This window comes from Rhipicephalus microplus, chromosome X (assembly GCF_043290135.1).
Source record: "Rhipicephalus microplus isolate Deutch F79 chromosome X, USDA_Rmic, whole genome shotgun sequence".
Lineage (NCBI taxonomy): Eukaryota > Metazoa > Arthropoda > Arachnida > Ixodida > Ixodidae > Rhipicephalus > Rhipicephalus microplus.
The window spans coordinates 511748770-511874577 of record NC_134710.1 but is presented as its reverse complement, the minus strand read 5'-3'; the positions used below and the strand labels follow the sequence as shown (position 1 = coordinate 511874577).

At 45.9% G+C, this 125808-nt stretch overlaps 2 protein-coding genes across 2 annotated transcripts; one reads left to right on the top strand and one right to left on the bottom strand.

Moving 5' to 3' along the window:
• Positions 1-11435: 11435 nt before the first annotated feature.
• Positions 11436-76134, bottom strand: LOC142775571 (structural maintenance of chromosomes protein 3-like). Its single transcript, XM_075877028.1, has 5 exons — positions 76069-76134; positions 73172-73219; positions 29814-29991; positions 28241-28347; positions 11436-12298 (listed from the first exon to the last, which is right to left on the bottom strand). The coding sequence occupies exons 1-5, from the start codon at positions 76132-76134 to the stop codon at positions 12227-12229; spliced, it is 471 nt and encodes a 156-aa protein (XP_075733143.1). The 3' UTR covers positions 11436-12226.
• Positions 76135-102621: 26487 nt separating this feature from the next.
• Positions 102622-103587, top strand: LOC142775570 (uncharacterized). Its single transcript, XM_075877027.1, has one exon. The coding sequence runs from the start codon at positions 102622-102624 to the stop codon at positions 103585-103587; it is 966 nt and encodes a 321-aa protein (XP_075733142.1).
• Positions 103588-125808: the final 22221 nt, after the last annotated feature.

The following is a 125808-nucleotide window of genomic DNA, read 5'->3' as shown; positions in this document are numbered from 1 at the left end:
ACGTGCTTCTCAACGATCGTCGTTTTGCGGCTAAGAACAGAAGAGTTGTTATTATTTTAGACAACGCTTCGGCGCACGTCGCCCTGGCCAACCTGACGGCTGTAAAGTTGGCGTTTCTGCCACCAAACACAACAGCGATTGCCCAGCCCTTGGACCAAGGCATCATTCGAGCTGTAAAACAGCTCTACAAGAAGAATCTGCTGCGCAGATTTCTTCTCGTCATTGAATGTGGCAAATTATTCTCCATCAACCTGACTGGCACGATTCACCTGCTCAAATACTCGTGGCGGCAGGTTGAAGCAATGACAGTTCAAAATTGCTTCAAGCGTGCTGGCTTCAGTATGTGTGCGGGTGACGCAGATGACGCCAGTGACAACATCGACCAGACTTCAAACATCGTAGACGAAGCTTGCAAAACTCTGCTAGCTGAAGTGCTGGAGCGGCAGGGCGCTACGGAAGGCATTTCCTTCCCCGACTTCAGAAACGCAGACAGCCATGCGTAGACATCTCCGGACATGTCCGACGAAGCCATTGTTGCCTCGGTTGTCGAAGTGTCACCAAACGATAGTGATGAGGACGACATTGAAAGCGACAACACGGGTGATCCAGGTCCGACAGTGGCCGAAGCTGCGCATTGCGTCAGCATCATGCGGGTATTTGCCGAGTAGAGGGGGCTGGTGGAAAAGCTGGCTCACAGCATAAGTGAGTTTGAGGCCGCTGTCGTTGCTGCTAGGCCGCCGCGTCGTCAAATGAAGATTACAGGCTTTGTCACGCGAAGTTAATAAATTACTGCACGTTTTTTGTTTTTTCACCGCACTCCTTCAAGGTTTCCTTTTTCGACAGGTAAGTGAGCGACCTGACGCTATTTCGGCTAAGCAGTACTACCGTTTAGTACGTACTTTTTTCCGAGCTCCGGTCAACTACGGTTGAACGAGGTTTCACTGTACCGCGAATGCCGACAAGGGATCCACAAAACACGTCCCACTGACCACCCCACCACCCCCGCCGTAGGAGACGTCAACCGCGATTGCCACCCTAACACCAAAACTCGGTAACATTTTCTGAGCAGCCACCTAACCTCGCTGCTGGGTGGCACTGCCAATGCTTCTGCGCTAAAGTCACTTGAAATATTTCAGAATATTGCATCGTTTATTGTGCGCCGCAGCCTATGTGATTGGCTTAGTCGCATCACGTGACCTTGCGCTGCCATATCCCTTCCAAGCACGTTTGGAGCGCGTGCGCTGAACGCGCAAATGTGGCTGGCCTTTTAGCATTAGCACAGCACTTAAGGGTATTTGGTCACTTTTCCAACGTGCCATGCACATATGAAGAAGTATACCTTAGCAGCAAACTTACCATGAGCTGGGAATCTCGTTTATTTTCTCATTTCGTGCGGGAAAAACGCCGAGAAAAGGCGTTCTACATGACTGCATAGAGCTGTTTGCAAAGAATCCGCCCCCTCTAAGAACACTCATTTCTATCATGCGACAGGATATTCCACCTTATCCCACAGCCAATATGCAGCTCGGCGGAGTGACGGCGGCAAAAGCGCATGATCTGCAGTTCACAAGTTCACCGCTTCCGCATTGTGCGAGGCCAATTGTGCGCGTTGCTTTCACTTTCACTTTCACTTTATTGCCTTAAAGACCCCGCAGGGGGGTGTTACATAAGGGGTGGGTTGTACAACAATGATACAAAAGCCACAGGTTAACATTGCAGATGCATTGACACACTTTGAATAAAACGTGATGGACAGGTGATTGAAACAACATCGTGGGGAAGGTCATTCCATTCTTAGGCGGCGCGGCAGAGAAATGATGCAGAAAATGTTGAGGTGCCAGATCGGGGTCGGAAGACTTGAAGTGGATGGCCAGTGCGGGGAGAAATGCGTGCGGCGGGAGCGATGTAAGGTGGTTGGTGGAGTGAGCTGTGATACAACTTGTGGTACAGTGACAACGTAGCAATTCTGCGGCGAAGTGAAAGACTTAATAGACCGGATTCATTTTTAAGAGATGAAACACCGACATCGTAAGAATAAGAAGAATGAATGAAGCGAGCGGCACGATTTTGAACTGCTTCGATAGCGTTGATCAGATAAACTTGGTGAGGGCTCCAGATGGGTGATGCGTATTCAAGCTTGGACCGGATTAGCGACTGATAGGCCAGAAGACGAACGTGATATGGTGAGTGACGTAGGTGACGTTTTAGGAATCCTAATGATCGGTTGGCTGATGAAATCATGTTAGTGATATGCGTTCGCCAGGAAAGATCAGGGGTTAATGTTACACCGAGATACTTATAGGATACGGCTGTTTCGACTGGTATGTTAGAAATTTCATAGGAAAATTGGAGTGGGTTTTTGCGGCGGTGGAAGGAAACTAATTTGCATTTGTTAGGATTAAGGGTCATAAGCCAGTGGTCACACCAGTTTAATACTTCATTAAGGTCATTCTGTAGTGCTGCTTGATCAAAGGTGTTGGTTATTTTGCGGTAGATGACACAATCATCTGCAAACATACGAAGGTTGCAGGATAAATTGTTAGGTAAGTCGTTAATGTAGATTAGGAACAAAAGCGGGCCAAGGACAGATCCCTGTGGCACTCCAGACCTAACAGAAAGAGAGTTAGATTTGACGTTGTTAACGAAAACAAACTGAGAGCGGTTAGTCAGAAATTGAGCAATCCAATTAAGAAGTTCAGCTGGTAGATTTATTTGACAAAGTTTTTTAGTAGGCGTTGGTGTGGAACTTTGTCGAAAGCTTTAGTGAAGTCAAGAAAAATAGCATCAGTCTGGAGGTTACCATCGAGGTTAGCATGCAGGTCGTGAAGGAAAAGGACTAGTTGGGTTTCGCATGAGCGGCCTTTTCGAAATCTGTGTTGAGAGGAATGAAAAAAATTGTTAGAATCAAGAAAATGCATGATATGAGTGTATATGACATGTTCCATGAGTTTGCAACATACACTGGTTAATGATATGGGGCGATAATTTAACGGGCAGTCTCTTTTACCTGTCTTGTGAACCGGAATGACCTTCCCACACTTCCAGTCGAGAGGCAGAATACCTGAGGAAAGTGACTGGGAAAACAGCAAAAACAAAAACTCGGCTGATATGTGCTTTGTGTTCTTTAACAGCTTGGATGTAATTTCGTCGGTACCCGCCGAGGATGAGAGTTTCATTTTTTCTATTAAAGACAGGATACCATTGAAACCTATGTTAAAAGGTGGCATTTCAGGCAGATTAACAGAGACTAATTCTGTTTCAACGGGGTCAGATTCATTCGTAAACACAGACGAAAAGGCGGCATTGAATATATTGGCACATTCTGAACAACTTAATTCTTGACCAGTATCATTAGTAAGGGTGATGGGGGGCGTGTTAGGAGGGTTTATTATTTGCCAGAAACGCTTCGGTGAATCAGCAAGAATTTTCGGAAGTTCCGTATGAAAAAATGAGTACTTGGCGTTGCGCACTTCACTTAAATATGCTTTTTCGGCAACCTTGTATTTTTCCCATGCAGAATCAGTGTTTTTATTCTTCGCAGCCCGAAAGAGGCGTTTCTTCTTATTTTCAAGCCTTTTTAATGTTTTAGTAAACCAAGGTTTTTGGCGGGTGGGACGAAAGCTCATTTTAGGGATAAATTGGTCAGCTAGCTGGTTTAACTTGTTTTTGAAGATTAACCAGTTATCGTTGATGGGTCGCTCCCAGAAGCCATCACGGAACGTCGGAAGAAAAACTTCAAGTTCTCGGGTGATGGCCGCGTAGTTACCCTTGTCATATAACCTAATAGTTTTAGTGCAGGCTTGGCGCATTTGCGGAACGAAGGTAAAATTAGCGTGAATGACCTTATGGTCACTTATTTCATCAAGATATGTTATAGAAGAAAGGCTCTCAGGATCAGTTGTTAAGATTAGGTCAAGAATGTTAGCAGTATCTCGAGAAACACGTGTAGGTTGTGTTATCAACTGAGTGAGATTAAAGTTGAGGCAAACATCAAGGAAATCGTTGGCCTCCTTAGCATTGGGTGCTGATGAAGTTAGATTACACCAATCAATGTTAGGAAAATTGAAGTCCCCCAGGAGGAGGACGTGAGCATTTGGGTATTTGGTCGTAAGTTCGGCTAAAATACCATTAAGCTGGCGCGCGAAATCCGGGCTACTTTTGGGAGGCCTATAACAAAAACCTAATAGTACGGAATGTGGTACGGAACGAAAAAGCAACCACAATATTTCTAGGTCGGAATCAATGTTTATAAGGGAGCATGAAAGTTGTTCGTTAGTAGCAATCAGGACGCCGCCGCCCCGGGTGCCGGGACGATCTTTTCGAAAAAGATTAAAGTGAGGCAAGTCGGTCAAAATTTCGCTGTCAGTGACGTCAGAGGTCAACCACGTTTCAGTTAGTACAAGTAGGCTGCTGTTAGATGAAGATACAAGGTCGGACACGTGGTCTCGTTTGGAAAGATAGCTACGTATGTTGGTGAAAATGACCGAAAAAGAAAGATTGGCTTTGTGACCGAAGACGGGACAATTAGAAGATCTGGGGCGTGAAGGCAACTGCTACGAGCTTTCTTCTACATTTTCAGTTGCCTCGTTAAATACGTATCGTTTGGAGCCCATAAAAAGGGTCTTATACCGTAAAAGGAAGGGACCTGATTTTGCTTTAGCAAAAGCCAGTAGGTGCTTCCGTGCGTTCCGGACCCGATGCGAGAAATCCTCCCCGATGCTAAAATCTGTATGTTTAAGCTGGGGGCCCTTAGCAAGGACGGCTTCCTTGGTTTTAAAGGATGTAAACTGCACTATAATGGGCCGACACCGGCCTTGCGAGTAGCGGCCAAGACGGTGGGCACGCTCGACATCCTTGGATTCGACAGTTATTTTTAGGTGGTCCCCACAAAACCCAGTAATACGCTCCTCAGACTGCGCATACGTTTCGGATGGCTTGTCGTCCGCTAGGCCGTAAAACAACAAGTTGTTTCGTCTGGAACGATTCTCCGCGTCGTCCAGTCGAGCCTCCAGTACAGAGACCTGGGTAGCTGTCTGGGAGGTGGCAGTGGCCATGGCGTGGCCATTGCAAAATTCTTCGTTGTGTTAAATGAACAGGCTACTTGCCACACCCAAGCACGATCCCGAGTGAAGCATGCACGAAGAAAGCACAAACGTGCAAATCCACTGGACTGCAAGCAAACTAACGTGCGACCGCAAGAGCTGAGTAAGGGACATACTGCACGCAACCAGCCGAGGGTGATTGGTTCCATGTGGCAGTAGCAGGCTTAAGTGCAACCGTGTGAGGTCACTGCGAACGTCGTTGAATTCACTCGTCAACCAGCCGGCGTCGTTTAACACGAGAAAAGGCCTCACTTGTCAGTAGAAGGGTTGTTAGCACTTTTGAATAAAAATACACAGAAAAAAAGGTTTGGCCACTAAGTGGACGTTTTTATGGGCGGGTCCGCATACAACGAATTACTCATATCACGACTATTCATTGCCGCATTTTCGAGTTCGTTATAAACAGGTTTACTATAAATACAACCATCAACAGAGCATTCTAAGATATGCAATAAAAAACAGTGCAACACACAGGAAGCGAGAGATGGATGTAGAATACAACTGTAAAGGCGAAAATCACAAGGGCCATCTGACAAAGCGAGCTTCGTACCACTGATCGTAAGGTATGTACATTGCTCGCATACGTACTTTATCGCTTTGTGATCATGTGTAGCCGAAATTTAACGCAATTAGGTGTTTCGGAACACACGTTCGCGCATTTGCCTCGAACTGGATGTCATGCGATGCTCGCTTGTATTTAAATTGCGAATAGCAGCACGCCAAAATAACTGAAACATCTTTAGCATTCTACCCACAGTTCTCTTTAATGAGATTCCTACTTTCTGAAGTCAGGTTGCATTTCCACAAGAAGCTTTCCAGGTCCTTGATTTTTCAAGAAACCGTGCCCAACCACCAACAAGCACATTCACTTGCCGATGGCTCTCTTGCAGACGGCTCTCTCTTGCAGACGGCTCTCTCTGCAGCGTCGGTGGCGGCGTTTTTAGTACCGTTGCCTGGGCGGAGTCTGATATCTATGAAAATGACAAGGCGCATTACAAGTTGTGTATCATGTTTAAAAGAGCAAAGTATGCAGACATGTAGACATCACATGAAGTGATGTAACTGTGCAAGGTATGTATATTTAAGTTATCGGCTTTTATATCGCATAAATTTTCAGTGCGTTATGAGGAACGCTGTAGGGGAGAACTTCGCTATAATTTTCACGGGGATTTGTTAATCACAGCCTAACGCACGGCAAAATGTTTCTTTTTTCTATTCATCTTCAATAGAAAGTTTTCGTAGCAAGTGAAAGTCTTACCCGTCACTTTGCACACAGCAGCTCAAAACCACACTGTTTCAAGTGCTGTACCTCGTTTGACACCTCAGTGCACATGTTGTGATGGAATTTGAGAACGTTCAAATACATGCCATGCAAATATTCCTCAAAGCACCAGTCACTGAGAATATGCAAAACGTTCACTTTCGAAGATTTTTTTTTGTAGCTGTTATTTACGACGAGCCAATCGCCACTGCTAGCCTAGCAGAATTGAGCATTATAGGCAGTGAACTTTCTCTTTAAAAGCTGCGACATTAGAGAAAAGCAATTTGCAGAAATTTCTGTCGAACGAACGTCGCCACACGCTGCCACGCAGAAAGATGCTGCCGATGGAACTTCTTGCAAAACAGCAACTCCTCCGAGGGAGGCAATTGTGGATGGAGTGCTCGCAGTGAGGCTACACTGTTTAAAAGGATAAAAACTCGAGCTTGCTGAGTTGAATTCATCGTAAAAAAAAGCGTGGGTATATGAGAAAAAAAAGAGGAAAGGCGACAAGACAAAGCTAAACACATACACTCTTATTTAGTGTCATATTCGCCTTGGAAAAAAGGAAACAAGGCACATGAAGGAAAGGAGGCACTGGGCATTCGTCACAATAGTAGACGAAACTGCAAAGTTCAGTAACGTAAATAATTGATCCTTTTCTGGGTTAGCACGATGGATGGTTCGTTTATGCATGATGGCCCAATGGAATGAATCTTGAACGCTTCTTAGATCTCCCTGGCACGGAAATCGCGATATCTATGTGATATGCACGTCCGCTCAAAACTTGATTGATTGATTGATATTTGGGGATTAACGTCCCAAACCACCATATGATTATGAGAGACGCCGTAGTGGAGGGCTCCGGATATTTCAACCACCTGGGGTTCTTTAACATGCACCCAAATCTGTGCACACGAGCCTACAGCATTTTCGCCTCCATCGAAACTGCAGCCCCCGCAGCAGGGACTCGATCCCGCGACCTGCGGGTCACTGAGTACCTTAGCCACTAAACCGCCGTGGTGGTGCCCGTTCAAAACTTGGAGTGCATCCACAGTCGTCATAGTGAATTGCTAGATTGCTTCCAGTTTTGTCCTTGAGATTATTTTTGTGCTCCACCTACAGCTGTCACTGCACTTCGGCGCCAGTTCGGCAAGCGCCAACGAGAGGCGCTTCGTGGAGCGCTGGCCGCACGGTGTGGTGTTCGAGGTAGAAGTGGATGACTCTGCACAGAGATGAGTGTGCAGCAATATACATTTCTGAAAACATGTTCTCAGAGCCCATCATTGTGCGATGACGCCACAGAGGAGTAGAGAGGCCTTAGGTAGTCTATTGGTCAACTTCGCATTGCTTACTCTTGAAGCCTGGGATCGCTGACTGGTCGTGTCATTAGTGCAAGTAGCTTTTTAGCGTATATGCACCGCACTTGATTATACGTGTCACAGTGAGTTTCTTAGGCGTGTTTTTGCGTGTTCTTGCCTGCCTGCTTTGACGAAGTGACCTTCATGTGTGCTTGGTGTTCTGGTGCGGCGTTCGCACAGCGCACACATGCATGGTGTACTGTTGTCTGCCGTTTTGCAAGTCACAGGCTGAAAAGACTGCTGGCGTCTCATTTAACCAATTCATTGTAAATAAGGGACTATGTGCGAAGTGACAGAAAAACATTTCCCGGGAAAGTCGTGTGAATAACGAAAAGTATCCCTCCACTGTAATGTTCAGCAAGCATTTTCTTGTGGGTGATTATGTCAGCGGACACATAATTATAGCTCGAAATTCTTTTTCAAGCTAGCCGATCGAAAGAAAGGCAGAACCAGAAGATCCCGAGCATGCCATTTTGGAGTCGTTGGAAGGAGAAACCGAACAGAAATTGAGTAAAGGCACACCAACAAATAACGCACAAGTCTCAGGTCTTTTGACACATTTCAGTGATACCTTTTCTCAAAACAAGAATACGTTTTGTGTCATTTCTTCTGCTGGTCGGTGAAAGATCATGTGGCTGAGCCTTCTGAATGCTATGCATGAACATACATGTGCACTAGATGGAATAGTAATCATCATTTTACTCATTTCTTCAACTCATAGAAAACAAAGAAAAAAATGCTTTGCTATGACCATGTTGATGCTCTCCCAAGAACAGAGTTGATATATGCTCGCTACCATGTGCATACCTGCCAACCTCGCAACATCAAAATTCGGGAGACAGCAGCGGGGGGGGGGTTGCATAGCAGCAGTTACTGAGACTGGAGACTGACATCAGGGAGGGGTAGGGATGTTTATTTTGAGCTGCTGCTTGAACCAAACTTCTTTACTTGTGAAGGCACCTGGCAGTTGCGGACTTCGCAAGCCTCAAAAAGTTGTCAAAATACACCTGCTCAAAACAACGTCCAGTTTGGTTACTCTTCACCATGAGGAGGTCACCTAGAGTCTTGTTTGAAAGCGAAGACCGAAATTCAGTTCTCGTCTTCTTAACCATGCTAAATATCCTCTCACATTCAGCATTGCTGTGTGGAATGGCAAGCAGCTGCAGCATCACCTTTGACACTCTACCAAATTTCACTTCTCCATCAACGCTAGTGATTCTTCCCACTTCTGACCACTGAACATCAATCCTCTCTTCACTTAGAATGTCTTCAGAAATACGGTGTGCCTGCAGTTCTGCAAATTCCACTTCAAGAGCATCGAAGGCTTCTACTCTTGACTCATTCTTCCCCTGGGGCAGAATTTGCGGGAAGGACTCAACGAAGAAGCGAAGGCTTGTGAAAGATGCGTCGTTCAAAAACTTCAAATTAGCGACTTCCGCTTTATTCAAGGTTTCATTCTTCAGTGGAAATTCGTGGCGTATATAGTCACATGTGACAGTAAAGTACTTCTGAACAGTAGAAAAAAAAACTCCTGCTTCTCACTGGCACGCAGTCCTTCCACAACAGACAATGTGCAGCTCCCGAGGACAAGATCTTCGTTGGCTTTTTGGTTCTTTATATCTTGATAGCGAACCTCCAGTGGCGAAGAGCAGGCCTTAATGGCAGAGGGATTGACAAACCTGGCCAAAAGGTCCCTTAGGAACTGCATCAAGAGGGACTGGAGCAGATGAATTTGAGGTGCCTGTGACTGAAGTTGGGCATTGGCTTTGTCAAACACAAGGATGACACTCTTCAAGAAAAGTCCATAAGCGAAGTTTACATCAGAGGTCAGGAAGTACAAAAGCCGTTCCTCACGGGTCAAACTGGCACGTCCGGTACTTTCAAATGAAAGCTTCACTTTCTTTGCCAAGGTTGCATCCATCTTGCTTCTTGGCTCCTTCCGTTTTTGGGGATCTCGCTGGACTTCGTCGCACACATCTGCCGAAGCTGCAGCTGTCTTGGCGATCTGGTACGACCCCAGAAAGCTTGGGCGCTGCTGGCTTTTCGGCTTTGTCTCATTCAAAAAGAAGCTGACCAAGGGCTGCCACTGCTCCAGCAATCTGGTGAGACACCTTCCAAGCGATAGCCACCGCGTTGGCACGTGTTTCAAAATCTTCGGCACCTCCGTGTTGTGCATCCCTTGAAATTCAACAAGCATGTCTTTCCGCTTGGCGCTCTTCTTAAGGTAGTAGAAGATGTCCACGAGCATCTCGTCGAATTTTGCAGGTAAGCATGCGGCTCCTTGCTCGGCCGCAAGATTTATAAGGTGGCACGGGCAGCCAACGACTATCAAACTATCTTGGGCTTCTTTTAGCACAGCTGCCACGCCGTTTTTTTTGCCGATCATCACATTGGCATTGTCGGCAGAAAATGCAATGCAGTTCTCAATCTGTATAGCACGCGATTTGAGCGCGTCCAGAACGAGGTTTCCAATCTTTCGTCCGGTGGCCTCTCCATGGAGTTCCTGCAAACAAAGCAGCCGGCTTTCCAAGTTTCGCGATTCCTCGACGTAGTACGTTGCCACGATCGGGTACATTTGGGACCCGCTGTCGTTGCTTCCGTCCATTGCGATTGCAAAAGCACGGCATTTTAGAGCCTCCGTCATTGTGTTTCCGGTATGTGCAGCCATTTCTCCGACGATGGCAGTGGTTTTCGTACGTCCGCACCCGTACCGCTTCGCGTCCTCGCACTTCGGGAACATTACGTGACTTGAATGGACGAGAAAGGTAAATGACATGTCCAAACATGATAATCATATGATATGGGTTTCATAATTTACGTCCTCCTCTTAACATTGTGCTGATTTTAAAGTGACATATCAACCTTCCTCATTCGTGTTTTGCGTATCATCAATCCCCACTGTACGTGGGATCTGCCAATTTTGTTTTATCATTTTAACTTTAGGACTGAAGCCTGAACTTCGCAAAGCCTGTAGACAAAGCTTTATCTCTATTCAGGCAACATAGAAAAGGCTTGAATTCAGTAGTAAATTGGCTGAAAGTAACATCTTGCTGTTTTCAGATTGGAATATCAAGTTTTGTACATACTAGTCGGATCTGTTGAGGTTACGCCCTGCATACAAAGGCGCTTCTGCCATATGATTACTGGCTTTCTAAGATATCAAAACAGAGTATTGTATCACTATGTCTTGCATTTGGCCTCAGAAAGCAATGTGTCCATAACATGCACTCCAGTACTAATTCGTCACGCTGACGAATTAGTACTGGAGATGGGTTCCCTGGTTCGCTCGTGCACGGTGTCGTTGAAATATTCTAACAGAACATGAAAAAAAAGGGGGGCTTCCAGTACTCCTTTGGCCCCCAGGCTGAAGAAGGTCGCGAGCAGACAACGCGTTTTGCTCGTCTTTTCAGCTCCTTGGAGGGCTTCGCCCTCAAATACGAAAAGAGACAGCCAATGTAAGAGGATGTCGATCTCAGCATGGGCTATCTTACACAAGCTTTGCCGAAGGGTAGTGTAAGAGATTTCTCTCGCATGTGGCTCCTCCTACAAAGAACAAACTAGGAGATGTGTAAATGAGCGTATCAGGGAGCATTTTGAGCAAGAATAAGGGAGCCCGAATTCGCCTAAGCATATTAGAAGCTGCACTTGAAGCTCTTGTAGACCATGCTTTTGTGACGTCCGGGTCCTCATCAGAAGAAAGACAAACCACACAACTGATATAAGCCTTTTATATCAACAAAAAAGATGGCCTGTGCGTTAGTGACAGATCTATACTTACATATAGTGTTGTGCGACAAAAATTTAGCATGCATTATCCGTCCACCGCTGGATGCGAAAATGTTCTCTGTGCATGCGCTGACATGCATGCGTATTCCTGCAAATAAATCAGTCAGTGGCGCTCTCTCTCGTGTCTTCGTTTGTGCTTTTGCCACCTTAAAATCAGTGAGTAATGATTATGCTTGTGTGTAGAAGGACTTTTTCTCCACCCACTTGGTTGGGCTGCCGTGTGGAGATGCAAGTCTTACGTCGATGCTGCGTGCGAAGAAGCGCGCCAAGAACGATCATGAAAAAGACTGCCGGTAATTTACACGTAAGTAGCTGCAGAGGCGCACCCATACTGTATTTTGTCATGTACCACCCGCCCCCGCTGTCAAGCTACATACTGCGAAAAATGAAGGCTCCAGTAAAGCATACTTGTGAAGCAGAGCCGTCAAGCCAGCTTATGCATCAGAAATATGATAAAATCCTGAGAATTATGATAAAAAAATTATATGATATATTGAACTAATTTCTCTACGCTTGAGAGCCTGATATATGCGGGTTTGAAGCATGATGAATTGGTGCACTCTGCAAAAAAAGATATGATGGCTTACGTAAATCATGATTCGGAGGTGTTATCAAAACAAACAACTGTACAAGGAGCTCTCTGAATGCGCACCAGCTTCCCTTGACGAAATCAACAACCAAATAACTTAGTGCATGTATAAAGCCCGACAGTGCGTGGATTAGCCATGCGTTGTGTCGTCTTCGACAAAGTCTCGGGCCTCTTCTTTCGTCACAGCTTCAATGTGGCTCACCTGCAAAACAATACAATCCATTCACATATGCAGCCGACACACGGTTTAATCTTGGTGGACTAGTTTGTATTGAACTACACAGAACTCTGTTTTCCGTAGACTACAGTTTTATTTTAAGAACGGTCAAATCTTTTTGATTTTATAAGGAAAAAAAAATAGGGTGCACTCGTCACTTTCAGTGAAGGGCCTCAAGGCAGTCCTCCTTTCCCTGCAGGAGCACAAGCGCATTGTGGGTAGCACACAGTCATGTTGTAAAAAGCTCGTGCATGTTATGCAAACAACTTCTGTAAAAACAATAGAAAATAATACATGACCAGCCATATAAGGTCATTCATGTATGACCACCAAGTTCAGCGACGTTGTGCTCAGTAGAGTAAAGCTCTTCATTTCTAGGTTCCTTGGTATTCAGGACGTCGACACAGTCGCACACAAAACCCGGTTTGTTTAGCAGCGTCAGTATCTCACCAACTACGCCAAGCAAAAGTTACCCTCACAAAAGAGGGAGAGAAAGAGAAAGAACAGCAGTATTACAGTTGCTGTGGCCGCTTCACTCCGATACTTCTTGTTGGGGGACTGTGCGAGGCCGATTTGAGTAATCGCATTATTCAGGATGGGGTCTTGAAATAAGAACGCCGCTCACTTGGAACACACGGACACAGTAGACAGTAAAAAAAATTATGAGTACAATGATTAAACTATTATAACAAATTACGAAATCATCAGACGAATGAAGTATGTCACTAGTGACACATTAGAACAACCATGATATACGACATTCCCCATACGACACAGAAACAAAATAGCAAGTACAGTGAAACCTCGTTAAACCGTACCCGCGTAAACAGTAGTTTCGTTTTAAAAGTAGTGAAGTCAACTCCCCGACTCGACGGCCATTGATCATAGTGCATTTTGTATCCGCATAAGCCGTACCAGCTTATCGCGTATGTATCAGTTAATAAGTAGTTTTTCCAATTTTCGTTGCGCACTCGCCGCGGCATGTCGTCCCCCACTGGGCATCCCGACAGAACAGCAAGCCCCAGAGATCGAAACACGCCTCGCTTGTTTGTGTCGATGATGATGGCGGCTGTGTTGGTGAGCGCTATCTCTTGGATTTTTCTGCAACAAGAAGCACTCAGCCGGCTAGGCTTCTGGTGTTGTCCATGCGATGGCGCTTTGCACAAACACGCAAACACGGTGCGCGCTTGCTTTGCTTTCTTTGTTCCTTTGGCGCCGTGCATAGGTGTTCTCTGGTCGATCCGTGCCGTACAGCTCTCGCGTCGTTTTTCACGTGTTGTGTATGTGTGCTTGTGCTGCTTCGTACTTGCGTCATGCCGAAGCTGGAACAAAAGCATCGAGTGCTGAAACAGGAGGAATTGGACATAATTCGTGCTATTGAAAGTGGCACGAAAAAATCGGCGCTGGCACGCGAAAAGGACTTGCCGTTAACCACGGTGTGTGGAATTTGGAATTCCAGAGAGAAGTTGCTCGGCAGTGCTGCTGCAACTGCGAAAAGGTGCCGGCTGCGCGGTTCGGCGTTTTCGGATGTAGAGGAGGCGCTGGTGAAGTGGCTAAAAGCTGCAAGGTAATAAAATCTGCCTATCAGCGGACCCCTGCTTGTGGAGAAGACCCTGGTTTTTGCCTCGCAGCTCAACCATGACAACTTCGTGTGCAGCTATGGCTGGCTGGCCAGATTTAGGGCGAGGCACGGCCTTACCACGAGGACTGTTTCGGGAGAAGGTGCTGCTGCTGACGTGAATGGCGTAGAGCAGTGGCAAAATGGTCAGCTGAAGAACATCTTGGAAGACTACGCACCTGATGACATCTTTAATATGGATGAATCGGTGCTATTCTTTAAGCTGCTACCAGACAAAACGCTCGCGTTGAAAGGCGAGACGTGCACCGGCGGCAAGCATGCAAAAGACAGAATATAAGCGGCGTTTTGCGTAAACATGACTGGAACCGACGAAACTCCGCTCCTCGTGATTGGAAAGTCGACGAAGCCTGGATGTTTCAAAGGCACCCGGTTGCCATCAGGGGTCATCTATCGCAGCAACACCAAAGCATGGATGACGGCAAAACTCTTTGAGGAGTACGTGCTTCTCAACGATCGTCGTTTTGCGGCTAAGAACAGAAGAGTTGTTATTATTTTAGACAACGCTTCGGCGCACGTCGCCCTGGCCAACCTGACGGCTGTAAAGTTGGCGTTTCTGCCACCAAACACAACAGCGATTGCCCAGCCCTTGGACCAAGGCATCATTCGAGCTGTAAAACAGCTCTACAAGAAGAATCTGCTGCGCAGATTTCTTCTCGTCATTGAATGTGGCAAATTATTCTCCATCAACCTGACTGGCACGATTCACCTGCTCAAATACTCGTGGCGGCAGGTTGAAGCAATGACAGTTCAAAATTGCTTCAAGCGTGCTGGCTTCAGTATGTGTGCGGGTGACGCAGATGACGCCAGTGACAACATCGACCAGACTTCAAACATCGTAGACGAAGCTTGCAAAACTCTGCTAGCTGAAGTGCTGGAGCGGCAGGGCGCTACGGAAGGCATTTCCTTCCCCGACTTCAGAAACGCAGACAGCCATGCGTAGACATCTCCGGACATGTCCGACGAAGCCATTGTTGCCTCGGTTGTCGAAGTGTCACCAAACGATAGTGATGAGGACGACATTGAAAGCGACAACACGGGTGATCCAGGTCCGACAGTGGCCGAAGCTGCGCATTGCGTCAGCATCATGCGGGTATTTGCCGAGTAGAGGGGGCTGGTGGAAAAGCTGGCTCACAGCATAAGTGAGTTTGAGGCCGCTGTCGTTGCTGCTAGGCCGCCGCGTCGTCAAATGAAGATTACAGGCTTTGTCACGCGAAGTTAATAAATTACTGCACGTTTTTTGTTTTTTCACCGCACTCCTTCAAGGTTTCCTTTTTCGACAGGTAAGTGAGCGACCTGACGCTATTTCGGCTAAGCAGTACTACCGTTTAGTACGTACTTTTTTCCGAGCTCCGGTCAACTACGGTTGAACGAGGTTTCACTGTACCGCGAATGCCGACAAGGGATCCACAAAACACGTCCCACTGACCACCCCACCACCCCCGCCGTAGGAGACGTCAACCGCGATTGCCACCCTAACACCAAAACTCGGTAACATTTTCTGAGCAGCCACCTAACCTCGCTGCTGGGTGGCACTGCCAATGCTTCTGCGCTAAAGTCACTTGAAATATTTCAGAATATTGCATCGTTTATTGTGCGCCGCAGCCTATGTGATTGGCTTAGTCGCATCACGTGACCTTGCGCTGCCATATCCCTTCCAAGCACGTTTGGAGCGCGTGCGCTGAACGCGCAAATGTGGCTGGCCTTTTAGCATTAGCACAGCACTTAAGGGTATTTGGTCACTTTTCCAACGTGCCATGCACATATGAAGAAGTATACCTTAGCAGCAAACTTACCATGAGCTGGGAATCTCGTTTATTTTCTCATTTCGTGCGGGAAAAACGCCGAGAAAAGGCGTTCTACATGACTGCATAGAGCTGTTTGCAAAGAATCCGCCCCCTCTAAGAACACTCATTTCTATCATGCGACAGGATATTCCACCTTATCCCACAGCCAATATGCAGCTCGGCGGAGTGACGGCGGCAAAAGCGCATGATCTGCAGTTCACAAGTTCACCGCTTCCGCATTGTGCGAGGCCAATTGTGCGCGTTGCTTTCACTTTCACTTTCACTTTATTGCCTTAAAGACCCCGCAGGGGGGTGTTACATAAGGGGTGGGTTGTACAACAATGATACAAAAGCCACAGGTTAACATTGCAGATGCATTGACACACTTTGAATAAAACGTGATGGACAGGTGATTGAAACAACATCGTGGGGAAGGTCATTCCATTCTTAGGCGGCGCGGCAGAGAAATGATGCAGAAAATGTTGAGGTGCCAGATCGGGGTCGGAAGACTTGAAGTGGATGGCCAGTGCGGGGAGAAATGCGTGCGGCGGGAGCGATGTAAGGTGGTTGGTGGAGTGAGCTGTGATACAACTTGTGGTACAGTGACAACGTAGCAATTCTGCGGCGAAGTGAAAGACTTAATAGACCGGATTCATTTTTAAGAGATGAAACACCGACATCGTAAGAATAAGAAGAATGAATGAAGCGAGCGGCACGATTTTGAACTGCTTCGATAGCGTTGATCAGATAAACTTGGTGAGGGCTCCAGATGGGTGATGCGTATTCAAGCTTGGACCGGATTAGCGACTGATAGGCCAGAAGACGAACGTGATATGGTGAGTGACGTAGGTGACGTTTTAGGAATCCTAATGATCGGTTGGCTGATGAAATCATGTTAGTGATATGCGTTCGCCAGGAAAGATCAGGGGTTAATGTTACACCGAGATACTTATAGGATACGGCTGTTTCGACTGGTATGTTAGAAATTTCATAGGAAAATTGGAGTGGGTTTTTGCGGCGGTGGAAGGAAACTAATTTGCATTTGTTAGGATTAAGGGTCATAAGCCAGTGGTCACACCAGTTTAATACTTCATTAAGGTCATTCTGTAGTGCTGCTTGATCAAAGGTGTTGGTTATTTTGCGGTAGATGACACAATCATCTGCAAACATACGAAGGTTGCAGGATAAATTGTTAGGTAAGTCGTTAATGTAGATTAGGAACAAAAGCGGGCCAAGGACAGATCCCTGTGGCACTCCAGACCTAACAGAAAGAGAGTTAGATTTGACGTTGTTAACGAAAACAAACTGAGAGCGGTTAGTCAGAAATTGAGCAATCCAATTAAGAAGTTCAGCTGGTAGATTTATTTGAGAAAGTTTTTTAGTAGGCGTTGGTGTGGAACTTTGTCGAAAGCTTTAGTGAAGTCAAGAAAAATAGCATCAGTCTGGAGGTTACCATCGAGGTTAGCATGCAGGTCGTGAAGGAAAAGGACTAGTTGGGTTTCGCATGAGCGGCCTTTTCGAAATCTGTGTTGAGAGGAATGAAAAAAATTGTTAGAATCAAGAAAATGCATGATATGAGTGTATATGACATGTTCCATGAGTTTGCAACATACACTGGTTAATGATATGGGGCGATAATTTAACGGGCAGTCTCTTTTACCTGTCTTGTGAACCGGAATGACCTTCCCACACTTCCAGTCGAGAGGCAGAATACCTGAGGAAAGTGACTGGGAAAACAGCAAAAACAAAAACTCGGCTGATATGTGCTTTGTGTTCTTTAACAGCTTGGATGTAATTTCGTCGGTACCCGCCGAGGATGAGAGTTTCATTTTTTCTATTAAAGACAGGATACCATTGAAACCTATGTTAAAAGGTGGCATTTCAGGCAGATTAACAGAGACTAATTCTGTTTCAACGGGGTCAGATTCATTCGTAAACACAGACGAAAAGGCGGCATTGAATATATTGGCACATTCTGAACAACTTAATTCTTGACCAGTATCATTAGTAAGGGTGATGGGGGGCGTGTTAGGAGGGTTTATTATTTGCCAGAAACGCTTCGGTGAATCAGCAAGAATTTTCGGAAGTTCCGTATGAAAAAATGAGTACTTGGCGTTGCGCACTTCACTTAAATATGCTTTTTCGGCAACCTTGTATTTTTCCCATGCAGAATCAGTGTTTTTATTCTTCGCAGCCCGAAAGAGGCGTTTCTTCTTATTTTCAAGCCTTTTTAATGTTTTAGTAAACCAAGGTTTTTGGCGGGTGGGACGAAAGCTCATTTTAGGGATAAATTGGTCAGCTAGCTGGTTTAACTTGTTTTTGAAGATTAACCAGTTATCGTTGATGGGTCGCTCCCAGAAGCCATCACGGAACGTCGGAAGAAAAACTTCAAGTTCTCGGGTGATGGCCGCGTAGTTACCCTTGTCATATAACCTAATAGTTTTAGTGCAGGCTTGGCGCATTTGCGGAACGAAGGTAAAATTAGCGTGAATGACCTTATGGTCACTTATTTCATCAAGATATGTTATAGAAGAAAGGCTCTCAGGATCAGTTGTTAAGATTAGGTCAAGAATGTTAGCAGTATCTCGAGAAACACGTGTAGGTTGTGTTATCAACTGAGTGAGATTAAAGTTGAGGCAAACATCAAGGAAATCGTTGGCCTCCTTAGCATTGGGTGCTGATGAAGTTAGATTACACCAATCAATGTTAGGAAAATTGAAGTCCCCCAGGAGGAGGACGTGAGCATTTGGGTATTTGGTCGTAAGTTCGGCTAAAATACCATTAAGCTGGCGCGCGAAATCCGGGCTACTTTTGGGAGGCCTATAACAAAAACCTAATAGTACGGAATGTGGTACGGAACGAAAAAGCAACCACAATATTTCTAGGTCGGAATCAATGTTTATAAGGGAGCATGAAAGTTGTTCGTTAGTAGCAATCAGGACGCCGCCGCCCCGGGTGCCGGGACGATCTTTTCGAAAAAGATTAAAGTGAGGCAAGTCGGTCAAAATTTCGCTGTCAGTGACGTCAGAGGTCAACCACGTTTCAGTTAGTACAAGTAGGCTGCTGTTAGATGAAGATACAAGGTCGGACACGTGGTCTCGTTTGGAAAGATAGCTACGTATGTTGGTGAAAATGACCGAAAAAGAAAGATTGGCTTTGTGACCGAAGACGGGACAATTAGAAGATCTGGGGCGTGAAGGCAACTGCTACGAGCTTTCTTCTACATTTTCAGTTGCCTCGTTAAATACGTATCGTTTGGAGCCCATAAAAAGGGTCTTATACCGTAAAAGGAAGGGACCTGATTTTGCTTTAGCAAAAGCCAGTAGGTGCTTCCGTGCGTTCCGGACCCGATGCGAGAAATCCTCCCCGATGCTAAAATCTGTATGTTTAAGCTGGGGGCCCTTAGCAAGGACGGCTTCCTTGGTTTTAAAGGATGTAAACTGCACTATAATGGGCCGACACCGGCCTTGCGAGTAGCGGCCAAGACGGTGGGCACGCTCGACATCCTTGGATTCGACAGTTATTTTTAGGTGGTCCCCACAAAACCCAGTAATACGCTCCTCAGACTGCGCATACGTTTCGGATGGCTTGTCGTCCGCTAGGCCGTAAAACAACAAGTTGTTTCGTCTGGAACGATTCTCCGCGTCGTCCAGTCGAGCCTCCAGTACAGAGACCTGGGTAGCTGTCTGGGAGGTGGCAGTGGCCATGGCGTGGCCATTGCAAAATTCTTCGTTGTGTTAAATGAACAGGCTACTTGCCACACCCAAGCACGATCCCGAGTGAAGCATGCACGAAGAAAGCACAAACGTGCAAATCCACTGGACTGCAAGCAAACTAACGTGCGACCGCAAGAGCTGAGTAAGGGACATACTGCACGCAACCAGCCGAGGGTGATTGGTTCCATGTGGCAGTAGCAGGCTTAAGTGCAACCGTGTGAGGTCACTGCGAACGTCGTTGAATTCACTCGTCAACCAGCCGGCGTCGTTTAACACGAGAAAAGGCCTCACTTGTCAGTAGAAGGGTTGTTAGCACTTTTGAATAAAAATACACAGAAAAAAAGGTTTGGCCACTAAGTGGACGTTTTTATGGGCGGGTCCGCATACAACGAATTACTCATATCACGACTATTCATTGCCGCATTTTCGAGTTCGTTATAAACAGGTTTACTATAAATACAACCATCAACAGAGCATTCTAAGATATGCAATAAAAAACAGTGCAACACACAGGAAGCGAGAGATGGATGTAGAATACAACTGTAAAGGCGAAAATCACAAGGGCCATCTGACAAAGCGAGCTTCGTACCACTGATCGTAAGGTATGTACATTGCTCGCATACGTACTTTATCGCTTTGTGATCATGTGTAGCCGAAATTTAACGCAATTAGGTGTTTCGGAACACACGTTCGCGCATTTGCCTCGAACTGGATGTCATGCGATGCTCGCTTGTATTTAAATTGCGAATAGCAGCACGCCAAAATAACTGAAACATCTTTAGCATTCTACCCACAGTTCTCTTTAATGAGATTCCTACTTTCTGAAGTCAGGTTGCATTTCCACAAGAAGCTTTCCAGGTCCTTGATTTTTCAAGAAACCGTGCCCAACCACCAACAAGCACATTCACTTGCCGATGGCTCTCTTGCAGACGGCTCTCTCTTGCAGACGGCTCTCTCTGCAGCGTCGGTGGCGGCGTTTTTAGTACCGTTGCCTGGGCGGAGTCTGATATCTATGAAAATGACAAGGCGCATTACAAGTTGTGTATCATGTTTAAAAGAGCAAAGTATGCAGACATGTAGACATCACATGAAGTGATGTAACTGTGCAAGGTATGTATATTTAAGTTATCGGCTTTTATATCGCATAAATTTTCAGTGCGTTATGAGGAACGCTGTAGGGGAGAACTTCGCTATAATTTTCACGGGGATTTGTTAATCACAGCCTAACGCACGGCAAAATGTTTCTTTTTTCTATTCATCTTCAATAGAAAGTTTTCGTAGCAAGTGAAAGTCTTACCCGTCACTTTGCACACAGCAGCTCAAAACCACACTGTTTCAAGTGCTGTACCTCGTTTGACACCTCAGTGCACATGTTGTGATGGAATTTGAGAACGTTCAAATACATGCCATGCAAATATTCCTCAAAGCACCAGTCACTGAGAATATGCAAAACGTTCACTTTCGAAGATTTTTTTTTGTAGCTGTTATTTACGACGAGCCAATCGCCACTGCTAGCCTAGCAGAATTGAGCATTATAGGCAGTGAACTTTCTCTTTAAAAGCTGCGACATTAGAGAAAAGCAATTTGCAGAAATTTCTGTCGAACGAACGTCGCCACACGCTGCCACGCAGAAAGATGCTGCCGATGGAACTTCTTGCAAAACAGCAACTCCTCCGAGGGAGGCAATTGTGGATGGAGTGCTCGCAGTGAGGCTACACTGTTTAAAAGGATAAAAACTCGAGCTTGCTGAGTTGAATTCATCGTAAAAAAAAGCGTGGGTATATGAGAAAAAAAAGAGGAAAGGCGACAAGACAAAGCTAAACACATACACTCTTATTTAGTGTCATATTCGCCTTGGAAAAAAGGAAACAAGGCACATGAAGGAAAGGAGGCACTGGGCATTCGTCACAATAGTAGACGAAACTGCAAAGTTCAGTAACGTAAATAATTGATCCTTTTCTGGGTTAGCACGATGGATGGTTCGTTTATGCATGATGGCCCAATGGAATGAATCTTGAACGCTTCTTAGATCTCCCTGGCACGGAAATCGCGATATCTATGTGATATGCACGTCCGCTCAAAACTTGATTGATTGATTGATATTTGGGGATTAACGTCCCAAACCACCATATGATTATGAGAGACGCCGTAGTGGAGGGCTCCGGATATTTCAACCACCTGGGGTTCTTTAACATGCACCCAAATCTGTGCACACGAGCCTACAGCATTTTCGCCTCCATCGAAACTGCAGCCCCCGCAGCAGGGACTCGATCCCGCGACCTGCGGGTCACTGAGTACCTTAGCCACTAAACCGCCGTGGTGGTGCCCGTTCAAAACTTGGAGTGCATCCACAGTCGTCATAGTGAATTGCTAGATTGCTTCCAGTTTTGTCCTTGAGATTATTTTTGTGCTCCACCTACAGCTGTCACTGCACTTCGGCGCCAGTTCGGCAAGCGCCAACGAGAGGCGCTTCGTGGAGCGCTGGCCGCACGGTGTGGTGTTCGAGGTAGAAGTGGATGACTCTGCACAGAGATGAGTGTGCAGCAATATACATTTCTGAAAACATGTTCTCAGAGCCCATCATTGTGCGATGACGCCACAGAGGAGTAGAGAGGCCTTAGGTAGTCTATTGGTCAACTTCGCATTGCTTACTCTTGAAGCCTGGGATCGCTGACTGGTCGTGTCATTAGTGCAAGTAGCTTTTTAGCGTATATGCACCGCACTTGATTATACGTGTCACAGTGAGTTTCTTAGGCGTGTTTTTGCGTGTTCTTGCCTGCCTGCTTTGACGAAGTGACCTTCATGTGTGCTTGGTGTTCTGGTGCGGCGTTCGCACAGCGCACACATGCATGGTGTACTGTTGTCTGCCGTTTTGCAAGTCACAGGCTGAAAAGACTGCTGGCGTCTCATTTAACCAATTCATTGTAAATAAGGGACTATGTGCGAAGTGACAGAAAAACATTTCCCGGGAAAGTCGTGTGAATAACGAAAAGTATCCCTCCACTGTAATGTTCAGCAAGCATTTTCTTGTGGGTGATTATGTCAGCGGACACATAATTATAGCTCGAAATTCTTTTTCAAGCTAGCCGATCGAAAGAAAGGCAGAACCAGAAGATCCCGAGCATGCCATTTTGGAGTCGTTGGAAGGAGAAACCGAACAGAAATTGAGTAAAGGCACACCAACAAATAACGCACAAGTCTCAGGTCTTTTGACACATTTCAGTGATACCTTTTCTCAAAACAAGAATACGTTTTGTGTCATTTCTTCTGCTGGTCGGTGAAAGATCATGTGGCTGAGCCTTCTGAATGCTATGCATGAACATACATGTGCACTAGATGGAATAGTAATCATCATTTTACTCATTTCTTCAACTCATAGAAAACAAAGAAAAAAATGCTTTGCTATGACCATGTTGATGCTCTCCCAAGAACAGAGTTGATATATGCTCGCTACCATGTGCATACCTGCCAACCTCGCAACATCAAAATTCGGGAGACAGCAGCGGGGGGGGGGTTGCATAGCAGCAGTTACTGAGACTGGAGACTGACATCAGGGAGGGGTAGGGATGTTTATTTTGAGCTGCTGCTTGAACCAAACTTCTTTACTTGTGAAGGCACCTGGCAGTTGCGGACTTCGCAAGCCTCAAAAAGTTGTCAAAATACACCTGCTCAAAACAACGTCCAGTTTGGTTACTCTTCACCATGAGGAGGTCACCTAGAGTCTTGTTTGAAAGCGAAGACCGAAATTCAGTTCTCGTCTTCTTAACCATGCTAAATATCCTCTCACATTCAGCATTGCTGTGTGGAATGGCAAGCAGCTGCAGCATCACCTTTGACACTCTACCAAATTTCACTTCTCCATCAACGCTAGTGATTCTTCCCACTTCTGACCACTGAACATCAATCCTCTCTTCACTTAGAATGTCTTCAGAAATACGGTGTGCCTGCAGTTCTGCAAATTCCACTTCAAGAGCATCGAAGGCTTCTACTCTTGACTCATTCTTCCCCTGGGGCAGAATTTGCGGGAAGGACTCAACGAAGAAGCGAAGGCTTGTGAAAGATGCGTCGTTCAAAAACTTCAAATTAGCGACTTCCGCTTTATTCAAGGTTTCATTCTTCAGTGGAAATTCGTGGCGTATATAGTCACATGTGACAGTAAAGTACTTCTGAACAGTAGAAAAAAAAACTCCTGCTTCTCACTGGCACGCAGTCCTTCCACAACAGACAATGTGCAGCTCCCGAGGACAAGATCTTCGTTGGCTTTTTGGTTCTTTATATCTTGATAGCGAACCTCCAGTGGCGAAGAGCAGGCCTTAATGGCAGAGGGATTGACAAACCTGGCCAAAAGGTCCCTTAGGAACTGCATCAAGAGGGACTGGAGCAGATGAATTTGAGGTGCCTGTGACTGAAGTTGGGCATTGGCTTTGTCAAACACAAGGATGACACTCTTCAAGAAAAGTCCATAAGCGAAGTTTACATCAGAGGTCAGGAAGTACAAAAGCCGTTCCTCACGGGTCAAACTGGCACGTCCGGTACTTTCAAATGAAAGCTTCACTTTCTTTGCCAAGGTTGCATCCATCTTGCTTCTTGGCTCCTTCCGTTTTTGGGGATCTCGCTGGACTTCGTCGCACACATCTGCCGAAGCTGCAGCTGTCTTGGCGATCTGGTACGACCCCAGAAAGCTTGGGCGCTGCTGGCTTTTCGGCTTTGTCTCATTCAAAAAGAAGCTGACCAAGGGCTGCCACTGCTCCAGCAATCTGGTGAGACACCTTCCAAGCGATAGCCACCGCGTTGGCACGTGTTTCAAAATCTTCGGCACCTCCGTGTTGTGCATCCCTTGAAATTCAACAAGCATGTCTTTCCGCTTGGCGCTCTTCTTAAGGTAGTAGAAGATGTCCACGAGCATCTCGTCGAATTTTGCAGGTAAGCATGCGGCTCCTTGCTCGGCCGCAAGATTTATAAGGTGGCACGGGCAGCCAACGACTATCAAACTATCTTGGGCTTCTTTTAGCACAGCTGCCACGCCGTTTTTTTTGCCGATCATCACATTGGCATTGTCGGCAGAAAATGCAATGCAGTTCTCAATCTGTATAGCACGCGATTTGAGCGCGTCCAGAACGAGGTTTCCAATCTTTCGTCCGGTGGCCTCTCCATGGAGTTCCTGCAAACAAAGCAGCCGGCTTTCCAAGTTTCGCGATTCCTCGACGTAGTACGTTGCCACGATCGGGTACATTTGGGACCCGCTGTCGTTGCTTCCGTCCATTGCGATTGCAAAAGCACGGCATTTTAGAGCCTCCGTCATTGTGTTTCCGGTATGTGCAGCCATTTCTCCGACGATGGCAGTGGTTTTCGTACGTCCGCACCCGTACCGCTTCGCGTCCTCGCACTTCGGGAACATTTTCCGAAACAACGGCCTCGCGTGATCACTAACGCTTAGCGGCAAGTTGTGTTGCACAAGGAATCCCGTGAATAGGCATTCTGCGCAAATCGCACTGTCTTCGAAGCTCTTTTGAAAAAAGCTACCGATATTGCCTTGCCCTTCCGCAGTACGAACGTAGTTCTGATGCTTCTGTGAAGCGATATGCACCTTTATATCGGCCTTCCCGCCGTGCGACACGCTCACATCACAGGTGCACGTGGTACAGAATCCGTACTTGTCACCTTTCCGCGAAGTCACAAAGCACAGAAACTCAGCTGTGTATGAGTCCAGAAACACTTGCAAGTACTTCTTCTTTGATTTTGACGCCGCCATCGACCTTCTAACTGAACTCTGAAAACACGCAACCCCCACAACCACGGCAGACGGCGTAGGCGTAGCGTACAAAATGCGGGGGCCAAGATGGAGAAGAAGTTCTGGCTAGGCACAACGGAAGCAAGTGAACTGAACGGTGGTCGGAGCGACAAGAATGCGACACGCGACGCTGTCGGCGCTGTTTCTCCGAAGCACGCCGATATGGAGAGTGCAAAGCACATCGGTGTCCGCCTACCGCCGGGCTACCGGCCACCCCTCCTTTGGAAAATGGAATGTGCTCGACAGACTCGCCGTCTCGTTATCGGAGCGCTCGTGAACATACAGCGCCGCAATCTTTTTCCTTTGAGACTACCTTTTCCCTCGCCTTCTTTCGGTACGGTGGCGAGGGCTTCTCGCGGCCAGCCTTCGTCAAGATGCGCAGTGCCGAGAATGTACTCAGCGGTACTCTACAATATGGTTACAATGAAATAGAAGTGTGGTGGCGAGTGCTCTTCCGCAGCACCGCCACTGCCGCAGCAGAAAAGGCTGACGTACGCGCATGATCTTAAAAAGAGAACAAAAAAAAAGCCTCTGCTGTGGTGGCCACTTTTCGGGAGATTCGAGATGACATTCGTACAATCGGGAGATTAGGTGCAAATTCGGGAGTCTCCTGGAAAATTCGGGAGTCTCCTGGAAAATTCGGGAGAGTTGGCAGGTATGCATGTGTCCATCGCATTGGTACCACCAGGAAGTGCACCAGCAGGTAGAAACCCGAGCATTCCTTGCGCGCGCTAGCCTCTGCAACGGCCAGAGGCGAGTTACGACAAATTAGGGAGCCTTCGTACACACACGCCTCTCGCCCGGTTTTAGGGTGGTGTCAGCTTTTGAGAAGGTAAATGCCGATGCCTGCGAGTTTTTACAGTAGCCCTTGTTGCCAAACTTCTTCTGTCGCCATTTTGTTTCTCAACTCAACCGGTTCAACGTGATCAATGTCAGAGCAGTCAGTGTTTAGATGGTTGCGGGTTGCCTCGATGCATGCGGCGTTAGATGTATAGCACTGCAACCACCTTGGAAACAGTGGTTATAATTGCTCTGCCTGTGCATTTCCACGAGGTGTTATGCGAGTCGAAATTGACGCTGTGAATTCTACATTTTCTGTAGTGTGCGTCAAAGTTCGCTAGCACTGAGTCACCAGCTGCTTACAGCAAACAAAACATGACAGGCTGTTGCACCCCACGATGTTTAAACAACACTCGGAACAGAGTGAGAATGTTTCGCTTCCTGTTGAGCCCAATGCAAAAAAAAAAAGTTAGCTGGCCCAAATCCCCAAATTAAGCGAGACCGGTCGGTGGAAACACTGTCGTCATATGTATACGTGGTTAGTACTAAAGTACTGTGTTTTGTCATGCTGTCTGTACCGCAGTTGCATAGGGACGTGATTTGTACGCTTTACCGTTCATGTGCTACAAGCTGCCGCACATTCATCAAATTAAATTACGATTACACAGAAGAAAAAAAAAGGTGGGGGCTGCCGCAGGCGTGGCTGAACATGAATGTGGACTTTCGCGTGTGCAATCGTGACGTGAACTCGTACTGACTTGCCTAACCTGCAATCCTATTAAGAAAATTTTACTTCTGTTCTACTCTCGTTTTCAAGTTAGAATACACATAAAGCATGAAGATACCGTGAGGCAACCGTTGGACTGAATGAAGAGATGTGTGCCGTGAAACAGTCGTACCTAAAAAAAGATGCAGCAGAATACAAGAATGGCCGAAACATGGTAATGATAGCTACGGATATTCAAAGGGATTCCAACGTCAGTGGCAGTGTACGTACAGATAGGGCAGAAGTGGCGGAGGAGGCGGCTATAGCCCTATCACTAGCCTCACAAAATGCCGAAGTCGTGATCAGCGATTCCAAAACCGCTGTTAAAAATTAGGCTAAGGGAAGGATCTCACTGGAAGCGCTAAGAATTCTGGCTAACTTTTGCGACGAGCAGGTAGTTCATATTATATGCACACCTGCCCACTCCTCTTTCCCCAGGAACGAAATCGCACATGACCTGGCTCGAGAACTGGCCGGCCGAACAGGCGCAGCGCAAAGTACAAGGACGGAGAAAGACCGCATGATAATTTATGAAGAGATCACAAAATACTACAGGCTAAGAAGCGTCCGATTCCCTCGGAACATACCTCCTTCAACAAGCAGTAGGCGACGGCATGGCGCCTCTTACAAACCAACACTTTCCCGAACCTGGTAACCTTTCAATGCATCTACCCAGAGATATACTGATTTGTGTAAGTTCTGCAATCAAAGGGCAGATCTCAATCATATACTATGGACTTGCCCCTCAGTGACAGGGCAATTTAAAAATACAGCAATGGAGAGCAGTGGGAGACCGCATTGCTCAGTGCAGACTCGCTTATGACTCGCTGGGACTGGTGCTGTACCACGAGAATGCTCTTGCTTACACCCGTGGTCATCAACCTGAGTGAGTCCGGTGCGCCTAAGTCTTCGGACAGCGGCAAAGGTACCTTGGCTGAGTGACTGAATAGTTTCCATGTCCGACGGCTCATGAAGTGCCACGAGGAGCTGGGCATTGACGATGCCGGGGTATGGCTGCATAAGCCATGTGCGATCTGCTGTGTCCAAGGCTAGCCAGTACACTTGCATGGACTAGCTGTCTGATATCGACCGCGTCCTTATTCTACACTTTTTCTGAGGGGGACGGGGCAGTATGGGGGCGCTCATCGGCTGTGAGCGCTCGCCAAAGATGAGGATCGTGGTTGGCTAGTGGCACGCGGCAGCCTCTGGCAGCGGAATGTTGCGGCCGGGCTTCAGCGCAGTAAAGATGGATGCAGGTTTGTCTCTGCCTCTTTCCTGAGGGGTTCTTAGGCCAGCCGCAGCGCCGAATCCTCTACAATGTACAGCGACACTACACAGACTTGAACTTCTCCAAAGGTGAAGGAGCACGTCCAAGACGTTACAGCTGCACTTCGAAACATTTGGACGCAACATTATGGTGCAGTTATTAGTAAAATAGAAGCAATGCTCACCTTGTTACGAAACTTGACACCATAAAATTTGTCTGCCTTCTCCAGCAACTCCGGACGAAAAGTTGTTGTGATGAACTGTGCCCCGCTGCAGAGCTCATGAACCATGTCTGGAAAGAGCGAGATAAAAACGTTTGAATGCAACACATCTAAATGTATTGAACTGCACTGAACATTAAAATCCTGGCATTTTTAGACTGATTAGGTTCCAATACATTGGCACATTAGCACTTTCATGACCACGCCTATCCCCAACAATAGTATGTTGTCGATCTTTACAACTTCAATATTTGCCCCACTCCGAGCACTTGTGGACACCCTGCGCCATCTAACGTGTAAAAGAAGAAGTATTTATTCAATTTCACCATGGCCTCCGAGATGACGTGCTTTCAGAAGTGGGCGTGGGCAGTTCTTTTCTCCGCACCGCGACACTCCTTCGTAAAGTTGAAAAGGCTACGACGTAGTTGGCGAAGCGTGCATGTGGCAAGAAAAAAAAATGATTTTGCACTTTTACCTAACTTCGCGCTCATTTGGGAATGTCGGGGCAAGGTGTACAAGAGGCAAAGTCAGTGATTGAGTGTATATATTCTCAAATAGGCTTTTTTTGCTGCGGATTTGCGCTGTCTATATTAGAGCCCTTATAAATGCGATGCCTCTGAAAGAGATTCGGATGTTCTGGAAACTTACTGTACTTTGAAGTTCGCAGGCTGTATAGTATGAAGGGCAATGACGAAAAAAAAGACAGCTCGATCAATGAGCAAAGTCAGAAGAGTGCCGTGTTAAACCCTCAGGGGTTACACTAGATTAAAAGGGATGCTTCTTCTTTCCTTACATGGAACTAGTACTGCCTTTCATTGTAACATTGCTTCAAGAATCCTCCCGTCAAGCCGCAGAAGCAGGATACAGGGAGGAGTATGCAGGCGGTCCCCATGCATCTAGACTATGTCTAGACTGAACGTCGCCAGTTGTGCGACGATCGCGGGCTAATTGCAGGCACTTTTTAGTCATTTATGGTTCCCCACTCACATTGTGAATTTTACGGTGTTGAGTGAATACGTTGCGCAATGTAAGAACGAACATCAATATGTTTTGCTTGTTGAAGAAGTACCTACGCAACAAGCGTTCAGCGTTAGATGTACTTGGACTGAAACACTGCTGTGTTACATAGCAGTGATACTAACTTCACACGATCTCAAGAGACTGTCTGAAAGAGTTTTCTGACAAGCTTCCGGTAGGACATCTGTATTTTGAATTACTGACATATCAAGCTACTTTGTGGACCTATTCGAGTGGCATAGATCTGTGCTATGTGCTGCGGTATATATACAATTACTCATATACATATGAATGCATATGTTTTTTGTTTGTTCCAACACTCTGCTACAAGCCAGTTAACGATGAACCAACAAGCCCATATTGGGATTGTTTTCAATTAGAGATGTTTACAAGGTAAAGACTGCTTGAATTTTTTTACTTGTTCTGTAATAAAGTTTCCAGTTGACCATTCAGTCCCGATGAGAGTAGCTATTCTGCGCCAAATGGAGGTAGAGAATGCGAAAAAGAAAAGTAAACTTGCCTGCAACTGCTTTGCGATGCTGTGAATCAAGCGCCTGGTCAATCTCGTCAAACAGATAAAAGGGTGCTGGGTCACATTTCTGGATTGCAAAGATTAGTGCCAATGCAACCAGTGACTTCTGACCACCTGACAGCTGCTGCATTTCCTTCATTTCGCTTGACTTGCCCACAAAAGATACCTGCAAGGAAACAAGTCTTGTTAGCTAGTCGCTTTACAAATGTGGCCTAACAAGGTATTTTTACATTATGTCGTCCTCATCCTGAAAAGAAATGACTGTTCCATTACAGCTCTTCTTGGGGAAAAATAAAATGCTACCACAAATGTAGTTCGTCGTAAATAAAGTTTGCCTGAAGGATCTAAAAGAGGGCAGAATTGGCGTGTGATACATATGACATTTTAAAATATACAAGCAAAACGCACATGAGTGCAGGCCCAACTATTATGAGCTTGTATTGAACATACCACAACAAATTGACCATATGATGCCACAAACTTGGGCCCATATACATGATGTATGAGACATTAATAAATTCAGTGGCACTGTTGAAGCCAGCAGCTATAGCACCCAGACTTAGCTCTTAAAGATGTTATCTTGCACTACTGCTTTCGTGTAAAACCTGGGTAGATCAACCATGGCTCGTACGAACTTCAGAGTGATACAAATTTTTCTGTGGTTCCAGCCAAGGCCCATTAGCTTGCACTGTAATAGTTGATTGATGTGTACGATTTAATGTCCCAAAACCACCACATGATTATGAGAGATGCCGTTGTGGAGGGCTCCGGTAAATTCGACCACCTGGGGTTCTTTAACGTGCACCCAAATCCGGGTACACGAGCCTACAGCATTTTCGCCTCCATCGAAAATGCAGCCTCCATGCACTGTAATGAAGTAAAGTTGCTGTGAATTAATTTTGCCCCCACAACATCTGATACAAGCGTGTGCTACAATTAAACCTGCTTATAACGAACCTCCATATAAAAAGTTCCTCAATATAACAAAAATTTTCTATTCTCCACTGTTACATAAAAGCATATGTATTTGCGACCTCTATGAAACAAAGTAACAGCAGGAGACAACCTTGATATAACAAATTTTCCCCACAAACAATTTAGAAATTTTGCTCTGCATTTTGGCATTTTGCTACGAGCGTGCATCTTTTGCGGCTGGACAGCCGGCAATGAAGCGCGAAGCGGGAGCGGCGGCGCGAACAGCACACCAGGCGAGAGCGAACGCTCGTTATTGCACGCCGGTGAGCGCGAGGCGGGCAAGCGTGCCGCCAATCTCACCGCTGCGGGCGCATGCACGGCGTGCTGCCCTCCTCCTAACTGCAAACCAAAATAAAAATAAAAAAGTACTTTTGTGCGTTGGCAGTGCCCTGCGTTCCGTTAGCGTCCCATATGCGGGGCCGCGCTGCATATCGAGGGCGCTTTAGCGAATAGTTTTCCGTGACATCCGTGCATGTTGTTCGCTCTTTGTTTCGACGCCATGCCCGCGCATGGTGTGGCACCCTACAACGTACAGCTTTGCTTTTTATTATTGCAATAGCCATTATATGGACAGTCTCGACTGGTTTTTTTCCGTCGCCGCCACCGTCGTTCATCGTATCATATACCTATCTATGTATATGAAAGGTCAAGAAAAAAAAAGCCTCCCAGCTCGTCCCGGTGCGCCGACATACGCTTACGCCCCATGCGTACTTTGCGCAGCGAGTTGGGGGGGGGGGTATATACTTGTACGCGTGCGCTTATTATTCCGTGAGGAAAATCACGGGCCTTCAACTTCAACCAAAACGGTTGCGTTCAGTTGCCGGGTGCACAATGATCACTTCGCTTGCTGGACAGGTGCCATCTGATCTTGTTAGTTTGCACTCATACATGCACCTGTGATTACGTTTCATGCCTCGTTTTTATTTAAACAGCGCGTCAAGTGTTAAGCGGTAAACATTGTTAGTTCCCTGTTGTCCTGTGTATATTGTTTTCGTGCGACATTTGTGCATGAACAGTGCGCTGTATGTTTCAATCTGCTTTCCATCTTCAGCATTACATTTTAAGTTGTTGCTATCGCAGAAAAAGTCACAGTTTCCCCTTGCGGGGAAACTGTGACTTTTTCTAGTTTCGGACAACCGTGTTGTCAAAACCGAGGGGATGTCAGATTAGGCGCTGATGGAAACTCTCTGTGACCACGATCACGGCAGATCTTCGAAGGTCGACTCATCACGCGCGATCCGTCTTGCGCCGCGCCGTGAGTCGCAGGCTGGTGGCTTTTACGATTAGCCGAACAGTTTTGGCAACACGAAGGCACATTAAAGGCAATTCAATGAATGCGATAGCAAAAAATAGTATTGGTATAAGAAGTAAGGCTGGCAGTCAACTTTTTTAAATCTGATTACGCGGAACTCCTACAAAATGCTGGTGTGAGCAAATACGGCCACCCATGGAGAAGTGCTCTTTTCACTCAGTCCCTTCGCGTTGAAACTGCACTGATACTCGCCGAGATAGCAAGCGCACCAGCGATCGCGACCACCCTTAAAATCCAAGTTCGTTATTCCTACTCAAGCGATCTCCTCTCCCTCTCCACGTTGTTTCATGCTCGTACAAGACGGGTCGTTTACTTTCTGTTCGAGCATTTGACGGCAGTTCTAACACGTGGGAGATGTTAGCTTATGCACTTTCCAGGCAATAGGGAGGGGCCGGCTCATTTGATCTCTGCTTTAGCAATGCTCGCGTGCTTTTACCCGCACGTGAAAGTTACGATGCGTGGGGGCATGTTATCAATTTGGACTTATTACGGAACATGGCGGCGACGGCAAAAGCCCACTGAGAGTGTCCATATAATTTCTATCGCAATAATAACGCAGATTTTTACTGCCAAATGTGTTTAGGGTTAGCTCTGCCTTCAGTCTCCCTTTTGTTTATTATTTTGTGCATTTATTTTTCGAATTTTTGAGCCGAACCTGCATATAACGAAATCATTTTCATAACAAATTTTCCAGAAATTTACCAGTTTCATTATATCCAGATTTAACTGTACCATGCAAGTACAAATAGGCACTGCCCACGCTATCACACGCACAGGTGCAGACACAAGCCACATCCCCAGTTTGTTACAATAACTGATCAACATCACATTGTAGCCTCCAAGACTGTGCGCACCAATCCTCAGGTGTAAATCTGTGCGCACCAATCTTCAGGTGTCAGCTCACTTATCTGCCACGGGTAGAAAGTGACAGCGTCCCATGTGCTCCCTGTAACTGGGGTCCTTTGACTAATCTAAAGCCTGAACATCGTCTATCTGCCATTAGTCTGCGCTGAGCTTTACATTGCCTTTAATAAAGTGGGCCAAACAAACCCACACGTTCATTATGAGAATCCAGTTTTCTCCCGTGATCCCTGCAAAGCAGCTGTTTTTTTTATGTCTATCGGTTGAAAAACAGAACATTTTGACTAGCATATAAAACTTGTTCAGGCTTGCAGACTGCATCTTGGCTTGACAGAGCTGTGCATAAGTTCAAGCGCTTCATCGAAATAATTCTATCCACATAAAACATCACAACACGCGCAGCCGAGGCCAGTACCTCGATGATACAATAATGGCATCATGCTTTTCAGCATTCTGGAACAACTCATTGAGCAATTATTTTCGTAGCACATAAACAGAATACTGGTTCAATAAAGTTGTACGTTATGAAAGAACATTCTATGTGCACCTATGCGATTATCAGAAAAGATGGTAGACAAACTCTGTGGCCTTACCGCACTAGAGACTCACACAGTTTCAAACGAATTTCCCTAAGATGACTCCAACGAGAAACAGAAGTTCTTTTTTTCTTCATGCTCGATTATGTTGCTGGGCGTAACATGACATCCCTTAGCTAGTTTCATAGAGCTCACCTCCTCCGCATTCCCTTCCCTCTTTCTGAGGCTTTTCTGTGCTACATAATCTAACAAACTTCATTTTTCTTTCCCAGCGATATTTAATACGACCAGGGCACTCGGCCTGTACACCAAAAACCCCCTAGTGTCTGTCCTTTAGAAAAAAAAGTACGGGAAAAAAAAACGCACGGGTACTTTATGTACACACTAAAGACGACTCAAAGGCGAAATCCATTTTATTTTGACTTCGATAGCAATTATATGAACATTCTCTACTACTTTTTGCTGTTGCTGTCATGTTTTCTGTATTGTCCAAATCGATAACATACCCCCTTGCATCAAGTGTTTTACACGCGGGCAATAGCGCATGAGCGGTGGCAACTAACGCGGCTGAAGCTGAGATAAAGGCCGATCTATCTCTGCTTGCAAGGAGGGTGCACGCGATAACATCACAGATGTGCCAGGCCTGTAATCTATCGCTACTCAAGCAGAGAGGAGGAAGGCACTACCTGAGAACTTTGACTTTAAGGGTGCGATCGCTAGCATGTAGGCTACTTGGACAGGCATTACAGACAGCTCATATGTCCTGCTAAGTGCTGTACTCGCAACTCAAACAGATTGCGCAAAAATTGCTTCGGTTCCTCAAGCAGCCATTAAGGGGCTATGCATCGAGCCATCATCTCAAATCAGTCACACCATTGTCACGCCATTTCGGTGGTCCACTTGTACAAGCCATTCATGCGGTTTGTGCATCGACGTGCAAGAGGTGTTCTGGGCGGTCTTCAGTTATACTAGTCACAGTACGGATTTATAACACAGCACAAGCAGCGAGTGCGCAGGTCTTCGAAACGGCGATCCTGCCACTAATGTTCCTCGCACGTAACGTCCAGCCTTACTTGGTATAACAATACAATTTGTTGGTATCACGCTCAACGCTGAAAGCTTAAGTGAAACAAAGGAATAATCTTTTGGACACAATATCGCGTAAATCTACAAAACACTGGTTAAAGGGACTATGACCACTCCAGGTGCCAAAGCAGTTTTTGTGCAGTCTGTTGTTTACGAGCAGTCTCACAATGCCTCGAGATAGCGGGCACTAGCGACAGTGCTTTTTGAGTGACGCAGCCTCCTATCCCCCCCCCCCCAAAACTAAGCAATGAATAGAATACCATGATGGTTGTTTTTTAATCGCCGGCTATTGACCCTGGAAAGCGAGGGACAGACACGTAACAAGGCATAGCCCCTTCACAGTGGGCCTTCCAGCACCAGGGCCGTCAGCGACAGGCACTCTACTGAAAGCTGCGAGTATTAAAACCGAATCACAGATTCTCCGACCAGGAGGCAAGCTGTTATTGATAAAGTGACATAAAAAACATGCAAAAAAATGAATTTGGACCTTAACACTCATGAGCTCGAAAGGGTAGGGCTTCGTAGGGGAATTTACCACAGGAGCAATTACACACACGGATTCGTTAGAGGAAGGTATAACAAAAAACCTCATCTGGATGAAGATTCACAGATAAAGTATATTAGAGGAAAGGTGTCAACGCGCTCCCACTGTTCACGTGTTGTTCTGTGGATGCAAAGCACGAAAAATTAGATTGTGATGCCGAGAAATAGACACGACAGACATTCTGGTAGCATGCATGCTCTTACTATTAGTGAAAATTGCTTTTATTACGTGTAGATCTGCGAACGAGCTATCAGAAGGGCTCCTGGAACGAATTATGTCCACCAAAGAATTGCTGCCACAGTTACATACTACCGATTGGAATAAACATCACGAGTCCCTACCAGCCGAGAGGACATTTTGCCATTTAGCAGACTTGCACAATAGAAGTTGCATCGGCGCCAAGCATAGAATCGTGAATTACATGGGATGCACGCGCGACCGCTGCGTATTCCGCGGATGAATTCTAAGTACGTGATTACCACTTTCGTGGCTCTGAAAACAAGCTGCACATGTTTAGACGCGCGGGCGAGACCACTGCCGATAATAGACACTCCAAAATCCGACTTATCACAGTTAACGTAGGAGTGGAATCGCTGCATGAGTATGAGCTCAAGGAGACTAACTTATTGCTTTAACCTTTCTGTCGTTTTCCATGATGGAGTGATTTTGCTTTACCACTGTCGTTAGTGCCTTTTCCCCCCAATCGGTGCTACCAAGAAACTTGCATGCTCTAATTTGACAGCCTGTGATAATGTCTGGGCTGTGTGTGTTTTTCGGGGGTAGTTGCGGAATGTTTTTTTTTTCAATTTGCAATTTCATTGCCACACTGTGTATCTATTCTATTTCGTCAGTGCAGCATTTTCAGATCCCTCGGGGGAGCCCACACTCACGGCTTGATAGATGCTGCAAAGGGGTACTGACACCTTTTTTTGGAGGCGAGTTTACTCTGCCATATAAACCTTTTGTATACAGCGACGGCTCTAAGGAAGTAGGACTCTCTGCAAATGCCAATATTTTATTTTGATGTTAAAGTTAAATTTCTCACAGTGCACCTACCGACACTAACTTGACATCAGGCTATAGTACTAATCCTGGTGACTTCACACAGTAGTCTAGCAAGTTGTGATGATGTGAAGCACCAAAATGTGAAAATAGCACTTGCGTGTCGCCCTCTCGATCGTCTGCTCGCGCTGTGCGGTCATGCGGTCACTGCCATGCAGCGCACCTGCGAAGCGAGCTAGCGGAGTCTGGAATATAGTGTACATGCACACGAATACAATATATACGCTTATCAAAGCACAAAGGAATTATGTGATTTCAAATTTGTCACAATGAAAACAATATTTCGTCTGGTGAATTAGCTTGTGCCAGTGACACGGGGTCAATAGGTGCAAGTTCTACCGATTCCAGTCCAATACATCGCTGAGGCAAGCATGTGTCGACCTCGTGCACCACGGCTGAGGCGGACACCGGACGCCATCCAAGTGAAGTTTACTCTCAGCTCTGGATGCGTACACGCACAACATGCAGTTGCTGGCCGACTTCAGATTGTCGACAAAGAACCTGCGCCTAAAAAGCACTGCACACATGGTGCAATTCGACATCCGATTCGACGTGTGATGGTCCAATGGGGAGAACGAGCCATCAGAGCCAAGTCTTCGGCCACATACGGCATCTCAGCTGGCATTCTCGAAAGACAATGTATCCCCTTTATTAAGCACAAAATAAATAACCTCACACAGCCATGCTTCATTGTCTAATAACATTGCCAACAAAGCTACGCCTTCACGAGCGCCAAACATCACCACAGTGCACATTCATTCTCAACTTCGAGCTTAGGCCTACCGAGGCCGATGCTCTTGGTAGCTCCACTCGCTTTTGTCACAAACGAGCACTCAACAAAGCGTGCGATTCCAAATTCTAACTGCTACAAAATATAGAGGCGCCGGACAGATGCGACAAAATCCAGCGCAAAGAAATAAGCATAAAAATACACTCAGAACGCACCTCTTCTCGCCCTCCGAAAATGCCGTCGCCCCGCCGACCAACCTTCTCGCATCTATCGGTGAGCGAGCTCTAGAAATATCTCGAAAGAAAGGGGCGTGGTGCCGCAGAGTTGCGTCATATCAAGTAACCATGGATATTCACTGGATGTCCAATCTGAATACAAATGTTTGGCCGTATGGATATCCAACACGAATAGCCAATGGACGTACTGTGAAAATCTATGTCTCGTGTGTGTCACAGGTCCCGTTAATTCGGGAGGCAATCACCGGGCTAATTCCAAGGGCCGAAGTATCGGCCCCCGAACCGCACCACGAAAGCGTGGACAATTTAGAAGTGGTCCTTTTTGGCGCGCCAGTGGACGCCGGCTGTGGCCAAAAGAACAAGTCAGAGCCGAGAGTTGATAAAGAAAACAAAATTATATTCTCACTAATGGCAGATAAAAACGATACACAAATATGCACACTCGACAATAGTTGAATACAATATGTCACCATTCAAACAACGTACTACACAGTACAATCAGCCACACTCGAAACAACGGACACAGACAACAATACGCACTACAATGCAGTCGCATACATCGAACAACCAAGACACTTAAAGGCTAAAGAGTTGGAAAACTTATTCAGTCCAAAGTTCTTGGAACAAAAGTCTGGATGATACTCTTCCGAGGATCACTCACTTAAAGTCCAGCGTTGTTGTCGTTCCGCTGCCCCCGAAGTTTCTCTTCCAGGAAACCTCGCGTCTTCAATTGGCAGCTCTCCAGGCTCCAAACTTCTTCGCCGGAAACACGTCGGCTTCACACACGCAACTGTTGCCACGCGTCTTCGCTCGATAGCGGTAGACACACACTCGTGCTAGTAGCTCGAGTCTTCACCCCTCAGGTGGAAATCCTCTTCTTCTCCTCCTTTGTCTCGGAAGACAAAAGGCTTCGCCCACAAGGCGGAATACTCTACGCACTCTGGCGCATCCTTTCTTCTTCTCTTGCTTTGTCACTACGGACAAAACCTTCACAGACAGACGCGGCGGGATACCCCACGCACTCTTGCGCTAACTTCCTTCTCCCTGATCTCCCATCTCCGCTGCTCGGTTAAATACCTTCCGCGCGAGATTCCAGAAAGTTCTCTTCATTTCGTCGGCGCGATACGCAGCGAAGGCTGGGGAAAGGGGGAGACGGTACGAGGGCCGTCCGCGACGGATGACGCAACCCTGCATCACCATGCCCCTTTCCATCTAGAACGTTCCAGGGCTTACTCGGGCGCCGATGAGAGGAGGTTCGTCTGCGAACCCACGCTTCCGAGGGGAGAGGGACGCGTGCCCGGGGAGTCTTTGGATGCTTGTTTTCTTTTTTTATCGTTGACCTCGAGGCATCCTTCCGGCGTTTGGTTGCGAGAATTTGGTGGCGCGCCCTTTTTGAGCGCTCGTTTTGTGACAGTGTGACTGTTCTCTGGATGTCCAAACTGTATGTCCAACCGGACATTAAGTTTTGAACGTTGACCGGCTGTCCATATAAGGACATGCCAAAGGTATGTGCATTTGCTCATCAATTATTTTAAAATTAGAATGTAGTGAAAATATATAGAGATATGAAGAATCCCGGGTGACCATCTTGAATTTCATTAAAAGGCTTTAAAATTCATTCGAATTTCGGCACGCACATTTGATCCCAGGATGCCAAACTATTTTGCTTCTTGAGGCAAAACAATCTGGATGAGTTGATATGTGTATTGTATGCCATAAGAAAGAATGTATTTAGTGTTATTATTATCACATGTGAACTAACAAAAGTGCGGATCGAGCGCGTCATAGCAGTCATCATAAGGCAAACTTTCATGTGCCAGCCTCTACAATTGTCAACAAGTGGTGTACCGCAGTTGTTCAGATTCCTGAAAGGATACGTCATGCTAGTCGTGCGCTTATGAATGTGTTGGAAGAAAACACGTGCCAGTGTGCCTATTGTCCCAAAACCTGCTTGACCAGCGGCGTGCACTCAGGGAAGGAGCACGGGAAAGGAGGATGTTTGTGTCGTGTCCCACGTACGTACGCTGAGCCGGTCTCCAAGGGGCAGAAGGCAGATTTTTTTTTTTAGTGGGCCCGTGTGGCCCGTGTGGAGCAACATGTGAAGTTGCACAGAATGACTTTTCTACAAAAAACAGTGAAATGCGGCACGAGCCCGCCACCACTTTCGGCAGAGATTACCAAGGCAAGCAGCAATAGCCCCGCTTACTTGCACTGCATAGATAAGGCTACGCATTACATATCTCTTCTTTATGTCTCATATCAGACATTTATGTATTCTTAGCCTACATTCACTGTTGTCCATCATTTGTATAAGCCCTGCTAATACACAGCCTGTTTCCAGTTCTTCATTTGCTCACATATTCCTTGCTATTAAACTATTTAAGTCGAGCACGTGGTCAGTGCCTGTACACCTTCTTTAGAAGCATGCGCTACACCAATTAGTCTTTCTCCTGTGCTTGTCTGTAAGTACGTATTGCAGTTACTAGAATAACATTGCCATAAACATGCTTAAGTTGGGTTTGTTGCTAATACCTTTATTTAATGAGCCCGTAAATAAGCAATTACTGTCACCTCAAAGGTCATGCAACTTGAAGTCGGAAAGACACTGAACACTAAAATCTTGTAAGACTACGTACACACTTCCACAATCGCAGCTGCGGACTGTTAGTTATGTGCTTCTTAACTTTGATACATGTTGATAATAAAGGTTCGATTGTTCTTGAAAGCTCGCTTGGACTCCATTCTTTTTAGAATTCATATTCATTTGCAGCAGAAAAAGCTCCCGCGGAAAAAGACGGGCCTCTGAGTAGACTGTGTGGGTACGTTGTCCACATGAAAGGTTTTTTTTATATGCATAGCTATATACATACAAACATTATATATATATATGTGTGTGTGTGTGTGTGTGTGTGTGTGTGTGTGTGTGTGTGTGTGTGTGTGTGTGTGTGACGTATGAAGTGATGGTTGTAGAAGCAGAAAAGGAAGAAGATCAGCATAGAATAAACATGGGGTATGAGCCAGGCCACGTCGCCCATTCATCGTAGCGTCACACGAGTCGACAGGATGAAGACCTCGCAACCACTTCATCGCCCAGCCATCATCATCGAAGACCTCACCGAGACGCAGTGACTGAACGCGGACCTCAGAAGAACCTGGACCACCAAGACCACCAAGCATCATGACAGAATCATTGACTGACCTTTTTATCCCCAAGTACACCGGATCAGCGGACGACGGACCCGTACAGGACTGGTTCAACCTATTCGAGGTCCACGCCGCCGCTGCATCTTGGTCGGAACGGGAGATGGTTACGAACTTCAGCGACTACGTCACCAGTGAGGCATTCAAATTTTACCTAATTCACATATACGAGAACGAAGAGTCATGGCAAAAAATCAAAGAGGAGATGATTACCCGTTTTAATGACTATGACCAAGACTTACTCATTGCCAACCATCTAGAGACAACTGCACACTATCGTCCATTTCCCAAGCAGTCCTCAAGCATTCGAAAGTCCAGCGCGAATCGACAAGTGCCTCAAGACGAAGTGGCACATGCGTTTACTTACAGAAGGCCATGCGTAATGCCACGTTCCATTTCCCAAGTTTTTGTTATCGTCCCGAAACACCCAGATGTCACGGTGTCGTGACGTGGCCGAAGACAGGAGACTTCGTGTTGGGATTTAACTGTTTATTTGGGCGAACCTGTGCCCGGTAAACGGAAAGTCCAATTACAGCAGCAGTCTCGCACAGATAGCAGTCTCGGACTGATAGCGGCGAACGGAGCGTCGGCCTTCGATCAACAACTGACAAGTGGCGAAGCGCGTCGGCATTTATACTCTTGCCGTCGAATGTTCTAGCGTTATCGCTGGCGCCGGCGTAGGTTCCAGAACAATCTGTACCGTTCGCACAGTGGGCGTGATCTTATCGAAATGATCTACTACAGTCCGGAACCTTCTCGAAAACTGCAGGCGCGGTTCGCGCTGAGAATGGTGTGGTGTTTTGGGACGATAACAAAAACTTGGGAAATGGAACGTGGCATTGCCCCCCTCTGAAAAAAAGGCATCGTCCTGATGCTTTAAGTAAAGATGAAGGTACAATAATAATGCTAGAAAGTACAATGAATAAATTACGATACAACTATAATAAAAAAAACACTGTTTCAGTTTGTTAACGGGCATGAAACAGCTTGAGGCGCGCGACATGTACGACTTCAGGTCGCGATCGGCGTCGTTGAGAGTTCGTGATGCCGTCGGGGACAACCTCGTAATCAAGTGGGCCGAGACGTCGAACCACCCTGTACGGTCCGAAGTACCGTCGCAGAAGCTTTTCACTTAGTCCACGTCGGCGTATCGGCGTTCACACCCAAACACGTTCACCGGGCTGGTATTCCACGAAGCGTCGTCGAAGGTTGTAGCGGTGGCTGTCGGTCGTCTGTTGATTCTTGATACGGAGACGGCCTGTTAAAGCAGGCGTTTGGTGTGTAGCGACACCACGGACCCGAGCTAACGGGGGAGTTTCTACTCCCTCCCACGCCTAGCCGTGCGTCGCTTTGCCGTGTCCGGGGAAAAGGGGATCCTGGGGGTTGAGCTGACGCTGGGTGATTGGACCTTTAAGGCCCCCCGGCAGAGGCAACACACCCCTTTGGCCCCGGCTTCACGTAGACGGCACCCCTGGGCTGACCCACCCAGGGGAAATCGGCAGTCGCCTTTTCCTATCTCTCTCTCCCTACATCTTCGTCTTTATCTCTTACTGTTTATCGGTCCTGTCTTCTACTCTCTTCTGTTTACTTCCAAACTTCCTGGCGCCGAGGGTTATCCCTGTGCAAATAGCCTACCTTGGTCTAGGCGCATTGGGTGATAGTTGCGTTGTACGGCTGGCGTCTGCAGGTTTTAGCATCCACAAACTTGTAGCGTCCCCTTGTTGGGCTCCGTGATGGGTGGCCGCCAACGCTTCTGAAGAAAATTAAACTGGCATGCATAAAGCATTTCCCCTATTAAGTGATCGTACCGCCTTAAAGCGTGTACGCACCGAAGACTTAGGCTTTTTCAACCAATCAAGTGAAAACTTCCCCCATTTTCATGTTATTCATAGTGAGATAAGCAGCAAGCAAGCCAGAACCGTATCACCCTTTGTAGTAGCCAGATGTCTCACAGAAACTCTTGGAGCCGGGTACAAAGTTACCAAAATGGCCAGCGGAGACCTCCTCCTTGAAGTCCGAGGAAAAGAACAGTTCGAAAAGCTACAGAATCTTTCAACTTTTGGTGACACTCCCATCACTGTAACGCCACACAGATCCATGAACACAACCCGTGGAGTAGTATCTGATGCTGATTTGCTCAGCTTGACTGAAGAGGAACTTCTGGAGGGGTGGAAGAGTCAGAATGTGACCAATGTACAAAGGATCACCATTAGAAGAGACAACAAGGCAACACCAACAAAACACCTAATACTCACGTTCGCTTCCAGTAATCTCCCAGAAAGTATTCAAACAGGCTACACTAAGACGTCGATCAGACCATACATACCTAACCCACGTCGTTGTTTCAAATGCCAGAAGTATGGCCACGGCTCACAAAGCTGTCGTGGTCACCAAACTTGTGCACAATGTGGAGTGTCAGGCCACAACTCTGACAATTGCGAAGAACCATCACACTGTGTGAACTGTGGCGGAAATCATGCCGCATACTCACGGTCTTGCTCATTTTGGAAAAAAGAAAAAGAAATTATCACATTGAAAATTAAAGAAAATATTACATTTAAGGAAGCAAGACGAAGAGTGTCGCCATTTTATGGCGCTACATATGCTGATGCGGCGCGTCAGGGGGCAACGCCGCAGCAGCCCTCGTCACTCCTTCGGCCAGCGCAGAGCGAGCCGACGGCTGTGGCACCTGCCCCCAAGGCGGCAGTAGTTCAGTCTACTCCGCCGCCTAGCGAATTGAGGCCGGAGACTCCAGGGTCCTCTGGTCTCAAGGCCTCCCCACACCAGGCGAGGCCTAAAATCCGAACCACCAGCTCGCATGTGCGGGCAAACAGTGCCTCTGCGGAGGCAATGGATACAACGGTACCCTTGGTACCAAAAGAGCGGCGCGCCTCCTTGGAGCGCGTTAAGAAAAATAAAAAACCAATAACGGGGCCGGACGACCGTCCTGCCACCTGAATTATTGACCTCACTCCAACACAGGATACTCTTTGTACACACAGCAGCATCTCTCTGGTTTAAATATGCAGACAGAAATATTACAGTGGAACATCCGAGGCCTTCTTCGAAACCTCGATGACTTACAAGAACTCCTCCATGAACACAATCCAAGAGTGCTGTGTGTACAGGAGACACACTTAAAACGAACTAACACAAACTTTTTACGTAACTATATAATCTTCCGAAAGGATAGAGATGGTGCCATGCTACCATCCGGTGGTGTAGCGGTTATAGTAAGTCAAGGTATAGCATGCACACAATTACCCCTTCAAACTTCCCTCGAGGCGGTGGCTGTCCGAGCAGTTATTCTAAACAAACTTGTCACTGTCTGCTCTCTGTACATACCTCCGCACCACCGTCTCGAAAAACTTCAATTCCAGTCTTTAATTGACGAACTACCTGAACCTTATCTGGTCCTTGGGGACCTGAACGCACATAATGGTCTGTGGGGTGACTCTCGCTGTGATGCCCGAGGTCGTCTCATTGAAAAATTCCTCCTTTCATCGGGTGCTTGTCTGTTGAATAGGAAAGAGGCAACATACTATAACCTTGCCAACAAAACTTACTCTTCCATAGACCTCAGTATCGCATCTCCTTCACTCTTACCATTACTTCAGTGGAAAGTCATAAATAATCCATACGGAAGTGACCATTTCCCTTTAGTTTTGAGTACACCAATAACAAATGAATGTCCTCCACATGTTCCCAAATGGCTGGTAAACAAAGCCAACTGGGAACGATTTCAAAAGCTTACTCACCTAAATTGGACTGACATATGCGGGTTAGGCATAGATGAAGCTGTGCAGTACTTCACGGCTTTTCTTACTGACGCAGCAACCAAGTGCATTCCACAAACATCTGGACTGCCCGGCAAACGACACGTTCCGTGGTGGAACACTGAGTGCCAGAATGCGCGAAAGGAACAGAACAGGGCATGGAGGTTGCTGCGGAACTCGCCGACAGCAGAAAACCTTGAGAGCTTTAGAAAAATAAAATCTCGAGGCAGGAGAACGCGTCGGCAGGCCAGAAGAGAAAGCTGGCAGAAGTTTTTATCAGGGATAAATTCATATACACAAGAGGCTAAAGTCTGGAACATGGTTCGTAGGGTAGCAGGAAGACAAGTACACTCACTCCCACTCGTAAACACACAAGGTGATAGCCTGGAAGATCAAGCGAACTTCCTCGGTGCACACTACGAGCAGGTGTCTAGCTCGTCACACTACACTGAAGCTTTCCAAAGACACAAAGCAAAGATAGAAAAGCAGAAACTAGAATCCAAGTGCACAAATTACGAGGAATACAACCAACCTTTCAACTTAGCTGAGCTACAAACATCACTAAACTCTTGCAATAATTCCGCTCCAGGCTACGACCGTGTCACATATGAAATGCTGAAAAACTTGCCGCTCGAAACGCGAAAAACTTTACTCTCTCTATACAATGCTATCTGGCTTTCAGGTACCATCCCTGCTTCTTGGAAAGAGGCTATTGTTATCCCTATTTTGAAACAGGGCAAGGACCCTTCCTCAGTTTCAAGTTACAGGCCCATTGCACTAACCAGCTGCGTTTGTAAACTTTTTGAAAAAATGATAAACCGCCGACTTTTACATTTCCTTGAAACACACCATCTGCTCGACCAATTTCAGTGTGGGTTTCGGGAGGGTAGATCCACCACCGACCATCTGGTGCGTATCGAGGCACAGATCCGAGACGCTTTTGTCCACAAACAATACTTCCTCTCAGTGTTTCTCGATATCGAGAAGGCTTACGACACAACATGGCGTTTTGGGATATTAAGAGACTTGTCTCACCTGGGTGTGCGCGGTAGAATGCTTTCCATAATCGAGAGTTACTTGTCCAATCGGAAATTCCGCGTCCGTGTGGGCAGTACTCTCTCCCAAATATTTGTGCAAGAAACGGGAGTACCGCAAGGTGGTGTACTTAGTTGTACACTTTTTATTATAAAAATGAATTCCTTGCACCTGTCCATCCCCCGCAACATGTTCTATTCCACATATGTCGATGACGTCCAGCTTGGCTTTAAGTCATGCAACCTAGCAATGTGTGAGCGACAGGTTCAGTTAGGTTTAAACAAGGTCTCCAAATGGGCAGAGGAAAACGGATTCCGGCTGAACCCAGGAAAAAGCACGTGTGTCTTGTTCTCTCGAAAGAGAGGCATGCACTCAGAACCCGACATTGAACTGAACGGCCAACGTCTGTCTGTGAATGCGGAGCATAAATTCCTAGGCTTAATCTTGGACAACAAGTTGACCTTCGTACCACACATAAAGTATTTAAAAACAAAATGTTTAAAAGCCATGAATGTTATAAAAGTGTTGTCACGTACTACGTGGGGTAGTGATAGGCAATGCCTCATGAACCTCTATAGAAGCCTTATTCGTACCCGCTTAGATTATGGGGCCGTTGTCTATCAGTCTGCCACTCAAAGTGCCTTGAAAATGCTGGACCCCTAGCACCATTTGGGCATCCGCCTTTCTACGGGTGCTTTTCGCACCAGCCCCGTAGAAAGCCTTTACGTTGAGTCAAATGAGTGGTCGCTTCATCTGCAAAGAACCTACATGTCCTTTGTATATTTCCTTAAGGTGAAAGCAGACAAGAGGCACCCCTCATACTCTACTATCAATGACTTGGCGAGCTCCATTCTTTTTCAAAATAGGCCTTCAATGAGGCAGCCCTTCTCAGTTCGCCTGAAGGGTCTAGCTGAGGACACTGGAGTGTCACTCGAACACAGTTTAATGGCTCCTGTAGCATACCCGCCACCGTGGCAGTGGCAGACTATAGACTGCGATGTGTCTTTCCTAGAGGTTACAAAACATGCACCTATTGCCCATATTCGAACACACTTTCTGGAACTTCAACACAAATACACACGTCCTGAGTTCTTCACAGATGCCTCCAAGACTAACTCCTCTGTGTCCTACGCTGCTGTCGGCCCACCCTTTTCGGATGCTGGCCCTCTACATCCACGCACAAGTATCTTCACAGCGGAAGCTTACGCGATACTGGTGGCAGCTAAACACATCAAACAATTACAAATACAAAAAGCAGTAATTTATACAGACTCCCTCAGTGTGGTAACGGCTCTGCACAGTCTTAAAAAACAAAAAAACCCAGTCCTTGTCTCACTTTACTCCATTTTGTGCACACTCTACACACACAAACAACATGTTGTAGTGTGCTGGGTGCCAGGGCACCGTGAGATCCAAGGCAACGTGAGGGCGGATCAGCTCGCTGCATCCGTCCATGAGAGCACCGCCATTACATCTATATCAATCCCGGCCCTTGATCTTAAGCCGTCTCTCAAACGAAACCTCAGGGCCTACTGGCAGAGCAAGTGGGATACACACACACAAAACAAACTACACGTTATCAAGCCACACCTTGGCCATTGGCCACCAGTATCAAAATCACGTCTAACAGAGGTAACACTAACAAGACTCAGGATAGGACACACATACACGACACACACACATCTTTTATCCGGTGATGATCCACCATTGTGTGATAAATGTGGTGAGACATTAACAGTTCTTCACGTTTTAATTCAATGTAAACATTTAGACAGTCTAAGAAGAAACCACTTCCCACTATCCTACCGACAACATATACCTTTACACCCTGCAATGTTCGTCGGTAGGGAACCGCTTTTTAGTCACAAATCACTATTAGCGTTTTTAAAGGAAATTCATAATTTTCATATCATATACCCGGGCATACCGTAGCACGACCTCTCTTGAGAGGTTTTTGCTGCGGTGGCTACACAGGAAAGCACATGCCTCAGGGCCCTTGGACGCAAGGGTATGAACGAGTGAGGCACTTGTGCTAATGCCATACATATCCACCATCGTCTTATTATCACCAACTTTTGTCATCATTCACACCACACACATCTTTCTCGGCATGGTCATCATTTTATTACTTGTATGTTCTTACCCGCCTTATCGCGAGGAATTTTATGGCCCTTATACAGCCGCTTATCACAATCATTGTCCATATTTTTAGTAAGATGAAATGGCGCTCTTTGGCCAACAAATGGCCCTTGCGCCAAAAAACACCATATATCATCATCATACGGAGACGCGCAAGTTGTCGGGCTTCTTCAACGCGTTGAAGGTACTCGCTCACATCGAGGTTTTCTTCGTCGGTGACGTTGGGTAACATGGCACACTTACCGCCGTTGCCAGTACCGACAGATGGGACTGCGTGGCTTCGCCGTCGATGCACCACGTCCGCAGCCAGGGGAACGGCCACGTGACATCGCCGACTACCTGACAGGAACTCAATGGACACCCCGAAGTCCTTCCCGTTCGCCGTCGCCCAGCCGCCGCATGTCACCGCACCCCCGGCAGTACTCCGACCCAACGCGGGGCCGGTCTCCTAGCCCGTATCCGGGAAACTAAGGGCAGCAACCGGTGGAGGTGCGGTTGCCGTGCGACGAACTACCGAAGATCCTCCGACGACGATGCCGCCGCGACGGAGCTTTCCGAACACAATGCCAACCAGGCAAAGCCCTGACGGCGAAAGCTCACTTACCGGAGGTGGCCTGACGACGCAACATGGAAGCAGCGGATCAAGCCGACGCAGCCGTGACCCGACGCCACGCCCTAACTGTAATGCGAGACGGCGAACTAGCGACATTGACGTTCTTATTGACGGCCACAGTGTGACCGCTCTCGTCGATACTGGAGCCGACTATTCTGTCATCAGTGGGTAGTTCGCCGCGAAGTTAAAGAAAGTTAGGACAGCTTGGAAAGGCCCTGAAATCCGCACAGCCGGAGGTCATCTTGTAACGCCTGCAAGAATCTGCACAGCGAGAGTCACCATTAACGGCCGTATTTATCCTACAGACTTCATAGTCCTACAGCGTTGCTCGAGAGATGTCATCCTTGGCATGGACTTCTTATGCCTCCATGGTGCTGTCATCAACCTAAAAACAAAGTCGATAACGTTATCCACAGAAGAAGCACTACCACCGCGCACGCCGTCAGGACACCATGCCTTGAATGTGCTGGAAGAACAAGTCACCATTCCGCCTCGCTCAAGCGTCATTATTTCAGTCGGCGCTCCTAAATAACCTGACTTGGAAGGCGTCGTTGAAGGCAGTCAGCATCTGTTGGTCACCCGCAGGCGCGGTTCGCGCTGAGAATGGTGTGGTGTTTTGGGACGATAACAAAAACTTGGGAAATGGAACGTGGCATTATATTCGGAAAAACCTAACCGTCAAGCGCGCATCCCTTCTGCGCGAAAGTCAGCATTTCCGAAGTCATCGCTTCAACATACGACACGAGACGTCGCTCACCCTACTGATGCCTTTCATGCGTCGTCTCGCATACATGGTCCACCACCTGGTTTTCTACGACGCAGCTCTTCAAAGGCTCCTAACGGTCACTATTTGTGTCATAAGGACGCCTTGTTCATGGTAGACCAGCTGACCGATGAGTAAAATGCCGAACAACGCCATGACGACTCAAAGAGTGAAAATCAGTCTTCACACATTGGATTAGCTTATTTTCCACCTAGCACAAATGGGCTACCTCCTGGTTTTCCGCCACTTGGCTCTTTCGTCGCTCACAACGCCCACTTCACATCTAGCACGCTCACAATGGTCGGGATAGAGCTGCGGAGCTCGGAGAATACTCAGCCAAGCCCTGAACCTACCATCCAGATTCAGGAGCAAGAACCACTCGCAGCGAACAGCGAAGAAGCCCCTGATGATGTATCTGTCAACTCTGAAGCATTACCTTCATTACCCGAAATGCAGCACAACAGCCTAGAGACTACTACCTGCCCACTCGACACCACAGTCAATTGCCCAGAAAGTCAGTGTCATGGTGAAAAAGGGCTGCCACCTCAGGTCTTTTCGCAGCAACATCATCAATGCCAGCAAGTCCAAGAACAACAGAGATTCCAAGGGCTATACGAACAAGGACGACGACGAATGGAATCATCTTCGGAAGAACACACGCGGTTTATGGAAAGCCGTTTACAAACGTGTCAACCAAACCGACGACATATTCAAGATTTCTCGCTCGAAACAAAGAAAGCATCGAATCCAGGATATTTTCCCAAGGGACGTCGAGTAAGCTTTCTCCAGTCCAGATCAAGACTCTGGCAACATGACATACAACGTCTAGAAAGGCGCCAAACCATACCCTGTATTCCGCAAGGACGCAGAAATCACCGCACCAGCGTCGGTCAACAAGCACGCGAACGGGTGGCGACGCATGGGTTCCAATCAAGACAAATAGCACGACACCTGCGCAAATCATCCAGCCAATGCTTCAAGGCCATCACACCACGTTCATCGCAAGAATACCGGCAGTGTTTCCATCTGATTTCACGCTCAAATCATGCTTATGCTATCCTGGGCGCAACACCCAGCCTCGTCCACCAGAGCTACCCTAGATTTGACCGGACAGCTGCCCTCTGCTGTGAAGCTTTTGTGCGAGATAAGAAGCTCCCTTATGAAATCGAACTACCGTGCATTTTGAAATTCTTCACTTTATGCTTTTTGTTGTTTTGTTGATTGTAACGTGCTCATTCTTTCGGGGGGAGGGGGAATCGTGTGACGTATGAAGTGATGGTTGTAGAAGCAGAGAAGGAAGAAGATCAGAATAGAATAAACATGGGGTATGAGCCAGGCCACGTCGCCCATTCATCATAGCGTCATATATATATATATATATATATATATATATATATATATATATATATATATATATATATATATATATATATATATATATATATATATCCAAAACGCCTGTAAATGTCCATATTGGCAGTTCTAAACAGATGTAGAGGAAACATACCCCCGCAGGGGCGCCTGTTAAAGCAGGCGTTTGGTGTGTAGCGACACCACGGACCCGAGCTAACGGGGGAGTTTCTACTCCCTCCCACGCCTAGCCGTGCGTGGCTTTGCCGTGTCCGGGGAAAAGGGGATCCTGGGGGTTGAGCTGATGCTGGGTGATTGGACCTTTAAGGCCCCCCGGCAGAGGCAACACACCCCTTTGGCCCCGGCTTCACGTAGAAGGCACCCCTGGGCTGACCCACCCAGGGGAAATCGGCAGTCGCCTTTTCCTATCCCTCTCTCCCTACATCTTCGTCTTTATCTCTTACTATTTATCTGTCCTGTCTTCTACTATCTTCCGTTTACTTCCAAACTTCCTGGCGGCTAGGGTTAACCCTGTGCAAATAGCCTACCTTGGTCTAGGCGCATTGGGTTATAGTTGCGTTGTACGGCTGGCGTCTGCAGGTTTTAGCATCCGCAAACTTGTAGCGTCCCCTCGTTGGGCTCCGTGGTGGGTGGCCGCCAACGCTTTTGAAGAAAATTAAACTGGCATGCATAGAGCATTCCCCTTATTAAGTGATCGTACCGCCTTAAAGCGTGTACGCACCGAAGACTTAGGCTTTTTCAACCGATCAAGTGAAAACTTCCCCCATTTTCATGTTATTCATAGTGAGATAAGCAGCAAGCAAGCCAGAACTGTATCCCCCTTCGTAGTAGCCAGATGTCTCACAGAAACTCTTGGAGCCGGGTACAAAGTTACCAAAATGGCCAGCGGAGACCTCCTCCTTAAAGTTCGAGAAAAAGAACAGTTTGAAAAGCTACAGAATCTATCAACTTTTGGTGACACTCCCATCACTAACGCCACACAGATCGATGAACACAACCCGTGGAGTAGTATCTGATGCTGATTTGCTAGGCTTGACTGAAGAGGAACTTCTGGAGGGGTGGAAGAGTCAGAATGTGACCAATGTACAAAGGATCACCATTAGAAGAGACAACAAGGTAACACCAACGAAACACCTGATACTCACGTTCGCTTCCAGTAATCTGCCAGAAAGTATTCAAACGGGGTACACAAAGACGTCAATCAGACCATACATACCTAACCCGCGTCGTTGTTTTAAATGCCAGAAGTATGGCCACGGCTCACTAAGCTGTCGTGGTCACCAAACTTGTGCAAAATGTGGAGTGTCAGGCCACAATTCTGACAATTGCGAAGAACCATCATACTGTGTGAACTGTGGTGGAAATCATGCCGCGTACTCACGTTCATGTTCTTTCTGGAAAAAAGAAAAAGAGATCATCACTTTAAAAATAAAAGAAAACATTACATTCAAAGAAGCAAGAAAAAGAGTCTCGCCATTTTATGGCCCCACATATGCTGATGCGACGCGCCTGGGGGCAGTGTCGCACCAGCCCTCGCCACTCCTTCGGCCTGCGCAGAGCGAGCCATTGGCTGTGGCGCCTGCCCCCAAGGCGGCAGTAGTTGAGTCTACTCCGCCTACTATTGAACAGAGACCAGGGACTCCAGGGTCCTCGGGTCTCAAGGCCTCACCCCGCCAGGCGAGGCCCAACCTTCGAAAAACCAGCTCGCATGAGCGGGCATCCAGTGCCTCCGAGGAGGCAATGGATACGGCGGCACCCCTGGTGCCAAAAGAACGGCGCGGCTCTCTGGAGCGCGCCAAGAAAACTAAAAAGCCCATAACAGGGCCTGACAATGGCCCTGGTACTTGAGCTTGACCTTTCAGCTTAAACAAGTCAATCCCTTAACGTACACACAGCACTACTTTACTTCCAATATGGACACACAAATTATACATTGGAACGTCAGAGGACTGCTTAAGAACCTCGACGACGTACAAGAGCTTTTATACAAATACTCACCTCAAGTGCTGTGTGTACAAGAAACACACCTAAAATCCTCCAATACAAATTTTTTACGCGCTTACGTCATATACCGAAAGGACCGAGATGATGCTGTGGCGTCATCCGGTGGCGTAGCCATTATTATTAACCAAGGAGTAGCGTGTACACATTTACCACTCCAGACATCTCTTGAGGCGGTGGCTGTTCGAGCGGTACTTTTAAACAAACTCGTCACCATCTGCTCTTTGTATGTACCTCCCCACCACCGTCTTGAAATACGTGAATTTCAGTCTTTAATAGACGAACTACCTGAACCTTATTTGCTTCTTGGGGACCTAAATGCACATAGTGGACTGTGGGGCGATTCTCGCTGTGATGCACGAGGTCGTCTCATTGAACAATTTCTCTTCTCTTCCGGCGCCTGTTTGTTGAATAGGAAAGAGCCAACCTACTATAACGTTGCCAACAAAACTTACTCGTCTATAGACCTCAGCATCGTATCACCTTCACTTCTACCCCTATTGAAATGGAAAATCGTAAACAATCCATATGGAAGTGACCATTTTCCTGTAGTGTTGAGTTCACAAACAACATATGAATGTCCTCTACATGTTCCCAAATGGCTGATAAACAAAGCAGACTGGGAACAGTTCCACAACACTACACGTTTGAGTTGGACAGACATATGTAGGTTAAACATAGATGAAGCTGTGAAGTACTTCACAGCTTTTCTAACTGACGCAGCAGCCAGGTGCATACCGCAAACATCTGGAATGCCCGGCAAACGACACGTCCCATGGTGGAACACGGAGTGTCGTAATGCGCGAAAGGAACAGAACAGGGCATGGAGATTGCTGCGCAATTCGCCAACAGCGGAAAATCTTGACACGTTCAAGAAAATAAAGTCTCAAGGAAGGAGAACGCGTCGGCAGGCCAGAAGAGAAAGCTGGCAGAAGTTTTTGTCAGGAATCAATTCATACACACAGGAGGCAAAAGTCTGGAACATGGTCGCAGGGAAACAAGTACACACACTTCCACTCGTAAACACTCAAGGTGATACCTTAGAAGATCAGGCAAACTTCCTCGGGGCACACTTTGAACGGGTATCCAGCTCATCCCACTATACTGACACTTTCCAAAAATACAGAACAAGAATAGAAAAACAGAAACTCGAACACAAATGCACTAGATACGAGGGATATAACCAAGATTTCAGTCTAGCTGAACTCCGAACATCTCTAAACTCCTGCAGCACTTCTGCCCCAGGTTCTGACCGTGTGGTGTATGAAATGTTAAAAAACCTACCAGCCGAAACACGAAAAACCTTACTTTGTTTATACAATGCTATCTGGTTTTCTGGCACTATTCCTACCTCCTGGAAAGAGGCTATTATTATTCCCATTTTGAAAGAGGGCAAGGACCCTTCTTTAGCCTCAAGCTATAGACCTATTGCACTTACAAGCTGCTTGTGCAAAGTCTTCGAAAAAATGATAAACTGTCGACTTGTACATATCCTTGAAACAAACAATTTGCTCGACCCATTTCAGTGCGGGTTTCGAGAAAGTAGATCCACCACAGACCACCTCGTTCGTATCGAGGCACACATCAGAGACGCCTTTGTTCATAAACAATATTTTCTCTCAGTGTTCCTCGATATCGAAAAGGCGTATGATACAACATGGCGTTTCGGAATTCTAAGAGACCTGTCCCACCTTGGTGTGCGCGGAAGAATGTTTCATATAATCGAAAGTTACCTGTCAAACCGGACATTTCGTGTCCGTCTAGGCAGTGTGCTATCCCAAACATTTGTCCAGGAAACAGGCGTGCCACAAGGTGGTGTGCTTAGTTGCACACTTTTTATCATCAAAATGAATTCTTTGCACTTGTCCGTTCCCCGCATGATGTTCTATTGTACATATGTCGACGACGTTCGGCTTGGCTTCAAGTCATGCAACTTGGCCATATGTGAGCGGCAGGTTCAGATGGGTTTAAATAAGGTCTCCAAATGGGCAGATGAAAACGGATTTCGACTTAACCCACAAAAAAGCACGTGTGTCTTGTTCTCTCGAAAGAGAGGCATGCACTCGGAACCTGACATTCGGCTGAACGGGCAACGGCTGTCCGTCAAAGCCGAGCATAAATTCTTAGGCTTAATCTTGGAGAACAAGTTGACCTTCGTACCGCACACCAAGTATTTAAAAACAAAATGTTTAAAAGCCATGGATGTTATAAAAGTGTTGTCACGTACTACGTGGGGTAGTGATAGGCAATGCCTCATGAACCTCTATAGAAGCCTTATTCGTACCCGCTTAGATTATGGGGCCGTTGTCTATCAGTCTGCCACTCAAAGTGCCTTGAAGATGCTGGACCCCGTGCACCATTTGGGCATCCGCCTTTCTACGGGTGCTTTTCGCACCAGCCCCGTAGAAAGCCTTTATGTCGAGTCAAATGAGTGGTCGCTTCATCTGCAGAGAACTTATATGTGTTTTGTTTATTTCCTTAAGGTGAAAGCACCCCCGCAGGGGCGCCTGCGCAAGTAGGCGTTTGGTGTGTAGCGACACCACGGACCCGAGCTAACGGGGGAGTTTCGGCTCCCTCCCACGCCTAGCCGTGCGTGGCTTTGCCGTGTCCGGGGAAAAGGGGATCCTGGGGGTTGAGCCAAAGCTGGGTGATTGGACCTTTAAGGCCCCCCGGCAGAGGCAACACACCTCTTTGGCCCCGGCTTCACGTAGACGGCACCCCTGGGCTGACCCACCCAGGGGAAATTGGCAGTCGCCTTTTCCTATCTCTCTCTCCCTACATCTTCGTCTTTATCTCTTACTGTTTATCTGTCCTGTCTTCTACTTTCTTCTGTTTACTTCCAAACTTCCTGGCGGCAAGGGTTAACCCTGTGCAAATAGCCTACCTTGGCCTAGGCGCATTGGGTTATAGCAGAGTTGTACGGCTGACGTCTGCAAGATTTCAGCATCCGCAAACTTGCAGCGTCCCCTCGTTGGGCTCCGTGGTGGGTGGCCGCCAACGCTGCCGAACAACATACAACTAGCATGCACAAAGCATTTCCTTTACTTAATGATCGTGCCTCCTCAAAGCGGGTACGCACCGAAGACATCAATTTTTTGATTCGGCCAAAACAAATCTTTCCTCATTTTCATGTTATACACTGCGAAAAAACTAACAAACAAGCCAGAACTGTATCCCCCTTCATAGTGGCTAGGTGCCTAACCGAAACTCTCGGTGCCGGGTACAAGGTTACCAAAATGGCCAGCGGAGATCTACTCCTTGAAATACGTGACCAAAACCAATTCGATAAACTGAACACCCTCACAACGTTTGGAGACACACCCATCAGTGTTACGCCACACAGGTCCATGAACTCATCTCGCGGGGTCGTATCGGACGTAGATTTGCTTGAGCTGACGGAAGCTGAACTTCTGGAAGGATGGAAGAGCCAGAACGTGACAAACGTACAGCGTATTAAGATCAGAAGAGATCAAAAGGAAATCCCAACCAAACACTTAGTACTGACCTTTGCTTCGAGCGATTTGCCGGAAACTATTCAGACTGGGTACACAAAGACATCCGTGAGACCATATATTCCGAACCCCCGCCGTTGCTTCCAATGTCAGAGATATGGCCATGGCTCTAAGACCTGTTGTGGTCGCCAGACTTGTGCACAATGTGGAGTCCTAGGCCACGTGTCCGAGAACTGCAAAGAACCGGCACACTGTGTGAACTGCGAAGGAAACCATGCCGCATATTCACGCTCCTGCACATACTGGAAAAAAGAAAAAGAAATAATTACATTGAAGGTGAAGGAGAACATTACGTTTAAGGAAGCACGGCGAAGAGTCGCTCCATTCTATGGACCTACATACGCTGATGCGGCGCGTCAGGGGGCACCGCCGCACCAGCCCTCGCCACCCCTTCGGCCCGCGCAGAGCGAGCCGTCGGCTGTGGCACCTGCCCCCAAGGCGGCTGTAGCCCAGGCTGCACCGCCTACTCTCAAACAGAGACCGGAGACTCCAGAGTCTTCGGGTCTCAAGGCCTCCCCTCACCAGGCGAGGCCCAAAATCCAAACTAACAGCCCGCACGTGCGGGCATCCAGTGCCTCCGAGGAGGCAATGGATACGTCGGCACCCTTGGTGCCGAAAGAGCGGCGTGGCTCCTTGGAGCGCGCCAAGAAAACAAAAAAGCAAATAACAGGGCCTGGTGATGGCCCTGTTAAGTGAACTCAAACTCCCCGTCTAAACAGCCACTTGTTTTTCGTACACACAGCATTATTTTACATTCACCATGAACACTCAAATTATACAATGGAACGTCAGGGGCCTTCTCAGAAACCTTGACGACATCCAAGAACTCCTACACGAACACTCACCAAAAGTGCTGTGTGTACAAGAAACACACCTTAATTCAAAACACACAAATTTTCTTCGCAAATACGTTATTTTTCGAAAGGACCGTGATGATGCCGTTACATCATCCGGAGGTGTTGCCATCATAGTGAATCAAGAAATTGCATGCACACACTTACAACTCCAAACATCCCTTGAGGCAGTGGCTGTTCGAGCGGTTCTTTTTGATAAACTGATCACAATCTGCACGATTTACATTCCTCCTAGTTATCAGCTACAAAAACGTGATATACACTCTTTAATTGATGAACTTCCGGAACCTTATGTTCTCCTTGGAGACTTTAATGCGCATAGCAGGCTATGGGGAGACTCTCGGTATGACGCGCGAGGTCGACTGATCGAACAGTTCCTTCTCTCGTCGAGCGCGTGTCTCCTAAACCGAAAAGAACCAACCTATTATAATCTCGCCAATAACACCTACTCCTCCATAGACCTGAGCATAGTATCTCCATCTCTTGTGCCTCTACTCCAGTGGAAAGTCGTCAGTAATCCGTACGGAAGTGACCACTTCCCCGTAGTTGTGAGCACGACAGTAACTGAGTGTCCATCACGTGTTCCCAAGTGGCTCATAAACAGAGCCGACTGGGAACAGTTTTATACTATTGCTAGTCTAGGTTGGAATGACATCCGTACTTTGAACATTGATGTTGCGGTGAACTACTTCACAGCGTTTTTGATCGATGCTGCAACAAAATGCATCCCACAAACAAATGGACACCCTGGAAAACGACGTGTGCCATGGTGGAACTCTGAATGCCGAAACGCGCGCAAACAGCAAAACAGAGCTTGGAGGCTGCTTCGGAACTCGCCGACAGCCGAAAATCTTGAAACCTTCAAGAAAATAAAGTCTCAAGGCAGGAGAACGCGTCGGCAGGCCAGAAGAGAAAGCTGGCAGAAGTTTTTATCAGGGGTTAATTCATACACACAGGAGGCTAAAGTCTGGGACATGGTCCATAGGATAGCAGGAAAACAAGTACACACACTTCCACTCGTAAACACTCAGGGTGATACCTTGGAAGATCAGGCAAACTTCCTCGGTGCACACTTCGAACAGGTATCCAGCTCGTCCCACTATACTGACACTTTCCAAAAATACAGAACAAGAATAGAAAAGCAGAAACTTGAACACAAATCCACTAGATACGAGGGATATAACCAAGCTTTCAGTCTTGCTGAGCTCCGAACGTCTCTGAACTCCTGCAGTACTTCTGCCCCAGGTTCTGACCGTGTGATGTATGAAATCTTAAAGAACCTGCCAAACGAAACCCGAAAAACCTTACTTTGTTTGTACAATGCTATTTGGTCTTCTGGCACTATTCCTACCTCCTGGAAAGAGGCTATTGTTATTCCCATTTTGAAAGAGGGCAGGGACCCTTCTTTAGCTTCGAGTTATAGGCCTATTGCACTTACAAGCTGCTTGTGCAAAGTCTTCGAAAAAATGATAAACTGCCGACTTGTACACTTTCTTGAAACAAACAATTTGCTCGACCCATTTCAGTGCGGGTTTCGAGAAAGTAGATCCACCACAGACCACCTTGTTCGTATCGAGGCACAGATCAGAGACGCATTCGTCCATAAACAATATTTTCTCTCTGTGTTCCTCGATATCGAAAAGGCTTATGATACAACATGGCGTTTCGGAATTCTAAGAGACCTGTCCCACCTTGGTGTGCGCGGAAGAATGTTTCATATAATCGAAAGTTACCTGTCAAACCGGACATTCCGTGTCCGTCTGGGCAGTGTGCTCTCCCAAACATTTATCCAGGAAACAGGCGTGCCACAAGGTGGTGTGCTTAGTTGCACACTTTTTATTATTAAAATGAATTCTTTGCACTTGTCCATTCCATGCAATATGTTCTATTGTACATATGTCGACGACGTCCAGCTTGGCTTCAAGTCATGCAACTTGGCCATGTGTGAGCGGCAGGTGCAGCTGGGTTTAAATAAGGTCTCCAAATGGGCAGATGAAAACGGATTTCGACTTAACCCACAAAAAAGCACGTGTGTCTTGTTCTCTCGAAAGAGAGGCATGCACTCGGAGCCCGACATTCAACTGAACGGGCAACAACTGTCCGTCCAAGCTGAGCATAAATTCTTAGGCTTAATCTTGGACAACAAGTTGACCTTCGTACCCCACATAAAGTATTTAAAAACAAAATGTTTAAAAGCCATGAATGTTATAAAAGTGTTGTCACGTACTACGTGGGGTAGTGACAGGAAATGCCTCATGAACCTGTATAGAAGCCTTATTCGCACCCGCTTAGATTATGGGGCCATTATTTATCAGTCAGCGACTCAAAGTGCTTTGAAGATGCTGGATCCCGTGCACCATTCGGGCATCCGCCTTTCTACGGGTGCTTTTCGCACCAGCCCCGTAGAAAGCCTTTATGTTGAGTCAAATGAGTGGTCGCTTCATCTGCAAAGAACCTACATGTCCTTTGTATATTTCCTTAAGGTGAAAGCAGACAAGAGGCACCCCTCGTACTCTACTATTAATGACTTGTCGAGCTCCATTCTTTTTCAAAACAGGCCTTCAATGAGGCAGCCCTTCTCAGTTCGCCTGAAGGGTCTAGCTGAGGACACTGGAGTGTCACTCGCACACAGTTTAATGGCTCCTGTAGCATACCCGCCACCGTGGCAGTGGCAGACTATAGATTGCGATGTGTCTTTTTTAGAAGTTACTAAACATGCGCCTATTGCCCATATTCGAACATACTTCTTGGAACTTCAACACAAATACACACGTCCTGAGTTTTTTACAGATGCCTCTAAGTTTAACTCCTCTGTGTCCTACGCTGCTGTTGGCCCTTCCTTTTCGGATGCTGGCCCTCTACATCCAGGCACAAGTATCTTCACAGCGGAAGCTTACGCGATACTTGTGGCAGCTAAACACATCAAACAATCACAATTACAAAAAGCAGTAATTTATACAGACTCCCTCAGTGTGGTAACGGCTCTGCACAGTCTTAAAAAACAAAAAAACCCTGTCCTAGTATCACTTTACTCCATTTTATGCACCCTCCACACACTCAACAGACATGTTGTTGTGTGCTGGGTGCCAGGGCACCGTGAGATTCAAGGCAACGTGATGGCGGATCAGCTTGCTGCATCTGCCCACGAAAGCACCGCCATTACACCGACATCAATCCCGGCCCTTGATCTTAAGCCGTCTCTCAAACGAAAACTCAGGGTCTACTGGCAGAGCAAGTGGGATACACACACACAAAACAAACTACACGTTATCAAGCCACACCTTGGCCATTGGCCACCAGTATCAAAATCACGTCTAACAGAGGTAACACTAACAAGACTCAGGATAGGACACATATACACGACACACACGCATCTTTTGTCCGGTGGTGATCCACCATTGTGTGACAGATGTGGAGAGGCATTGACAGTCCTTCACATATTAATCCAGTGCAAACACTTAGAAACTCTAAGAAAACGACATTTTCCATTACCCTACCGACAGCATATACCTTTACACCCTGCAATGTTCGTCGGTAGGGAACCGCTTTTTAGTCATAAATCATTGTTAGCGTTTTTAAAAGAAATTAATAATTTTCATATCATACACCCGGGCATTCCGTAGCACGACCTCTTTAGAGAGGTTTTTGCTGCGGCGGTTACACAAGAAAGCACTTGCCTCACGGCCCTTGGACGCAAGGGCATGAACGAGTGAGGCACTTGTGCTAATGCCATTCATATCCACCATCGTTTTTTTATAATCACCAACTCTTGTCATCTATCCTCACCACACACACCTATCACGGCATGGTCATGATTTTATTATTTGTATGTTTTTACCCGCCTTACCGCGAGGAATTTTATGGCCTTTATACAGCCGCTTATCACAATCATTGTCCATATTCTTAGTAACATGCACTGGCGCTCTTTGGCCGTGAAACGGCCCTTGCGCCACAAAACTTCAAACATCAATCAATCATCAAGGTGAAAGCAGATAAAAAGCACCCCTCATACTCTACTATTATAGAGTTGTCGAGCTCAACTCTGTTTCAAAATAGGCCTTCGATGAGGCAGCCCTTCTCAGTTCGCCTGAAGTGTCTAGCTGAAGAAACTGAAGTGTCACTTGAACACAGTTTAATGGCTCCTGTAGCATACCCGCCACCGTGGCAGTGGCAGACTATAGACTGCGATGTGTCTTTCCTAGAGGTTACAAAACATGCACCTATTGCCAATATCCAAACATACTTTCTGGAACTTCAACACAAATACACATGTCCTGAGTTCTTCACAGATGCCTCCAAGACTAACTCCTCTGTGTCCTACGCTGCTGTCGGCCCATCCTTTTTGGATGCTGGCCCTCTACATCCACGCACAAGTATCTTCACAGCGGAAGCTTACGCGATACTGGTGGCAGCTAAACACATCAAACAATTACAAATACAAAAAGCAGTAATTTATACAGACTCCCTCAGTGTGGTAACTGCTCTGCACAGTCTTAAAAAACAAAAAAACCCAGTCCTTGTCTCACTTTACTCCATTTTGTGCACACTCTACACGCACAAACAACATGTTGTAGTGTGCTGGGTGCCAGGGCACCGTGAGATCCAAGGCAACGTGAGGGCGGATCAGCTCGCTGCATCCGTCCATGAGAGCACCGCCATTACATCCATATCAATCCCGGCCCTTGATCTTAAGCCGTCTCTCAAACTAAACCTCAGGGACTACTGGGAGAGCAAGTGGGATACACACACACAAAACAAACTACACGTTATCAAGCCACATCTTGGCCATTGGCCACCAGTATCAAAATCACGTCTAACAGAGGTAACACTAACAAGACTCAGGATAGGACACACATACACGACACACACACATCTTTTATCCGGTGGTGATCCACCATTGTGTGATAAATGTGGTGAGACATTAACAGTTCTTCACGTTTTAATTCAATGTAAACATTTAGACAGTCTAAGAAGACACCACTTCCCACTATCCTACCGACAACATATACCTTTACACCCTGCAATGTTCGTCGGTAGGGAACCGCTTTTTAGTCACAAATCACTATTAGCGTTTTTAAAGGAAATTCATAATTTTCATATCATATACCCGGGCATACCGTAGCACGACCTCTCTTGAGAGGTTTTTGCTGCGGTGGCTACACAGGAAAGCACATGCCTCACGGCCCTTGGACGCAAGGGTATGAACGAGTGAGGCACTTGTGCTAATGCCATACATATCCACCATCGTCTTATTATCACCAACTTTTGTCATCATTCACACCACACACATCTTTCACGGCATGGTCATCATTTTATTACTGGTATGTTCTTACCCGCCTTATCGCGAGGAATTTTATGGCCCTTGTACAGCCGCTTATCACAATCATTGTCCATATTTTTAGTAAGATGAAATGGCGCTCTTTGGCCAACAAATGGCCCTTGCGCCAAAAACACCATATATCAATCAAACTCTTGTCATCTATCCTCACCACATACACCTTTCACGGCATGGTCATGATTTTATTACTTGTATGTTTTTACCTGCCTTACCGCGAGGAATTTTATGGCCTTTATACAGCCGCTTATCACAATCATTGTCCATATTCTTAGTAACATGAACTGGCGCTCTTTGGCCATGAAATGGCCCTTGCGCCACAAAACTCCAAACATCATAGAGGAAACATACAAATTTGTTACCTTTGTACATGCGATAGACGTACAGTGTACATTCGTGGACATTTGATGGATGTCCAGATATCCGAAATGTACGTCCCTTCGTATGCCTACCGGATATTCATGGTTACTTGAGAAGTTACGTGAAAGGTCCTGCTCTTTCCACAGCCTTGGCTGTACGTTGCGTTGACGAAACGCCTAAATATTTCGGGAACCCAGCGGCTAGTGCATTTAAGCCAGCAGCAGAGAGAGTCACAGGAGGAGATTAGGAGATTTTTCCGCCACCAGGCGAAGACTTGTTCTACAGTCACCAAGCAGGGAGGAGTTGAAGAGGGTTTACTAATGCAGGTGAGGGCTTGTCCTATGAGCAGGAGAAGAACGTGTGTCTACCACCCGTGGGCGAAGACTTCTGCAGTCGCAGCGGGTGAGTGGTGGGTGTATTACCGGCGAAAAAGTTTTCTTATTGAAGTGCGGTCAGTTAACGAAGCGAGAATTTCCTAAAAAAAGAAACCTCAGATGCAGCGGAACGACAACCGGAGCTGGACCTTGAGTGAGTGTTTCCTTGAAAAGAAGCATTCAAGCTGTGTTCCAAGAACCTTGGACTGAATACGTTTCACGGAAATTTTACTCCATAAGTGTGCTTGGTAAGTTAATGCATTGAGATTGCATTGTAGCATGTATTGCTGTTTGTGCCCACTGTTTTGAGTGTATTCGAGTATTGTGTGATTGGTGTCGTATTGTACCTGATTACCAAGAACCTTGGACGGAATACGTTTCACGGAAATTTTACTCCATAAGTGTGCTTGGTAAGTTAATGCATTGAGATTGCATTGTAGCATGTATTGCTGTTTGTGCCCGCTGTTTTGAGTGTATTCGAGTATTGTGTGATTGGTGTCGTATTGTACTTGATTACTGCAGAGTGTACACGTTTGTGTGTTGATGATTCTGCCTTATCCGAGAATATATTTTTGTTTTGTTATCAACTCTCGGCTCTGCCTCGTTCTTTGAACCACAGCCGGCGTTGGCTGGAACACCAAAAGGACCAATTTTAAATTGTCCGTGCTTTCCTGCTGCGTTTTAGGGGGCCGATACGTCCGCCCCTGGAATCCACCTGGCGATTACCTCTAACTAACGGAACTAGTGACAATTATTCTGGCATCCAAGACAGGACCATTTTGGTGCACATTGTGTCCGAAGTAGGGGGAAAGAGACTTGAGTTGCTGGTTGCACTATTGGAACGATATTTCGTGCATTGCACAGCATTCTCACTGACGAGTGCACAGAGAGTGTTTCGATAGACTGAGTTAGGTAGAGATTTTGTGCATACGTCTAGATTTTTTTTTTTTGAGAGGCACCATAGATCTGGAGAAGTTAGTAGCTCTTTATGAGAAGACGGGTCTTTATGGCACCAAACTGCGTAAGTGGTAAGTGGGTGAGCAAGAAGGAGAAAAGGGCAGTGGAAGGAGAGATTGGTAGCTGAGAGGGTGAAAGAACGAGAGAGGGTCAAGGAGGAAAAAGCAGCGAAGCTTGAAAGATAAAGATTGGCAGCTGAAAGGGCGAAGGAAGAAAAAGAAGCTGAGAAGGTTGAGAGAAAATCAGCAGCAGCACGAGACAGAACTCAAACTGCTCCGTTTAAGTGAAACTCCCCTCCAGGCTTGAGTTGAAAGCAGCAAAAGGGAAGATACCGTAGTTACTCGAATATAACGCGCACCTTTTTTCCGGTTAAGCGAGTTCATAAATCGCATGCGCGTTAGAATAGAGTACGAACAAAAAAATTACGGTCAATTTATTGCCATCGGCAAATCCGAAATGGCCGCCCCCTACGTGCGTCGGCATGGCGCGTCGGCCATTTTTGCCCATGTGTTTCCCATGTGCGGCACTTCGTACGTGTGTTGAGGAGTTCGTCATCTAGTAGTGCATTAGCATCGACGGCGTGGAAGGGCCGACTCCAAAAACTCGAGTGAACCCCTATGCCACTTTTAAAAGAAAAGTCATCGCGTGTGCAGAAACGAACGGAAATCGGGCCGCATCGCGGTCGTTCGGAGTTCCCGAAACGAGCGTGCGGGACCGGCGGAAACAAAAGCAAAAGATTGTCGACAGCAAAGCTTCACGCAAAGGCTTCAGTGGACCACAGCAGGGTCGGTTTCCGCAAATTAAAGAGCTGCTCGTCGAGTATGTGCTTGAGCAGCGAGTGGCACAGCGGCACGTGACGACAGAACTGCTCCAAGTGCGGGCTATGCAATCAGTCTTAGAAAACTGTCTAATGCGGAGCCAGTTTAAAGCGAGCAGGTGCTGGCTAACTAACTTTATGAAAAGGAAAGGCTTTTCCCTCCGAAGGGAAACATGCATATGCGAAAAGCTTTGCGGAGGAGTACAATGAAAAGCTTCACAGTTTTCAGAGGTTCGTCCTAAACTTGCGGCGCAACAGCGGCTACCTGCTTGGGCAAATCGGGAATGCCGATCAGACGCCTCTTTACTTCGACATGCCTGGCACCACAACCGTCAAGAAGAAGGGGGCGAAGCAAGTTCGCGTGCTGACATCGGTCCACAGTAAAACTACAGTGACGGCAATGCCTTGTTACACGTCAGATGGGCACAAGCTTCGCCCGTACCTCATATTTAAATGGAAGACGCTCCCGAAAGGAGTCGTTTTTTCGAGTGGTGTGATCGTGCGGGCCAGCGAGAAAAATGGGTGCGCGTTGCAATCGATGTCTTACGTTTTTTTTTTTCGCGGTGGAAATCAGGTGCGCGTTACAATCGAGGGCGCGGTAGAATCAAGTAAATACGGTAATAGCTTCCGTTTGAATCCAAACAAGCTACTCGTAGCGTATGATGAAAGAAAGAACGACCTTGATGCGTACCTTCACATATTTGAGAAGGTCGCTAGGAGCCAGAATTGGCCGGAGCATCAATGAGCAAGTGCTATGAGTACTCGCTTGAGTGGAAAAGCGCTCAGTGTGTACAGAAGGCTGACACCAACTGATGCAGCCAACTATGCAAAAGTGAAAGCTGCTTTGCTGAAGCCATTCAGACTCACGGTAGAAGGCTTTTGAGACAGATTTCGGATGGGAAAGCCAGCTGATGGTGAAAAGGCTACGCAGTACGGTGCCCGACTTGGTCATCATTTTGACAGATGGATCGAGCTTTCAGGGACACCACAGGAGTGTGGTCAGCTTAGAGAGCTCCTTATTAGAGATCAATTTCTCATCAGTTGCCACCTAAGCCTGTCACCATACTTGAAAGATAGGAGAGCTAAGTTACTAGGAAACGTGGTTGAATTGGCCGACCAATTCTCGTAAGCACAAGGTGGCACGAATTTTTCAAAGTCAAGAAAGAGAGTCTCAGATTCAAGAAACTCGGCACCTGAATAAAAAGAAAAAAAAAGCATGTACCGGAGAGTGTTACATGATGCTTTCTGTGTAACAGAGTGGGTCATCGTGCTAACAGTTGTCAAACCAAGTTTATGCATCCCAGTGTAACGACTTGTTTTAAATGTGCTCAGACTGGGCACGAGGCAGACGCATGTCGTAACGAAGCAACTAAGACACACCAAGTAGCCTGTGTGTATGCGCCGCCACAGGATGATGATGACGTCAGCGACGGAAAAGCCGGAAGAAACTTTCTATTGCGGGTGCTGTCATAAAAACGTGCCAAACAGTTGTAATGGCAGAAATGCCAATGCTGCCTGGGAAAATCACGGGAAAGGACACCGGAAGCCCTACTGTTATCGTGCGGAGGAGTTTGGTACATGACAGCAAGCTAACAGGCAAAACAAGGCGGATTCGCCTAAACGATTCAAATGCTTCCCGAAGCTAAGATTGATGTAGAGACACCTTACTTAAGTGGGAAGAATACTGCACTGTGCATGACAACCCCCCTGTATGACCTCATCGTCGGAAACATCGACGGAGTGCAAGGGCCAAACGATCCAGAAGGTTGGGAGAAGACCCGAAGGTGGAGAATCGTCAATGCAGGAACCGCAAGATACAGTGGAGGGAAATACCGTGAAAGATTTCACCCGATCCCAAGGTGAAGCCGTGCTGCAAAAGAAGGATGCCATTGAGGTTATTGCGTCAGACGAAAAAACTTGTCGTGAAGGTGAAGCTGCAGCAAAGTGACCGCCAATAACTACAAGTGAAATGGCGACCAAGCTGCTCAATGAGGCTATATGCCGCGACGTGCACAAGCTGGCAAAGTACTCGCAAAAACAAATCGATTGCGATGAAACTTTGTCAGTGTCAAAATTTTCAATTACGGCAGGCAAATTCTGACACCGTCATTCGAGATTGCTCGAAAAAAGAGAAAAAAGAAAAACAAAGAGGGATCGAGCGAGCATTGCAAGAAGAGGTGCAAGCGCGACATGAAGCATACAGGATAGGTGACAAGTTTACACGGGAATGTGTTTGGCTGTGTTGAACCTCAATGTGTTGCGTTATTCTTATCCTGTGTCACTAGTGTATTTCGAGTGAGTTAAGGTGTCTGTTGCAATGACATAATCTCATTGATATGAATGTAATGTGTCATTAAAGGCAGACCCTTGTATGTTTGCATTGTTTGAAATGTGGGTTGGCGTGTTGTACTCGTATACCTCTCGTTCTGTTTTATGTGTAGTGAAATCGCATTGCAATATGAATTAATATAAGTGTTCTGTTGTGAATGTGACACGTCATCAACAATACACTGTGTTAGGGACTTTTGTTGTGCGGTGTTGTTCATGCTCATTTGTATTGTCTAAGATATTATGTGATAATATTCTTAATGTGGGGGGCAGTGTCACAAACAAGCACTAAACAAAAAGCACGAATCTGAATTCTAACCGCTATGTTAGCCAGCGCAAAGAAGTTACAAGCACCAAAAGACGAGCACGCAGACCAACATCTTCGCATCTATCGCTGAGCGATTTCTAGAAACATCTCGAAGAATAGGGGCGTTGTGCAGAATTTCATCACGTTACGCGAGAGGCGCCGCCCTTTCCACATCTTTGGCTGTGCGGCGTGTCGCTGAAACGCCTAGAAATTTCGAAATCCCAATGGCTAGTGCACATAGGCCAGCAGTGGAGGGAGTCGCAGGAAGAAATCAAGATAGTTTTCTGCCACGAAACGAAGGCTTGTTCTACAGTGAACAAGCAGGGAGAAGTTAAAGTGGGTTTTTCACCTGCGGGATAAAGGCTTCTCTTACAAGCAGGAGAAGAGTCAGAGTGTACTGCCCGTGGGCGAAGATGTGTCCCGCTGTCGCAGCACATGAGTGGCCGACAAGTTACCAGCGAAGAAGTTTTGTTATTGAAGTGCCGTCAGTTGACAATGGGAGAGTTTTCTGGAAAAGAAACCTGGGATACAGCGAGACTACAACCAGCGCTGGACTTTAAGTGAGTGTTTCTTTGAAGAGAAGCATTCAAGCTTCATTCCAAGAGCTTTGGACTGGATACATTTCACGGAAATTCTAGTTCGTAATGTGGCAGCTTGGGCTAGTTGGCATGGCGTGATGTTAGTTATAGCGCGAGAGCAAAACGACGACACAGAGACAAGAAGGACAAGCACTCGTGTCCTTCATGTCCTTCTTGTCTCTGTGTCGTCGTTTTGCTCTTGCACTATAACTAGTCCGTAGGTGTGTTTTCTTAGTTAAAGAGGCCCTGCAACACTTGAAAAATTGAATTGCTGCACAAACTTGAAGAAAACCAAGGGAGACAGGACAAGGCGCTCTTTCCTGTCTCCCTTGGTTTTCTTGAAGTTTGTGCAGCAATTCAATTTTTCAAGTATGAACCAACTAGTCTGCAAAAAAGTATTGCTGCAACACTTCTTGAGCATGGTCAGAGAACGCTGCCGATCGATAGTAGAGGCTCTTGACAACACCGCCTCGAATTCACAATAAATTATTCAAGTCAGCTGAAAATTGCTTACTCTTACCTCGACAAATGACAGAAGACTCTCGAAAATCACTCGAAGAAAGCCCAACTATCAGCCATCGGCTAATTTAAACATGACGCGCTTGGTCGTTGCAGAGATCCCTGCAAGAGACTGCGAATTGACCATGCGAATGCACGCGATCACACTGAAAAAGCCGCGCATTCGAAGAAAAAAGAAGAAAAAAGTGCTCAAGGTCACAAGGTGCGGGTGACCGTTTTTTTGCCCCTGCAATCTTTCCCTGCATAGCATCCAGCGCTTTCGTCCGGAGGAGAGAAGAGAGAAAGCAATTGCATCATGCAACAAATCTTTGCAACTCTACTCGCACTGGACAGATTCTTGAAATTTTTCCGGCATTGAATTTGTAAGGCAATAAGCTCTTCCAGTAAATTCATTCCATGGTTACATGAAAAAGTGTTTCAGGGCCCCTTTAACTCTTTCATTACCACGCCTATTCAAATCGATCACCGGTGATCGATGCTTTTGGATTGTCGATTTTGGCATGTTAAATTTATTTCTCGTGCACCCAGCACTTTCTAGTAGTTAGGTAGTTAGTTCAGGCACTCAACTATCAGAATCAATTTGAATTTGCCCGCTTCGGCAACATAATGATTTTTGACCGACCTTTGCGCGAACCAATGTGTGTGTATTGTTCGAAAAGTGCACTAGGCTGGCGAACTTGACAGAAGTGAGTGCGCCTCGTGATTATGGCACAGTAACATCGAAGTTCTGTTATGAAAAGAACCATTGCAAGCCAAATATCAAATTAAAGTGTCAGCTTCACAGTTTGAAAATGTTTAACAGTAATAATTGCCCTAATAATATGCCAGTTATTCAATAGAGAGCTATTACTAGGAGTCAAGGGTAATTTGTTCTACAAAAAATATTTGCCAATGTCCGCCGCATCTTTGAAGTGTTGAAATGGCCCTCTATGACCTTTCCCAGCAACTTTAGTTTAGCTTGCATTATTATATCACACACAGGGTTGCATCTAGTGTCACTAGGCGCTCCTATGATGCCGTCGTCACGCCCGCATAGGTGCGCACCAGCGCTGCAAAACTCATGCGCTCGTCAAAACTCTCTTGTTATCCCACCTGAATTGAGTGAGGACGAGCTTAGAGTTAGGAGATGATAGCACCTCAGTCTCAAGTTTTATGGCGAAAATCGGTCGCTTGGGATGAAGCCGAGCTAGTGGACTGCTCACTTGAGCTTGCCGTCAGGTAGATCTGCATGGAATTTCCAGCTGTAATTTCCCAAAATTCACTGCGCTTCGTGCTTTTTGTGTCGCTTTTGAGAGCAGGTTCACCCATAGAAGCGACGTCGAAGCTTTTTTTTTGCACAATGTGCATTTTGCATGGTGGGGGTCCAATAAGTCTGGTGCAATCCAAAGCTTATAATATTCGTTGCTAATCCAGGAGCTCTGGAACTTGCATTTCCCAAGCATTACTGCGAATTATGCCACCTGCATGCATGATCATGAGATCACAAAGCACACAGCAACCAACATGTGCAAAACAAAACACCACTAGAGCACGAGCAAGCACTGACAGCGACAAGCTACACAGCCTACAATGCGGCCAACAGATGATACTGAGGTGGCTGAGGCTAGTGTGTGTGCTACACTTTTTTTTTGCAAGTTGCTGAGGGATACCGCTAAGCGAAGCCAAAAAAAAACCTTTTAAGCACTAGTAAAGTTTACAGCAATAAGCGCATTCGTGGAACTTTTTTTCCGGGGCTCAAAATTCTGTAGCCTCATTGTGGCCATCAGATTACGGCTTCTCACTAGGCGAAGCCAGAGCAGGCCAGATAAAAGAAAATGGCACTGCGGGTGCACGCATGCCTCCATCTCATACGGGCGGTTTGACCGTGTCTGACTTCGCAATCGCAGTGTCGCCAGACGCGATAAGCAATGATATTTGCCCGGCGCCATGCTCAACTGCTGTGAATTGCGAGTCGTACAATTGTACCCTGTGAATATCCCCAATATTCAAGGGTTTTCAAGGACTCAAACAAAAATCCAGGACTTTCAAGGCTTGGAAAACGAATTTCTAAATTTCAAGGGTTTTAAAGGATTTCAAGTACCTGTGCGTACCCTGACAACGTTGCCCTGCTTTACTGCGCTGATAGCAGCAGACCAAAAGCAGCGGGAGCCACAGCAGCCACAACAGCCATTGATCAATTTCCGGCCATTGGCTTCGAGATTGCAAATGCTTTTGTTTTAACTGCGCCCCGCTGAATGGCACCATCTATCCTGTGTAACCACGTGAAAATCGAATTTTTGAACCATTTGCGCCATTACCCATAGTAACATCCAGCGGTTCTTTTTACATAAATCAAACAGAAACGAACACCAGCATTCTATTGTCTCTTAATGCATGGAAGGTTCTTTATTTAGTGCAGTTAGACCAATCACTAGCGAGTAATTGAAGGCGGTCCATCTGATGTCATCAGGATCATTTTGAAAATGCCCTACTGCGGCGCTTGTGCTCTTGTGCATTTACCTTAATTTCTAGGTAAGTAGGGCACTCTTGTTGATAGCATTGTCGTTTTAGATGTTGTCCTACATTGAGCTTTCACTCTGGCGTAAATTGTTAATTGGCTTTAGTGTCCCTTTAATGCATGAGATTGTATTGCAGCAAGTGTTGCTGTTTGTGCCCATTGTTTTGAGTGTATTAAAGTATTGTGTGATTGGTGTTGCATTGTATTTAATACTAACTGCCGAGTGTGCATGTTTGCATGTTGATTGTTCTACCTTACCTAAGAATATGTTTTTGTTTTGTTATAAACTCTCGGCTTTGCCTCGTTTTTTGGACCCCAGTCGGCACTCGCTGGCACACCAAAAGTAGCAATATTAAATTGTCCGTGCTTTCGTGGTGCATTTCGGGGGGCTGATACATTCGCTTTTGGAATCAGCCTAGCGATTGCCTCCCTAATTAACAGGACTAGTAACAGCTTTTCAACGCAAGCTCATTGTTGAGCGCCTTTTTGCCAACATGATAAAAACTTGTAGATTCATATGATGCTTTTACACGTGCAACTGGTTTTCTCGACGGCCTTGATGTAAAGAGCTAAGGTGAGAACGAAGCAGGCCGGTTTGCGGAGATGGTTGGTGCCCCTTTTTGTTTACCTGCGAAATGGCCTGCCATCACGGCTCGATATGTCATTGGTGGTTAGGAAATGAACATTGCCTTGCAGAAACAGCACACTTCAAGAATCATTCTATTCTAAGATGAGTTATTTCTCGTCATAAACAGTGTCCAATGTTTTTCATGCGACCGGCAACGGCGATATCCACAAATACTAGGGCAATCGGGACAGCCAGGAACAAACCTGCGACTGGCGCCCACTAGTGGTGCCCCTTGTTACGCTCCCGTGCAGATGTGGCTGTTGGCACGAACAGCCGTATGGCAAATCGCAGCCGTATGGCAAATTGCATTATTTTTTTTCATTTTATTGAGGTTGTTATGACTACATTTCAAGAAATGCACAACACTGATTAGACCCATAGCCATAGGCTTGTAGGGGGTCTAACGGGAGAAATTATACAAACAGAATACAATTTGTGTATCAAAAAAATCAGAACATCAAAAAACGTTGATTTTTCAAAAAACGAACAAAAATACAAGATATCATTGGGATTTAAGGTGACGTAAATGCTTGAGAGAACGTACAGAAATGTATATAGAACACATTGTTGCACTTTGTTCATACATAAAGAAATAATTACTTAAAGACAAAACATCAAACTATGTGTAAGGCTTAGTAAATGGTCATTACTATTGATCTACATGTAGCAAATATTTTTTGAGTGCGCTCGAGAAAGCCCTAGAATCTTTAATCTGAAGTGGTATGTTATTCCTCACTTTAGCTCCTACGAACTGTGGTAAGCGTTCACCATACACGTTTTAAGTAGGTGGAAGATTAAAATTCCGCAATGTCATGCATCTAGTGACGCGGGTCGAGGAAGAAAAGATAGATACATCGAAAGGTACACTGTGTGCAATAACATTATTGATGTTATCAATAAAATTATGTGTCGAGCACTACCGTGATGCCGTCCAAACGTTGAGCCTCCCTGCCGCGATGATTGCCACATGTGCGGCGCGCAGCAGACGGTGTCACAAGGATAAGTCTCGAAAACTTGCGCTTGGTGGCGCTGCTCATACCATGTCGTGACGTCAGGGTAAAGTATGAACAGAAACTAGCTTTTAAAAGCATGCTGTAATTAATTTTTCAGTGTGCACTCACTCTTATCGGTATATTTTCTATGCTCTTGGGTGCTTGGACTATCATTTAACGCAAAAAAAATGATAAGTGAAAAAAACATCGTCCCTCCCTCTCGATGCTGGTAGCATAATTTGGCTCTCGATTGTTTGGTCGTTTTAAAGGTTTCTAGCTCCATATCCTAGTGACACATTTCTTTCTATGCAATTGTCAGAAACTATATAGCACCAGCATCACAAGATGGTAACTATGGCGAGCAACAGAAAAAGTTTGTGCATAGGGTGCACGGCGGGCTTGTTGGCTATCCATAACATCGGATGCATAGCGCATCCAGTACAGGACAGAGCAGAAGACACACATCACATACACAGCGCCGTATTTGTACTTTGCGTCTCCTGCTCTATCTCATCCTGGATGTGTTATACATTAGTTGTGCATAGGAATTCATTGCCTTGCATTTCACCACCACCACTTTCAGTCTGACAGAGTGCACTTTCAAAAGATCGGTTCATTTACTTATTCAGCTAACGCCAACAAGTCATATCTAGTAGAAAAAAAAAGTAATTTACATGGTGTGTGCCACTGTCCTGTTTGCAATTGTTGAGGACTTGTTTGATAAATGTAGTATGACTAACAACCTATTGGCTATATATAAGACAATATTTTGTATTTACTAGCGATAAACATTGTAGTTCGAGTCAATACAATATTGGCATGTGTTCGATTTGAAGCATGTCAATATTAGGGCAACACAGCCAAATGCATAGGCAGCCTGTTTTGGGGTTATCGTTTTTCTGCCTTTTGGTCCAATTCAACCTGCAGTAAAATTAGATCCATTCGTTTCCTCATCTATTTTTGATATATTGGTGCAATCAGTATCACTCCCCCCCCCAGCACACAATATTGACAAAATCCCTCAAAAATATTGAGGCCAAAACTCACCCTGATTCCCACACCAGAGAAGTGGTCCACTGATGGAGTCTGGCCCTCCTAATACAACAGTGAAAAAAACAAGGTATATGTAAGTGCCAAATTTTGAGGCGCTGATGCAGAAAATATTTCTAGACGTAGCCCTGATGTGCATACTAAATACTTGCATACCTAAGACACACACAAGAAAAAAGAGGGAGAGAAAAGAAAAAGTAGCGGTGTGCAAGTATCGAGTTTTGAATTCAATTCAAATACTAATACCTAATATAATAGCTACACAAAACTTTTTAATAATTATCATTGGAAGTTTCATCTTTGCACAGGACAAATACTCGATTGCGACCAGACCAATGGTGCAACTTGGCCAGGTTGAAGTAGCTAAAACTAAAGCTAATGTCCCTAGAATTAGTCTTTCCTTAAAGATTTCACCAATATACTAGCTCAAAAATGAGAGGAAGTTCATTTTATCCCCACTCCAAAAAAAGAAAAAAAAGAAGAAAAAAAACGCCATGCCATTCCGAAAAGCGCAGCACAGTCACAGCCAAAGCTAGAAGAGCGGCCGTACAAAGCCGAACAACACTCATTGGGCAACTGCTGCAAGGACACTTGCTGGGTACCCACTAACGCATTAATAATAACTATTTCTGGGTAGTAGGTCGGCATTCGCTATGCTGTACATCATTATTCTCAGACGTGTGATATCCGCTAAACACTTGCAAGCGATTTTGTGCCAATTGTTCATGCAATGGCTGAGGACAATGAGGAATTATACCTGAAGTGTGGCAGTTATTAGGTGATCAAGAACAAGCTTTTGTAGTGGGTTGGAGCATTGAACGACTCGTAACACAATTCACATTGTGTGACGACTGGTTGTTTTTTTTTGCTGTTCTAAAATCCTTTATTACTCATTAACGCGATCCTTTTGCCGACATCAAGCCTGCCTAAACCAAGTTAGGAAGAAATTCCAAGCACCGGCGTGGTTCAGTGGTATAATACTGGGCTGGCATGTAGCGGACCCGGGCTCAAGCCCCACTGTGTTCTTAGCCCTAGGTTTGTTTTCTTATTATTGGGATAGTGGTTGCAGACACCAGTGATAGACAACTACGGCTCCGCACGTGACCCGAGTTTTGATCTCATTACAGCTTTCAATGTAAAAAGAGAAGCACACACAGACGTAAGTACACAAATATACACAATAGAACTGTGAAGCCCTTGAAACTTCATTCCACAAATGAAGGCATGCACTTCATGCGTAGTTCGGTCTCACATGCCATAAGTGCCGTATATTGTCTCAACTTCGGACCACGAAACCTTCAGTGATTGGCTTCACATACAAAAAATCGTTCATGCTGAAAAATCACCACTGCTCTACCTCACGCCTTGCCTAGAAACTCCAAACGTTCTGATGGGCAGCTAAAACACTGCTGTAATGTATCTTCAAGCCCAAGATCTTCAAGCCCGAAGCATGCATAACGCTCAGTATTATCACTGCTCTTATTCAATTTTCAATAATCGACCAATAAATCAATTTATGTTCTCTTGATAGGACGAATACTGGACTAAAAGCCCGAAAGCTTGATGAGGTCTCGACCCTGTTTACAAGCTGGCAGAGCAGCAGGGTGACAGACAATCATGCATAAAGATTATAAAATAATCTTTACACGTATAACATTGCATCAATACAAAAATTATGAAACAAAGTGCTGAAAATAGAAAGAAAATGGTTTAGATATACAGTCATGAATGCTGCGACATCTGCTGTATTTGATATTTGATTCAATATTCAGTATTTCTGGTCACTGCTCAGCACTGTTCATTTGAGATCTAGTTCCACTATTTACACACCCCTAAAGAAAAGAAACAACAGTCAGCCAACAGAGCCCCAGTGATCGTTTCCTCACTTACATAGGCTATTTGTCTTCTAGCCTCTCAAAACAAGTCCCCTAATAATCCTAGAATACTTCTAGCAAATATAAAGCGGGTGGAATTGCAAGAATATTGTGTTTCCCTTGATTTTATTTATTCAGTACTACATTCATGAAATGCAACTGTTCTTTACCAGGACCTTACATCTGTCAAAAGGAGAAGAGATGAGAACAAGTCAATTTTCAATGCTTTGCAGTTTTTAAAACATGTTACAGTCGCCGATGAATTTATTGGACTCCGAAAATTCAGACTTGTTGGATATCTCGGTACTGAAGTGCTCACTTGCACCGGTTGGTACATGATCAACGCAGAACAAAACAGCGCAAAACACATGACAGTGAAAGAGTACTTCGTCTGTCTCTTTCACTGTCCCGTATTTCGCAATAGTTTTCGCTTCGCTGGATATTTGAAACTCCATAAATGAACTGTCAAGGCTCTCACAGCACTAATGCATTTTTGGAACTGATTCTCCAAACAAACTTATACCCTTAACTTAAATTTTTTGGACTAAATAGCTCAATGTGAGCCATGCTTCTCAAGTTGGAAAGCTGCCATGTTGGATTTTCCACTGGCTAGGTCAAGTTTGGCTCCCAGTGGATATTTGTATGGCCTCTAAGATTGGAAGCACACACCACACTAACTTCCAGTTTCAGAGGCCATGCCCAATCATCTTTGGCTGGCAAAACTGTCTAGGGGATGCAACCTCTCTTCTTCATTCCGCCATATCGTCATCATTCATAAGTTGTGAAGTCTCGTAATGAGGCACGCCGCTCTCGGAACACGGATACAGTAAACGCAGTCAGACCGAATAAAACAACACACATTTACTTACTTACTTTTACAACGGCTATATCGTCAGCCAGATTAAAATACATCAGCTATGATCAACACGCTAAAACAACCTTACACAATATGCCACAATACTCAACAATACAAACACCAATAAGGTAGTGCAAAGGCAGCGTCACCAACGCTCGACTCACCCGGAGGACCCATGGCAGACAACCCGAGGTGCCGTACACCACGGACCCACCGCAAGAGACAACCATTCGCACCAAATGCCACGCGCCAAAGAGAACCACTTATCTCTCATGTGCTGCCAGGCGTCACAACGCGCTAAGGCCGTTATATTTTGAAAGTAGCAACACTCTCCTTCACGCACGTACTTTCTTCCTCTATTATTCTCCCATTTTTACCCCTTCCTGGCTAGCGCTGCGTGCACAGCATGCAGAACCCTCCACTAGCTTGCTGTAGCCGCATCAGTATCAATGAGTGTGCTTGTTTATTCGGCTCCTTGACGCGTTATACTAGGTTCTGTTACTTGAAAAACCATCTGGACGCAAGTAGGCTTCAGGTAATACACAGTGGCTGATATATATTTTTAATGCGCTTTGATCAATATAGGCCGAAACGCTTAAAAAAAAATGAGTACCGACTAGTGGCTGAGCTTCTATGCTTCGGCTGCCCAATCTACGCTTCGACTGTCCGTAACATGGAGACATGTTAAGCGCTATAATAATAAGCGCATAAGGTTTACAATAATTTTTTTTGTTTATTGTGAACCTGATGAACTGAAAGAAGGTAGTCTAAAAATAATGTGGCAGTTTACCTAACGAATTCACTGAAGTAACTGAAACCGATGCCCTTTTACACCAAGACTGCTGCAAAGAATTCATGTCAAACCAAAAAGCCAGAGTTGAATCAATGCACATGCCCGTATTCCGTCTCGATGTAACGGTGATATTGTGTTCCATTACCTCTGTGATTTACCTCAATCTTCTCAAAAAGAAAAAAAATCACAGCATATCCATGGAGTGAATGATGATGAGTGGGGCGAAGCGTCCGTCCGTCGGACGGAAAGATAGAGGCATGGGCGCATGGACAGACGGACGGAAACACAGACAGACAGACAGGCAGACAGAAGCACGGAGAGATGGACACATGGACGGACACTTCACCCCACTCATCATCATTCATTCCGTGGATGTGCTGTGAAAACCACTGATGCCATCTAATTATATTATTCCCAAGAACATATACACACAACGCCATCTATTGACCAACTCAAACTAGAAGTGGCTATATACTACTACTACTACTACTACTACTACTACTACTACTATAGAAGAGGGAAGGACTCACGGCCTAAGAAGCTTCGCCCCTAAAAAAAGCTGACTGCTCATACAAAAGCTGCTAATATTATATTATCTTATAATTACAGTTCAGACACACACACAAGCTGGCACATACATACCCACCAAAAATCCGCACTCACGTGCAAGCTAGCACGCAAATACGCACACAAGCACACGCAGGTACTTACGCACATACACAGCCTGAATACAGACATACACAAATGCTCGCACACAGGGCACATACATACAGACAAAAATACATGCACACATACACACTGAAGCTAACATGCAAATACATACATAAACAAACGCATGCAGTCATGCATATATGCAGACACGTGCGCACACACACGCAGGCATAAAGACATACACACGCACACTCACATAAATGCACACATAGCCCCCTCCACCACAAACTGGCACAAATACCTACACAATCGCAAACAAATGCAGGTGAGCACGTGCCCAAACAAACACATGCGTGTGCACATACACAAACGTACACACAGGCAGGCACACACTTAAATGCACACATGCACAGCCATACGCACACGCGCGTTCACAAATACTAGTTAGCAGTTGTACACACTAGCTGACAATTTGGATACTTTGAAAACTAACATTAATGCATATGCAAAAACACAACACTGCTTTGTCAAGACACAGAGGAAACACCATAGCATAGTGGCTCACTCAGAAAAAAGCTATATCCACATTTATGTGTGTCTTGTTATTGAACTCAACGTCCAGTTCGGTTATGCAAAGATCATTATAATCTCCATACAACTTCATCCAGATATTCAGGTATATAGAACAAAATTGCTAACAATTAGCTCGAAAGAAACGACGTGCTTGAAAGGGATGAATTCACCCCTGGGCTGACCCACCCAGGGGAAATCGGCAGTCGCCTTTTCCTATCTCTCTCTTCCTACATCTTAGTCTTTTCTCGTCTTTAAATCTATCCTGTCTTCTTCTCTCTTCCATTTACTTCCGATTTTTCCTGGCGGCAAGGGTTAACCTTGTGTAATTACTCAACCTTGAGTAGTTATATTTGGTTATAGTGGCAATGTACGGCTGGCGTCTGCAGCCTTATGCTAATAAGTGCTTCAGCGTCCCCTGGTTGGACTCCATGGTGGGTGGTCGCCATTGCTGCCGAAAAAAAAATTCACTACTATGGGAACACCTGCATTTCCCCGTCTACTAGATCGTCCTCCGCCTAAGAGGGGACGCACCGATGACATCTCAATTTTCAGCCAACCCAGACAATGTTTCCCCAAATTCCATGTTGTGCACAGCGAAAACCCAACAAAACAAGCCAGAGTCATATCTCCATTTCTTGTTGCTAAATCTCTGACTGAGGTCTTTGGCCCAGGATACAAGGTTACAAAAATGGCTAGCGGAGACCTTCTCCTTGAGCTGCCGGAAAAACAACACTATGAAAAAATTGGCAGTCTCGTAGCATTTGGTAACATCCCAGTATCTGTTTCACCTCATAGATCAATGAACACCTCACGCGGAGTTGTTTCAGAAGCAGACCTTCTTGAAATGTCTGAACAGGAACTGCTTGAAGGGTGGAAAGAGCAAAATGTCACAGATGTGAAACGAATCGTCATCAGACGAGAAAACAAAGAAATACCTACCAAACATTTAATACTCACCTTCGCATCTAGCACACTGCCTTCATCTGTAGACACAGGCTACATCAAACTATCTGTCCGTCCCTACATTCCCAATCCAAGACGGTGTTTCAAATGTCAACGATTTGGTCATGGTTCGCAGAACTGCCGGGGTCAGGAAACTTGTGCAAGATGTGGTGGCCGCGGCCACCCATCTGATAACTGTGTTACCACGCCCCACTGCGTGAATTGTGACGGGGAACACGCCGCGTATTCGCGTTCGTGTCCTAACTGGAAGAAAGAAAAAGAAATCATCACTCTTAAAGTCAAAGAAAACATCACATTCAAAGAAGCAAGACGAAGAGTGTCGCCATTTTATGGCGCAACATATGCTGATGCGGCGCGTCAGGGGGCAACGTCGCACCAGCCCTCGCCACCCCTTCGGCCTGCGCAGAGCGAGCCGTCGGCTGTGGCACCTGCCCCCAAGGCGGCTGTAGCCCAGGCTACACCGCCTACTCCCAAACAGAGACCGGAGACTCCAGAGTCTTCGGGTCTCAAGGCCTCCCCTCACCAGGCGAGGCCCAAAATCCAAACTAACAGCCCGCACGTGCGGGCATCCAGTGCCTCCGAGGAGGCAATGGATACGTCGGCACCCGTGGTGCCGAAAGAGCGGCGTGGCTCCTTGGAGCGCGCCAAGAAAACAAAAAAGCAAATAACAGGGCCTGGTGACGGCCCTGTTAAGTGAACTCAAACTCCCCGTCTAAACAGCCACTCGCTTTTCGTCCACACAGCATTATTTTACATTCACCATGAACACTCAAATCATACAATGGAACGTCAGGGGCCTTCTCAGAAACCTTGACGACATCCAAGAACTCTTACACGAACACTCACCAAAAGTGCTGTGTGTACAAGAAACACACCTTAATTCAAAACACACAAATTTTCTTCGTAAGTACGTTATTTTCCGAAAGGACCGTGTTGATGTCATGACATCATCCGGAGGTGTTGCCATCATAGTGAATCAAGGAATCGCATGCACACACTTACAACTCCAAACATCCCTTGAGGCAGTGGCTGTTCGAGCGGTTCTTTTTGATAAACTAATCACAATCTGCACTATTTACATCCCTCCTAGCTATCAGCTGCAAAAACGTGATTTACACTCTTTAATTGATGAACTTCCGGAGCCTTATGTTCTCCTTGGAGACTTCAATGCGCATAGCAGGCTATGGGGAGACTCTCGTTGCGACGCGCGAGGTCGACTGATTGAACAATTCCTTCTCTCGTCGAACGCATGTCTCCTAAATAGAAAAGAACCAACCTATTATAATATCGCACATAACACTTACTCCTCCATAGACCTAAGCATAGTCTCTCCATCTCTTGTGCCTCTGCTTCAGTGGAAAGTCGTCAGTAATCTGTACGGAAGCGACCACTTTCCCGTAGTTTTGAGCACAACTACAGCAACTGAGTGTACACCCCGTGTTCCCAAATGGCTCATAAACAGAGCCGACTGGGAACGGTTTCATACCATCGCTCGTATAGATTGGAGTGACATAAGTACTTTAAGCATTGATGTTGCTGTCGACTACTTCACAGCTTTTTTGATTGATGCTGCAACAAAATGCATCCCACAAACAAATGGGCACCCAGGAAAACGATGTGTGCCATGGTGGAACTCTGAATGCCGAAACGCGCGCAAACAGCAAAACAGAGCTTGGAGGCTGCTTCGGAACTCACCGACAGCCGAAAATCTTGAAACCTTCAAGAAAATAAAGTCTCAAGGCAGGAGAACGCGTCGGCAGGCCAGAAGAGAAAGCTGGCAGAAGTTTTTGTCAGGGATCAATTCTTACACACAAGAGGCCAAAGTCTGGAACATGGTCGGTAGGATAGCAGGGAAACAAGTACACGCACTTCCACTCGTAAACACTCAAGGTAATACCTTGGAAGATCAGGCAAACTTCCTCGGGGCACATTTTGAACGGGTATCCAGCTCGTCCCACTATACTGACACTTTCCAAAAATACAGAACAAGAATAAAAAAGCAGAAACTCGAACACAAATGCACTAGATACGAGGCATATAATCAAGCGTTCAGTCTAGCTGAGCTGCGAATGTCTCTAAACTCCTGCAGTACTTCTGCCCCAGGTTCTGACCGTGTCGTATATGAAATGTTAAAAAACCTACCGATCGAAACACGAAAAACCTTACTTTGTTTGTACAATGCTATCTGGTTTTCTGGCACTATCCCTAACTCCTGGAAAGAGGCTATTATAATTCCCATTTTGAAAGAGGGCAAGGACCCTTCTTTACCTTCGAGTTATAGGCCTATTGCACTCACAAGCTGCTTGTGCAAAATCTTCGAAAAAATGATGAACTGCAGACTTGTACATTTCCTCGAAACAAACAATTTGCTCGACCCATTTCAGTGCGGGTTTCGAGAAAGTAGATCCACCACAGACCACCTTGTTCGTATCGAGGCACAGATCAGAGACGCCTTCGTTCATAAACAATATTTTCTCTCTGTGTTCCTCGATATCGAAAAGGCTTATGATACAACATGGCGTTTCGGAATTCTAAGAGACCTGTCCCACCTTGGCGTGCGCGGAAGAATGTTTCAAATAATCGAAAGTTACCTGTCAAACCGGACATTCCGTGTCCGAGTGGGCACGGCTCTTTCCCAAACATTCGTCCAGGAAACAGGCGTGCCACAAGGTGGTGTACTTAGCTGCACACTTTTTCTCATCAAGATGAATTCCTTGCACTTGTCCATCCCTCGCAATATGTTTTATTGTACATATGTCGACGACGTCCAGCTTGGCTTTAGATCTTGCAACCTGGTAATGTGCGAGCGACAGGTTCAGTTAGGTTTAAACAAGGTCTCCAAATGGGCAGAGGAAAACGGATTCCGTCTGAACCCACAAAAGAGCACGTGTGTCTTGTTCTCCCGAAAGAGAGGCATGCACTCAGAACCTGACATTGAATTGAACGGTCAACGTCTGTCTGTCAATGCGGAGCATAAATTCTTAGGATTAATCTTGGACAACAAGTTGACCTTCGTACCGCACATCAAGTATCTAAAAACAAAATGTTTAAAAGCCATGAATGTTTTAAAAGTGTTGTCACGTACTACGTGGGGTAGTGACAGGCAATGTCTCATGACCCTGTATCGAAGCCTCATTCGCACCCGCTTAGATTATGGGGCCATTGTTTATCAGTCTGCGACTCAAAGTGCTTTGAAGATGCTGGACCCCGTGCACCATTCGGGCATCCGCCTTTCTACGGGTGCTTTTCGCACCAGCCCCGTAGAAAGCCTTTATGTTGAGTCAAATGAGTGGTCGCTTCATCTGCAGAGAACTTACATCTCCTTTGTTTATTTCCTTAAGGTGAAAGCAGATAAGAAGCACCCCTCATACTCCACTATTAATGATTTGTCGAGCTCCATTCTGTTTCAAAACAGGCCTTCGATGAGGCAGCCCTTCTCAGTTCGCCTGAAAAGTCTAGCTGAGGAAACTGGAGTCTCACTTGAACATAGTTTAATGGCTCCTGTAGCATATCTGCCACCGTGGCAATGGCAGACTATAGACTGTGATGTGTCCTTTCTTGAAGTTACAAAACATGCGCCTATTGCCCATATCCAAACATACTTCCTGGAACTTCAACACAAATACACACGTCCTGAGTTCTTTACAGATGCCTCCAAGTCCAACTCCTCTGTGTCCTACGCTGTTGTCGGCCCATCCTTCTCGGATGCTGGCCCTCTACATCCAGGCACAAGTATCTTCACAGCGGAAGCTTACGCGATACTTGTGGCAGCTAAACACATCAAACAATTACACATTCAAAAAGCAGTAATTTATACAGACTCCCTCAGTGTGGTAACGGCTCTGCACAGTCTTAAAAAACAAAAAAACCCGGTCCTCATCTCACTTTACTCCATTTTGTGCACACTCTACACACTCAAACAACATGTTGTAGTGTGCTGGGTGCCAGGGCACCGTGAGATTCAAGGCAACGTGAGGGCGGATCAGCTCGCTGCATCCGCCCACAAAAGCACTGCCCCTACACCTATATCAATCCCGGCCCTCGATCTTAAGCCGTCTCTCAAACGAAACCTCAGAGTATACTGGCAGAGCAAGTGGGATACACATACACAAAACAAACTACACGTTATTAAGCCACACCTTGGTCATTGGCTGCCCGTATCGAAATCGCGTCATACAGAGGTAATACTAACGAGACTCAGGATAGGACACACATACATGACACACACACACCTTTTGTCTGGTGGCGATCCACCATTGTGTGACAGATGTGGGGAACCATTGACAGTCCTTCACATTTTAATTGAGTGCAAACAATTGGACACTGTAAGAGAACAACACTTTCCATTACCCTACAGACAACATATACCTTTACACCCTGCAATGTTCGTCGGTAGGGAACCGCTTTTTAGTCACAAATCATTGTTAGCGTTTTTTAAAGAAATTCATAGTTTCCATATCATATACCCAGGCATCCCGTAGCATGACCTCTCCAGAGAGGTTTTTGCTGCGGTGGTTACACAAGAAAGCACTTGCCTCACGGCCCTTGGACGCAAGGGTATAAACGAGTGAGGCACTTGTGCTAATGCCAATCATATCCACCATCGTCTTTTATTATCACCAACTTTTGTCATCTATTCACACCACACACACCTTTCACGGCATGGTCATGATTTTATCACTTGTATGTTTTTACCCGCCTTACCGCGAGGAATTTTATGGCCCTTATACAGCCGCTTATCACAATCATTGTCCATTTTTTTTTAGCAAGATGAACTGGCGCTCTTTGGCCGTGAAACGGCCCTTGCGCCATAAAACATCAAACATCATCATTGAAAGGGATGAAGGTTTTTCTCGTAATTTTTTTAATCCAGTGCTTTCTGCGCATGGCATTTTTTTTTTGCCTCGGGGAACATAAAATAATTTTACTCCTTTCTCTAACCTGCTGCTGCACTGAAATGCGCAGCAGCCAGACATTTCCACAAAAAACGAAATTCAGAATTCAACTCTGAAGCACGTTTGAAGCGAGGAGCCTAGAGGGTTCATGGCATGCGTGGTGAATGAAAAGAGCGCAAAATCTGTGTGCACGTTTCACATGACATAAGGGTCACCTGACTAGCTGTCTCAGCCATTAAGCACCTCTATCGCGGCGCCGGATGCGCCGGCGCCGCGATAGAGGGGGTGAAAAAAGAGGAGGTCGACGGCGTGGCTCGAGTGATACGGCGTAGATCAAGGAGTGTCGCTACTTTACAAAAGATAAGAGCCTTATATTGCACTACAGTTAGTGTATATGCTACCTTTAGGTAACCGAGTTCCGCCACTGATAGAACTCGTCGCTCACGTCATTGGCCGAGTGCGTTCACATGCACAACAAAACGTCTATTTTTGGAAAAGGCAACTTTACAGCCACACCACCGCTGCCCAAGCAGTCTGGCGAGACGATCCCTCTGAGTGCGGATCCCTCTGAGTGATTCCTTGGTGTTGTGAAAGTGTCTTCTGTTGTCCGTTTTTAGTGAATGTCAGTGATAATGGTGTCTGTGCGGCGCAGCGTCGTGACTCAGTGCTGGGTAGTTGCCACGATGACAGGATGCCACAGCTATGTATAGATATGCCGATAATTCTCATTTGCTTACGTTATTTGCAAACCACTGCAGGATAATTCTAGCAATTGTTCTATCGAGCCACCTGCTTAATCGTATAAACAGGTGAAAAACTATGTGAAACAAGCGATTTGCAGAACTTAAGTTGTCGCGAATCGTGTATGGGGTTCTTGACAATTAATCGTGTACACCCCTCTCGACAAATTAAGTCAAGACGTTTTCATTTTCTATTTAAAACGAAAATGTCTTCCTTTGGTGACTGTCACTGAACAAGCTACAGCATCAGTAATAGCTAAGACAAGCATTTATTCAACATTTCCTTCTTTTTTCATCGAAGCGAAAGTCATAGCGCGAGCAAAGGATTCTGAACGAGTGAGAAAACGCACAGTTTCTGGGCTGCATCAGCTCCTACATTCGAAAGAGGTGGCTTTCTTTTTCTGTATGACATGGATGTCTCAGCGAACAAAATGACGGACCTATGCGCAACTCTGCTACCTAAAGGTAAACGTATACAGTAACTCTATACTGCGCTAACCATGATGATGATGATGGTGATAAACTCTCGTGAGCAGAATGCCACCTTGATGATGATGATGAGTAGTTTTTAGTGGCGCAAGGGCCATTTGATTGCCAAAGAGCGCCATTTCAATTGACTACAGATATGAACAATGATATGGTGCGTGGTTGTAAAGGGGCCTTAAAATTTCTCGCTCTAACGCGGGTTAAAACATGAAAGTAATAAAATCATGACAGTGGCATGACATATGTGTGGAGATAGCTGATGGCAAATTGTCATGATAATAAAACCATGATGAAGATGTAGTCACCGCAGCCACGACCACTCTATAGAGGTCGTGCTACGGATGACCTCGAAATATCGGGTGAAAGCTTTGCACATCTTTTAAAAACGTAAAAAGTGTTTGCAGTTTAAAAAGCGGATCCCTACCGATGAGCATCCCAGGTTGTAGAGGGAGCTGCTGTCGGTAGGGCAGTAAAAAGTGCTTTTTTCTTAGAGCATCTAGCTCATTGCACAGGACGAGAACCGTAAGGGGCTCTCCACATCTCTCACAATATGATGGATCACCGGTAGACAGAAGAAATGAATGTGTAGAATGTGTGTGTCCTGTTCTAAGCCTTGTTAGTATTACTTCTGTGTGTCGTGATTTTGATAGGGGCGGCCAATGACCTAGTTGCGGCTTAATAGCATGGAGTTTATTATCTGTGTGTTTATCCCACATGCTCTGCCAATACCCCCTGAGCTTTCGTTTTATAAAAGGTTTTAAGTCAAGTGCAGGGACTGGTGTTGATGCATTGGCAGTAGTGACATTGGCGCAAGCAGCCAGATTGTCGGCCAAAACGTTCCCTTGTATTTCACGGTGCCCTGGAACCCAGCAGACAACGACATGCTGTTTTGATGTGTAGAGTGTGCACAAAAGTGAGTAGAGTGACACCAGCACGAGGTTCTTGTGTTTTTTAGGAGTATTCAGGGCTTTGACCACACTTAGAGAATCTGTGTATATTACCGCCTTTTGTAATTTTATCTGTTTAATGTGTTTTACGACCGCCAGTATTGCGTAAGCTTCTCCTGTGAAAATGCTTGCATTAGGATGAAGAACGCCGGCCTCGGAAAAGGATTGGCCTACCGCTGCATATGACACAGAAGTGTTTAACTTTGACGCATCAGTAAAGAACTCAGGGCATGTGTATTTATGTTGTAGTTCTAAAAAGTATGTATGTATGTGTGCAAGTGGTGCGTGCTTTGTGACATCAACAAAAGAAACATCACAGTCTATAAGCTGCCACTGCCACGGTGGCAGATATATTGCAGGAGCCATCAAACTGGGTTCAAGAAGAGGCAAACCTGTTTCTTCGGCCAGGCTCCTTACACGCAGCGCGTAGGGCTGCCTAAACGAAGGACGGTTCTCGAACAAGCCAGAACAAGACAAATCATTATTTGTGAAATGGGAAGGATGTTTCTTGTCTGCCTTCACCTTCAAAAAGTACAAAAAGGACAAGGAACATCTTTGTAGGTGGAGCGACCATTCATTCGAATCCACGTACAGGCTCTCCACAGGGTTGGTGCGGAAAGCACCCGTAAAGAGACGAATGCCTAGATGGTGGACAGGGTCGAGAATTTTCAAGGCTGATGGTGTTGCCGACTGATAGATTATAGCACCGTAATCTAGGCGTGTGCGTACGAGGCTTTTATATAAGTTAATTAAACATTTCCTGTCACTACCCCATGTAGTGTGTGACAACACTTTCAAAATGTTCATTGTTTTTAAGCACCTGTCCCTTAAATACTTGATGTGTGGGATGAAGGTTAGCTTAGTGTCTAATATGAGACCAAGAAACTTGTGCTCGGTCTTCACTGACAGAGGTTCACCATGCAGGTCAATGTCGGGATCAGGATGGAGGCCTCTCTTTCGGCTGAACAAGACACAAGTGCTCTTTTGCGCGTTGAGTATAAAACCTGTAGTGCCACCATCACCATCATCATTTCTCAATCACCGCGCAGCGCCTCTCGCACAGCTGATGCTAGCTCGAGCTGCGCGAGGATTAGAACAAGCTAGCGCACTTGGTGTGTCGGACGTGGAAAGCCACGCGGCTCCGCTTCAGGCATGGAATAAAGTGGCGAGAGAACGACACGACCACGTTAGCCGCCGTTTCGTCTTCCTCTCTCGCTACAAACCATTCTCGTTTGCCCATTGAGATACCTTGTTCAACCCTAGTTGAACTTGACGTTCGCACATTGAGATGTTGCACGATTTGTAACCAATCTGCACATCATCGACATATATGCAGTAAAAAATATTTCGTGAGAGAGACAGGTGCAAGGAATTCATTTTAACTATGAAAAGTGTGCAGCTCAATACACCTCCTTGTGGCACTCCAGTTTCTTGGACAAATACTCGAGATAAGACAGTGCCAACTTGGACACGGAATGTACGGTTGGACAGGTAGCTTTCGATAACTGTCATCATTCTACCCCGCACACCTAAATGTGACAGGTCTCGCAATATGCCGAAGCGCCATGCATTGTCATATGCCTTTTCCATATCGAGGAACACAGAAAGAAAAAATTGCTTATGAACAAAAGCATCGCGAATTTGTGCTTCGATACGGACAAGGTGGTCAGTGGTGGACCGAGCCTCTCGAAACCCAGACTGGTATGGGTCAAATAGGCCACTAATTTCAAGGAAGTGCATCAGGCGCCTGTTAATCATTTTTTCAAAGACTTTGCAAATACAGCTGGTTAATGCTATTGGCCTGTAACTGGAAACTGAGGCCGGGTCCTTGCCTTGTTTTAGGATTGGGATAATGATAGCTTCCTTCCAGGCTGAGGGTAGCTCGCCAGAAGACCATATCGCATTATACAGAGAGAGGAGAGCTTTCTGGGTTTCCGTGGGCAGGTGTTTTAACATTTCATATGCCACACGGTCCGGGCCTGGGGCAGATTTATTGCAGCAGTTAAGTGAGGCTTGTAGTTCAGCTAAACAGAGAGGTTCGTTGTATGCCTCATGTGTTGTGGGCTTGCGCTCTAATCTCTGTTTTTCTATTGCGGTTTTGTATCGTCGGAACGCTTCACTATAGTGTGTTAAGCTGGAGACCTGTTCAAAGTGCGCTCCGAGAGTGTTTGCCTGGTCTTTCAAACTCTCCCCTTGTGTGTTCACTAGAGGAAGCGAATGTGCTCCTCGTCCTGCCATCTTACCAACCATGCTCCAGACTCTCGACTCATCTGTGTATGAGTTAATGCCGGATACAAATTTGTGCCCACTTTCTCTTCTCGCCTGTCGGCGTGTCCTTCTTGCTTGCGACTTGACGTTCTTAAAGTTTACAAGATTCTCGGCTGTGGGCGAGTCTCTAAGTAACCTCCATGCCTTATTTTGTTTTTTTCGAGCATCACGGCACTCATTATTCCACCATGGTACTCGTCGTTTGCTTGACGGTACACATGTTTGGGGAATACATTTTGTTGCTGCATCAACCAGGAAAGCTGTAAAGTAGCATACAGCATCCTCTATGCTCAATGCCGCCATGTCAGTCCAAGATAATAAAGTCATTTTTTGAAACTTTTCCTAATCAGCTTTGTCGGTGAGCCATTTCGGAACTTGTGCAGGACATGTATTTGTTATTGATGTGCTGATAAGGATAGGAATATGGTCACTACTATATGGATCATTAATGACTTCGCATTTAAGTAGAGGCAGGAGTGATGGGGATGCTGAGGTCTATTGCTGAGTACGTATTGTTAGCGATGTTGTAATATGTTGGCTCTTTCCGATTCAGCAGGCACGCACCGTAAGAAAAAAGGAGCTGTTCAATCAGGCGACCTCGAGCATCGCAGCGACAGTCACCCCATAGCTTGCTATGTGCATTGAAATCTCCAAGGAGGATGTAAGGTTCTGGAAGTTCCTCTATGAGGGACTCGAATTCATGCTTTTCAAGACGGTGTTGTGGAGGTATGTAGACAGAGCAGATGGTGACAAGCTTATTCAAAAGAACTGCTCGAACAGCCACCGCCTCAAGGGATGTTTGTAGTGGTAGGTGTGTGCATGCAATCCCTTGATTGACTATAATGGCAACACCACCAGATGGCACAATGGCATCATTCCGGTCTTTCCTAAAGATAACGTAATGACGTAAAAAGTTGGTGTGTTTACGTTTCAGGTGTGTCTCTTGTACGCACAGCACCTTAGGTGTATGTTTGTGTAAAAGTTCATGGATATCGTCGAGGTTTCTCAACAGTCCTCTGACGTTCCACTGTAGAAGTTGTGTCATTTTAATGTAGTGTGGTGCTGTGTGTACAGAGGTGTTGCGTTAGTTTACAGGGCCTTTTGAGGGCCCTGTGATTCGAGGTTTTTCTTTTTTGGCGCGCTCCAAGGAGTTGCGCCTATCCTTCGGCGTCTGAGGCGCCGGAGGAGTGGGACTTGTATCCATCACCTCTTGTGAGGTGGTGGATGGTGCCTGCTGGGCAGGCACATTCACTGAACTTTTGGACCTAACTGCGCCTGCAGTGGTCCCAGGTTCGGCAGACACCGGGGTCTGCCGGCCCTGTTTGTCGGGTGGCGGAGCAGTACAGGCTGCTCCAGCCAGGGGCGCTGGCGGCACGACCGCGGCCACACACTGTGTGACATTCGCGGGTGCCGAGGCATGTGGCGCGGCGCCTTGGCGCGTCACATCTGCAAAGGAGGGATAAGATGGGTTGTGTATTGCGAAACGTTGGCGTGCTTCTTGGAATGTGAGATTGAATTTAACCTTAAGTTCTACTATTTGTTTCTCTTTTTTCTATGCGGGGCATGATCGTGAGTAGGCAGCGTGATCTCCTTCACAGTTCGAACAATGGAATGTTTCTGAGGTGCAGTTGTCCGATATGTGTTGAATGGATGCGCACTTTGCGCAAGTGGCACGCCCTCTGCAACTCTGCGATCCATGACCGAAACGTTGGCACTTGAAACATCGACGAGGGTTGGGAATGTATGGTCTTACACGAAGCTTACAATAGCCGGTTTCGATTGATTCTGGTAGGTCACTTGTTCCGAAGGTAATTATTACGTGTTTTTTAGGGGTCCGTTTGTTGTTGCGACTTATTGTTTGTTGTTGCGACTTATTGTTATTCGTTGGACTTTGACCACGTTCTGGTCCTGCCAACCTTCGAGCAGCTCACTTTCAGAAAGCTCAGTAAGATCATCATCAGAAATTACGCCACGGACAGTGTTCATGGACCTGTGTGGGCCCACCGAAACAGGGGTTTCCCCAAAGGCTACAAGCTTAGAGAGCTTTTCATACTGAGCTTTGTCACGAACCTCCAAAAGAAGATCGCCACTTCCCATCTTTGTCACTTTATAACCTGGGCCTATTGCTTCTGTGAGAGTTTTGGAAACGAGGAAGGTGAAATGGCTCGGACTGTCTTGTTTTCGTTTTGACTGTGGATTACATGGTACTTTGGGAATGTCGGCTTTGGTGTGTTAGGCAGGAAAGTATCATCGGTGCGCCACCTTTTTAGGGAGCGATCAGGAAGGAGGGGAAAAGCTTTTGCCATAAAAATACTATAAAGTTCGGCAGCAATGGTGGCCACCCACCACCGTGCCCAACAAGGGGACGCTACAAGGTTGACTAGTGAACACTTGGAGACGCCAGCCATGCATCGCCGCTATAACCGAATATAACTACCCAAGGTTGGGTAACTACACAGGGTTAACCCTCGCCGCCAGGAAATTCGGAAGTAAACGGAAAAGAGAAGATGACAGGACAGATAAAAAGTGAGAGATAAAGACGAAGATGTAGGAAGAGAGTGATAGGAAAAGGCGACTGCCGATTTCCCCTGGGTGGGTCAGCCCAGGGGTGCCGTCTACGTGAAGCCAGGGCCAAAGGGGTGTGTTGCCTCGGCCGGGGGGCCTTAAAGGTCCAATCACTCAGCATTGGCTCAACCCCCAGGATCCCCTTTTCCCCGGACACGGCAAAGCCACGCACGGCTAGGCATGGGAGGGAGCCGAAACTCCCCCGTTAGCTCGGGTCCGTGGTGTCGCTACACACCAAACGCCTACTTGCGCAGGCGCCCCTGCGGGGCAGAATGCCACCTTCCGCTCGATAGTTGCGAATCCTAAATGAGGTTTACTCGTGGGACATGCATGCACCATGAGGCGCAAACGACATTACAAAGGTTGATAGCACCCCCACAGCGTACGTTCACAGGTTTTTTTTCCCCGTTTTTTTCCCTCTTCTGCACGTGGTCATGCTAGTGGTGCATCAAACGTTTTGAGTTGTCGCGTGGGTCACATTTTCTCAGCTGTTGAAGTTGATCAGTTGCACTCAATGGCTACGGTGCTTGGCTGACCTGAAACACGTGGGTTTGATCGCAGCAGCAGTGGTAGCATTTCCATGGAGGTGAAATGGTGGAGGCTTGAGTACTTGCGATGTCAGTGCAAGTTAAAAAAAAACACCAGACAGCATTGATTGATTGATTGATTGCTTTATTTGCTTCGTCACAGTACAGTGTAACAGGAGGCGGAGGGAAAAGCCGTAATGACGGCTTGAGGGATCCTCCGCCCCCTTTGTGAACAATGGCAGCAGATGAAGGACATCACAATATCATACACTTTCACATTGTTTTACGTAAAGATCATGCCACAAAGGAAGAAAACCTGAAAACGTAGTTGATACATAGCTTACACAACAAAGAAACTTGCAGCAATCTTCTGCACCTGAATAAATACATAGTTTATAGAACATATAACATAGTTTGCTACATAGTTTATAGAACAAAAATAGCCGCTAATTCTGCGACACTTAAATGAGACACATCTATACCTTTGCTAATATAAGTATTCAGAATTCGCGGTAGAGTACATCGAAGCATCTGAAAACCATAATTAGTGCGAAAGTACGGAACGTTCCACATTTCTGTATTTCTTGTTACATACGCCTTTTCCTTTAAGCAAAGATTCGCCATTTCCGTAAACAAAAAGTTTGCGCGTTTGCAGCTAAGGCAGTACTCTCGTAGTAGTCTGTATTGATATAGGTCATTCACTTTGATTATCTTATATTTTTTAAACAGTGGGTCACTAGGTGCTAGAGCTGTAGCGTTGTCTATCAGCCTCAGTATTTTCTTCTGTATTCTCAGTAATTTTGTTAAGTTTGTTTCTGTAGTTGTTCCCCAAACCAAATAGCAATAGTTAAGATAAGAACTAAACAGCGATTTGTATATCAATAACTTCACCGAATTGGGGATGAGGTACCGCATACGGCTGAGTATTCCAGTTATCCGGCCTAATTTTATTTGAATATTATTTACGTGGTCATCCCATTGCAAAGAACTGGAGAAATGTACCCCAAGTACTTTCACTGACTTCACTATTTCTATATCTGAGCCTCTAAATACAATATTATTCTTCAAAGTCACTTGTTGACCTTTCGAATGAAAAACTACCGCTTTTGTTTTAGTTGCATTTATTTTTAACTTATTGTTACTTGTCCAGTTGTCTAACTTCTGTAAGACGTCATTAGCTTTATTAGAAAGAATAACATCTGATGATGAGGTGACAAATATACTCGTGTCATCTGCATAGATAATAAACTTAACTTCTGGGGAGATATGGACTATGTCATTAATATATAAAGTGAATAATAAAGGGCCAAGAATGCTCCCTTGTGGTACCCCTGAAATTATATTTTTCTTATCTGATACTAAATCATTTATCGAAACAAATTGACATCTATGCGCCAGATAGCTTTTAAGTAACATGAGTGGGAGCCCGCGAATGCCATAATGGTTTAATTTTTCAAATAAAATGCCGTGGTGAATGTAGTCAAATGCTTGTGTGAAATCCACAAAAATTCCGACCACTTTATTTTTTTGTTCAAATTGTTGTAGAATATATTCTTTTTGATCCAGTAGGGCGAGTTCTGTAGACATGTTTTTGGAAGCCATATTGTGATTTTGTTAGGACATATTTGGTGCAAAAACAGGATAAGCGACTAAAAATAATTTTTTCGAAACCTTTAGAAAATACGGGGAGAATAGATATCGGTCGATAATTTGCAACGTTATGCTTGTTCCCCTTTTTGTAGAGAGCTATTACGCGTGCCGTTTGCATTTTCGAAGGAAAAACCCCTGTCGAAATACAGAGATTGAATATGTGTGTTAGTGCTGGACTGATCTGATCGATAACATATTTCACTGGTTTTATTTGTATGCCATCAGCGTCGCAGCTGCGACTGTTTTTTAAGCCGAGAAATACTGTGCGGACTTCTGGTTCGATAGTACCTGCTAAGAAAAACGTGTTTGCAATTTCTGGACCCAGAGTTCGGCAAGTAGCGGTTGATCTGTCGCTAAAGTCTCTGTAAACGAAGTAATCATTAAAAACATTGACCATAGCCTCTCCACTGACCAAGTTTCCGTCATGGAGTACCTCCTTAATTTCTTCTGTTTTCGAATTTCGGCCCATCAAAGAGTTTATTCTATTCCATAAAACATCTGCTCGTTTTGAACACACAGTAAATGCTTGTATATGATACAGCTCCTTTGATTTCTCCATTTCTTTACTTAAGGCATTCCGGAACTGCTTGAAAGCAATTAGGTCCGCCTCGTCGCGCGTACGTATGAATTTCCGGAATAATCTGTTTTTTCTGTCTATTTTACGTAAGAGTTCACGTGTCATCCAAGGTTTCCGACAACCTTTACGTTTTTTCCGCTGTTTATAAGGGAAGTGTTTTTTGTATATACAAATAAACGATTCTAAAAAAGCGTCATAGGCTGAGTTTGCATCATTTGAGTAAAAAACATTGTCCCAATGCAAAGTGCCAATCTCTAAACGGAAAGCATCTAAAGCAGCTGGCGAGACATGCTGATAACTATAAGGAATGTCATTCTGAATTAACGTAGGTACAGCTGTTTTTACAGAACAACATATCGCCATGTGATCACTAATAGGATACGTAAGGACAGCACAGGTAACACACGACAGATCACAGTTTGTGATAAAGAAGTCTATGGTGGTCTCCGAAGACAGACTAATTCTAGTGGATCTATTTATAATGTTTTCGCAACCGTTGCATGCAATAATAGTTTCAAAGTCACACTTTCTCGTGCTTTCATGCCCCATGTCAATATTGAAATCACCACCCAATATAACAGTGTATTGATGTTGATTTACAAATGTTAAGAAAACATCTAAAAATGCAAAAAAAATCAGACAAGTCACCATCAGGTGGCCGGTAACACACAGCAACTATGACATCTTGAAACTGAACACATAACATTTCGTAATGAGCAGTAACTGAAGTAAACTTTTCGAGCAATACGGCTGGTAAAGAATTTTCAAGTAGCATAGTGACACCACCTCCTCGACGACTTGGCCGAAAAACAGAGAACGTTTTCATATGAGGTAGTTCAAATTCTTCTGAAATATCCGATTTCCAGGTTTCCGTTAGCATAACAACATCAAAACAACCTTTCATTTGATTAAACAGACACTCGAGTTCATTTACTTTGTTTCCCAATGATTGTACATTTAAATGGAAGCATCGGAGAAAACCTCTTTGTACGTTTCCAAACCGCTTCGCTAACTCACGAAGGGCGATATATCCGAGGTCATCCATTTTACAGAGCAGTAAAAACAAACAAAAAAAAAGAGATACCAAGAAACAGCACAAAAAACTAACATCAATTGCTCAACGCTGACAAGTCATCCTCACACCTGATGACCTGCGCACGTTCTCCACTCTTCCTACGCACCAAGACCTTCCCATTGGAATGCCATGTAAAGTCATAGCCAACTCTCCTAGCCCAGGTTTTAGCTGCTAATAAAAGAGCCCGGGAACGCTTGGTCATATTCTCAGTTATGTAGACATTTTCTTGTTCCTGCCTCAAGGATTTTCTTTTTTCTAACCACATATTTCGAAGGTCCTGGTGGACAAAGCGAAGGATCACTCCACGCTCTCTACCTGGCCTCGATGCCATCCTGTGAATAGCGGAAATATCCGCCGGAGCAAGTTCCGTCAAACTCAAGGTTTTCGCAAGATCATTTACCTTGTTTAAAAGATTTTCACCTGCAGTCTCAGGAATTCCATGTATCTCCACATTTAGACGTCGGCTGCGCCACTCGAGGTCATCAAAATCAATCTGAAGCTGGGCGAGACCCTTAGCTGGATCCTCCTTCTCAAGTTTGTCGATCTTGCATTTTATGTTTTTTATTTCCCTGTCATGCCCACTCAAGCGTTCTTGAATTTTATCAAAGTGATCCGACAGCAACTGAATTGACCTGTCTATTCCCTCTACCTTTTCATTCAAAGTGAGGAGAGAAGTTAATTTCTTGTCTATGTCCATGATCGTAATCTTAAGCTGAGCATCTCCTATTTGATCAGCGGGCCGTGTGGTACTCTTGGATGCCCCCGGCCTGCAGGCCTCACACTTCCATGCTCTTTTCTTAAACGACTTTTTCTTTTCAGCATACTCCTGTTCACTCATGCCTGAGCATACCGAAGCATGAAAACAGAATTCGCACTCACTGCAAACAATAGCACTCGCGGCATCTTCAATTTCAGCTCTGCAACCGCAACACTTTGTCATGTTTGGGCCCCAAAATCATTCGTCCTCAAAACAAATCGCTTGGCAGCAGCGACAGCGAATGAAAAGTCGTAAACGAACAAGAACGAGAAGTTTAACCAACCTGTAAAACACAGCAGAGGTTATCCAACGTGCTTTCCTCGCCGTCGCCGCTGCCAAAGTGCCCTGCCAAAATCACGCCCCTGCGCAAAGTCTCTTTCTGTCGTGGTGCCGCTGCTGTTTGCTGATGATCTGCGCCGATGATCTGCGCCGTAGAACGACGCAGTTTCTTCCAAGCAGACAGGTAGAATGGGCGCGGGAAATTTGAAGTTCAGTCCAGGCGATTTTAGGCACAGCCTTGGGTCAAGGCACCACAGGAAGTTTTCGAAGTCAGCGCCTGTAAAACACAGCAGAGGTTATCCAACGTGCTTTCCTCGCCGTCGCCGCTGCCAAAGTGCCCTGCCAAAATCACGCCCCTGCGCAAAGTCTCTTTCTGTCGTGGTGCCGCTGCTGTTTGCTGATGATCTGCGCCGATGATCTGCGCCGTAGAACGACGCAGTTTCTTCCAAGCAGACAGGTAGAATGGGCGCGGGAAATTTGAAGTTCAGTCCAGGCGATTTTAGGCACAGCCTTGGGTCAAGGCACCACAGGAAGTTTTCGAAGTCAGCGCCTGTAAAACACAGCAGAGGTTATCCAACGTGCTTTCCTCGCCGTCGCCGCTGCCAAAGTGCATTGCTGAATCCCACCACAAAGAAGAGATGTTGCATGCATCTTTCCATAACGAGAATCAAGTTTTGTTTGCTTGGTGTCGTGGAGCCACCAAATGTGCCGCCCCACAACGGTCGGCAGCCGTCATTGCCAATGCGCTGACGATGTTACCGTAGCCCATAGAGTTTCATACAATACCTAGAGGGGAATCTGGCGCTATTGTTTACGTGGGCCCCTTTGGCGGCACTTGTAACTCCATGAGAATTATGGGAAGTACAGGCTTTGGATCTGCTCCGGATAGATTACATTCTTGAGATTCGCAACACTTGTTTGCCGAGTGTAAACCAAAGTGCTATGAAGTTATGCAGTGCACACAAGGCCGCAAAGGTCAGCGGTCTGCAAAGAAAAATGCGGTCAAAGGCAGCCAAACTGCTTTGTCAGTTGTTGTACCGAAGTTAACATCAAATTTCTCTCCCCCCTTTTTTTTCTGTTCACATGTACTATCAGTATCACATGAAATGTGAACAGTGAGAAGCAAAATCGTATACAGCCAAACCCCACTACAACGGACCTGATTGGGCAAGGAAAAATTTCATCAAAGCAAAAATTTCGTTGTAGTGTAATAATCGAAAAAATATAGCTGATCTGAGCTAGCAAAAGAAAGGAACTTTTATTTTCAAAATTCAAAAACTGTCAGCTGCTTCCTTTCCTTTCCCAGTAGCGTCACGACAAGGTTCTCACCCATGCATAGTGATGCCACGGTGAAAAAGTACGCTGAAACAACCGCTACAGCAACTTTCGTGAATGAACCCAACAGTTGCACTAACACACTACACCAGTCTGTGGTCAAAGTGTATTCGACAATGCGGAGATGAGGGCATCGTATCGTGGAGCAGTGACTTTTGCCTTATCCTATGCTATTCTTGTTATCCACCACTCTCGGGAGGCTAGTTTCTTTGATAATACAGACGAACAGCTGATTGATTAGATGCCACACTGGCCAAGCGAGAACCAGAACCAAAATCACTGGCATCGGAAAAGGCATCGTTCCACGATTGTACCCAGCAGCTGCGTGAACGGAACCATGAAATGAGCGGCTGAGCTTCAGTTTTGTATCGTCTGGAATTTTCATATTCTGAAAATGCATCAAAATCTGCACGGCAGTGCAGATTTACATTGGATAGGTGTTTTTACGTCTTAGCATCCCTTCACTGCAGTGAAACCACCTTTAGAGGAGGGGGGGGGGGGCTATTTGTTCATTTTGAATACTTTGAAATTTTAAATAATCTGATTCAAATAATAGTGAATTCACTATGAATTCACTATGGATATGAAGTGAATTCACTATGAATATGAAGTGAATTCACTATTTACATTCAAGTGAATTCGAATAGTGTAATATTCGAAAAAGCTTTGAGAAATCCGTTCACAAAATATCAAGCCAGCCTTACCCAGACTTTCGTTCCCTTAAAATGAAGTTACAGCAAATGTCTCCAATGGGAGCATAATTTCCATGAGTTTCCCTTGATAATTTCTAGACTATAACAAATCCTTGAGAATTCCCCGTTGGTAGACACCCTGCTGTGATAATAAAATGTTCTAATAAACACTTGCTGCAAGGACCACATTAAAAAAAAAAAGCCAGGCCTGCGCGGAAGTCGCAGCTCCGTCGCAGCGAAACCTAGAAGAGCAGCCTTTCAGAGCCTTTTCTAAACACTTATTGGGTAACTGCTACATGCCAACTTGCTGGGTACCCACTACGGCATGAATAATATTGATTTATGGGTAGTAGGTTGGCATTTGCTATGCTATTCTTCGTCATTCTTGCGTAGTATCCACTAAACACTTGCATGGAATCTTGAGCCAATTGTTCATGCAGTGGCCGACGACAATGAGGCATTATGCCTGAAGCACCGCAGTTAATAGGTGATCAAGAACAATCGTGAACTTACTTACAGCGCAACACCAGAAAAAAATACAGAACAGGGAAGGAGTAGAACAGAAACAAAAGACGGCGCTGACTCACAACTGTTGTTTATTGGAAAAAACGGGGTGAAAAGTATATATATAGGTACTGGCAGCCTACATCACAACATGCGCAGAATACGAGGTGCACCGAGGTAGCGTTATCACACTCATGGCAATAAACAAGCTTGGCCTAAATAACTTAATTCTTTTTCATGCAGTGTGACAGAACATTGCCGGAACATTGCAGGTCATGCGGTTGTCGTCCCATTTTTGAGAGAACCACCATCATCTTCAAGCATCCTAACCAGCTAACTAGAGAAATCGCTGAGGCATATCATATAAAGATTAGGGGTAGCAAGTGCGTTAGTGAAACATCCGTCACACTGCATGAAAAAGAATTAAGTTATTTAGGCCAAGCTTGTTTATTGCCATGAGTGTGATGCAAAGCAAATGCCATTTCAATATTTAAATGATAGGCTGCAGGATTACTTGGCGCATTTGAACTTGAACAACAAATTGCGACCGATGCATCCGTATCAAATGAAAAGGCTGGGGCAGGTATCTTCTCACGTTCCCTTGACTGGTCCTTTTCGGTTAGACTCCCAGATTACACACCAATATTCATGGCAGAATTATTTGCTATTGTACTGGCACTACGGAAACTTCCTTTGGGCGAATCGGAAGCAGTCGTAATTACAGATTCTTTTTCAGTATGTGCTGCTCTGTCTTCAGGAGCCAACTTAACACTTATGCACATGTTTCGACAACTCATACCGACAAACTTAAAAAAACTGCAGCTCTTATGGGTACCAGGTCATCGTGGCATATATCTCAATGAGATGGCGGATGCACTAGCCACAGTATCTCTTAGCGGTCTCATTATCCCGATTTTGCCTGATACGGCTTACGCGACAGCAATAAGGTTTAGAAACCTCTGTTTGCGTGAATACGACTGCTACTCATTGGATAAATATCGAGATTTCGCACATCTAAGATGCCGCTGGAATAGACAGTGGTGTGCAACACGGCACTTGGAAGTTACTTTTACAAGATTGCGTTGCAGAATTCCTCAACTGAATTATTATTTGCATAAAGTTGGTCTAAAGGCGTCACCTTTATGTCAGACTTGCCAAAAAATGGAAACGATAGATCACTTCTTTTTGTTCTGTCGCCGGTATTCTCATAAGCGGAAAAGATACCTGGTAGCTCCACTTGAAAAATTGGGATTAGAATTAAATGTGGCAGTAATTTTGTCGTTTGGCAGCATTAAATTCGGTTATAGCCACAGGGACGTCTGCTCTGCGGTATTTGAATACATAATTGAAACAAAGCGATTGCCATGTTAATCTGCCTATATATGTATGTATATGTGTGTGTGTGTGTGTGTGTATGTATGTATATATATATATATATATATATATATATATATATATATATATATATATAGACCCACCATTACCTCTGTCTCAAATCGCATCTGATGGCCTGCATCGCTCCCTGCTCAGATATACTCCTTTTTCGATTTTCGGCTTTCCTTTCTATATTTTTTTTAGCCCAAAATTACGTTTTCTTTGAAAAACCATTAGCCTTTTAGTTAAGATCCTGCCGCCCGGTTCTTGGCCGATCCCCCTTTGTGGGTGTGCGCCAGAGTGTCAAGGATCATCATCATCATCATCAAGATGGAGTAGCTGATGAATAAGCTCATATTTAACACTTGTTGAGAGTATATCAAAAAGAAAAGTGAAGCTATGCCCACTTATCAGTGCAGGTTGAAGTACCAGGTGGACCCTCATTCAAATCGCTCTTCCAAATAGAATCAGAGAGGTCAGTCTCGTTTGAACACTTTCCTGCTTGACCTGTTGAAAAATCTTCTGTCGAAGTGGCAGAACCACATGATGCCAGTTGGTTGCTTTGTACGGCCTGATGGGAGGCTGACACTATGGCCTACTGTGTTCACCACCGCTCCTATCCACAAATAGCTTTCACATATCGCTGCCTTCTAGAAAAATGGCACACTATGACAAAGTGCAAAACACAGTGATAAAACTATACTGCTAGATAATCTTGGGAAAACAGAAAATTCCAGGTCTGCACGGAATGTGCACCACAGTCCAAGAAAAAGCTAGATAAGCGGCCTTTCAGAGCCTTTTCTAAACACTCTTTAGGTAACCGCTACAAGCTCACTGCTGGGTATCCACTACGCCATCCTTTGTCATTCTTTGGAGAAGCGTGGTATCCACTACACACTTGTTAGGAATTACGTGCATTTTTTTATGCAGTGGCTGACGACGAAAAATTGTCTGAAGTGGGTATGTGCCACAATTAATAGGTGATCAAGAATAAGTTTTCTAATGAGTTGGAGCATTGGACGACCCACTCGTTATGCAATTCGCATTGCGTGACACCTGGCTGTTCCTTTGATGTTCTAAAATGCTTTATTACTCATATCGATGCGATTCCTTTCCCGACATCAAGCCTGCCTAAGGCCAGTTTAGCAATGATTTCTAAGCAGTGGCGTGGCTCAGTGGTGGAATGCTGGGCTGGCACGCAGTGGACACGAGTTCGAATGCAATGGTATCATTCGTTTTTTTCATTTACCGAGTTTTTTTTCCCTTTGATACTGATTACGAACACCGGCAACGGCGGCGGAAGACAACTACAGCGCTGCGCGTGACCCATCTCTTATCTCCTAACAGCTTTCCCTGTAAAAGAGAAGCAAGTCAAGATAAGCCTTATAAGTTCGTCCCAAATTGCTACACATCACTCGTGGAATAATAACATGGAAGCTTAGTTCGAATGAATAATCTTCCCAACTAACTGCTTCGATTTGTGCTTAATCCTCCTCCTTCTGTGCATGCTCTTGTGACCACTGTCCCATCGTTCATGATAGTACCAATACATGCAGAAATGTGCAAAAACTTGATCTAAGCAGTGTGCGGAAAGCCTTCAATCATATATTATTTATGCTCAAAGGGGACAGTCCCGAAAAAGTTAAAGCACCTGAGAGACTCGTGAAATGTCAATCTGGCTTTATTCTATCATACACATAATCACACACACTGTAGGCTCATTCTACAAATATGCTAACCATAAATTACAACATAAACTTTCTGCATTTTATGAAGTTTTAAACCCTCATAACAGACTAACCACACGGGCCTCTCTGATAGGAACTTGGCCTATCTGAAGTTCGTGGCCTGGGGACTGTGTTGATAGTCGAGCAGCAACAGAAGAAGCAGCCAAAGGGTGTCTCTCGCATTGCACAGCAGGCCATGTTGGAAGTCTGGGCTGCCTGGCAAGACTGGGTTCCCAGTCCTCAGCTGGCCCATTACACAGGACTTGCATTCTCAGTTCAGGTGTTCATCCGGTGTCGGTGTGTTTCCATACGGCCTAACCGTGCCCTCGATTTTTTTCTGTACAGGGAAATACCCTACACTACCAGTGCTAGGCATCTGTCCTGCCTACTACATGGGACAATGTCGTCATGCCGACCAACGTACCACATGTGTGCTATCATTTTCATGATAGACCATACTGACAAGACAAACTGAAGTGTATTTTAACAAGACAGCGCTAAAAAGCTTGTTTTAGAAAGCTTCCGGCATCGGTGTCGGCATCGTTGATTGTGAGTGAACAATCGTCATCTTGTGGGTGATTGAAAAATGAAAGGTGCAAAGAAAATAAATAATAAAAATGTCTAGGCTCGAGTGAGGACCAAACCCAGGCCATTTTCACAGCAACGCGATGTTCTACAACACAACCACACGTCTTCTTGCAAACATAGTTCGAATAACTTCCTCTGCTTGAAAATGCAGTCAAAATAACATCATGCTTCACAAACACATGCATCTTGTATGCAGGCTTCAGAAAACAACATTTAATATTGCAGTAATGCGTGCTACAAGCATTCACTGCCATCAGGCATCAGAACATGTGATTGCCATGATGACTTTCTCTGGGTTTAAAAAAGCCGCTATAAATTATGAAAAGCACACACATTACTTACACTACAGTGAATGCATGGCAAGCCCGCACGGGGCACCTTGAGTAATCTACGTGACGCTGAGTGGCGACACCGCGGACCCCGAGCTCCCAACATAAGCTGTGCCCAACCGTGGCGAGGTGTTTATAGGTGAAGGGTAGAAGCCGTAAACGGTGGCCGTCGGAGCCTTGGTAAAGCTCCGGCCGATGGGCTCCCTGCCTGTCTACCAGGCAGGGAGCTCCGGGACCTCTCTCGGCATCAGGGTAAACCGAGCGACGAAAGTACCCCCGTTCCCTGCTTTTCAATCTGTCACATGGCATTTTCCAACCCCCCCCCCAAACGTGATCGGCCCCCGACAAGGGGCCGCACCGAAGTTTCTTTCCCACCACTACCTAACTTGAGTCCTCCCAAACCGAACAACTTTCCTCGCTTCATGGTGATGGAATCGGTCGACCAATCCAAACCTCTTTCTTCACTGTCGGTATTTCCTGTGTCAAAGTTTCTTGAGAGTGTTGTTGGAGAGTCGTACAAGGCCAAAAAACAACGAACTGGCGAAGTCCTTGTCGAGCTCAGTAGACAGGACCAGGCCGACAAGCTCCTTGCTCAAACCCGCATCGCCGATCTGGCCATTCGAGTCACGCCCCACCGCAGCCTCAACAGCTCCCAGGGCGTGATTTCGGAGCCAGATCTGGCAAACGAGACAGAGGCCGACCTCCTTGAAGGCCTGCGAAACCAAGGTGTGACGGCAGTTCGGCGCATTACCATCAGAAGAGATGACAAGGAAATACCCACTAGGCACATAATCCTCACATTTGATCGGTCCAATCTTCCAGATTATATTAATGCAGGCTTTATCCGGTGCTCCGTCCGAGCGTACATCCCGAACCCGCGGCGCTGTTTCAAGTGCCAGAGGTTCGGGCATGGTACTAACTCGTGTCGGGGCCAAATAACCTGTGCCAAGTGCGCCCAACATGACCATCCCACTGATAATTGTAGCTCTCAACAACTTCTCTGCATCAACTGTCAGGGCCCACACGCGGCGTACTCCAGAAAATGCGAGAAGTTTCCATTGGAAAAGAAAATAATAAACATAAAGGTCACAGAGAACATCACCTTCCCGGAGGCGCGAAAGAGGTTCGCCTCTTTCCCTCTGGGGAGGTACGCCGACGCAGCTCGCCGGGGGGCGGAGCGGCGTCTTGTTTCGGCGGGGACCCAGTACCGCGAGTCGGACTTGGTCCCGCCCCCGCCCCCCCCCCTGGGTTGCCTCTTGCAGCCCAATCTGTCGCCACACCGCTTGCTGAGGCAGCAGCGGATGTGGTGCAAACCAGTTCTGTCGGGACCGGTGCCGCTCCCGCCTCGGCCTCCCCGTCCTCCAGTGCGTTGGAGGGTGCCGAGATGATGGACACCGCGGGCCCCGCACCGGATCCCACCGCCACCGCACCGCCCGTGCCACCTGTGGCACCCCCGGGGGTGGCGGCTCAAACGAAGGGCTCCCGAAAGGGGGCCAAGTCCGGGGGGCCCGGCTCGACGGGCACCCCTCGGACATCTGATGATGACATGGATGTCTGGCCGTTCCTGCCTGCCACGCAGCGCAAGGAGCGGCCTGTGACGGCTAAGCCTTCAGAAGGGCCTAAAAAGCCCAAGCCAAGAGTAACAGCCCCGAAAGACGACACATGAACACACACAAACACACACACTCCAGTCTTCCTAAATTCAAATAATGGGAACAGAAAACATAATCCAATGGAACTGCAGAGGCCTCCTTAAAAACCTGGACGATGTGTATGAGATTCTGCATGACAGACAGCCAAGTATCATGTGTCTCCAGGAAACCCACCTTAATTCTAAAAACACAAATTTCTTGAATAGGTATATGGTATTCAGAAAGGACAGGGTTGGCTGCACCCACTCCTCAGGAGGTGTTGCTATTATCGCACTGAAGTCATTAGCATGCCACCCTATCTCTTTAAACACTGTCTTCGAGGCTGTAGCGATCCGTACAATAATATTTAATAAGTTGATAACGGTATGCTCCGTTTACATCTCTCCGGATTTTTCACTTGTGAGCTCTGACTTCGAGGCGCTGGTCGACCAGCTGCCCGAACCGTACATCCTCATAGGCGACCTTAATGCGCACAACCCTCTTTGGGGCTCCTCCAGAACGGATGCCCGAGGTCGCCTAATAGAGAAGTTTCTTACATCCTCCGGATCATGCCTTTTCAACAAAAAACAGCCTACACACCATAACTTAGGACACAATACATACTCGCATCTTGACTTGGCTATTGGTTCCGCAGCTCTCTTTCCATGTCTTGAGTGGGGTGTGGGCACGGACCCATATGGTAGTGACCATTTCCCCACCTCATTAACGTATCTAGGTACAGTCCCGAGCAGTTCATCTTCCCATAAAAGGTTTAATGAATCAAAAGCAAACTGGAGCACATTCACACAAACATCTCAACTACACCACACATCCATAGAACACCTACACTTGGAGGAAGCCGCCCAACTCATCACGGCGCACATCCTTGACGCCGCCGAAAAGTCCATTCCCCTGGCCTCCAGTGCGTCCTGCAACCCAAGGCGGCCCTGGTGGAACGAGGACTGCAGGCGGGCGCGACAGGCCCAGAACAAAGCGTGGGGTGTCCTTCGCCGGTACCCCACGTCGGACAACCTCATTTCGTTTAAACGGGCAAAGGCTTTTGGGAAGCGAGTGCGTCGTGAGGCGAAAAGGGACAGCTGGCGCACCTTCCTCACTTCCATCAACTCATACACTGACACACACAAAGTCTGGACACGAATACGCAAACTAAAAGGACAACAGACACACAGCCTGCCCCTGGTTAGTACAACAGGGGACACACTGGAAGACCAGGCTAACACACTCGCACAACACTTCCAACACGTGTCCAGCTCAGCACACTACACAAACACTTTCATGAAACACAAAACATCTGTTGGAAAAAAGCCCTTACATGACAAAGAGAAATCGAACAGTTCTTACAACTCTGAATTCACTCTCTATGAGTTGAGGGCTGCCTTGAGCACGTGCAAAACTTCAGCTCCAGGTGCAGATAAGGTTACATACACCATGATACAGCACCTACACCCAGACACTCTTGAAACACTCTTACACCTATACAATAAAATATGGCTTTTGGGGCACATTCCTCGCTTTTGGAGGGAGGCCATAGTAGTAGCTTTCCTAAAGGAAGGGAAGGACCCTTCCTCTCCTGCCAGTTATCGTCCCATTGCCCTGACTAGCTGCCTGTGTAAGCTCTTCGAGAAGATAATAAACAGGAGACTTGTGTACTTTCTCGAGTACAACGGTCTTCTCGAGGGCTGCCAGGCAGGCTTCAGGGCGGGGCGATCTACCAACGATCAACTCGTTGCATTAGAGGCATATGTAAAAGATGCTTTCCTCCACAAGCAGTACTGCATGACAGTATTTTTTGATTTAGAAAAGGCGTATGATACTGCTTGGAGGTATGGTATCCTCATTGATCTCAAGTCTTTTGGCATTTCGGGTAACGTGTTCAACACGCTTGCCAGTTACATGTCCGAAAGAACGTTTCGCGTGCGTGTTGGAACTGCACTATCTAGAGTTCATGTTCAGGAAAATGGAGTGCCACAAGGTGGAGTTTTAAGTTGCACCCTTTTCATTGTGAAAATGAACTCACTGAGGAAGGCATTGCCACCGTCGATTTCCTGCTTAATTTATGTAGACGACGTACAATTATCTTTTAAGTCTTGTAACCTATCTGTCTGCGAGCGCCAAGTACAGCTTGGTGTTAGCAAGCTAGCTGGCTGGGCAGATAGGAACGGGTTTAAATTTAATCCGGGGAAGTGCACTTGTGTTCTTTTTTCTAAGAGGCGTGGCATCCGGCCGGATCCTGACATTCATCTTAGTGGTGTGTCAATTCCCGTCAAAAAGGAACACAAGTTTTTAGGAATAATCTTTGACGAAAAGCTGACATTCATCCCACACATAAAACAACTAAAACATAAATGCTTAAAAACACTGACTATCATGAAGGTTCTCTCGCACATTTCTTTTGGTGCTGACAAACAACTTTTATTACGTGTTTTTACCAGCCTAATAGGTTCGCGATTGGACTATGGTAGCGTTGTTTATGGGTCAGCAAGTAAAACATCCCTCAAAATGCTGGACCCGGTACTCCATCTGGGGCTCCCCCTGGCGTGTGGTGCATTCCGGACTAGTCCGGTCGAACGCCTCTATGTGGAGTGTAACAAATGGAACCTGCAACGTCAGCGAGCATACACAGATCTCCTTTATGCTTTTAAACTTTCATCCATGCCTCACCATCCTTTTAAATCAGTTTTTTATGATACGCCCATGACTGAACTCCTTTTAAACCGACCATCGTTCTCTGCGTCTTTCTCCTACAGAGCTAGAGAGGAAGCGTCAGAGCTTTCTGTCTCTTTTCTAGACACCATCCAAAGTTCTCCAACAGATTTTATAGCACCATGGCATCTCCGCGCTGTCTTATGTGACACATCTTTTACACATATAGATAAAAACCGAGCTCCCACATGTGCTATTCTGCAGCATTTCTTGCATCTGCAGCATAAGTATCAATGTGCTGAATTTTATACGGACGCCTCTAGAACTGCCACCTCTGTGTCCTGCGCTGCGCATGGACCCGGCCTTAGTGTCACTAAAACGCTGAATAGTCATACTAGTATCTTTACCGCAGAGGCGTATGGTGTTCTTCTTGTTGTTAATCATATACTTCAAAGCGACATCTCACAATCCATTATCTATACAGACTCCCTCAGTGTTGTGCGGGCACTGTCGTCAACAATGCCTTTGAAAAACCATGTTGTCAATCTAGTTGTCAAAGCTGTTATGTCTGTGTATGTACGCAACCTTGAACTGGTTCTTTGTTGGGTCCCTGGCCACTGTGGTATAGCCGGGAACGAAGCAGCGGATCGAATGGCTGCTGCTGCTACACTCCTAAATACAGTAGACATAACCACATTACCCTACACCGACGTGAAACCACACATCAGAGAACAACTTCGTAAAACATGGCAAACACATTGGAGTGAACAAACAGACAACAAGTTACACGTAATAAAACCACATTTGGGACCATACACCACCGACGCACGTAATAGATACACTTAAGTCGCCTTGGCCAGATTACGGATAGGGCACACTCATGCAACGCACTCGCACCTTCTCACTGGGTCTCCAAGACCTCTGTGCAGCAGGTGCGGAGAGGCCCTATCCGTGATCCACATCCTGATACAATGTAAGGCACTTGACACAACACGACGCAAATACTTCCCACAACTACACACGCGACATATTCCACCACACCCGTCACACTTCATAGGAGACGAAGCACTGTTTTCAGTCAAACGCGTTTTAGAATTTCTTACCGACGTGAAATTTTTACATCTCATTTCTTATCATGCTTGACAACCTGGCCCTTTAGACCAGTCATCTTCCATTACGTTGTGTTTTACTTTGTTTATTTTTACTGAGATGTTCTTTTACTTCCTTGTCACTTTAATGTAATCACTTCTGTTTGGCGCTCTTTGCCCTTAGTCGGCCTTGCGCCATTAAACTCTAAACATCATCATCATCATCGAATGCATGGCAAGTTTGTAAACATTTCACACGCATAATAGCTCGTGGTTTAGGTAAAACATGCTGCCTATTACGCAGAATGCAGCCACAAGCAAAAGCCACACTGACATAAGCCACTTTATACTCATCGATTACATTGCAGTAATCCACAATCTACACAATTTTAACATTACGAGTAACATCATATAATAAGAAGTATGAACTAAGTCAGGAGTTCTCTGCAACCTAAAGGTCCCACAGCACCCTCCTCAAGGTTCTGCATGGCACTGATACATTTTCCCTGGCTTCACACTCGCCCGCTCAACTCACTTAGATGTCTATCCCGAGTTGTGTAGGGAATCTCCATTATCAGGGTTGGAACAGGGCACATGGGTTTGCGAGCCGTCCTGGGAGCAGGCAAAAGTGCTTGTTGTAACAGGCTTGGAGCAGCCAGAAAGATGTTTGGGAGTGCAGCCACAAGGGCCTTTTCAAGCTAGCTTAGAGCAGTAAGAGCATTGAAAACAGATTTAGCCCTGTTCAAAGCACTTTAACTGTGAAACATCCTTTGTTGAACGATGCATTTTTCAAACACTCAGCTGAACCGTGTAGTATCCCCCTTTATTACGAAGAAAAATGATATGGACACTTAAGACAAGTGTTTGCTGTTCCTGTGATCCGTTTAAAATCCAAATTGATAACATGCCCCCGTGCATTGCATGTTCTATCCGCGGGTGAAAGTGCGGGGCGACGAACACGGACAAAGCAGAGATGAAACCATCTAGCCTATCTCCACCTCTCTGAAGAAACCTGCAATAATATCCAATACGCCCACCCGAGAAACCTGAGGGCGAAGCTGAGAGGAAGCACTCCCACCCACCTTGGAAGAGCATGAAAATAAAAAAAAAGGACGGGGGAAGCAGGTGTCCCTCGTGCAAAACTTTGTCTCTGAAGGTGTGGCCGCGATCGCTGGCGCACGCTTGCTTGGTAGCCATCAGCGGGCGACTCGCATTCACTTCTACATGCTGCATTTTCATCACGAATAGATAGTGCGAAAGGTGCTGCTCTCCTTGAATGGGCCGCATTCTCGCACACCTGCATTTTGCAGCTACGTGAGATCGCATCCGAAAGGGTTAGCTGCAAGCCTCACTTTGTATGACTTTACAATTTCCTGCAATCGCATTCATCGTTTCACCCTTGTGGTGCAAGAGTCACTTTTTAGATGTGAAGCAGCTCTATGACAAGCCTGTGTAACGCTATCCCGTATGTTCGTACGAACCCCTTCGCTGCAGGTGTTGGAGCGCTGATAAGAAGGTAGAGTTTCAGCCGCGCGTTGCCTTCACCCTCACTCGCAGCACCAGCGGGCTACTCTGCCTTCTCACAACACACTTCTCTCTCCCTTCACTCTCTCTACCACCCGCAACACTTGACCACACGTTGAGTGGAAACACTAGACAGAATTATATGCACGTCCGCAGCAGTCATATGGACAGAGCCTACCAGCCAATCACAATGGAAGTCCCGCAGGGGCGCCTGCGCAAGTAGGCGTTTGGTGTGTAGCGACACCACGGACCCCAGCTAACGGGGGAGTTTCGGCTCCCTCCCACGCCTAGCCGTGCGTGGCTTTGCCGTGTCCGGGGAAAAGGGGATCCTGGGGGTTGAGCCGACGCTGGGTGATTGGACCTTTAAGGCCCCCCGGCAGAGGCAACACGCCCCTTTGGCCCCGGCTTCACGTAGACGGCACCCCTGGGCTGACCCATCCAGGGGAAATCGGCAGTCGCTTTTTCCTATCTCTCTCTTCCTACATCTTCGTCTGTATCTCTCTCTTTTTATCTGTCCTGTCATCTTCTCTTTTCCGTTTACTTCCGAATTTCCTGGCGGCGAGGGTTAACCCTGTGTAGTTACCCAACCTTGGGTAGTTATATTCGGTTATAGCGGCGATGCATGGCTGGCGTCTCCAAGTGTTCACTAGTCAACCTTGTAGCGTCCCCTTGTTGGGCTCGGTGGTGGGTGGCCACCATCGCCGCCGAACTTTATAGTATTTTTATGGCAAAAGCTTTTCCCCTCCTTCCTGATCGCTCCCTAAAAAGGTGGCGCACCGATGATACTTTCCTGCTAAACACACCAAAGCCGACATTCCCAAAGTACCATGTAATCCACAGTCAAAACGAAAACAAGACAGTCCGAGCCATTTCACCTTTCCTCGTTTCCAAAACTCTCACAGAAGCAATAGGCCCAGGTTATAAAGTGACAAAGATGGGAAGTGGCGATCTTCTTTTGGAGGTACGTGACAAAGCCCAGTATGAAAAGCTGTCTAAAGCTGTCCTTTGGGGAAAGCCCTGTTTCGGTGGGCCCACACAGGTCCATGAACACTGTCCGTGGCGTAGTTTCTGATGATGACCTTACTGAGCTTTCTGAAAGTGAGCTGCTCGAAGGTTGGCAGGACCAGAACGTGGTCAAAGTCCAACGAATAACAATAAGGCGCAACAACAAACTTACCCCTACAAAACACGTAATAATTACTTTCGGAACAAGTGACCTACCAGAATCAATCGAAACCGGCTATTGTAAGCTTCGTGTAAGACCATACATTCCCAACCCTCGTCGATGTTTCAAGTGCCAACGTTTCGGTCATGGATCGCAGAGTTGCACAGGGCGTGCCACTTGCGCAAAGTGCGCATCCATTCCACACATATCAGACAACTGCACCTCAGAAACATCTCATTGTTCGAACTGTGAAGGAGATCACGCTGCCTACTCACGATCATGCCCCGCATGGAAAAAAGAAAAACAAATAGTAGAACTCAAGGTTAAATTCAATCTCACATTCCAAGAAGCACGCCAACGTTTCGCAATACACAACCCATCTTATCCCTCCTTTGCAGATGTGACGTGCCGGGGCGCCGCGCCACATGCCCCGGCACCCGCGAATGTCACACAGTGTGTGGCCGCGGTCGTGCCGCCAGCGCCCCCGGCTGGAGCAGCCTGTACTGCTCCGCCACCTGACAAACAGGGCCGGCAGACCCCGGTGTCTGCCGAACCTGGGACCACTGCAGGCGCAGTTAGGTCCAAAAGTTCAGTGAATGTGCCTGCCCAGCAGGCACCATCCACCACCTGACAAGAGGTGATGGATACATGTCCCACTCCTCCGGCGCCTCAGACGCCGAAGGATAGGCGCAACTCCTTAGAGCGCGCCAAAAAAGAAAAACCTCGAATCACGGGGCCCTCAAAAGGCCCTGTAAACTAACGCAACACCTCTGTACACACAGCACCACACTACATTAAAATGACACAAATACTACAGTGGAACGTCAGAGGACTGTTAAGAAACCTCGACGATATCCATGAACTTTTACACAAACATACACCTAAGGTGCTGTGCGTACAAGAGACACACCTGAAACCTAAACACACCAACTTTTTACGTCATTACGTTATCTTTCGGAAAGACCGGAATGATGCCATAGTGCCATCCGGTGGTGTTGCCATTATAGTCAATCAAGGGATTGCATGCACACACTTACCACTACAAACATCCCTTGAGGCGGTGGCTGTTCGAGCAGTTCTTTTGAATAAGCTCGTCACCATCTGCTCTCTCTACATACCTCCGCAACACCGTCTTGAAAAGCATGAATTCGAGTCCCTCATAGAGGAACTTCCAGAACCTTATATTCTCCTGGGAGATTTCAATGCACATAGCAATCTATGGGGTGACTCTCGCTGCGATGCTCGAGGTCGCCTGATTGAACAGGTCCTGTTTTCTTCCGGTGCGTGCCTGCTGAATCGGAAAGAGCCAACATATTACAACATCGCTAACAATACGTACTCAGCAATAGACCTCAGCATAATATCCCCATCACTCCTGCCTCTACTTAAATGGGAAGTCATTAATGATCCATATGGTAGCGACCATTTTCCTATCGTTATTAGCACATCAATAACAAATACATGTCCTGCACAAGTTCCCAAATGGCTCACCGACAAAGCCAATTGGGAAAAGTTTCAAAAAATGACTTTATTATCTTGGACTGACATGGCGACATTGAGCATAGAGGATGCTGTATGCTACTTCACAGCTTTCTTGGTTGATGCAGCAACAAAATGTATTCCCCAAACATGTGGACCGTCAAGCAAACGACGAGTACCATGGTGGAATAATGAGTGCCGTGGTGCTCGAAAAAAACAAAATAAGGCATGGAGGTTGCTTAGATACTCGCCTACAGCCGAGAATCTTGTAAACTTTAAAAACGTCAAGTCGCAAGCAAGGAGGACGCGCCGACAGGCGAAAAGAGAAAGTTGGCACAAATTTGTGTCGGGCATTAACTCATACACAGATGAGTCGAGAGTCTGGAGTATGGTTGGTAAGGTGGCAGGACGAGGAGCACATTCTCATTCTCTTCCTCTAGTGAACACCCAAGGGGAGAGTTTGGAAGACCAGGCAAACACTCTCGGAGCACACTTTGAACAGGTCTCCAGCTCAACACACTATAGTGAAGCGTTCCGACGATACAAATCCGCAATAGAAAAACAGAGATTAGAGCGCAAGTCCACAACACATGAGGCATACAACGAACCTCTCTGTTTGGCTGAACTACAAGCCTCGCTTAACTGCTGCAATAAATCTGCCCCAGGCCCGGACCGTGCGGCATATGAAATGTTAAAACACCTGCCCACGGAAACCCAGAAAGCTCTCCTCTCTCTGTATAATGCGATATGGTCTTCTGGCGAGCTACCCTCAGCCTGGAAGGAAGCTATCATTATCCCAATCCTAAAACAAGGCAAGGACCCGGCCTCAGTTTCCAGTTACAGGCCAATAGCATTAACCAGCTGTATTTGCAAAGTCTTTGAAAAAATGATTAACAGGCGCCTGATGCACTTCCTTGAAATTAATGGCCTACTTGACCCATACCAGTGTGGATTTCGAGAGGCTCGGTCCACCACTGACCACCTTGTCCGTATCGAAGCACAAATTCGCGATGCTTTTGTTCATAAGCAATTTTTTCTGTCCGTGTTCCTCGATATGGAAAAGGCATATGACACTGAATGGCGCTTCGGCATATTGCGAGACCTGTCACATTTAGGTGTGCGGGGTAGAATGCTGACAGTTATCGAAAGCTACCTGTCCAATCGTACATTCCGTGTCCAAGTTGGCACCGTCTTCTCTCGAGTATTTGTCCAAGAAACAGGAGTGCCACAAGGAGGTGTATTGAGCTGCACACGTTTCATAGTTAAAATGAATTCCTTGCACCTGTCTCTCCCACGAAATATTTTTTACTGCATATATGTCGATGATGTGCAGATTGGTTACAAATCGTGCAACATCTCAATGTGCCAACGCCAAGTTCAACTAGGGTTGAACAAGGTATCTCAATGGGCAAACGAGAATGGTTTTATACTCAACGCGCAAAAGAGCACTTGTGTCTTGTTCAGCCGAAAGAGGGGCCTCCATCCTGACCCAGACATTGACCTGCATGGTCAACCTCTGTCAGTGAAGACCGAGCACAAGTTTCTTGGTCTCATATTAGACACTAAGCTAACCTTCATCCCACACATCAAGTATTTAAGGGACAGGTGCTTAAAAACAATGAACATTATGAAAGTGTTGTCACGCACTACATGGGGTAGCGACAGGAAATGTTTAATTAACTTATATAAAAGCCTCGTACGCACACGCCTAGATTACGGTGCTATAATTTATCAGTCGGCAACACCATCAGCCTTGAAAATTCTCGACCCTGTCCACCATCTAGGCATTCGCCTCTCTACGGGTGCTTTCCGCACCAGCCCTGTGGAGAGCCTGTACGTGGATTCAAATGAATGGTCGCTCCACCTACAAAGATGTTCCTTGTCCTTTCTGTACTTTTTGAAGGTGAAGGCAGACAAGAAACACCCTTCCCATTTCATAATTAATGATTTGTCTTGTTCTGGCTTGTTCGAGAACCGTCCTTCGTTTAGGCAGCCCTACGCGCTGCGTGTAAGGAGCCTGGCCGAAGAAACAGGTGTGCCTCTTCTTGAACCCAGTTTGATGGCTCCTGCAACATATCTGCCACCGTGGCAGTGGCAGCTTATAGACTGTGATATCTCTTTTGTTGATGTCACAAAGCACGCACCACTTGCACACATACATACATACTTTTTAGAGCTACAACATAAATACACATGCCCTGAGTTCTTTACTGATGCGTCAAAGTCAAACACTTCTGTGTCATATGCAGCAATAGGCCAATCCTTTTCTGAGGCCGGCGTTCTTCATCCTAATGCAAGCATTTTCACAGGAGAAGCTTACGCAATACTGGCGGTCGTAAAATACCTTAAACAGGTAAAATTACAAAAGGCGGTAATATACACAGATTCTCTAAGTGTGGTCAAAGCCCTGAAAACTCCCAAAAAACACAAGAACCCAGTGCTGGTGTCACTTTACTCACTTCTGTGCACACTTTACACATCAAAACAGCATGTCGTTGTCTGCTGGGTCCCAGGGCACCGTGAAATACAAGGGAACGTTTTGGCCGACAATCTGGCTGCTTGCGCCAATGTCACTACTGCCAATGCACCAACACCAGTCCCTGCACTTGACTTAAAACCTTTTATAAAACGAAAGCTCAGGGGGTATTGGCAGAGCATGTGGGATAAACAAACAGATAATAAACTCCATGCTATTAAGCCGCAACTAGGTTATTGGCCGCCACTATCAAAATCACGACACACGGAAGTAATACTAACAAGGCTTAGGACTGGACACACACATTCTACACATTCATTTCTTCTGTCTACCGGTGATCCAACATATTGTGAGAGATGTGGAGAGCCCCTTACGGTTCTCCACATTCTCGTCCAGTGCAATGAGCTAGATGCTCTAAGAAAAAAGGTCTTTTTACTGCCCTACCGACAGCAGCTCCCTCTACATCCTGGGATGCTCATCGGTAGGGATCCGCTTTTTAAACTGCAAATACTTTTTACATTTTTAAAAGAAGTGCAAAACTTTCACCCAATATTTCGAGGTCATCCGTAGCACGACCTCTATAGAGTGGTCGTGGCTGCGGTGACTATATCTTCATCATGGTTTTATTATCATGACATTTTGCCATCAGCTATCACCACACATATGTCACGCCACTGTCATGATTTTATTACTTTCATGTTTTAACCCGCGTTAGAGCGAGGAATTTTAAGGCCCCTTTACAGCCACGCACCATATCATTGTTCATATCTGTAGTCAATTGAAATGGCGCTCTTTGGCCATCAATTGGCCCTTGCGCCACTAAAAACTACTCATCATCATCATCATCATCACAATGGAAGGCTGCGTCCGTACTGTAGAGGACGCCACCTGTTGCTTCTAGTAACTGGGAGGTGGCACCCCACTCTGTATAAAAGGCATCGGTGGGCAATAAACGGGGCTTTTTGCTGTTTGTGAACTACGCGTTGTCGGGTCATTCTTCGCGGGCTTCACGCCGACTTTTGGCTCGGCTAGCGGTGTCCGCGCTACCCGGGCACGTCACTACACGTACGGCTGCTGCAGATGTAAAATTAAATCTGTCTACTATTTTGACTCGTTTATCTGCAATGAAACTTGCACAAAACCGAACCTACCTCCCATGTTTTTGCATTTTGAATAAATGTTTCCTTGAGTAAACGCTACACCGAGTTTCAGTTCGAACTGTTCTTTTAGCACCTACGTCGATGCCTGTTTCAACTGGGTCAGCACCATGCGCACCACGGCAGCTGCTTCGCATCTCATTAAGGTTATCTTCGTAAAGATGGTCCATAATTTTTATTATTATTTTTTTGAATAAAAAAAACTCACTGGCAGATGTTGCCTGCATCAGCGTTGAGAGATGAGAGAGTGGGAAGCAGGTGGGGAGAGAGAAAGAGAAAAGATGCACACGCACAACAGACGTGTAAACACCGCGGGGAGGGAAGCCTAGAGGAGGAGGGGAGAGCGAGTGCAGACTAGCAGACACTGCCTATGTCCACGTTGCCGGGTCAACGCTGTGCACACAGCTGCTGCTTCGCATCCCACATCCCATCAGTAGGGGTGCAACAGCCAAAATAGAATTTGTAACAATGTTAGGAGCAGCAAAACGTTACTTTTGGAGCACAAAAATCCAAATTAGGAGAAGGTTAGGGGAAACAAAACATCTATATTTTATCTCAAAATACCAAATTTGGAGCTATAAAAAAGAAGTAGTACATTTAGAAAAAAAAATATGCACAAAGCATTCAACATGCCCTAAATCATATAGTAAAAGAGCACTGCTATTTAAATAAAAGCATTTTAAGCCTCCCCACTGAGCAAATAATGATAACGTCCACATTAGAATTTCTGGTGTCTCACTCTACGAATTCAAATGTGGATTCACCAAGCTGGCGACTTTGAAATTCCGGGAATTCATAAGGGTGGCAAAAAAAAACTGACACAGAGTTTTTTTTTTCAGGGCACCAGAACTGTCATACACTGCTACAAATGATTTCCAGTAACTTTTTCAGATGCAGAACGCAACAGCCAAAATTGAATTTGAAGCAGCAAATGTTACTTTTGGAGCACTAAAATCCACTTTAAGAGCAGGTTTCGGAAACAAAAAAAATTATATCATGAAAAACCAAGTTTGTAGCATTGTAAAAAAAGAAGGCTTATATTTAGAAAAAAATGCATGCACAAGACATTCAACCAACCTAAATCGTGAAGGGTGAAAGAGCACTGCTATATCAATAAATATAGTATTCTAAATTACCCCACTGAGCCAACAATGATGAAGTTTACATCAGCATTTGCTGTGCCTGTTGAACCCTCCGACAGATTCTGCTAATTCAAATGGCGCTCTGCCAAGCTGGCGACTTTGGAACTCAGAAGATTCGTAAAACCGAGGCATAGGGGTGGCAGAAAAAAAAACTGGCTCATATGTTTTTTTATTTTTCAGGGCGGCAGAATGTCATGCGCTGCTCCAACATTGCCAGTAACTTTTTCAGACGTCAGGGATTACAGCAGTACTTAATTATGCTGTGCTTCACGTATGAGTAATTGAACGAAATGTGCTGTGTCCCATGACTAGTGCTAACGGCCCCTTACAAATCATATTATACGTTTCCGCAGGACACTGGTGTATTGCGCCAAAGGTGGCTTAAGCACCGTTCTGCGCGGGTTTGAACAGGGCCAAGCAATTTTCGAACTACTACAGCCCCCCTCCCCCCCCCTGCTTTTTCTTCGCTCGATAGAGGTCAGGTTGAGGGCACAACTTCTCAAATCATATTATACGTTTCTGCAGGACACCGGTGTATTGCACCAAAGGTGGCTTAAGCACCATTCTGCGCGGGTTTGAACAGGGCCAAGCAATTTTCGAACTGCTACAACCCCCTCCCCCCGCTTTTTCTTCGCTCGATAGAGGTGAGGTTGAGGGCACAACTTCTCTGCTCGCTTGCAAGGCGTGTTCGACCAGATAAAGTAACAATGGTGTGCGCCCGTTGGTCCGGTGCCGGATATCTATCATTGGGACGAGGCAACTTCAAGCCAGAAAAACGTGTTTTGAGCAGTTACTATGGCAACCAAAGTGGTGGCTGGCAAGAACGACATTTGACGCACGTAGACCTTGTTCGCGTGTAGAAAACGCGGCATACATTCTAACATGCAATACCGCGTTTGCTGACTGGGAAATTCATTTTTCCCCGAGAAGTGTCGTTGGCCATGGGAACGCTTTTTTTTTGCTTGAAGTTTCATCGTCTCGCCGAAATGTATCCGCTATGGTTAGCGGACTGATGGGCACACGGCATTGCTACATCACTTATGTTTACATGGTCTATTGCGTCTCGCGAGTGTCCCTGCCTAACGAGTATATAACTTACACCATGGTTTAGGGTTAGGGTCTGCACGTTTTGTTTGATTTCCTGCTCAAGATAGCGCAACTGAGAAAATTTTGAGGCGGGCCAGGCATCTTGCCGAAGCGTGGCGCAATTTCAGCAAAATTTCATGGTTTTGACGCAGGTCAGTGCAACTATGACGAATAATATCGAATTGGTGCAATTAGCGCAGCTGTTGCACCCATGCATCAGGGTTCTCTTCGGAGAGATTGTCCATAAGTTTTGATGATACAGTCAAACACGGATATACTGAACTTGAAGGTGATCGCGAATTAGTTCAATATATTGCAAATTCAATATAAAAAAATACAGGCCCCGAGAGCTTACGTGTAGCAGACCATCACCTACAATAGGCGCATTCAGGAATGACAACTAATACTGCACACATGCCACAGCAAAATGTATTTGCGTGAGAAAAAAACGCTTATCCTGGCCTGCTTTTTCATTTTCTAAATGAAGTTGAAAACGTTCGTCTCGATCATATCATGGCTGTCCAGTTGCAACAGCCCAGTTTCCTCCATGTAGCCGATACAACGGCGAATAGACGCCGAACGCTGCCACCATTTCAGCGGTGGAGTACGTGTGTGTAGCCAGCACCTTGTCCAGACGATCCTCCTCGACACTAGAGCGCTCGGCCTGGGCATACTGGTTCCCTGCGACCGCAGCTACTATGTCCTCGTCAGCGAGGCTCACAATGGCCTGAACGTTGCAGTCCGCTTCCACGAAATTTTCCACAGAGACTTTGTGTGGAATAGCTGTTGAGAAGAGGGACGACAACTCCTGAAACGCATCGTCTAAACGCTCGTCATTGCCGTCTTCACCGATTTCCGCAAGTTCTGCCGTCACACGACAGGCTCTCAATGTATGCTGCTCCACCACCTTGGCCTCGTTATCTGCATTGTTCTTCAACAATGTTCTCAAGTGCTCCGTGGTATCCTGAAGTAGTCCGCGATGGTTGACTCGGGATACCACGCCCGCCTCAATACAGTGATTAGCCTTTAACGTCGTCGCAAAGTCAAAGGTCTTGTGCTTCACGACGCTGGCCATAGCTACACGAGAAGTCGACAATTAAAGGAATCAGCAGCGGCTTTGCAGACCACGCACGTAAAAGAAGAATGCTCCACATGCGGTGCTACAAAGACCACACAACAACCGAAGCGGACTGCGCCAACAAAGTAGTCGCGAGGTGATGGTTAGCGGTGAGAGCAACAGCAAGAGGCGCAAGCTGTGGTTGGCTGCTCAAAACTCACAAAACAGCAACAAAAAAAATAAAAGATGAGGCGAAAGGAGGAGGTCGTCGACTCCTTCGTTCCTGTTCTCCAAGCCGAAGGGTACGCGGAGAAAGCATGAGAGAAAGAGAAAAAAAAAGAAGCAGTTTCGCAAAATGGAGACTGTGCAGTTCAAGCCCTCTCGCCCTTATTTTTTTCGAGCATTTCGGGTTTGGACGGAGGCACGGGGCCGCGCAGAGATCGCGGGGTGCAGCGAGTGCCAAATTGCACCTTCCGGCTCGAGCAGTGTTCGATATATCTAAAGGCGGGTAACAATACTATTTGATATAAACGTGCTAATTTATATACTTCAACAAAGAAACTTTAAAGGGATAACTTGAGAGTTCAAAATACTCGAAAATTTGATATATGTGGGTTCGATATATCCGTCTTCAATTGTATACGAGTTTTAATGGCGCAAAGACCATATAGTATAGCCAAAGAGTGCCATGGACAATGATGATAAAATAGCAATGGTGCATGGTTTTATACGATAGAAAGGATATTAACTATGATACTGTTATGTGGCTGTAAAGAGGCCTGAAATTCTGCACCTTGAGTTGGATTAAAACATAGTGATGAGTGAAGTGCGCGTTAAATGTGCGCGCCTTTGGAAAGTGCGCGTCACAAAAACAGAAGAAAACAGAGTGTAAGCGCGGTGCTGCCTAGACAACGACGATGACGACGGCAGTGAAGACGTCGCATGCACGAGGACGCGTGGCACCCCGTGAACGAAATAAAAGATAAGGTAAACAATGATCATAGACCACGGAGATTTCAAGGCCCAATGGCTGGGTACCACGAAAGTACAGAATCTCCAATCAGGACGAGACAAGTGCACCAGAGCGGAAGAAGAAGCCTGAGCAGAGCAGATCAAGGGCAGTTCGAAGAAGACGGGGCAAGCGGAAGGTCGTTACCGGGCCGGGCGCTGAAGATGGGCCATTGGGCGTCGGACCCGGGCCTGTAGGACTTCATTCGGCCGGGGCCTCCTGCCGTTACGTTCCCGCTCGAGATGACCGTGGCCATCCGGTCCTGAACTCCTACCCAGGGCCTGCGGACTTTGGTTCCAACAAGCGAGCAACAGCCGTCGGGCTACGGGCCTGAGCTGTGCGCCCAGCTGCTTGGCCAGGTTGACCCTGGTTCCCCGACGCATCGCCACCAGCCTGCGGTCTCTCGTCACCGACAGGTCCACACTCCTGAAGCCAGAGCCACCACGTTCCGGTCTGGTTTCTCGACGTGACGTTTTCTAACGATAGAAGTGCAAAGGTTATGTTACGTTGAGTTAGTTTAAGCTAGGTAGCGTCATGAAACCACAAAAACGACGTCATCTAATGAGATAGTGTTGTTTTATTGCGACTACGAAACTGCGATAGGTCAAATATTGTGAAAGGACACAAAACGGCATGCACTAGCCAGGTACTGCGTGTTGTACCGTTACAAGTGTGAAACTGCTATATTGTGATATTCTCGTTAAAGCGCATGCAAACATCGTGAAACCTTATAGAACGATGTCATTTAGCGAGATACAGAGTTCTGTACTGCAATAAGTTGGTGAAAACTGTGAGGTTATGCAAATATCGTATTTGTAAACGAAACAGTGTAATAGAGCGTTTTTAAATACAAGTGCGAATGTTAGGTTAGGTTAAGATATGAAACGTCGTAAAACCGCATTAAACAATGTCACTTAGTGAGATGCAGCGTTTTTCACCATTACAAGTCGGGAACTGCGATATCTGATGTGAAAGCGCATGAAACTGTCGTAATGTTGTAGAGAGCATTGTAAAGTAGCGAGTAAACGTTTTCTAACGATAGAAGTGCGAAGGTTATGTTAGGCTGAGTTATGTTAGTTTAAGATAGGTAGCGTCGTGAAACCACCAAAAACGACGTCATCTAATGAGATAGTGTTGTTTTATTGCGAATACGAAACTGCGATAGGTGAAATGTTGTGAAAGGACACAAAACGGCATGAACTAGCCAGGTACTGCGTGTTGTACCGTTACAAGTGCGAAACTGCTATATTGTGATATTCTCGTTAAAGCGCATGCAAGCATCGTGAAACATTAAAGAACGATGTCATTTAGCGAGATACAGCGTTCTGTACTGCAATAAGTTGGTGAAAAACTGTGAGGTTATGCAAATATCGTATTTGTGAACGAAACAGTGTAATAGAGCGTTTTTAGATACAAGTGTGAATGTTAGGTTATGTTAAGATATGAACCGTCGTGAAGCCGCATTAAACAATGTCACTTAGTGAAATGCAGTGTTTTTCACCATTACAAGTCGGGAACTGCGATATCTAATGTGAAAGCGCTTGCAACCATCGTTAGGTTAGCTTAGGTTAGGTTAGGTTAGGTTGGTTTGGGTTGGATTAGGTTAGGTTGGGTTGGGTTGGGTTGGGTTGGGGGGTTCGGTTGGGTTAGGTTGGGTTAGGTTAGGTTAGGTTACGTTACGTTAGGTTAGGTTAGGTTAGGTTACGTTAGGTTAGGTTAGGTTACGTTAGGTTAGGTTAGAATAGGTTAGGTAAGGTTAGGTTAGGTTAGGTTAGGTTTGGTTAGGCTAGGTTAGGTTGGGTTGGGTTGGGTTGGGTTGGGTTGGGTTAGGTTAGGTTAGGTTAGGTTAGGTTAAGTTTGGTTAGGTTAGGTAAGGTTGGGTTAGGTTAGGTTAGGTTAGGTTAAAATATGAACCGTCGTAAAACCGCATTGAACAATGTCAATTAGTGAGATGCAGTGTTTTTCACCATTACAAGTCGGGAACTGCGATATCTAATGTGAAAGCGCATGAAACTGTCGTAATGTTGAAGAGAGCATTGTAAAGTAGCGAGTAAAACGTTTTCTAACGATAGAAGTGCGAAGGCTATGTCAGGTTGAGTTATGTTAGTTTAAGCTAGGTAGCGTCGTGAAACCACCAAAAACGACGTCATCTAACGAGATAGTGTTGTTTTATTGCGAGTACGAAACTGCGATAGGTGGTAAAAGTTGTGAAAGCACACAAAACGGCATGAACAAGCCAAATACTGCGTGTTGTACCGTTACAAGTGCGAAACTGCTATGTTGTGATATTCTCGTTAAAGCGCATGCAAGCATCGTGAAACCTTAAAGAATGATGTCATTTAGCGAGATACAGCGTTCTGTACTGTAATAAGTTGGTGAAAAACTGTGAGGTCATGCAAATATCGTAACTGTGAACGAAACAGTGTAATAGAGCGTTTTGAGATACAAGTGCGAATGTTACGTTAGGTTAACATATGAACCGTCGTAAAACCGCATTAAACGATGTCACTTAGTGAGATGCAGTGTTTTTCACCATTACAAGTCGGGAACTGCGATATCTAATGTGAAAGCGCATGAAACTGTCGTAATGTTGTAGAGAGCATTGTAAAGTAGCGAGTAAAACGTTTTCTAACGATAGAAGTGCGAAGGCTATGTTAGGTTATGTTAGTTTAAGCTAGGTAGCGTCGTGAAACCACCAAAAAAGACGTCATCTAACGAGATAGTGTTGTTTTATTGCATGTACAAAACTGCGATAGGTGAAATGTTGTGAAAGCACACAAAACGGCATGAACAAGCCAAATACTGCGTGTTGTACCGTTACAAGTGCGAAACTGCTATGTTGTGATATTCTCGTTAAAGCGCATGCAAGCATCATGAAACCTTAAAGAATGATGTAAATTAGCGAGATATGGCGTTCTCTACTGTAATAAGTTGGTGAAAAACTGTGAGGTCATGCAAATAGCGTAATTGTGAACAAAACAGTGTAACACAGCGTTTTGAAATAACAGTGGGAATGTTAGGTTAGGTCAAGATATGAACCGTCGTAGAACCGCATTAAACAATGTCACTTAGTGAGATAGTGTTTTTCACCGTTACAAGTCGGGAACTGCGATATGTAATGTGAAATCGCATGAAACCGTCGTAATGTTGTAAAGAGCACTGTAAAATAGCGAGTAAAGCGTTTTCTAACGATAGAAGTGCGAAGGCTATGTTAGGTTGAGTTATGTTAGTTTAAGCTAGGCAGCGTCGTGAAACCACCAAAAAGGACGTCATCTAATGAGATAGTGTTGTTTTATTGCGAATACGAAACTGCGATAGGTGAAATGTTGTGAAAGGACACAAAACGGCATGAACTAGCCAGGTACTGCGTGTTGTACCGTTACAAGTGCGAAACTGCTATATTGTGATATTCTAGTTAAAGCGCATGCAAGCATCGTGAAACCTTAAAGAACGATGTCATTTAGCGAGATACAGCGTTCTGTACTGCAATAAGTTGGTGAAAAACTGTGAGGTTATGCAAATATCGTATTTGTGAACGAAACAGTGTAATAGAGCGTTTTTAGATACAAGTGTGAATGTTAGGTTATGTTAAGATATGAACCGTCGTGAAACCGCATTAAACAATGTCACTTAGTGAAATGCAGTGTTTTTCACCATTACAAGTCGGGAACTGCGATATCTAATGTGAAAGCGCTTGCAACCATCGTTAGGTTAGCTTAGGTTAGGTTAGGTTAGGTTGGTTTGGGTTGGATTAGGTTAGGTTGGGTTGGGTTGGGTTGGGGGTTCGGTTGGGTTCGGTTGGGTTAGGTTAGGTTAGGTTAGGTTACGTTACGTTAGGTTAGGTTAGGTTAGGTTACGTTAGGTTAGGTTAGGTTACGTTAGGTTAGGTTAGGTTAGGTTAGGTAAGGTTAGGTTAGGTTAGGTTAGGTTTGGTTAGGCTAGGTTTGGTTAGGTTAGCTTGGGTTGGGTTGGGTTGGGTTGGGTTAGGTTAGGTTAGGTTGGGTTAGGTTAGGTTAGGTTAGTTTAGGTTAGGTTGGGTTGGGTTAGGTTAGGTTAGGTTAGGTTGGGTTGGGTTAGGTTAGGTTAGGTTAGGTTAGATTAGGTTAGGTTGGGTTGGGTTAGGTTAGGTTAGGTTAGGTTGGGTTGGGTTGGGTTGGGTGGGGTTAGGTTAGGTTAGGTTAGGTTGGGTTGGGTTGGGTTGGGTTGGGTTGGGTTAGGTTAGGTTAGGTTAGGTAAGGTTGGGTTAGGTTAGGTTAGGTTAGGTTAGGTTAAAATATGAATCGTCGAAAAACCGCATTAAACAATGTCAATTAGTGAGATGCAGTGTTTTTCACCATTACAAGTCGGGAACTGCAATATCTAATGTGAAAGCGCATGAAACTGTCGTAATGTTGTAGAGAGCATTGTAAAGTAGCGAGTAAAACGTTTTCTAACGATAGAAGTGCGAAGGCTATGTTAGGTTGAGTTATGTTAGTTTAAGCTAGGTAGCGTCGTGAAACCACCAAAAACGACGTCATCTAACGAGATAGTGTTGTTTTATTGCGAGTACGAAACTGCGATAGGTGGTAAAAGTTGTGAAAGCACACAAAACGGCATGAACAAGCCAAATACTGCGTGTTGTACCGTTACAAGTGCGAAACTGCTATGTTGTGATATTCTCGTTAAAGCGCATGCAAGCATCGTGAAACCTTAAAGAATGATGTCATTTAGCGAGATACAGCGTTCTGTACTGTAATAAGTTGGTGAAAAACTGTGAGGTCATGCAAATATCGTAACTGTGAACGAAACAGTGTAATAGAGCGTTTTGAGATACAAGTGCGAATGTTACGTTAGGTTAACATATGAACCGTCGTAAAACCGCATTAAACGATGTCACTTAGTGAGATGCAGTGTTTTTCACCATTAGAAGTCGGGAACTGCGATATCTAATGTGAAAGCGCTTGCAACCGTCGTAATGGTGTAGAAAGCAATGTAAAGTAGCGAGTAAAACGTTTTCTAACAATAGAAGTGCGAAGAATATGTTAGGTTATGTTAGTTTAAGCTAGGTAGCGTCGTGAAACCACCAAAAAGGACGTCATCTAACGAGATAGTGTTGTTTTATTGCAAGTACGAAACTGCAATAGGTGAAATGTTGTGAAAGCACACAAAACGGCATGAACAAGCCAAATACTGCGTGTTGTACCGTTACAAGTGCAAAACTGCTATTATGTGATATTCTAGTTAAAGCACATGCAAGCATCGTGAAACCTTAAAGAATGATGTCATTTAGCAAGATACAGCGTTCTGTACTGTAATAAGTTGGTGAAAAACTGTGAGGTCATGCAAATATCGTAATTGTGAACGAAACAGTGTAATAGAGCGTTTTGAGATACAAGTGCGAATGTTAGGTTAGGTTAAGATATGAACTGTCGTAAAACCGCATTAAACAATGTCACTTAGTGAGATGCACTGGTTTTCACCATTACAAGTCGGGAACTGCGATATCTAATGTGAAAGCGCATGAAACTGTCGTAATGTTGTAGAGATCATTGTAAAGTAGCGAGTAAAACGTTTTCTAACGATAGAAGTGCGAAGGCTATGTTAGGTTGAGTTAAGTTAGTTTAAGCTAGGTAGCGTCGTGAAACCACCAAAAAAGACGTCATCTAACGAGATAGTGTTGTTTTATTGCATGTACAAAACTGCGATAGGTGAAATGTTGTGAAAGCACACAAAACGGCATGAACAAGCCAAATACTGCGTGTTGTACCGTTACAAGTGCGAAACTGCTATGTTGTGATATTCTCGTTAAAGCGCATGCAAGCATCGTGAAACCCTAAAGAATGATGTCATTTAGCGAGATATGGCGTTCTCTACTGTAATAAGTTGGTGAAAAACTGTGAGGTCATGCAAATAGCGTAATTGTGAACAAAACAGTGTAACACAGCGTTTTGAAATAACAGTGGGAATGTTAGGTTAGGTCAAGATATGAACCGTCGTAAAACCGCATTAAACAATGTCACTTAGTGAGATAGTGTTTTTCACCGTTACAAGTCGGGAACTGCGATATGTAATGTGAAATCGCATGAAACCGTCATAATGTTGTAAAGAGCACTGTAAAATAGCGAGTAAAGCGTTTTCTAACGGTAGAAGTG

Excerpts from the sequence above, each read along its gene's own strand:
- LOC142775570 (XM_075877027.1), top strand. The coding sequence starts at position 102,622 with ATGGTGATGGAATCGGTCGACCAATCCAAACCTCTTTCTTCACTGTCG.
- LOC142775571 (XM_075877028.1), bottom strand. The coding sequence starts at position 76,134 with ATGGTTGTCTCTTGCGGTGGGTCCGTGGTGTACGGCACCTCGGGTTGT. Across the intron at positions 73,220-76,068 it reads GTCTGCCATGGGTCCTCCGG|GAGGGCCAGACTCCATCAGT; the intron begins GTGAGTCGAGCG and ends CTGTTGTATTAG. Across the intron at positions 28,348-29,813 it reads GCATCGCAAAGCAGTTGCAG|ACATGGTTCATGAGCTCTGC; the intron begins GCAAGTTTACTT and ends CGCTCTTTCCAG.